At 45.0% G+C, this 117,520-nt stretch overlaps 1 protein-coding gene across 5 annotated transcripts; it reads right to left on the bottom strand.

The window, feature by feature from the left end:
- Window positions 1–2,848: 2,848 nt before the first annotated feature.
- LOC126427030 (speckle-type POZ protein-like) lies at window positions 2,849–115,121 on the bottom strand. 5 transcript variants are annotated; one of them, XM_050089198.1, is made up of 6 exons: window positions 115,034–115,121; window positions 72,913–73,053; window positions 61,370–61,477; window positions 32,947–33,523; window positions 17,367–17,412; window positions 2,849–3,289 (listed from the first exon to the last, which is right to left on the bottom strand). In XM_050089198.1, exons 1-5 carry the CDS (start codon window positions 115,065–115,067, stop codon window positions 17,367–17,369), a joined length of 906 nt encoding a protein of 301 aa, XP_049945155.1. In that variant the 5' UTR covers window positions 115,068–115,121; the 3' UTR covers window positions 2,849–3,289. The 5 variants fall into 5 exon arrangements, with proteins under 5 accessions (XP_049945155.1, XP_049945156.1, XP_049945154.1 ...); XM_050089199.1 differs by lacking the exon at window positions 2,849–3,289 and adding an exon at window positions 10,722–11,466; XM_050089197.1 differs by lacking the exon at window positions 2,849–3,289 and adding an exon at window positions 14,065–14,338.
- Window positions 115,122–117,520: the final 2,399 nt, after the last annotated feature.

Here is a 117,520-nt window from a genome sequence, read left to right as displayed (position 1 = left end):
TGCCTGACTCGAAATATTTAAGTAAGAATTACGTGAGAATGAAACAGAGCACAATTTAACTACAGCAAGAAGAAACAGAAGACGGGGGTGGGAGACAATGATACTATCATCTACTTTGCATTAATACCATAAAAATATCTCAGTGAGATTCGCATTACGATTCTACACGTGCACTATTCTGGACAGAGGTTTAACCAATGCACGAGGTTGTGCGTAATTATTCAACATACGGTGTCTGCTGCTTGCAAAAGGCCGAACTAGAGCACGTGGTGCATTCTGACTCAAGCTGTTGTGCTGCTTTGTAGACAGCGCACGAAACAATAGACATTCTTGCAGAAATTGTAGCTCATTAAACAAGCAAACTGTTTAAAATAAAGCCTATTGCGGTGCCGTGGTGGACCAGAAGGGTCTTTGATTACCAAACACGAGGCACAAAATCGACACACAAAGACAAAAGCAATTTCCACAAAATATAAGAATAAAAATCATTTAAAAAAATAACTCGCTCCACACGCTTCAGATACGCTGAAGTTCTTAAGTATTTCACCAGTTAAATATAACGAAGCCCTAAATCCACCTGCTTCCTATCACCTGAAACCCCCCGTACTCACCAGGCGTTCACCGAAGAGTGCCGCTTTCTCTCTCTCGAGATTACCTAGCTCCCCGTGCAGCGGAAGCTACCAGAGGGGTAGCCCTCCGTCATCAACCTCACACACAAAAACAGCCTTCGACTTAGATGGGTAAACCTCTATGTTGAGGTATTGGAAACCTAAGTTGGTCATCCTGTGCTCTCCTTCGAACGAGAAGCAACATCGTCTGCCCACAGCAGACGATGACCATCTCAGCGATTCCCACAAAACAAAATCGAAAACCCCACATTAAACACATACAATATTCAATAGGCCTTATTTGAGTGCTCAGTCTTTCTGGAAGAGTTCATGAATTGAGCTAAAATTAGGTAGTAAAGTGAATACATTGTACCAAATCTGACAAGCGTTCTATGAAACGACTTCACAGAGACGTTTCAACTGGCGTGCAGTTTGTTGCAAGTGATAGCTTACCTCATGTAGTTTATATTGATGTACTTCTATGTCTCCTCTGACAGCATCTGGTTTCCTTTCTCTCTCCAGCAGAGTTGCTGACACGGTGGTGTATATGCAGGAGAGTGTTCGATGTGTTTTGTGTGTTCTGAAACGCGGTCGCCTCTTACAGTTGCTAAGTGCCTATGGTCAGGATCCACCAGATGTGAAGGGCATCAGAGGATGCTATGAAAGATTTAAGGGGGATTACGTGAAGGCGCCCGAAATTTTATTGGCTCTTCATTTTCCCACATGCTACTGAAATTTTAATTCCTGAATATTACTTTCCAATTTCATCCCCAAGTCTGACAAAAACGTTAATTAACAACTGCTTGAACTGGGCCATCCGCCACTGTTCTTATTTTTGTTTTCTCATTTTATTTATTCCTCTGACGTTTTCTTCCAGTGTTATGCAGTCGCGATGAGGGGAATGTTTAAGTGTTTAGCGAATTCAGAACTCAACAAAAGTGTGTGCATCGAAAAACTCAAAATCCTAATGGAAGTTATAACTCCCTGATAGAAAAACCATGCCCCCAGACAACAGTCGTTCCCAGAACTCTGAGTTGCAGCATATGATGCTTGCTCAGTTTCTACAGATGCTAGAATTTGATCCAGGACCTTTCACACTGTCGGTATTGAATGGAGCCGCTAACAGGAGAATTGATGCAGCTGACATTGTTACTAAATTTGAAAATCAGGTTAACCTAAGAGGACAAGTAAAGCAAAGACTGCTCGAGTATGAAGAGGAGAGTGGATATGGTTTGCACTAGTGCACCCAGGTAAGGTCTAATACAAACACTGTCAAATCTTTGATTCAGGATTCCTTAACTTACATTTTGGCAAATTTATGTACTATTTAGTACTTAAATTTGGCAGCAATTAGTCAATACTATAGTCAAATATTCTGCAAAAGGAATTTTCATTTACTGCAATGGTAAGGCATTTATGCAAAGAGAAAAACCATAAGATTTGGTATGTTTTTTCCACAGAAATTTGGAGAGGTGTAAAAATCTAGCAAAAGAAAATATCAATATTCTGTTCCACAGATATTTGTAATAATGGTATGTCAAACCTAGTACGAAAATGCATTTACTTTGTCCTCACTAATTTTTCAAAAAAGGAAAATTTGTACTCACCTTTTTGAATAAATTTAAGTTATTTATTATTGAAAACGAATAACTTCAGCAACCATGAAAACGTATGTGTTTATCCATCTAATATTCCCTAACAACTGTGCCACATTAAGTTACTTTACTTTGAAAACTTTGGGCGTAATAAGGGTTTTTATTTTTTTCTCTCAAAGTATTCCAACTTCGCATACATCCACCATTAATTATACTGGCAGAGTTCATGACAAAGCAGGAAGTGGTAGACATGGAATGAGTGACCACACTGTTGGTACTGTGTGTACAGGGGTGTAGGCATGGAGGACGATGAGTGGATCGAACCACACCCACTCCCCCTCTTTTTTAACACGTTTTTATTAGGTCGCTTTCTTGTCTGTCTTATACTTACTTCCCAATGAGCTGCAGACGAGAAACTTCCAAAGTATAAGTGGCATTCAAAAAGCAACGACCCGGAGGCGTGATTACAGAAACCACTACCTGTATGTTAGAAGTATTGACCCTGGCTCTTGAGACACTTGTCCCACTGTGACTGTGAATGGCTGTCTCATAAAATTTCCGGGGCTGCGGTGTTAACCAGTTCCTCACGTACAGCTGGACGTCGTCGTCCGAGGTGAATCATTTGCACCTAGGCTCACGCTCTTCTTTTAGCAAGATGGTCCCCTTCTGATTCACTTCCTGCAGCATGGGACATCAGCGAATGCCCAGCATTACTCGACCACCATTTGGCAAGCGATCAAATCAAAACGACCAGGCAGTGTCACCCGTGGGGTCATTATGCTCCACGACAATGTAAAGCCTCATACAGCTAACACAGTCATGGCACTCCTGCAGAAATTCAAATGGGACGCTCTCGGCCACCCTCCATGCAGTCCCACCTCTCTCCCTGTGATCACGCCATTTTTGGTCTCCTTAAGAAGGTTCTGAGGGGCAAATGATTCACCTCGGACGACAACGCTCAGCTGTACGTGTGGAACTGGTTCACATTGCAGCCCTGGGAATTTTATTAGACAGCCAGTAAAACAGGTTCTGGCGAAAAGTTTGGAATTAGAAATGTTGTGAAGATGGAGTTGTCAAGGCAGGAACCTGAAATGACGAGAGCAGTGACAGTGAACTTTGAATACCACTATTTAGTGTTTTCAGATATTAAAACTTTTAAATTTAATTACATTATATTAACGATTTTATGTAGATGTAGTTGCGGATGCTTACTGTCACGAGATTGTTTTTTTCTTGGTCATTGCTTATAACAGCATTTACGTCACGCAACCACACTAGCTATATGCAAGGCCCCAATTTATGATTATTAAATATGGCTAAAAAGTGCCTGTAATTTACATCACAAACGAAAGTGCTATGCTCAGAACCCACGCAATATTTTACGACCTAATTTCAAAACAATACATGGACTTATTCGGAGAAAACTGTAAAAGCATTTAATTAGAAAAAAAATAATTTTCAAACACAAGACGCCATACCTTGGCAGTCCTGGCTGAGTGGGAAGGCCTGTGGGAAATGAACATTTTTAATGTACGAGGTGCATTCAAGTTCTAAGGCCTCCGATTTTTTTTCTCCGGACTGGAAAGAGATAGAAACATGCGCATTGTTTTAAAATGAGGCCGCGTTCATTGTCAATACGTCCCAGAGATGGCAGCACTGTACGGCAGATGGAATTTTACCGCCAGCGGCGAGAATGAGAACTGTTTTAAATACTTAAAATGGCGACGTTTTCCTTACTTGAACAGCGTGCAATCATTCGTTTTCTGAATTTGTGTGGTGAGAAACCAATCGAAATTCATCGACAGTTGAAGGAGACATGTGGTGATGGAGTTATGGATGTGTCGAAAGTGCGTTCGTGGGTGCGACAGTTTAATGAAGGCAGAACATCGTGTGACAACAAACCGAAACAACCTAAGGCTTGCACAAGCCGGTCTGACAACATGATCGAGAAAGTGGAGAGAATTGTTTTGGGGGATTGCCGCATGACTGTTGAACAGATCGCCTCCAGAGTTGGAATTTCTGTGGGTTCTGTGCACACAATCCTGCATGACGACCCGAAAATGCGAAAAGTGTCATCCAGGTGGGTGCCACGAATGCTGACAGACGACCACACGGCTGGCCGTGTGGCAGGTTGCCGAGCAATGTTGACGCGCAACGACAGCATGAATGGGACTTTCTTTTCGTCACTTGTAACAATGGATGAGACGTGAATGCTATTTTTCAATCCAGAAACAAAGCGCCAGTCAGCTCAATGGAAGCACACAGATTCACCGCCACCAAAAAAATTTCGGGTAAGCGCCGGTGCTGAAAAAATGATGGTGTCCATGTTCTGGGACAGCGAGGGCGTAATCCTTACCCATTGCGTTCCAAAGGGCACTACGGTAACATATGTATCCTACGAAAATGTTTTGAAGAACAAATTCCCTCCTGCACTGCAACAAAAACGTCCGGAAAAGGCTGCGCGTGTGCTGTTTCACCGAGACAACGCAGCCGCACATCGAGCTAACGTTACGCAACAGTCTCTTCATGATAATAATTTTGAAGTGATTTCTCATACTTCCTACTCACCTGAGCTGGCTCCTAGTGACTTTTGGCTTTTTCCAACAATGAAAGACACTCTCCGTGGCCGCACATTCACCAGCCGTGCTGCTATTGCCTCAGCGATTTTCCAGTGGTCAAAACAGACTCCTAAAGAAGCCTTCGCCGCTGCCACGGAATCATGGCGTCAGCGTTGTGAAAAATGTGTACGTCTGCAGGGCGATTACGTCGAGAAGTAACGCCAGTTTCATCGATTTCGGGTGAGTAGTTAATTAGAAAAAGAATCAGAGGCCTTAGAACTTGAATGCACCTCGTAATGAATAACATGGTAGCTACATTTTACATTCACAAATAACATGGTATCTACCATATAATTGGTCTCAATGTGTTATGTATTGTTTCTTTTTTCTAACTATAAAGATTTATTTCCATTTTGTAACCTCAACAGTGCATTCCTTAAGGGAGGCAGGACATCAAATGGGCCGACTTTGAGCAGGAGAGGCACCACAGGACATTTTAATTTCCAATGTCTATACTTTTGCAAATCCATAGAACTTCGTCAGCATGACCAACTTCTTTAATTTATGAAAAAATTAATGAGCCGTTAAACTTCATGAGTAGAAAAAACTAATTTTGTAGTTAATTATCTCAATTTTTACCACAGTTTTACATGGACTTGGAAAATTCTAGAGTTTCATACACCTGCAAGTATGGTTTGCATTCTGTGCAAAAATTATCGAAGAATCTCTGTTACTTACGAACAAAAGTGTATACCTATAGCAACAAATGCAGCCAATAATAAGTCAATAAATGATAAAATTTCACATGTAAAAAAAAATTATTCTGCTATGTTTTTAAACTTACACTGCTATTAGTGTGAATCCAGAATCCTTCCTGGTCATTCTGACAGTTTTATGAATTTATTTGTAAAAGTATACACAGTGGAACTGCTGCTCCAAGTCGGCCCCTTTGATGTCCTACCCTCATTAATGTTCAAATACTTAGTTAAAACTTGAAGAAAAGATGTAACATAGTAAAATGTGTAGTTATATTTTTATGAAACTGCATATTCTAATATCTCCAAAGCACTAAAATGTCAGTTACGATGTTCTATGCCCGAGCCCCTCATTTCATTCCCCTCGTCCCATGTAGGCAAGGGGTGGGATGTCAGCGGATACAAGTCGCCACTCTTCAGCCATATGGAAGCAAAACGCTTAAAACAGAATATAAAATTGGACATGAAAGGTGACAAAATGTATGTTTATCATAATAAAGACATATATTCACTTGCATAATGTAAAACATAAAAGGTAGATTTGCTGGTCAATTAAAATATATGGCAAATGAATGTTTCACAAAAAATAAAAGACAGAGGGACAGCTACATAAGTTAAAAAAGTGTTGACTGATAAAGGTAGCAACACAGATGACTGACATGAGGAGTGGGCTTAGACTGCCAGGAAGAGGAGTATCACTGGAATGTAGCAGTTCAGGTAAGGTGTAAGAGAGTGTTTGTTTGGGCGGATCTTTGGAGGAGGAATTTGGAAGAGTGAAGAGGGATGCTGTTCCAGACCAAGGCTTAGGATGTGAGTCGAGAGGAAGGGAGGGGGGGAGGTTCTTTTCGATCTGGTAGGATGGGTGTACATCAGTATATCAGGGCAGATATCATAGTAAAGTACGGGAAGGCGATTAATGTTTCATTGGGAGAGGACATAGAGAGTGTGGAGGTGTAGCATTGGGGATTGTGGTGGCAAAGGTGTGACAGTATACCAGGAGCAGTGAGCATGGAGGAAACTAAGGGGTGGGTAGTGTCGAGTTCACGGGTAATGTAGGATATTCGGAGGTGTTCAAGGTGGAAGAGGAAAGTTGGTACACAACGCGGGTGAGGGAGGGTAAGCAAATTCGAAAGCCTAGGTGGAGTTTACATCTACATCTACATCTACATGATTACTCTGCAATTCACATTTAAGTGCTTGGCAGAGGGTTCATCGAACCACAATCATACTATCTCTCTACCATTCCACTCAGGAACAGCACGCGAGAAAAACGAACACCTAAACCTTTCTGTTCCAGCTCTGATTTCTCTTATTTTATTTTCATGATCATTCCTACCTATTTAGGTGGGCTCAACAAAATATTCTCGCATTCGGAAGAGAAAGTTGGTGACAAATTTCGTAAATAGATCTCGCCGCGACGAGAAACGTCTTTGCTTTAATGACTTCCATCCCAACTCGCGTATCACATCTGTCACACTCTCTCCCCTATTACGTGATAATACAAAACCAGCTGCCCTTTTTTGCACCCTTTCGATGTCCTCCGTCAATGCCACCTGGTAAGGATCCCACACCGCGCAGCAATATTCTAACAGAGGACGAACGAGTGTAGTGTAAGCTGTCTCTTTAGTGGACTTGTTGCATCTTCTAAGTGTCCTGCCAATGAAACGCAATCTTTGGCTGGCCTTCCCCACAATATTATCTATGTGGTCTTTCCAACTGAAGTTGTTCGTGATTTTAACACCCAGGTACTTAGTTGAATTGACAGCCTTGAGAATTGTACTATTTATTGGGTAATCGAATTCCAACGGATTTCTTTTGGAACTCGTGTGGATCACTTTTCGTTATTTAGCGTCAACTGCCACCTGCCACACCATATAGAAATCTTTTCTAAATCGCTTTGCAACTGATACTGGTCTTCGGATGGCCTTACTAGACCATAAATTACAGCATCATCTGCAAACAACCTAAGACAACTGCTACGATTGTCACCCAGGTCATTTACATAGATCAGGAACAGCAGCGGTTCCCAGGACGCTTCCCTGGAGAACACCTGATATCACTTCAGTTTTACTCTTTGATTTGCCGTCTATTACTATGAACTGCGACCTTCCTGACAGGAAATCACGAATCCAGTCGCACAACTGAGACGATACCCCATAGGACCGCAGCTTGATTAGAAGTCGCTTGTGAGGAACGGTGTCAAAAGCTTTCCGGAAATCTAGAAATATGGAATCAACTTGAGATCCCCTGTCGATAGCGGCCATTATTTTGCACGAATAAATAGCTAGCTGCATTGCACAAGAACGATGTTTTCTGAAACCATGCTGATTACGTATCAATAGATCGTTCCCTTTGAGGTGATTCATAATGTTTGAATGCAGTATATGCTCCAAAACCCTACAGCAAACCGACGTCAATGATATAGGTCTGTAGTTCGATGGATTACTCCTACTACCCTTCTTAAACACTGGTGCGACCTGCGCAATTTTCCAATCTGCAGGTACAGATCTATCGGTGAGCAAGTGGTTGTATATGATTGCTAAGTAGGGAGCTATTTTATCAGTGTAATCTGAAAGGAACCTAATCGGTATACAATCTGGACCTGAAGACTTGCCCGTATCAAGCGATTTGAGTTGCTTCGCAACCCCTAAGGTATCTACTTCTAAGAAGCTCATGCTAGCAGCTGTTCGTGTTTCAAATTCTGGAATATTCTATTCGTCTTCCCTGGTGAAGGAATTTCGGGAAACTGTGTTCAATAACTCCGCTTTAGCGGCACAGTCGTCGGTAACAGTACCATCGGCACTGTGCGGCGAAGGTATTGACTGCGTCTTGCCGCTTGTTTACTTTACATACGAGCAGAATTTCTTCGGATTTTTTACCAAATTTCGAGACAGTGTTTCGTTGTTGAACCTACTGAAAGCATCTTGCATTGAAGTCCGTGCTAAATTTCGCGCGTCTGTAAATTTTAGCCAGTCTTCGGGATTTCGCGTTCTTCTGAACTTCGCATGCTTTTTCCGTTGCCTCTGCAACAGCGTTCGGAGCTGTTTTGTGTACCATAGGGGATCAGTTCCATCTCTTACCAATTTATGAGGTATGAATCTCTCAATTGCTGTTGCTACCATATCTTTGAGTTTGAGCCACATATCTACATTTGCATAGTCAGTTCGGAAGGAATGGAGATTGTCTCTTAGGAAGGCTTCTAGTGACACTTTATCCGCTTTTTTAAATAAAATTATTTTGCGTTTGTTTCTGGTGGATTTGGAAGAAACAGTATTGAGCCTAGCTATAACGACCTTGTGATCACTAATCCCTGTATCAGTCATGATGCTCTCTATTAGCTCTGGATTGTTTGTGGCTAAGAGGCCAAGTGTATTTTCGCAACCATTTACAATTTGCGTGGGTTCGTGGACTAACTGCTTGAAATAATTATCGGAGAAAGTATTTAGGACAATCTCGGAAGATGTTTTCTGCCTACCACCGGTTTTGAACAAGTATTTTTGCCAACATATCGAGAGAAGGTTGAAGTCCCCACCAACTATAACCGTATGAGTGCGGTATTTATTTGTTACGAAACTCAAATTTTCTCTGAATTGTTCAGCAACTATATCATCGGAGTCTGGGGGTCGGTAGAAGGAGCCAGTTATTGACTTAGTTTGGCTGTTAAGTATAACCTCCACCCATACCAATTCGCACGGAGTATCTACTTCGACTTCACTACAAGATAAACCACTACTGACAGACACAAACACTCCACCACCAATTCTGCCTGATCTATGTTTCCTGAACACCGTCTGAGACTTTGCAAAAATTTCCACAGAACTTATTTCAGGCTTTAGCCAGCTTTCTGTACCTATAACGATTTCAGTTTCTGTGCTTTCTACTAGCGCTCGAAGCTCAGGGACTTTCCCAGCACAACTACAACAATTTACTACTACAATTCCGACTGTTCCTTGATCCAAGCATGTCCTGTATTTGCCATGCACCCTTTGAGATTGCAGCCCACCCCGTACTTTCTCGAGGCCTTCTAACCTAAAAAACCGCCCAGTCCACGCCACACTGCCTCCGCTACCTGTGTAGCCGCCAGATGAGTGTAGTGAACTCCTGACCTATGCAGCAGAACCCGAAACCCCACCACCCTATGGCGCAGTCCATGCAGAGAGTGATAAAACGATGGAGGAGCGGAACTCCATGATACATTTAAATATAAAGGCCATCATTTTAAAGGAAGACAATATGCATTTTTTAAATTATTTTTCAAACAAAGCAAGCAACTGTCAACTAGCTGATATCACATGTGGGCCATGTCAAAACAACCAAGACCTTAACATAAATAACAAATTTTCTAACCATGTTGGATGGAGTGGGGATGAACAGGCAGGGGAGGGGAGGGGAGGGGAGGGGATAAGGGGTCACTAAGGGCAGGGAAATGGCAGATGAGGCGGGTGAGGGGTGAGGAGGAGGTGAGTAGTACAATAGGCAAGGACTGGTGGGTGGAGGAACTAGGGTACTTGAATTAACGACTTCGCCAGTCAAGTAGAATAAAGCCCACCAAATAGGGGCTTCAACAGATTAGAGCGAAATCCAATACAGCATCTTGCAAGTTGTACTCATGCTGAGCGTTCTAGATGCCCATGTGAACTGTAGAAGCTCATCCACTTGAGCTAACAACATTTCATGGTGCAATCGTAACTACAATGTGTTCAGAAAACATCAGTCAGTATCAACAGTTTAAATATTTTGATTGTTGTTACATGTGAAAATTTACATTCTGTAAGTCATTACTGAGAAATGTAAATTTTGGGGCAACTCCACCTCAGAGCCTTTAACTATGGCCTATACCTACTCTTAATTGTGTCTTGTTCTGAAATTTTTACCTATATGTCCCATATATACGGAATCACAATCTATGCACATTAACTGGTATATGCCTGCTTTGTTGATATCTTGTATGGTATGTTGGATGTTTTTAATCTTTTCTGTGGTGTATGTTTTATTCTGTATGCCACATGTCTTCCTTGCATTCTCTGTTTGTGGGTTATTTTGTTATCAAATCTCAGTGTGTGTCTTGGTTTCCTGTAATTTGTGGTTTTTTGAGCTTAGTTTTTATTAAGTTTTCAGTCTACATTTTTCGATGCAAGCTGGTTGCCCACACTGTTGGTAAGTCTCATAGGATTTTAACTGCACCACCTCAGTCTGTTAGCTGACCATGTACTGTCCCCAGCTGATAGGTCAGAAAAGCAAAATTAGTTTCTGCCAGATTTAATTACACATTACCCACGAGTATCTCTTATTACTGTCTAAAGCTGCTTGTTAACCCCTTCAGCACGCTTATTAAATGCTTCAGCTTGCTTAATAGTTGCTTTACCTCATCTGTCTATTTTGCAGTTATTGCTTTCAGTCTGACTATAAGTCCTTTTAATACCCATTAACATCGACATGACAACATCCAACTGATCTGAGAAGTGCTACCAGACTTTCCAGAATGTATTTTAGATCTGCAGTGGAGTGTGTTGATTTGAAACTTTCTGGTGGGTTAAAGCTGAGTGCTTGGCAGAGACTTGAATGCAAGACCTCTGCAAAACAGATTCTGGGCTGTACACCTGGTCCAGTACACAGATTCAAATTCTGGAGCGTTTGGCGCATCACTTCCCTAAGTAGCCTTTGTACATTAGATTGAAATAAACACCGGTTCAACTGTTGTGGGAACCTTTTGAGGTTTGCCTTTAGGCATTCACACTGTGAGCTTCACCCTTAGGGTGTGTTTGCACCTGTGCGGCTCGCGCCTAGTCGCCCTGTGCCTGTGGTTGCCCGACACACAAGCAGAGGCATGCATGTAGGTCCATGCCTGTTCCTCGACATCTGGGGGTGCGGGTGATTCCATTCACACCTGTGTTCACACTGGGCGCTTCTGGTTCCATGTGGGGGCAGGCTGCAGCCACACGGTGACTAGCTGTAAGGCACACAGATGTAAACACACCTTTAGTACAGCTTTTGAAGATTGCAGCAGAAGGCAGTCTCTAACATACAACAATTTTGATACAAGGATTATGTGGGCCTGCAATAGAAGCACTTTTAAGCGCCATGGGGCGGGGGGGGGGGTAAAAACGGCATCTGTGGAAAGGTGTTTAAATATTTAAAGCCAAGCAACATGAAATACTCAAGAGTGGAAAAAGTTATTTTTTTCACAAAATCTATTGAAATCCAAGCCACATATATCATTACTATTGCCCCTGACTGCCAGGTTGTTTCCATAAGAGTGTGCAAAAATTTAACAGGAGAGAGGATGCTTCATTGAGCAACTTGAGGCAGGGGACATGGGGTCCAAGAAGTCGGCTTAAGAGTAGTAGTAGTAGTAGTAGTAGTAGTAGTAGTAGTAGTTGGTATTCTGCCTTAGGGCAGGTCTTGTCATGGGTTGAGCCTCTTCCACTTTTGTCTGTCCATAGCCAGTCTTTTCACTTTTGAATATTTACCTCCTTTGATATTGTCCAGCATCTTCTCTTTCCTCTTCCCTTTTTCCCGCCGCCACTCCTATTCCTTCCTTCAATAAACAGTCCCTCCTCAAACAATGTTCAATCCAGTTCCGTTTTCTCTTTCTAATGACTTTCAGCATGTTTCTTTCTTCTCCAGCTCTTCTTAGCACTTCCTTATTCCTTACTCGGTCTTCCCATTTCGCTTTTTCCATTCTTCTCCTTATCCACATCTCAAGTGCCTCCAATCTTCTTTCCTCAATGTCCAGGTCTCCACACCATACAGTGCAACGTTCCAGATGTAGCACTTGGCAAGTCTTTTCCTCAGATCTTTGTTTAGCGGTCCACAAAGTAATTTCTGTATCCTGTTGAAGCCCTCTTCTACCATTACAATTCTTTTCCTAATATCTATTGAGCAATACATATAATCCATTATTACACTTCCCAAGTAATTGAAGTTACTCACTTGCTCTATTTCCTCTTCTCATATTTTCATACAGCATTTTCTCCTGTTTCCTCCAGTTACCATGCTTTTCTTTTTCTTCTTGTTAATCTTCATTCCGTATTCTTCTAATTGTGTGTTTAGATCATCTAACATTTGTTCCATCTCTCTTGCACAATCTGTCATCACAACTATGTCGTCTGCAAATCTTGTACACTCCACACACTGACTCCCTGTACAAACTCCTCTCCTTCCATCAAAACTTTCATTAATAATTTCCTCCAGATAGGTATTGAACAGTGTTGGTGATAAACAACAACCTTGTCTTACACCTCTTCCCAGTTCAATTTCTTCACTCGTCACACCACCTATTCTCACTCTTGCTCTATGGTTGAAATATAAATTTCTAATTAGCCGTCTATCCCTCCAGTCAACTCCATGTTTCCTTAGGATTTCCATCAGTTTGTCCCATATGACAGTCAAAATCCTCCTCAAGATCAACGAACATAACATACACCTTCCTTTTCTTCTCCACGTACCTCTCTCCCTTATCACTCTCAGTCGCCCAATGGTATCTAGTTCCCACTCCTTGCCTGAAACCAAATTGTTCATCTCCTATTACGCAATTCAGCTTTCCATATAGCCTTCTGTTGAGCATCGTTGGCAAGACTTTGGCTGCATGTGATATCAGGCTCACTTAAGAAGATAAGAAGAATAAAACCACATTACTGTGTACATTTTTATTTACTTTAGTTACAGGTAACTGCGAACACCATTATTGACATAATGAACATAGCATTTGTACTTTATCTTACAAAATGTGCTGAAACTGACGGCCATCAACTTCAATGCAAGCTGACATTGGCAAAGAAGATTCTGACTCACCCTGACAAATATCCCTGGTGTGTTTCTAATCACATCACAGGCAATTACAATTCCAGCAATTAATTCCTTCTCATACACAAGTATCTTTAGCAAGAAATTTTAGGAAATCGTTCCCTATACAGCCTCTCAGCAGTGAGAGCATTGTGATGTCCTTTCCCATAGACAAGATGATGCCTGTGAGCTCCACTGCTGCTTCATCATATTGTTCTGTACGTCTCTGCATAGCACTGAGTAATGAATGGGTTTGTCATTGATTCATAGCACATTCTGTCATGGAACAATTTAAATACCATACAACAGAGCCACCTTATGGCAAGTAAAATAAACAAACCAGTATCATGACTTTTTAGCAATCAGGTTCATCGTCCTGTTTCCTTGCAGGAAATAAAGAATGTTCAAGTAAATTGACAGCACAGTATGTGTCAACTTTTACACATATTAGTTGTAAATAATCTGGAAACAGTAATGCTAGACAAAGTGGTAGACAAGGTCACTTCCATATCTCTGCAAGCTGGCTTCTCTGATCCCAGGTTCCCTACATCAAACTGTTCTCTTTGTCCTGCAACATCTTTGCACGCTCTTACAAAAACACCCTGTATACTTCACACATATCACATTAGCCATAACATGTAAGTTCATTTTTATGCTTAGTTCTAATGTAACAAAAAGAACAGAGTCATTAAACCTGTTGCAGAATTCAAAAGGGTGATGATAAAAATAAAATTAAATAGCTCATTTTGCACTGTATAATGTTTGTACATAATGAATGACAAGAAAAAACTATCACAGAGTCAACAGTGAAGATGCTACTCTGACATGGAGAGCTTGAATACAGTGGTGAAGAAATGGTGAGCCACATTAAACAGGTCAGGAGGCTGATTGTCCAAACGCAAGTCACACTGTTGTTGGAAACCTCACGGTCATCGGTGATGACAACAATGGCTCCTTTGATCCTCACTGCTCCACACCAGGCGAGAACCATGATCCTTCACTTGAAGTCACCTGCAGCGTTTCCAGTTGATAGTCCACTAATCGTGGGTAAAAAATGTAACATTGAATTAAAATTTTCACTGCAATCATTTTTTATTATTTTGTTTCATATTTAGTTGGAAATGATAAATATTTTTTACCACATGTGCACCTAATCTTTAAATACATTTTAAATTAGAGACTAACTGAACTAGAAAGAATTTTGTGCCAACCATACAGATCCTCTTACAGATCAATAGTCACTACACAAATCCTTAACGGGCAAGTAAGTTGTAAAGCAAGCTTAATGAGATATCTTGAGGACATACTCTTTACTGAACACCCTCTACTTTTCAGTGTGAGGAATATCTTTTATTAATTGTAGATGTGCATCAGATTTTAGTGTACATTGGGTGACAAAAGTGATGAGATAGCAGTAAGCACATAAAAAGATGGCAGTAATAATAAATACACAAGGTATGTAGCAAAACAACAGTGTATTAGTGGATCTGTGAGTTTTACTCAAGTAATTCATGTGAAAAGGCTTCCAATGTGATTACGGCTGCACAGTGGGAATTAATAGACTTTGAAAAGACCAGGGAATGGTACTTTGAGCTAAATGCATGGAACATTCCATGTTGGAAAATGATGATGTTATGGTCTTCAGACCAGAGACTGGTTTGTTGCAGCTCTCCATGCTAGTCCGTCCTGTGCAAGCTGCCGCTTCTCCGAGTATGTACTGCAACGTACATCCTTCTCAATCTGCTTAGTGTATTCATCTCTTTGTCTCCCTCTGCGATTTTTTCCCTCCACACTTCCCTCCAACAACAAATTGGTGATCCTTTGATGCCTTAGAACATGTCCTATCAACAGATCCCTCCTAGTCAAGTTGTGCCACAAATTCCTCTCCTCCCTAATTCTATTCAGTACCACCTCATTAGTTACATGAACTACCCATCTAATCTTCAGCATTCTTGAGTAGCACCACATTTCGAAAACTTCTATTCTCTCCTTGTCTAAACTACTTATCGCCCATGTTTCACTTCCATACATGGCTACACTCCATACAAATACTTTCAGAAACGACTTCCTGACACTTAAATCTATACTCGATGTTAACAAATTTCTCTTCTTCAGAAACGATTTCCTTGCCATTGCCAGTCTACATTTTATATCCTCTCTACTTCGACCATCATCCGTTATTTTACTCCCTAAATAGCAAAACTCCTTTACTACTATAAGTGTCTCATTTCCTAATCAAATTCCCTCAGCATCACCCGATTTAATTTGACTACATTCCATTATCCTCGTTTCGCTTTTGTTGATGTTCATCTTATATCCTCCTTTTAAGACACTGTCCATTCCGTTCAGATTCTCCTCCACGTCCTTTGCTGTCTCTGACAGAATTACGATGTCATTGGCATATCTTCTCCATGGATTTTAATTTCTATTCCGAACTTTTATTTCCTTTACTGCTTGCTCAGTGCACAGATTGAATAACATTGGGGATAGGCTACAACCCTGTCTCATTCCCTTCCCAACCACTGCTTCCCCTTCATACACCTCGACTATCATAACTGCCATCTTGTTTCTGTACAAATTGAAAATAGCCTTTCGCTCCCTGTATTTCATCCCTGCCACCTTCAGAATTTGAAAGAGAGTGTTGCAGTCAGCATTGTCTAAAGCTTTTTCTAGGTCTACAAATGCTAGAAACGTAGGTTTGCCTTTCCTTTATCTTCTACGAAACGTCTTAGGGTCAGTATTGCCTCACGTGTTTCAACATTTCTACAGAATCAAACTGATCTTCCCTGAGGTCGGCTTCTACCAGTTTTTCCATTCGTCCGTAAAGAATTCGTTTTATTATTTTGTGGCCGTGACTTATTAACCTGATAGTTTGGTAATTCTCGCAGCTGTCAACACCTGCTTTCTTATGGATTCGAATTATTATATTGTTCTTGAAGTCTGAAAGTATATCGCCTGTCTCATGCATATTCCTCACTAGATGGTAGAGTTTTGTCAGGGCTGGATCTCCCAGTAGTTCTAAGGGAATGTTGTCTACTCCCGAGGCCTTGTTTCGACTTAGGTCTTTCAGCACTCTGTCAAACTCTTCACACACTATCTTATCTCCCATTTCATCTTCACCTACGTCCTCTTCCATTTCCATAATATTATCCTCAAGTACATTGGCCTTGTATAGACTCTCTATATACTCTTTCGACCTTTCTGCTTTCCCTTCTTTGCTTCGGACTGGTTTTCCATCTGAGCTCTTGATATTCATACAAGTGGTTCTCTTTTCTCCAAAGGTCTCTAGTTTTCTGTAGGCAGTATCTACTTACCTCTTAGTGACAGTGGAAAGTGTTAGGAAGTCAATATTATGAGAGCCACATTATTGAGAGCGTGTTGAGGAGACCAAATTTCAGGTATTGCCTCTCACCACGGACAAAGTTCTGGCCGATGTCCTTCACTTAATTACCGAGAGTATCAGCGTTATCATAGTTGTCAGTGCTGATATACACGCAATACTGCATGAAATAACTGCAGAAATCAGTGTGGGATGTATGACCAACATATCCAGTAGGACAATGCAGCAAAATTTGGGTTTATGGGCTATGGCAGGCCTTTGTTAACAGCACGACGTCGCCTACAGCACCTCTCCTGGGCTCGTGACCAAATCAGTTGTATCCTAGATGGCTGGAGGAACTTGGCCTGCTCAGATGAGTCCCTGTTTCAGTTGGTAGGGTTCAAATGTGGCGCAGATCCTATGAAGCCGTGGATCCTAGTTGTCAACAAGACATTGTGTAAGCTGGTGGTGGCTCCACAATGGTGTCGGTGCATTTACATGGAATGGACTGGGTCCTCTGGTTCAAATGAACCAGTATTGATTGGAAATGGTTGTGTTCAGCTACCTGGAGATCATTTTCAGCCAGAGTTCATGTTCACAAAAAAAGATGGAATTTTTATGGATGACAATGCGCTATGTCACTGGATCACAGTTGTTTGTCACTTTTGAATATATTGTGAGAGCAGACAATGATCAATGTTATTACTAATAGTTACTATTAAAAACAGTCTTGACCACAAACTTACTTATTCTGGTAACCGGGTTCGACCTCGCCTGTGGTGATCTTCAGACCTACAAGTCAAATAAAAAATCTGATCAGAGGGCTACATACATTATAGAAAATTATATAGAACTACAAAGTCATAAAACGATGAATTACGAAAATGCCATACGAGCAGGAGTCTCCTTCTGGTGGCAAATCACTTCTCGATAGAGCAGTGCACGTGATACACTCTGAGGGTTACATTTCAAACAATTTGAAAATATTACATAATGTACCGAAAGGGCTTCTGCTAAATACTTAAGAAGAAACTGAAATATATTCACTTTATAAAAGTAAACCGTTATCTGTTTTAAATGAGCAGCTTGAATTCAAAGAAACTTTCCTTTGAGCTTTTTTGACGATTTGCTTTGGAATGCTCACTCTTCTGTCTCATTTGTTAATAAATTTTTGAAACCTTCATAAAACATTTTACGCTTTGTAACCTTTATTATTTTGCCAGATATTATTTTATGACTGACAATGTGTTTTTAGAATGTTTACTTCTGTCTTGCTTTAAGACTGCATAATGCAAATTCAAATCCTTTTAATATTTTGATACTACGGCTCGTAATATTGTATTCTCCTGGAAATGGAAAAAAAGAACACATTGACACCGGTGTGTCAGACCCACCATACTTGCTCCTGACACTGCGAGAGGGCTGTACAAGCAGTGATCACACGCACGGCACAGCGGACACACCAGGAACCGCGGTGTTGGCCGTCGAATGGCGCTAGCTGCGCAGCATTTGTGCACCGCCGCCGTCAGTGTCAGCCAGTTTGCCGTGGCATACGGAGCTCCATCGCAGTCTTTAACACTGGTAGCATGCCGCGACAGCGTGGACGTGAACCGTATGTGCAGTTGACGGACTTTGAGCGAGGGCGTATAGTGGGCATGCGGGAGGCCGGGTGGACGTACCGCCGAATTGCTCAACACGTGGGACGTGAGGTCTCCACAGTACATCGATGTTGTCGCCAGTGGTCGGCGGAAGGTGCACGTGCCCGTCGACCTGGGACCGGACCGCAGCGACGCACGGATGCACGCCAAGACCGTAGGATCCTACACAGTGCCGTAGGGGACCGCACCGCCACTTCCCAGCAAATTAGGGACACTGTTGCTCCTGGGGTATCGGCGAGGACCATTCGCAACCGTCTCCATGAAGCTGGGCTACGGTCCCGCACACCGTTAGGCCGTCTTCCGCTCACGCCCCAACATCGTGCAGCCCGCCTCCAGTGGTGTCGCGACAGGCGTGAATGGAGCGACGAATGGAGACGTGTCGTCTTCAGCGATGAGAGTCGCTTCTGCCTTGGTGCCAATGATGGTCGTATGCGTGTTTGGCGCCGTGCAGGTGAGCGCCACAATCAGGACTGCATACGACCGAGGCACACAGGGCCAACACCCAGCATCATGGTGTGGGGAGCCATCTCCTACACTGGCCGTACACCACTGGTGATCGTCGAGGGGACACTGAATAGTGCACGGTACATCCAAACCGTCATCGAACCCATCGTTCTACCATTCCTAGACCGGCAAGGGAACTTTCTGTTCCAACAGGACAATGCACGTCCGCATGTATCCCGTGCCACCCAACGTGCTCTAGAAGGTGTAAGTCAACTACCCTGGCCAGCAAGATCTCCGGATCTGTCCCCCATTGAGCATGTTTGGGACTGGATGAAGCGTCGTCTTACGCGGTCTGCACGTCCAGCACGAACGCTGGTCCAACTGAGGCGCCAGGTGGAAATGGCATGGCAAGCCGTTCCACAGGACTACATCCAGCATCTCTACGATCGTCTCCATGGGAGAATAGCAGCCTGCATTGCAGCGAAAGGTAGATATACACTGTACTAGTGCCGACATTGTGCATGCTCTGTTGCCTGTGTCTATGTGCCTGTGGTTCTGTCAGTGTGATCATGTGATGTATCTGACCCCAGGAATGTGTCAATAAAGTTTCCCCTTCCTGGGACAATGAATTCACGGTGTTCTTATTTCAATTTCCAGGAGTGTATTTTAAATTCCCTCTACTTCCTGACTAACGGTATCTACACGATTTATGTTTCTATATTTGTTTCATAAATAGTTTTTATATACTTATGTGCAAGTGATCTTATTCTATGATAACAGTCTGTCTCATAAGTTTCAGCCACTTCAGTTTTTCCTTTTCCTTTACATTTTATGAAGAAACAAAAGTTAATATAAACTGTTAGTATGTATATAATGTTGTGCATATATTTTATTGACCAATAATGCATGTCACGTGCTTCAGTGTTTGTCACAGGTACCTGTTAATTTCGTACCTTACAGTGTCATTGTTTTATTCTTAGTCTTCTAGTACAATTTTTTGACTTTAACTATATTTTTGTTTATAAGACTGTCATGTAAAACAGAACATAGGAATGGCCTTTAATATTGTCACATGTAACATTTGTAATACATATAGAAGCGTCATAGGCAGTATTTTAAGAATATGCGCAAGTACCGTGCGCTCTCGATTACGTTCTTTCTCAGTTTTCATCTGCAAGAACTAATTATTATCTATCGAATAATCTATACAAATGGATGTTTCTTGTTAAATTGTATCTGTGCAGCAGTTACTGCAACACGCCAGTTAACGATTTTTGCAGCCTCCTTCATGGAATGCTCCCTGCTAGAGCGTCTATCGTTTCGTAACAACATGCTGTTCATGGTACGTATCGATATTAGAACTACCTCGTTGGAGAGTAGCCGGCTGCCGCATCTCTGAGCGAGAGCGAGAGCTGTCCCTCAACTAGGAGGGTCGGCAGTCGCGCTCTTAGAGACCGCAGAGGCGAGTGCAATGAGGGAGCCCTCAGCTCGGAAATCCCCCCTAGGTTTGTCACCACCCAGTAGAGCCCTTCCACCCCAGCACAACTTCCACTTGCAAGTGCATCTAAAGTCAGAAAAGCGCCACAGTGCTTCGACTGCTACTTCCGAAAGGTCAAATGTTTCAAATGGCTCCGAGCACTATGGGACTTAACTTCTGAGGTCATCAGTCCCCTAGAACTTAGAACTACTTCAACCTAACCACCCAGAGGACATCACACACATCCATGCCCGAGGCAGGATTCGAACCTGCGACCGTCTACATTTACATGATCACTCTGCAATTCACATTTAAGTGCTTGGCAGAGGGTTCATCAAACCACAATCATACTATCTCCCTACCATTCCACTCCCGAACAGCGCGCGGGAAAAACGAACACCTAAACCTTTCTGTTCCAGCTCTGATTTCTCTTATTTTATTTTCATGATCATTCCTACCTATGTAGGTTGGGCTCAACAAAATATTTTCGCATTCGGAAGAGAAAGTTGGTGACTGAAATTTCGTAAATAGATCTCGCCGCGACGAAAAACGTCTTTGCTTTAATGACTTCCATCCCAACTCGCGTATCGTATCTGCCACACTCTCTCCCCTATTACGTGATAATACAAAACGAGCTGCCTTTTTTTGCACCCTTTCGATGTCCTCCGTCAATCCCACCTGGTAAAGATTCCACACTGCGCAGCAATATTCTAACAGAGGACGAACGAGTGTAGTGTAAGCTGTCTCTTTAGTGGACTTGTTGCATCTTCTAAGTGTCCTGCCAATGAAACGCAACCTTTGGCTCGCCTTCCCCACAATATTATCTATGTGGTCTTTCCAACTGAAGTTGTTCGTGATATTAACACCCAGGTACTTAGTTGAATTCACAGCCTTGAGAATTGTACTATTTATCGGGTAATCGAATTCCAACGGATTTCTTTTGGAACTCGTGTCGATCACCTCACACTATTCGTTATTTAGCGTCAACTGCCACCTGCCACACCATACACCAATCTTTTCTAAATCGCTTTGCAACTGATACTGGTCTTCGGATGACCTTATTAGACGGTAAATTACAGCATCATCTGCGAACAACCCAAGAGAACTGCTCAGATTGTCACCCAGGTCATTTATATAGATCAGGAACAGCAGAGGCCCCAGTACGCTTCCCTGGGGAACATTTTATACTTTGTAACCTTTATTATTTTGCCAAATATTATTTTATGACTGACAATCTGTTTCTAGAATGTTTACTTCTGTCTTGCTTTAAGACTGCATAGTGCAAATTCAAATCCTTGTAATATTCTGATGCTACAGCTTGTAGAATTGTATTTTAAATTCCCTCTACTTTCTGACTAACGGTATATACACGATTTATGTTTCTATATTTGTTTCATAAACAGTTTTTATATGCTTATGTGCAAGTGATCTACAGTAACAGTCTGTCTCTTAAGTTTTAGCCACTTCAGTTTTTCCTTTTCCTTTACATTTTATGAAGAAACAAAAGTTAATATAAACTGTTAGTATGTATATAATGTTGTGCATATATTTTATTGACCAATAATGCATGTCACGTGCTTCAGTGTATGTCACAGGTACCTGTTAAATCCGTACCTTACACTGTCACTGTTTTATTCTTAGTCTTTTGGTACTATTTTTATACTTTATATTTTTGTTTGTAAGACTCCTGTAAAATAAAACATAGGAATGGCCTTTAATATTGTCACAAGTAAAATTTGTAATATATATATATGAGCGTCATAGGCAGTATTTTTAAGAATATATGCAAGTACTGTGCCCTCTCGATTACGTTCTTTCTCATTCTCATCTGCAAGAACTAATTATTATCTATCGAATAATCTATACAAATGGATGTCTCTTGTTACACCTTGAAATTATATCTGTGCAGTATTTACTACAACACGTCAGTTAACGATTTTTGCAGCCTCCTTAATGGAAAGCGCCCTGCTAGAGCGTCTACCGTTTCCATAACATGGAACGTTTGTCTATCGATATTACAACAACCTCGCTGGAGAGTAACCTGTTGCCACATCTTTGGAATGGCGTCTATACTTAATATGGCAACCAGAAGCTTCTAAATGGTTCTCCAACAGGCCCAGAGAAGGCAACACATGTACTGTCGAAAAGATTTTTACTTTTAATTTCAGGTTTAATATTTTTACATATTTTATGTGATAATAGCTGTTGAACCAGCTAAGTTCGACGTATTTTTATGTTTCATTCTTGCCATTGTTCTTTTAATTACGAACTTTTTCGTTGTTATTTGACTTTTAACCCATTGGTTAGCGATGACATCATTTTGTTATAAGTGGGCGGAGCCTCTAGTATATAAGTAAGACTGTAAGTAGGCTGTTTAGGTTTTTTTATTGGTAACGCCACGTAGCGCTCTGTATGAAAATCACTGGCTGTGCTGTGTGCAGTCTGTGGCTAGTTTGCATTGTTGTCTGCCATTGTAGTGTTGGGCAGCGGCAGCTGGATGTGAACAGCGCGTAGCGTTGCGCAGTTGGAGGTGAGCCGCCAGCAGTGGTGGATGTGGGGAGAGAGATGGCGGAATTTTGACAGGGGATGATCTGGACGTCTGTCCATCAGAGACAGTAAATTTGTAAGACTGGATGTCATGAACTGCTATATATATTATGACTTTTGAAAACTATTAAGGTAAATACATTGTTTGTTCTTTATCAAAATCTTTCATTTGCTAACTATGCCTGTCAGTAGTTAGTGCCTTCAGTAGTTAGAATCTCTTATTTAGCTGGCAGTAGTGGCGCTCGCTGTATTGCAGTAGTTCGAGTAACGAAGATTTTTGTGAGGTAAGTGATTTGTGAAACGTATAGGTTAATGTCAGTCAGGGCCATTCTTTTGTAGGGATTTTTGAAAGTCAGATTGCGTTGCGCTAAAAACATTGTGTGTCAGCTTAAGCACAGTCTTGTATAATTGTTCTAAGGGGACGTTGCAAGACGTGCACTTTTACGTTTTTTTAATACGCATACTTAGCGACGCAGGGTTCCCCGGCGGGCTCGTACGTCTCATACACTCATATCTCACGGACAGGAGTTTCAACACCAACGTGCAGGCAAACAATCGACACGACGTGGTATCCAGGCAGGAGTACCCAAAGGAAGCATCCTAGGGCCCTTACTGTTAAACCTCTACATTAACGACTTCCCAGCTACACACAACACGACGGTGGCAATCTACGCGGATGACACAGCCATCCTTGCGCAAGATTGGAAGCCGTCCAACATTAACTCACGACTACATACTGCACACAGAACGGCGAAGCCTTGGTTGGTGAAGTGGCGTGTTAGAGTAAACGTCGACAAGTGCGAGGCCGTTCTGTTCACTAGAAGACCGAAACAACTGCGCAAACTTCAGCACTGCAACCCAATAACACTACACACACGCCCAATACGTTTCCGCGAGAAGGTCAAATACCTCGGTGTCTGGCTGGACAGGAAACTACTCTGGGGGGGGGGGGGGGCGCACATTCAACACGTGACCAACAAAGCTAAGGCGAGGCTCAAACAACTCTACCCTATGCTTAACAGGCGTAGCACACTGAACAGGAGGGTGTCTAGGTCCACGTACATGACACTTATTAGACCCCTGATGTACGCAGCCCCTGTCTGGGGATACGCTGCGCCAACTCGCCTGCGCCGTCTGCAGCTCATACAAAGTACTCAAAATCGTAAGCAACGCTCCGCGCTACACACGCATCGCGGACCTTCACCGGGAATACCGGCTAGATACTGCCTTGCAGGTATTCCAAAAACTCTCCACACGACTGTACAGTAACACGAGACACTCGCGCAACCCGTTTAGCCTTTCTCTGGGTAACTACGACTACAACCATAGATGGAAAACACTAGACTCGTATTCGGGAGGACGACGGTTCAATCCCGCGTCCGGCCATCCTGATTTAGGTTTTCCGTGATTTTCCTAGATCACTCCAGGCAAATGCCGGGATGGTTCCTTTGAAAGGGCATGGCCGAATTCCTTCCCCATCCTACCCTAATCCGAGCATGTGCTCCGTCTCTAATGACCTTGTTGTCGACGGGACGTTAAACACCAATATCCTCCTCCTCCATGGATGGAAACATAATAGACCAAAGATCCTATTGGCAAGGAACTAAACATCTATGGTCCATAGCACGCTAACACGACAATACTGACGAGCCCCTGCAACACAGCTACTACTGGTAACCCCAGATGCTCGACCCGCCGAAAAACAGCCAACCGCAGGGAAACCGTAAAGCACACAGCAAGCAAACCAGCCCCACACACCTCCTACACTGTGAGTCAATCTATGACCGATCGCCCACTAATGTATGACTGTTACAGGGACGCAGCAACTGCAGCAAGCCCCGTAACGAGCTCCAGCAACGACAAAGGTAACGATGCACGATACCTCGCACTAACGTAACACCTTGCATGCACTGTCGCAGATAGCGAGCCGCTACTGCCTTTACTACCCGTCCTACTGTCGCAGAGGTTTTTTTCCCTTGGCGCTTGCCTTGGCACTTTTTTTCCTCTGCCCATACAACCGCTACCCTTCGATCGCTTTCGTCCACTTTCTATCTCCTGATGGACCATTTTAATGAGTAACTTTACCCAGACGCATGGATAACATCACAGCCCGCATCCTGTGACTCCTGATTCAAAAACTAACATGTTATACAGAGGTGACAGTAGAACTTTTGGTTTGGTCACCACGTTGGTGTGGGCGTGGAGGGGCCCCATCCTTTGTTAAAATGCTCTTTCTAGCAGTGATTTACCACAAGGAGGAGGCTCCTGCTCATACAGCACTTAGGTAATTGATCGTTTTATAACTTTGTAGTTGTATGTAATTTTCTTTAATGTAACCACCCCTCTGGTCAGATTTTGTATTTGTCAAGTATGAAGATGACCACAGGCGTGGTCGAAACCGGTTACTACACTGGTGGCCACCGTAAATGCAACACCCTGAAGGAAGCATCCGAATCAAGTGAAATTTACACCATGGGTTTGCAGCGATGAGATATGCAACTGATTAGAATTTCAGCGCAGACGCACATCACGCGCGCCTGTGTCGCCACCTCATAGCGCCATTTAAGGCTTGGCGATTTCGACGAGTGTACGTTCGGCACGTGTGTTTACCTTGTGGTTGTTTCACAAGACGATCAGTTGTGCCTCGTAGACAACAGCGAACATCTTTTGATCATGTATCCGAGTTCGACAGAGGAAGGATAGTGGCTTACCGAGATTGTGGATTATCATACAGAGAAATCGCTAGTCGTGTTGGACGAAACCAAACAACTGTAATGCGGATATGTGACCGTTGGATGCAGGAGGGTACGACGGACCGACGTGGTCGATCGCATTCACCTCGGTGCACCACTGCACGTGCTGATAGGCAAATTGTGCGCATGGCAGTGACGGATCGCTCAGTGACATCCCGAACCATAGCACAGCACATTGCGTCTGTAACGCATCATCCAGTGTCTGCGCGTACCATTCGACGCTGTTTACAGCAGAGTGGTCTGTCCGCAAGACGTCCATTGCTTCGTCTACCATTGACGCAGAACCACAGACGTCTCCGTCGCCAATGGTGCGATGACAGACGGATGTGGACGGCAGAATGGAATGACGTTGTCTTTACTGACGAGGCACGCTTCTGTCTGCAGCACCACGATGGTCGGATTCGAGTGTGGAGACACCGTGGAGAGAGGATGCTGGACAGCTGCATTGTGCACCGCCACACTGGTCTTGCACCGGGTATTATGGTATGGGGCGGTATTGGATATTACTCTCGCACGCCTCTAGTACGCATTGCCGGTTCTTTAAATAGCCGGCGCTACATATCCGAGGTGCTGGAGCCAGTTGTCCTTCCTTACCTTCAGCGCTCGGCCACAGCCATATTTCAACAGGATAATGCGCGACCACACGTCGCACGCATTGTCCAGAGGTTCTTCGTCAATAACCAGATTGAATTGCTTCCCTGGCCGGCTCGCTCTCCGGATCTTTCGCCGATAGAAAACATGTGGTCCACGGTTGCTCAACGAGTGACCCAGATTACATCCCCAGCTGCCACACCAGATGATCTTTGGCAACGTGTGGAAGCTGCTTGGGCTGCTGTACCCCAGGAACACATCCAACGTCTCTTTGACTCAATGCCGAGACATGTGGCAGCGGTGATCTCCAACAATGGCGGCTACTCTGGCTACTGATTCTGGCAGGAACCACATGTCACAGACGTCTGTAAACGTAATCATTTGATACTTGGTCAACATGTTATCTACAAAATACATTTTGTTGTGCTACCTCTTGTCTTTCTTGGTGTTGCATTTACGGTGGCCAGCAGTGTAGAACAAACAAATTTGGGATCAAAACTGCTTTTCATAGTGACTGTTACAGTTGTTCGTTATTGGTTTTAAGAAAATTCTGGGCAGTTCGACATGCATCCCACTGATCATTTAGGGTACATAATCGAGCGGTCAGTTAATGCACAAAATCCTGCATCAGCAACACTTTCATAATTACGGGTGGCTATAGAGGCAGCATGGCTCAGTGTTTATGTGGAGGATTCCTACGACTTGCTGAGTTCATGGCACGTCGACTTGCCGCAGTTCACTGGGCAAAAGTGGGTCCGACACGATATTACGAGGTATCCCATGACTTTTGTCATCTCTGTCTGTATAATAGGTGTCTCTCGTAGCATTCATCAGGTGTATTTCCTCTGGAGTTTCGGGAAATACTGCGAATTCTACTTTTGTAATCTGTAGCTGGAGTCATCCCAAAGAAATATTGCTTATCATATATTTCATGTGACGACCACTCTCTACGGAATGCAGTTCTTTTGTTTCTCGTCGTAAACAAAATGATTCTAAAGCGGAATATTACGTGTCCTTTCGACGAAACGGTCCCAAATTAGTCAACTGTGATGTTCCTTATACAGGTACGAGTGTTGGAACTTAAATAATGGCAACTGTTTATTCACAACCGACACAAAAGAGTTACATGTTTGCACCTGTTACTGGCCTTCAAAGCAGTCACCAGCGTTGTGTAGAACCCGTTGCCAGCGATGCGGAAGGCGTAGTATACCGTTAGCACAGCCTGTTCTGTTGATGGTGCGAATGGAGCGGTCTACTGCCTGTCGAGTCTCTGGAACAGTTCTGAAGCGAATGCTACGAAGTGGTTCCTTCATCTTCGGAATCGATTCAAAGTCACGAGGACTTAAGTCCGGGCGGTATGATAAATGGTACAGTACTTCCCAGTCCCATCGACCAAACAGAGCAGCCATAACTTGTGCTGTATGCGCCCGCGCATTGAAATGTTCAAATGTGTGTCAATTCCTAAGGGACCAAACTGATTAGGTCATCGGTCCCTAGACTTACACACTACTTAAACTAATTTGAACTAACTTATGCTAAGAACAACAAAATGGCTCTGAGCACTCTGGGACTTTACATCTGAGGTCATCAGTCCCCTAGAACCTAGAACTACTTAAGCCTAACTAACCTAATGACATCACACACATCCATGCCCGAGGCAGGATTTGAACCTGCGACCGGAGCGGTCACTCGGTTCCAGACTGAAGCGCCTAGAACCGCTCCGCCACATCGGCTGGCTAAGAACAACGCACACAGGGAGGACTCGAACCTCCGGCAGGAGGGGCCAAGCAATCCGTGACATGGTGCCTCAAACCGCAGTCCGCGCATTGTCGTGCAAATTGATGGGTGGGTTGTGCAGAAAGCGTCGCCGCTTCTTTCGCAAAGCCGGTCGCAGGTGATACTCCAAAAACGAACAGTAATACTGTGCATTGACAGTCTCCCGTGGAGGTACGTAATGCGTTAGGATAACACCATCACAGCCGTCCAGCCGGTCGCTGTGGCCGTGCGGTTCTAGGCGCTTGAGTCTGGAACCACGCGACCGCTACGGTCGCAGATTTGAATCCTGCCTCGGGCATGGATGTGTGTCATGTCTTTAGGTTAGTTAGGTTTAAGTAGTTCTACGTTCTAGGGGACTGATGACCTCGGATGTTAAGTCACATAGTGCTGAAAGCCACCTGAACCATTTGTACAGTGGTACACGAGAATCACCATAACTTTAGACCGCCCCATTCGGACCATCAACAGAACAGGCTCTGCTAACCGTATACTACGCCTTCCACATCGCTGGCAACGGGTTCTACACAACGTTGACACATACAATATACATAAATGGCCTAGTAGATAGTGTCGGAAGTTCCATGCGGCTTTTCGCGGATGATTCTGTAGTATGCAGAGAAGTTGCAGCATTAGAAAATTGCAGGGAAATGCAGGAAAATCTTCAGCGGATAGGCACTTGGTGCAGGGAGTGGCAACTGACCCTTAACATAGATAAATTTAATGTATTGCGCATACATAGAAAGAAGGATCCTTTATTGTATAATTATATGATAGCGGAACAAACACTGGTAGCTGTTACTTCTGTAAAATATCTGGGAGTATGCGTGCGGAACGATTTGAAGTGGAATGATCATATAAAATTAATTGTTGGTAAGGCGGGTACCAGGTTTTCATTGGGAGAGTCCTTAGAAAATGTAGTCCATCAACTAAGGAGGTGGTTTACAAAACACTCGTTCGACCTATACTTGAGTATTGCTCATCAGTGTGGGATCCGTACCAGGACGGGTTGACGGAGGAGGTAGAGAAGATCCAAAGAAGAGCGGCGCGTTTCGTCATAGGGTTATTTGGTAACCGTGATAGCGTTACGGAGATGTTTAGCAAACTCGAGTGGCAGACTCTGCAAGAGAGGCGCTCTGCATCGCGGTGTAGCCTGCTGTCCATTTTTCGAGAGGGTGCGTTTCTGCATGAGGTATCGAATATATTGCTTCCCCCTACTTATACCTCCCTAGGAGATCACGAATGTAAAATTAGAGAGATTCGAGCGCGCACGGAGGCTTTCCGGCAGTCGTTCTTCCATCGAACCGTTGGGTGGCTTGCGGAGTATGAATGTGGATGTAGACGATGGTGACGACTTTGGAGGACAGTAACAGGTGCAAATATGTAACTCTTTTGCATCGGTTGTCAATAAATAGTTGCCACTATTTACGTTCCAACCCTCGTAATTATTAACAGGGACTGTGAAACACGAAGAATGACCAGTATTGAAGCAGCCGTGCTTGCTTGTGCCCCACCCTGCCTGCTGCTGCCTGCTACTGGTATGCAGCAGCACTGCTCAGTCGCTGCTGTAGTACTGGTTATCCTCCATGTTGTTCTCACAGGGCTGGCGTAAGGTCGAGTGATACAATCGACCGCTTGGGGCGCTCCTATTGCAAAATTTGAACCCAGGATGTATCATAATTACTAGCGAAGAAACTCATTTCCGCGCTCACCAGATGAAATTTGTTTCTGCAGGTCTTACCGAGAGCCCAAGGAGCTAATGAACGAGAGAGACAGGGGACTGGATGGCAGAGGGATCGCAAGTGATATGATGCTTGCGTGGAGATATGTTCTCGGACCGACTCCACTTACTGTCCCTGCTAATTCATAAAGTTAAACCATATATTATTGTAGACTAATACGGGACCACTGACAAGGAGACGGCACGACCGTGGAGTCGGAGATTTATCCGCAATTTTGTGCGGTGAAAGAGGACACCTAACACCACACGTGGTTAAAATATTAGGACGCACTACCCGTAAAATCCCGGGAAAAGTCCCAAAGTTTCTTAGGTGCCTTACGAGTATAAAATGTTAGTCCACTGCCGAGCCGCCGTCTGGCCTAAGTGTTTAGGGCTCGGACTCTTACGCCAGAGGTCTCGTGGTCGATTTTTCCTCTGCACTTTATTCTCCTCCTGTTTCACTTTCTTTCGTTATTCCACCAATTATTCAGAAAGTTTCGCAAATCTACATTACCTTTAACAAATTAGTTTCATTACTGAATAAAAATCATTTTCTTTTTGTCCAACAACACAATTCATGGCGGTGGGTTTTCCATTTTTCACTGTAAAGTATATGAGGAGAAACATTTCCTTTTTAATCAGAATAACAAAGTCAATTGGAAAACATTCGATTTTTATATATATAATAATTATAAACAAGAACTGCAGTGGTAATTATGGTAAAAACAAACACAGCAATAATTTTTGCAGCATATTGCGCAACGTATAAAAGCGGATTTTTTACAATCACAGCGCGCTTGCAATAAATCTGTACAAAAACATGCCCCATTAACATTTACGAAAATGTTTGGAGTTTCTGGCAATTTTGAGGCAAGCTAGGGATATTGAATCATGTCTCGGAATATCGGTTACGATAATTGATGGTGTTTATAGAATGAATTTTTATACAATCGTCCCGGGAATTAATTTCACGTTTCTCCTGTAACAATGCGCTGCAATTTTGCAAGCAACAGAAGAAAAAAAAAAGTGCCGGAGGAGAAATCGAACACGAGACCCTCGGCGTAAGGGTCCGAGTGCTAACCATGTAGGCCTCTCGGCGGCTCGGCAGTGGACTAACATTTTATACTCGTAAGGCACCTAAGAAACTTTGGGACTTTTCCCGGGATTTTACGGGTAGTGCGTCCTAATATTTTAACCACGTGTGGTGTTAGGGGTCCTCTTTCACCACACGAAATTGCGGACAAATCCCCGACCCCACGGTCGTGCCGTCTCCTTGTGAGATTAAACACTTTCACTGGCCACCAAACTCCCCAGACACATCTGGGATGCCTTCAAGAGAGACCTCCACCCCTTAGTACTGTTACGGATTTATGGACAGCCGTGCAGTATTCATGGTCTCAGTTCTCTTCAGCACTACTTCAGACATTAGTCGAGTCCATGCCACGTCGTGTTGCGGCACTTCTGCCTGCTCGCGGGGGCCCTACACAATATTAGGCAGGTGTACCAGTTTCGTTGGCTCTTCAGTGTATAACCGGCGCACTTCCAAGAGTAGCATATAAGCAAGGCTCCTGCACGAATTTCGGACATTTGATTCGTAACGTTTGCCGACGAATCTGCATCATGGCCCTAGCATACATCAAGAGGTAATTTTACTGTTGACTGATGTGATCTGCTGTCCGGCTATGCATCGTTGAATCATATGGTAACGAAACTGCACTGCATCAGTTTCCCCAGCTTCTACAAAGTCCTGAATATGACCAACAGTTTACTGGCGACCGGCGGAGACCTGCTTCTCCTCCTACACAAATGGGACTGTAAAATTCAGCTTTTGAAGTTACTGCATGTTACCCACTGCATCGCCCACGTATCAATGGTTTTGAAATTATGACGGATTGCGAGTAAGCAAGCTAGTAGTTTTAGAAAATGCCTGTGTATGTACACTACTGGCCATTAAAAATGCTACACCACGAAGATGACGTGCTACAGACGCGAAATTTAACCGACACGAAGAAGATGCTGTGACATGCAAATGATTAGCTTTTCAGAGCATTCACACAAGGTTGGCGCCGGTGCCGACACCTACAACGTGCTGACATGAGGAAAGTTGCCAACCGATTTCTCATACACAAACAGCAGTTGACCGACGTTGCCTGGTGAAACGTTGTTGTGATGCCTCGTGTAAGGACGAGAAATGCGTAGCATCACGTTTCCGACTCTGATAAAGGTCGGGTTGTAGCCTATCGCGATTGCGGTTTATCGTATCGCGACGTTGCTGCTCGCGTTGGTCGAGACCCGATGACTGTTAGCAGAATATGGAATTGGTGAGTTCAGGAGGGTAATTCGGAACGCCGTGCTGGATCCCAACGGCCTCGTATCACTAGCAGTCGAGATGAGAGGAATCGTATCCGCATGGCTGTAACGGATCGTGCAGCCACGTCTCGATCACTGAACAGATGGGGACGTTTGCAAGACGACAACCATCTGCACGAACAGTTCGACGACGTTTACAGCAGCACGGACTATCAGCGTGGAGACCACGGCTGCGGTTACCCTTGACGCTGCATCACAGACACGAGCGCCTGCGATGGTGTACTCGACGACGAACCTGGGTGCACGAATGGCAAAACGTCATTTTTTCGGATGAATCCAGGTTCTGTTTACAGCATCGTGATGGTCGCATCCGTGTTTGGTTACATCGCGGTGAACGCACATTGGAAGCGTGTATTCGTCATCGCCATACTGGCGTATCACCCGGCGTGATGGTATGGGGTGCCATCGGTTACACGTCTCGGTCACCTCTTGTTCGCACTGACGGCACTTTGAGCAGTGGACGTTACATTTCAGATGTGTTACGACCCGTGGCTCTAGCCTTCATTCGATCCCTACGAAATCTTACACTTCAGCAGGATAATGGGCGACTGCACTGTACGGGCCTTTCAGGATACAGAAAATGTTAGAGTGCTGCCGTGGCCAGCACATTCTCCAGATCTCTCACCAACTGAAAACGTCTGGTCAATGGTGGCCGAGCAACTGGCTCGTCACAACACGCCAGTCACTACTCTCGATCAACTGTGATATCGTGTTGAAGCTGCATGGGCAGCTGTACCTGTACACGCCATCCGAGCTCTGACTCAACGCCCTGGCGTATCAAGGCCGTTGTTACGGCCAGAGGTGGTTGTTCTGGGTACTGATTTTCAGGATCTACGCACCCAAATTGCGTGAAAATGTAATTTATTTGTCCAATGAATACCCGTTTATCATCTGCATTTCTTCTTGGGGTAGCAATTTTAATGGCCAGTAGTGTATGTCTAACATCTCTTAGGAAATTCACAATACGAAGGTGAAGAAGAGAGGAGTACACACCTGGTATCTGAGGAAACTGCGGCAACCAGGCGACTGACCTCCACCATGCGCTCCGGGTGCCTCCGCACAGCCGTGGCCCACCCCTCGGTGGCCATCACCTGCTTGAGGTGGGCCGCAATGAAGCGCGCAGAGGATTCCGTGAGACTCGAGCAGGAGTGCTGTATGGCGAGCACCGCACACGCCACCGCATTCTCCACTCGCAGGCTCCGGGAGACTACGTACTCGCACTGTTCCTTCAAAGTGTGCACCTGGTACTTGTCGGCGGCTACTAGGAGTTTCAGGACCAGCCGGGGGTCCAACTGAGCCTCGTCCGTGTACAAGAACACCAGCAGCTGGCTCAGCACCTCCGGCTCGATGTCGGTGATGGAAATGTGGCCACTGCTAGATTCCAGGCAGTCGTGGGCCATCATGGCCGCGAACACGGGACTCCTGGCTACCAGGATAGCCCTGTGCGCCCTCAGCGTGCTGTCCCCCACCGTTATGGTGACGTCAGCAGAATGTCCAGACTGAAGGAGCGCGCCCAGGTCCGCTGCCAGCGTCTTCTGGTGTACGGTAGCAGGTGGCGTGTTGGCTGACTCTGAAACGTTACCAGAGCGTTACTGCACTACTGGCCATTAAAATTGCTACTCTAAGAAGAAATTGCAGATGACAATCGGGTATTCATTGGACAAATATATTATACTAGAACTGACATGTGATTACATTTTCACGCAATTTGGGTGTATACACCCTGAGAAATGAGTACCCAGAACAACCACCTCTGGCTGTAATAACGGCCTTGATACTCCTGGGAATTGACTTAAACAGAGCTTGGATGGCGTGTACAGGTACAGCTGCCCGTGCAGCTTCAACACGATACCAAGTTGATCGAGAGTAGTGACTGGCGTATTGTGACGAGCCAGTTGCTCTGCCACCATTGACCAGACGTTTTCAGTTGGTGAGAGGTCTGGAGAATGTGCTGGCCAGGGCAGCAGTCGAACATTTTCTGTATCCCTAAAGGCCCGTACAGCACCTGAAACATGCGGTCGTGCATTATCCTGCTGAACTGTAGGGTCTCGCAGGGTCGAATGAAGGGTAGAGCCACGGGTCGTAACACATCTCAAATGTAACGTCCACTGTTCAAAGTGCCGTCAGTGCGAACAAGAGGTGACCGAGACGTGTAACCAATGCCACCCCATACCATCACGCCGGGTGATGCGCCAGTATGGTGATGACGAATACACGCTTCCAATGTGCGTTCACCGCGATATCGCCAAACACGGATGGCACCATCGTGATGCTGTAAACCGAACTTGGATTCATCCGAAAAAATTACGTTTTGCCATTCGTGCATCCAGGTTCCTCATCGAGTACACCATCGCAGGCGCTCGGTCTGTGATGCAGCGACAAGGGTAACCGCAGCCACGGTCTCCGAGCTCATACTCCTTGCTGCTGCAAACGTCGAACTGTTCGTGGAGATGGTTGTTCTGTTGCAAACGTCCCCATCTGTTGACTCAGGGATCGAGACGTGGCTCTAAGATCCGTTACAGCCCTGTGTATAAGATGCCTGTCACCTCGACTGCTAGTGATACGAGGCCGTTGGGACCCAGCACGGCGTTCCGTATTACCCTCCTGAACCCATCGATTCCATATTCTGCTAACAGTCATTGGTCTCGACCGACGCGAGCAGCAATGTCGCGATACGATAAACTGCAATCGCGAAAGGCTACGATCCGACCTTTATGAAAGTCGGAAACGTGATGGTACGCATTTCTCCTCCTTACACGAGGCATCACAACGTTTCACCAGGCAACACCGGTCAAATGCTGTTTGCGTATGAGAAATCGATTGGAAACTTTCCTCATGTCAGGACGTTGTATGTGTCGCCACCAGCGCCAACCTTGTATGAATGCTCAGAAAAGCTAATCATTTGCATATCACAGCATCTTCTTCCTGTCGGTTAAATTTCGCGTCCGAGCACGTAATCTTCGTGGAGTAGCAATTTTAATGGCCAGTAGTGTACATCTGAATCTTACAGGAATATCTGATTTGATCCATTATAAACTGTTCTGGAAGCCTGCGACTGTGAAAATAATACGTTTGTTTATAAATAACTCATTTGCTACCAGTCACGATTTTCTTTATTTTTCGCAAGACGCGTTTCGGGAAATGATTTCTATTTTCAAGTGCGTTTTTTGTGTCGAATAACATATGACTAACTGCGACAAACGCTCTGCTTGAAGACTGCTTGTCGCAGTTATATGTTATTCGACACTGGGTTGTCAAGGCTGTACGCCTGGTTTGTTGGGAAGGAGTTGAAGTTTGTGATGTCTGAAGATGGGTGTAATCCCGAAACTCTTAACATGTCTAATAAAGGAGTCATTTGAACATCTCATGACTTTATTGCGATTTTTTGGGTCTGTCATGCAATTTCTATGTGACGTTGTCGATGTGTGAGAGTCTGCTTCATTTCGTTGACCTTACGTTTGCTTATGGTCCATTTGTGCAGTCTCACACACACTAAACATCACACACAACTTCTTGTACACTTTTAATCATCGAAAACATTTTACGTAAACAAAACTGTTGTAACTACAAAACGTTTAAAATGTTTTTGATGTTCAACAGTGTACAGCAAGTTGTGTGTGTGTGTGTGTGTGTGTGTGTGTGTGTGTGTGTGTGTGTGTGTGTGTGCGCGCGCGCGCGAGAGAGAGAGAGAGAGAGAGAGAGAGAGAGAGAGAGAGAGAGAGAGAGAGAGAGAGAGAGACTGCACAAGTGGACCATGAGGAAACTTAGTCAACGAAATGAAGCAGACTCGCACACATCGACAACATCACATAGAAATGGCATAACAGACACAAAAAACGCACTTGCAAATGGGAATAATTTCCGGAAAAACATCGCGCGAAAAATAAAATCGTGACTAGTAGCAGATGAGTTACTTATAAACAAAGCTATTATGGGAATGTAGTTTACTGTAAAAATAGTCTGTTAAGTCTTCTAATGTATCTCTTATTTTTAGGGTTCCGACCCTCTATCTGTAAAAACGGAATTCTTTTTACGCTCATCAGCCATTGACCTAATACTGATATAAACTCATCCAGGCGATAGCATCGTCACCTGGAGAGGAATAACCGCTATACTCTGTTCTAGACTTGCTCACTGTTTCTATGTTTCGATACAGTATCGATACGTGGAACTGTTTCAGTGTTTCGGAACGGCTGTGGTTCACTGTTTCTAAACAGTGGTGTTTCATTCCGCCCCTGTCTCGAGATTCGATCTCGAGCCAGACACAGAAACTGTATCGTTGTTTCAAAATAAGGCTGTTTCAGTCCACCTGTGCTTGGAACGGACTAATTGTATCGAAACAGTGATGTTTCATTCCCCTCTGTGTCGGACGAGATTCGGGCTCACACAACATACCACTTCATGAAACACTTTCAAGAGTGTCGAAGTCTTTTTTACAAGCAATAGCATGAAGCTTAAGATATCCGAAAATAAAGCTTCGTTTCTAGCTGACTGTCCTATTCCGAAATGGCGTAACATCTGCTTCATAAACACTAACCAAACAATAAAACAACGCGTACTATTCACATTCAAAATAATAAATATGTGAAAATCATTCAGTGAAATTACACTTTTTTTATAACATACGCTTCTCTGTGCATGTACAGTAATCATATTAAGAAACGCAAGTAAGGCTACAACATTTTGAATAAAAAAGGCGTAGAGTGACAATTATATATACAAATTTGATGAAGGTATAATTGGAAGCAATCTGTTTGACGTATCACTGATAGTGTAATGGTGAACGGGAAGGGCTGGGAAGCATGGTGAATTTATAGTAACGGTTCGAAACGCCTTGAAAGACAAAATTTTTTTTCTGTTTATTTTGTTATTTATTCTAATTATTTGGCATTATTTGTGAGTCTCTAGTCACTGTGCCTATTATCCACAACGATTCCCTTTGTGTGAATGGAAATTAGCAGGATGGGTATGTTACCCATACTAACAGAATGTGAGAATCCCAGTAGCATATCCGTAGTTTCTGCAGTTTGCTCCCACCTCCAGTTCCGTTCGTGGTGGTTCTTCTCTCTTCAGCTATGGCTGTCCTCAGCCAATTGAAAAGTATGAAAGTCACACGACACGAAAGCAGCACATTTGCTGCATGATATACGAAACTGCCAAGACGCCTAAGTGATAGTTTCATACTTTCTGCGACACGATTAGCGCTCTCGCACCTCATTTGTGTTTATATAGACATACTTCGAGTAGACATTCAAGATGATAAAACGTGAAGGTTTATTAAATTACAAAACAAACTGTTTCACTGTTTCGAAACAGCGTATCGAATCATTACATTGTACTTTTTCATTTGTTTCGAAACAGTTACGTGTTTCAATTTGCCCATCTCTACTCCGTTCTTCATGAGAATAAACCTGATGTAAAGAAACACAAACGCGATGATTGGTCAGAAGCCGTAGCACACGTACACTGGTGGTGTTGCGCTCTTGCAAGTAGGTCCTGCTTATGTACCAGATATATTACTACTAACTTAAGTTGAATGAAACTAAGATATTCAAATGTAGTAACAGCCGTCAATGTTTTTCTTAATCACGCTTTAGCCACGTAATTTGAATTTAAAAACTCGTGTAAAGCCACAGCCTCTGCATTGTTGTGCTATGATTGTCGCGCTGTTAGCGAGCAGTATGAAAATGGCCGAGGCTGCTTCCTGTTCCGTAGTGAAACACGCGTGTGGAACACTGTTAAAAAGTGCCGAGAAAAAGGTTGTTCTTAATGTTTTTCATAAATTTACAGAGATAATCGGCTTTGAAGTTTTCCCAGTTCTGTATATATTGCAGTTGATAAACTAATCCACATTGAATGTCCAAGACAGTCGGTAGCGTAACAGAATGGGAACCAATAGAATGGGAACGTGCGTAGGTTCAGTATCATATTTTTCTCTCGTCCAATTTGAAATAACTACATCGCGTGATTATAAAACTCATCATATTTTAATGATAATGCAATCTTCTTGTTTGTAACTACATATTGGACGCGAAATTCCTGTTTCCATTTCAAATACAAATTCTTAATTATCGATTTTTATGGAAGACTGTTCATAATTGTTTAAGGAAGCAATTTATTTTTTAAGGGAAAAATGAAAAACCATATCCTCTTTATTTGGACTATGTCCATCGTTTTATACCACAGAGGTAGGTAAGTGTCGTATAAACATGGAAAAACAATCATTTTCACAGCATCGAGCACATCATACAAATGCTGCATTTCTACGTATGCTACTGTACCATTACAATATGAAACCAACATAACTGGAGTCAAGCTGCGGGATTTGGCCCGAGAAGTAACAAGATGCTGCGCCTAGTTGCCTTCTTGGATTCTGATGTTGATACGCTCGTTATCAACGTAGCAGGTGACACCTGCAGAACTGAAATGTATTTCTCGGATTTGGATAAGGAAGCAGCTATGAGATTACAGACAACTGACTGTAAGTAATATCTTCGCTCGTTTCAGTGTTTAACTATACGGAGAAATCCTTGAATACTCTCTTAAGCTACACAGCTTACGCAGAAAAATTACCCTGTGGTTAAATAAGGAATTTTCATCATTCCTTTTTTTAATTACAATAGTACATTAGCTGAAAACGATAACGTATTGCGGTTTTCATATAGTCATCTAAGGAGCATATTATGGGAGATTTGCAGTGTATTATTTCATTCTGCTTAAAAAATAAAAAATAAAAATAAAAATAAAAATGGTTCGAATGGCTCTGAGCACTAAGGGACTTAACATCTGAGGTCATCACTCCCCTAGAACTTAGAACTACTTAAACCTAACTAACCTAAGGACATCACACACATCCATGCCCGAGGCAGGATTCGAACCTGCGACCGTGGTGATCACGCGGTTCCAGACTGAAGCGCCTAGAACCGCGCGGCCACTAGCAGCCGGATTAAAAATTAAATGGGGGACTATTTTACCTCAGGAATATTTTACCCAAGAGGACGCCATCTTCATTTATCCATGCAGTAAAGCTGCATGCCCTCGGGAAAAATTACGGCTGTAATTTCCCCTTGCTTTCAGCCGTTCGCAGTACCAGCACAGCAAGGCCGTTTTGGTTAATGTTACAATGCCAGATCAGTCAATCGTCCAGACTGTTGCCCCTGCAACTACTGAAAAGGCTGCTGCCCCTCTTCAGGAACCACACCTTTGTCTGGCCTTTCAACAGGTACCCCTCCAATATACGGGCGGGGACTACTCAAGAGGACGTCGTTATCAGGAGAAAGAAAACTGGTGTTCTACGGATCCGAGCGTGGAATGTCAGATCCCTTAATCGGGCAGGTACGTTAGAAAATTTAAAAAGGGAAATGGATAGGTTAAAGTTAGATATAGTGGGAATTAGTCAAGTTCGGTGGCAGGAGGAACAAGACTTTTGCTCATGTGAATACAGGGTTATAAATACAAAATCAAATAGGGGTAATGCAGGAGTAGGTTTAATAATGAATAGAAAAAATAGGACTGCGGGTAAGCTACTATAAACAGCATAGTGAGCGCATTATTGTCGCCAAGATAGACACGAAGCCCACACCTACTACAGTAGTACAAGTTTATATGCGAACTAGCTCTGCAGATGATGAAGAAATTGATGAAATGTATGAGGAGATAAAAGAAATTATTCAGGTAGTGAAGGGAGACGAAAATTTAATAGTCATGGGTGACTGGCATTTGACAGAGAGAAGGAAACGTAGGTGAATATGGATTGTGGCTAAGAAATGAAAGACGAAGCCGCCTGGTAGAATTTTGCACTGAGCATAACTTAATCATAGCTAACACTTGGTTCAAGAATCATGAAAGAAGGCTGTATACATGGAAGAAGCCTGGAGATACTAGAAGGGTTCATATAGATTATATAATGGTAAGACAGATTTAGGAACCAGATTTTAAATTGTAAGACATTTCCAGGGGCAGATGTGGACTGACCACAATCTATTTGTTATGAACTGTAGACTAAAACTGAAGAAACTGCAAAAAGGTGGGAATTTAAGGAGATGGGACCTGGATAAACTGAAAGAACCAGAGGTTGTACAGAGTTTCAGGGAGCGCATAAGGGAACACTTGACTGGAATGGGGGAAGGAAGTACAGTAGAAGAATGGGTAGCTTTGGGGAATTAAATAGTGAAGGCAGTAGAGGATCATGTAGGTAAAGAGACGAGGGCTAGTAGATATCCTTGGGTGATAGAAGAAAAACAATTTAATTGATGAAAGGAGAAAATACAAAAATGCAGTAAGTGAAGCAGGCAAAAAGGAATACAAACGTCTCAAAAATGAGATCGACAGGAAGTGCAAAATGGCTAAGCAGGGATGGCTAGAGGACAAATGTAAGGATGTAGTGGCTTATCTTATGAGGGGTAAGATAGATACTGCCTACAGGAAAACTAAAGAGACCTTTGGAGAAAAGAGAACCACTTGTACGAATATCAAGAGCTCAGATGGAAACCCAGTTCAAAGCAAAGAAGGGAAAGCAGAAAGGTGGAAGGAGTATATAGAGGGTCTATACAGGGGCGATGTTCTAGACGACAATATTATGGAAATGGAAGAGGATGTAGGTGAAGATGAAATGGGAGATACGATACTGCGTGAAGTGTTTGACAGAGCACTGAAAGACCTGAGTCGAAACAAGGCCCCAGAGTTGACAACATTCCATTAGAACTACTGACAGCCTTGGGGGAGCCAGTCCTGACAAAACTCTACCATCTGGTGAGCAAGATATATGAGACAGGCGAAATACCCTCACACTTCAAGAACAATATAATAAATCCAATCCCAAAGAAAGCAGGTGTTGACAGATGTGAAAATTACCGAACTATCAGTTTAATAAGTTACAGCTGCAAAATACTAACGTGAAATCTTTACAGACTAATGGAAAAACTGGTAGAAGCCGACCTCGGGGAAGATCAATTTGGATTCCGTAGGAATGTTGGAATACGTGAGGCAATAGTTACCCTATGGCTTATCTTAGAGGCTAGATTAGAAAAAGGCAAACCTATGTGTCTAACATTTCTAGACTTAGAGAAAGCTTTTGACAATATTGACTGGAATACGTTCTTTCAAATTCTGGAGGTGGCAGGGGTAAAATACAGGGATCGAAAGGTTATTTACAATATTTACAGAAACCAGATGACAGTTACAAGTGTCGAGGGGCATGAAAGGGAAGCAGCGGTTGGCAAGGGAGTGAGGCAGGGTTGTAGTCTGTCCCCGATGTTATTCAGTCTGTATATTGAGAAAGGAGTAAAGGAAATAAAAGAAAAATTCGGAGTAGGAATTAAAATCCACCTAGAAGAAATAAAAACTTTGAGGTTTGCTGATGAAGAAGAGAAATTTGTTAACATTGAGTATAGATTTAAGTGTCAGTAAGTCGTTTATGAAAGTATTTGTACGGAGTGTAGCCATGTATGGAAGTGAAACATGGACGATAAATAGTTTAGACAAGAGAATAGAAACTTTCGAAATGTGGTGCTACAGAAGAATGTTGAAGATTAGATGGGTAGATCACATAACTAATGAGGAGGGGTTGAACAGAATTGGGGAGAAGAGGAGTTTGTGGCACAACTTGACTAGAAGAAGGGATCGGTTGGTAGGACATGTTCTGAGGCATCAAGGGATCACCAATTTAGCGTTGGAGGGCAGCGTGGAGGGTAAAAATCGTAGAGGAAGACCAAGAGATGAATACACTAAGCAGATTCAGAAGGATGTAGGTTGCAGTAAGTACTGGAAGATGAAGAAGCTTGCACAGGATAGAGTAGCATGGAGGGCTGCATCAAACCAGTCTCACGACAGAAGACCAGAACAACAACAAAAATTAAATGACAATGGAAGCTGTGTTACTCCTCTGCTCAACTTTCTTACGTGTAAACTGCAGCTGGCCACGTCACTGCAGGCTAGCTGTACCAGCTGACCGGCCAGTACGGTCCAAGTCAAATGCGCCGTTAAAGCTGTTGTCCCGTATTATCGCAAAGTCGATGTGCGCGTAACTCACAGCAGAAAACGTACACTTATTATCGTACTCGAGACAGCTTGGCTGCAGTCCCACGTGAAACGGAAATCCAATGAAGTTCCAGCAAATGCGGAAGAGTACTTGGAGCAATGTTTACATGAGGTGTATTTTTATGATGAACGGATTGTAGTCAGACACACGTACGGTGCATGTAGTATCAGCGAGTGCTGTACGTGTGCAGAATGAGGAAGGCGCGCAATCTACTGAGGCGGCTTGGCAAGAGCATTTCGTAAAATCCGTTCAAAATGGCTCCAAGCACTATGGGACTTAATTTCTGAGATCATCAGTCGCCTAGAACTTAGAACTACTTAAACGTAACTAACCTAAGGACATCACACACATCCATGCCCGAGGCAGGATTCGAACCTGCGACCGTGCAGTCGCACGATTCCAGACTGTAGCGCCTAGAGCTGCTCCGCTACTCCGGCCGGCGATTGTCTCTTTTACAGAAACAAAGCATTTGCATGTTTCACGAAATACATACAAAAAAGCTCTATGTAAAAAGCTTATGGAAAGCTTATGGAGTGTGTTTGAACTACGTGAGCAAAAAATTCTTGATTATCTTTTTGAACATAAAATCGATGTTATGGATTTACAGTGAATGACCTTCTGGCTGGCAGAGTAGAGCAGAATACCGTATCGTTTCACAAACAACCGGAAATGAAATGAAACGATCGCGTGCCACTGGTCGCCCGGAGACCCCATGTGTGTACGTTCGGTCGTTGGGTTCAAGTCTTACACAATGTGATCAAAAGTTTTTTTCATTTAAGTTAATTGTGCTGCCACCTATTGCCAGGTACTACATGTCAGCGACCTCAGTAGTCATCAGACATCGTGTGAGAGCAGAATGGGGCACTCCGTGGAACTCACAGACTTCGAACATGGTCAGGTGATCGGGTGTCACTTGTGTCATACGTCTATACGCGAGATTTTAATACTCCTAAACGTCCCTAGGTCCACTGTTTCCCATGTGATAGTGAAGTGGAAACGTGAAGGGACACGTAAAGCCGTCGGCACACGCACCGTGCATCCGAACGTTGAGCGTTGAGCGTGCCGGGTTTCTGACGTCATAGCGTGGAATACATGGATGTAAGAATAGAGGGAGACGCCGTGACGTCACAGCTGTGAAGCTATGTGAAGCCGAGGGTAGCCATCTCAATCCGACCAAAACATTGCTGCTGTAAGCTTGTGTGCATAGGCTTGTCGCTCGCTTTTGGAAGGATTTTGCGCTATTATGGTGACTTGTGTGGTGTTCGGATGTACAAATCGTTCTGATTGTGATGCGAAATCGAAGGGAATAACATTTCATGTGTAAGTTGTCTCGTTAAGTGTGATTTTACAACTTCATTGTGAATGAACGTGTGCTACATCGGTACTTGTACTATAGCGTGCTTTTCTCCTGTATGATTTTAGATTCCTAAAAATGAAAGTCGGAAAGCTCTGTGGGACAATGCCCTGAGGAGGAAGAATTGGCGTGCGTCTAAATGGAGCACTATATGTTCTGAGCATTTCCGAGAAGAGGACATAGACCGAACTTCCCTTTCAACAGTAAGGCTCCGAGAAAATGCTGTACCATCCGTTTTCCCTACACACCCAAAACATTTGCAAAAGGTATGTTAATTCAAAGAATTAAATTCTTAGTTTTCAAGTTCACGTTACAGTATAATATGTACGTATCGTCGATAATCGAAGTGTTAAGTAACTCACTTTGTCTTCATCATGTACCAAATTAAAAGCTAACACTACATTAACTGGCGTAAAGTATAGACCTAAACAGGCCACTGTGTAGATTTGCCATTCTATGTATCGTATTTCAGTAAATATTGGTGGTAATGAACAGTGTTTCCCAGTAGTGTAACGTAACTGAAATGTCCCAGTACGTATTACAAACAAGATGTATTTATGGGGCTTTGGAGGGAGGGTGTAGCTAACTTAGTTTTCAGTTTCTATTATTTAATTTGTGATACACGTTTATTACTGAATTAACAAAATTGTATCGTTTTCATTGAAGGCTAGCTATTCGTAATATTACATTAAAAACTATTTTTAATCAGAAGAAACGCGGAATTTCGCCTTTACGAGATTTTATTTTAAACAAAAACTTTGAAACAACCAAACTGATGACGTTACATGCGTATATGGTGCAATTAGCGACTGTAATACACGCAGCGCTATAGCACACTGGCAATGTTTTGGTCAGAGTGTCATGGCAGCGAGCCACGCCCCCATGGCTTCAAAACGTAGTACGGCTGGGATACGTAGCGCCATCTCCCCTTATTCTTACCTGCATGGTGGAATAGCACGCTCGGGAGTCTTTCCGAACGTGCTGAGCAATACCTGGCATGTCACATATTCTGAGCGTGCGTCTGAGCGTTGACCAATGAGGTGGCACAACGCCGCCTACGTCACAAGCACGCCGTCTCCCTTCAGTACAGAGTTGTGAGGCGCCATATTGGCATTCATTTCAAGTCTGTATGTATATATGCCGTTTCTGAGCACCAGCAAATTGAGTATCACTGGAAAACCCGTTGTTAGTTGTTTGATTCGTACCAATAAAAAATGAGGAACATCATATTCGTGGCAAAAGAATTATTGTAACTTGCGTATTATGAGAGTAGGCTATTTGAAGGCAGCGACACACTGACCATCCATCCAAAAACGTACTGTTCTTGGTACAATTTGTTGTAATTAAATTTGAATTAGTAACATACCATTAAGGTTTTTAGCAAGCGATAAGATACTATGATTAGACACAAGAGGTGTCATGTTGGTTTAGCGTAATGAATAACGTCCCTGCCCCATTATGAGTTCTGTTGTTGGGGCAGTGGTTCGCGTCCTGACAACCAATTTTTTTTCCTAACATTCGCGTTTTTGTTAGGTTCTGATACTTTATTATTAGTTTAATATAAGTATAGATTATAATATTTGATGTTATGTAAATACAATTTCACCTTTTTTTGAGGGGTGACTGTTCGATTGGCTTAATCTAAAGGACAGCTTGCGCTACTTGTATATAGATATTTTGCTACTGGGTAGGAACAGTGATCAAGTAAGACTGACCCTGGGGTTTTACTAAAATGTGGTAATGATGAAATAATGTTTATCTTATGCGGAGAAGTATTCCAAATTTGTAACGCACTGTTTTTTGTGGAACTTTTATAGGCCCGTGTCCTTAGTGAATGGACATGGTACTTTCCTTTTCGTGGGCGATGGAAGAAATGAGCGTTTTAACAGAGCTAACGTGGGAATTTTACGGGTGCCCCTTGGGTAAACAGTGTGATTTACGAACTAGAAACATCCCTCAACTGCCGCTGGAGTGCGTTGCGATTGCGTATAACATGTTGGGGCCCACGTCCGTATGCACAAGTCGCATCGTTCCTGAGCGTTCAGCAGGACGATGAACTGGGCACGCTAAACGTTAACGTTCGACAGCACGGTCCGTGTGCCGACGGCTTTAGGCATGAAAGCGTACAGACCGACCCTGTCTGTTCACTGACAGAGACCGCCAACAGTTGACGGGGGTTGATATGTTTAATAGGCATGAATTTATCCAGACCATCACATAGGAATTGCAAACTGCGTCCACTGCAAGTACTGCGACAGTTAGGTGGGAGGTGAGAAAACTTGGATTTCCCGGCCTAGCGACTGCTCACAAGCCACACATCACGCCGGTAAATGCCAAACGACCCCTCGCTCGGTGTAAGGAGCGTAAACATTGGATGATTGAACACTGGAAAAACATGTGGCGTGACGAATCACGGTACACAATGTGGCGATATGATGACAGGATGTGGGTGTGGCGAATGCCCGGTGAACGTCATCTGCCACCGTGTGTAGTGCCGACAGCAAAATCCGGAGGCGGTGGTGTTGTGGTGTGGTCGTGTTTTTCATGGCGGGGGCTTGCATCCCTTGTTGATTTGCGTGACACTATCATAGCACAAGCCTACACTGATGCTTTAAGCACCTTCTTGTTTCCCACTGTCGAAGAGCAATTTGGGGATGGCGATTGCATCTTTTGACACGATCAAGCAACTGTTCATAATGCACGGCCTGTGGTTGGGTGGTTACACGACAACAACATCCCTGTAATGGACCGGCCTGCACAGAGTCCTGACCTGAATCCTATAGAACACCTTTGGGATGTTTTGGAACGTATTGCTGCCAGGCCTCACCGAGCGACACCAATACGGGCCCGAAGTCGGAACCCCAGCTCTCAAACCGAACTGCCCACAACAGACAATAACCGGGAAGTAATAGTAGTCGAACAAAGATACTACGAGAGCGGATATATCGATACGTGCTGCTAACGCTGGTCACGGCCAGGCAAAGCGCCAACTCAGTGACAGTGGTAATTTAAATTAACGTAGTGAGTTGGAAGTGCGTTAAAAACAACGCGTAAAATACACGATGGCGGGAACACGAGCCACGTACGGCTCAGTAGGGTTGCACTTGTGTCATGCCGAACATTTCTCTTCAGTTGTCGTTGGTGCCCTTCATGCAATATCTTATCCTGGCCGCAGCGATGTCGGAGATTTGATGTTTAATCGGATTCCTGATATTCACAGTACACTCATGAAATGTTGGCACTGCAAAATACCCACTTCTCCACTACCTCAGAGATGCTGTGTCCCATCGCACGTGCGCCGAATATAACACCACGTTCAAACTCACTCAAATCTTGATAACCTGCCATTGTGGCAGCAGTAACCGATCTCACAACTGCGCCAGACACTTGCTGTGTTATACAGACGTTGCCGAACGCGGCGTCGTATTCTGCCTGTTTACTTAACTCTATATCTGAATACGTATGCCTATACCAGTTTCTTTGGCGCTTCAGTGTATTTAGAATGTGGACAAAGCCACTGACAGTTTAGTCCAACACCACGAAAACGTTTGCATGTTCGAAGATATTTCGGGGTTGCACCCGGTCGTCGTAAACGTCATTCCACGATATTTAGACTGGGCACCTGCTAGTCATCGAAGACTGGCGTAGACGTTTGCAACCCCGCCTTGTACAGGATGGTCCATCGGTAGTGACCGGGCCAAATATCTCACAAAATAAGCATCAAACGAAAAAACCACAAAGAACGAAACTCGTCTAGCTTGAAGCGGGAAACCATACGGCGCTATGGTTGGCCAGCTAGATGGCGCTGCCATAGGTCAACTGCGATTTTTTAAATAGGAACCCCAATTTTTATTACATATTCGAGTAGTACGTAAAGAAATACCAATGTTTTAGTTAGACCACTATTTTCGCTTTGTGATAGATGGAGCTGTAAGAGTCACAAACGGATAAGTACGTGGTGTCACGTAACATTCCGCCAGTGCGTAGGGCATTTGCTTCGTGATACATTACCCGTGTTAAAATGGACCGTTTACCAATTGCGGAAAAAGGTTGATATCGTGTTGATGTATGGCTACTGTGATCAAAATGCCCAACGGGCGTGTGCTATGTATGCTGCTCGGTATCCTGGACGACATCATCCAAGTGTCCGGACCGTTCGCCGGATAGTTACGTCATTTAAGGAAACAGGACGTGTTAATCCACGTCTGAAACGTCAACCACGACCTGCAACAAATGGTGATGCCCGAATAGGTGTTTTAGCTGCTGTCGCGGCTAATCCGCACATCAGTAGCAGACAAATTGCGCGAGAATCGAGAATCTCAAAAAAGTCGTCGTTGAGAATGCTACAGCGACATCGATTGCACCCGTACCATATTTGTATGCACCAGGAATTGCATGGCGACGACTTTGAACGTCGTGTACAGTTCTGCCACAGGGCACAAGAGAAATTACGAGATGACAGATTTTTTTGCACGCGTTCTATTTAGCGACGAAGCGCCATTCACCAACAGCGGTAACGTAAACCGGCGTAATATGCACTATTGGGCAACGGAAAATCCACGATGGCTGCGACAAGTGGAACATCAGCGACCTTGGCGGGTTAATGTATGGTGCGGCATTATGGGAGGAAGGATAATTGGCCCCCATTTTATCGATGGCAATCTAAATGGTGCAATGTATGCTGATTTCCTACGTAATGTTCTCCCGATGTTACTACAAGATGTTTCACTTCCAACATGATGGATGTCCGGCACATAGCTCGCGTGCGGTTGAAGCGGTATTGAATAGCATATTTCACGACAGGTGTATTGGTCGTCGAAGCACCATACCGTGGCCCGCGCGTTCACCCGATCTGACGTCCCCGGATTTCTCTCTGTGGGGAAAGCTGAAGGATATTTGCTATCGTGATCCACCGACAACGCCTGTCAACGTGCGTCAGCGCATTGCCAATGCATTTTCGAATATTACGGAAGGCGAACTACTCGCTGTTCAGAGGAATGTCGTTATACGTATTGCCAAATGCACTGAGGTTCGCGGACATCATTTTGAGCATTTATTGCATTAATGTGGCATTTACAGGTGATCACGCTGTAACAGTATGTGTTGTCAGAAATGATAAGTTGACAAAGGTACGTGCATCACATTGGAACAACCGAAATAAAATTTTCAAATGTACCTACGTTCTGCATTTTAGTTTAAAAAACCTACCTGTTACCAACTGTACGTCTAAAATTGTGAGCCATATGTTTGTGACTATTACAGCGCCATCTATCACAAAGCGAAAAAAGTAGTCCAACTAAAACACTCATACTACGCGAATATGTAATAAAAAATGGAGGTTCTATTTAAAAAAAGGCAGTTGATATCCGTTTGACCTATGGCAGCGCCATCTAGGGGGCCAACCATAGCGCCATCTGGTTTCCCCCTTCAAGCGAGACGAGTCTCGTTCTTTGTAGTTTTTTTCTTTTGACGCTTACTTCGCGAGATATTTGGCCCGGTCGCGATCAATGGACGACCGTGTATAGTGCGCCGTGAGTATTGCCTCATATGTGCCCGAGTCACGGTGACAGAAGGGCCACCCTGCCCGGCGGCAGCGCCTTAGCAGATGGAACTGCAGAGGTCAGCTGTCTTTGGTGCTGCCGCTCGCTGCTATATACGAAGTATTCTGCCGTCTTCGACTGAGCAAATCTCGGAGATGACGGAATTCCATGCATTATTCAGCTGGTAGCCGGTGTCACGGTTCATTAGATTTTCCGCGATGCGTATTTCTTTTATAAGATAGTCCCAAATAGATGATGGATGTTGCCGTGGCCAAAAGTGATGTTTTGTCATGTTGTGGTGGTCTTCAGTCCTGAGACTGGTTTGATGCAGCTCTCCATGCTAATCTATCATGTACAAGCTCCTTCATCTCCCAGTACCTACTGCAACCTACATCCTTCTGAATCTGCTTAGTGTATTCATCTCTTGGTCTCCCTCTACGATTTTTACCCTCCACGCTGCCCTCCAATGCTAAATTTGTGATCCCTTGATGCCTCAAAACATGTCCTACCAACCGGTCCCTTCTTCTAGTCAAGTTGTGCCACAAACTTCTCTTCTCCCCAATACTATTCAATACCTCCTCATTAGTTACGTGATCTACCCATCTAATCTTCAACATTATTCTGTAGCACCACATTTCGAAAGCTTCTATTCTCTTCTTGTCCAAACTATTTACCGTCCACGTTTCACTTCCATACATGGCTACACTCCATACAAATTCTTTCAGAAACGACTTGCTGACACTTAAATCCATACTCGATGTTAACAAATCTCTCTTCTTCAGAAACGCTTTCCTTGCCATCTCCATTCTACATTTTATATCCTCTCTACTTCGACCATCATCAGTTATTTTGCTCCCCAAATAACAAAACTCCCTTACTACTTTCATTGTCTCATTTCCTAATCTAATTCCCTCAGCATCACCCGACTTAATTCGACTACATTCCATTATCCTCGTTTTGCTGTTGTTGATGTTCATCTTATATCCTCCTTTCAAGACACTGTCCATTCCATTCAACTGCTCTTCCAAGTCCTTTGCTGTCTCTGACAGAATTACAATGTCATGGGCAAACCTCAAAGTTTTTATTTCTTCGCCCTGGATTTTAATACCTACTCCAAATTTTTCTTTTGTTTCCTTTACTGCTTGCTCAATATACAGATTGAATAACATCGGGGAGAGGCTACATCCCTGTCTCATTCCCTTCCCAACCAGTGCTTCCCTTTCACGCCCCTCGATTCTTATAACTCCCATTTGGTTTCTGTACAAATTGTAAATAGCCTTTCGCTCCCTGTATTTTACCCCTGCCAGCTTTAGAATTTGAAAGAGAGTATTCCAGTCAACATTGTCAAAAGCTTTCTCTAAGTCTACAAATGCAAGAAACGTAGGTTTGCCTTTCCTTAATCTTTCTTCTTGTCATACTCCATTGAATGTTGGAGATACAATGTACCGCAACTGCAGATTTTATGGGTTGCAGAAAGCGATTGCAAGGATTCTGTTCTGAGCAGCGTTCTCCCATTGTGCGTGTTGTTTGTCCTGTGTAGGCCATACCACACTTGCAAGAAGTTTTGTATGAAGTCTCGCCTTCCGCAATAACTAATTATTGTTGACTGATCCCAGCAGGTCCGAAACCTTAGATGGCGGACGGAAAATCACTTACCTGAAAATTACTAAGAATCCATGCTATTTTGAAGGAAATTTTTCCAACAAAGGGAAGAAAAGCTAGGAACTTTGGTGGCGCGTTCCCCTCTTTATCCACCTTCCTGTTCTTGGTTTTACCTGAGAATGCCCTGTTAGTTGCCGTGTCGAGTATCCATTGTCTCTAAACACTGACCTTACACGTTCAAGTTCTGCAGCTAAACTATTAGCATCCGACACTGTATGGGCTCTGCATAAAAGTGTTTTAAGCACACTCATGCTTTAGGATGGGTGATGGCAACTTGGCGAGTGCAAATACAAATCAGTGGGAGTGGGCTTACGATAAACAGAATGTCCCTGGCAGCCGTCACTCTTTCCTTTAAGTAGCACATCCAGGAATGGAACACAACTATGTCTCTCTAATTCCATAGTATATCGAATGTTCCGGTGAATGTTTATGATGTAAAAACTCCATTGACTTATCTTCGTCATGGAGCCACACTATGAAAGTATCATCCTTGCACGCCCAAAAAACAGTTGCTTTAAGAACCGCTGACTCAAGTGCTCTTTCCTCAAAATCCTCCACACAAGTTATCCACCACGACGGCTCCTTCAGTCTGTTCAAAATATTCTTGGTTAACCATGAAATACACACATCAAAAAAGTTTTTCATCAAATCGCTTCCGGGAGTTCCGGAACCTGTACAGAAAATTGTAATAGAGATCAACTTATACATCATTTCTGATCTTTTTATTGCTCATGAAAACCACATATTGCATGTTGTAACCACCGTACAGCGAGACCTTGAGAGGTGGTGGTCCAGATTGCCGTACGCACCAGTACTTCTAATACCCAGTAGCACGTCCTCTCGCACTGATGCATGCCTGTATTTGACGTGGCACACTATCCACAAGTTCTTCAAGGCACTGTTGATCCAGATTGTCCCACTCCTCAACGGCGATTTGGCGTAGATCCCTCAGAGTGGTTGGTGGGTCACGTCGTCCATAACAGCCCTTTGCAACCTATCCCAGATATTTCCAGAATGAGATTTTAACTCTGCAGCGGAGTGTGCGCTGATATGAAACTTCCTGGCAGATTAAAACTGTGTGCCCGACCGAAACTCGAACTCAGGACCTTTGCCTTCCGCGGGCAAGTGCTCTACCATCTGAGCTACCGAAGCACGAATCACGCCCGGTCCTCACAGCTTTACTTCTGCCAGAATCTCGTCTCCTACCTTACAAACTTTACAGAAGTTCTCCTGCGAACCTTGCAGAACTAGCACTCCTGAAAGAAAGGATATTGCGGAGACATGGCTTAGCCACAGACTGGAGGATGTTTCCAGAATGAGATTTTCACTCTGCAGCGGAGTTTCATATCAGCGCACAATATGCAGCGGAGTTTCATATCAGCGCACAATATGCTGCAGAGTGAAAATCTCATTCTGGAAACATCCCCCAGGCTGTGGCTAAGCCATGTCTCCGCAGTATCCTTTCTTTCAGGAGTGCTAGTTCTGCAAGGTTCGCAGGATAGCTTCTGTAAAGTTTGTAAGGTAGGAGACGAGATACTGGCAGAAGTAAAGCTGTGAGGACCGGGCGTGAGTCGTGCTTGGGTAGCTCAGATGGTAGAGCACTTGCCCGCCAAAGGCAACGGACCCGAGTTCAAGTCTCGGTCGGGCACACAGTTTTAATCTGCCAGGAAGTTTCATATCCCAGATAGGTTCGATAGCGTTCATGTCTGGAGAACACGCTGTCTAGTCGAGCGATGTCGTTATCCTGAAGGAAGTTATTCACAAGACGTGCAATATGGGGGCGTGAATTATCGTCCATGAGGACGAATGCCTTGCCAGTATGCTGCCGCTATCGATCAGCGGATAGCATTCACGTATTGTACAGCCGTTATGGCGCCTTCCATGACCACCAGCGGCTTATGTCGGCTCCACATAATGCCACCCCAAAACATCAGGGAACCCTCCACCTTGTTGCATTCGCTGGACAGTATGTGGGGCATTAAGCCTGACCAGGTTGCCTCCAAACTCGTCTCCGACGATTATCTGGTTGAAGGCATATGAGAGACTCATTGGTGAAGAGAACGTGATGCCAATCCTGAGCTGTACATTCGGCATGTTGTTGGGCCCGTCTGTACCGCGCTGCATGGTGTCGTGGCTGCTAAGATGGACCTCGCCAAGGACGTCGGGAGTGAAGCTTTTTTTTTTTTGTGGTTTTAGGGCGCACAACTTCAATGGTCATTAGCGCCCTTACTACGTTAAGAATGCACCGCGAGGCACAAGTTTAAAACAACAACTAAAAGGGAAAACACGATAAAAGACAGACTGATAGGCAGAGGATTAAAAAACAGCATCATCAAACGTCCTTAGAGAGGTGTGTCAAATTGATAAAACGAAGGACACTAGCAGCTGCTCGTGGGTCATCTGCTAAAATGGCATCTAAAGTACATGGCAGGTTAAGATCGAGACGCAGTGTGTTGAAATCCGGACAGGACATTACTAAAATGTGGCGGACCGTCAGCAATTGCCCACATGGGCAGAACGGCGCCGGCGCAGCCGTCAGCAGATGGCGATGGCTGAACCGGCAGTGTCCAATGCATAACCGGGCTAAAACGACCTCCTCCCACCGAGAAGGGCGGGAGGAGGACGTCCAAGCCGCGGGAAGAGGTTTCAAGGCCCGAAGCTTGTTGTCTGTAAGTGCAGCCCAATCGGCATGCCACAGCGATAAAATGCGCCGACAAATGACCCTGCTACAGTCTGAGGAAGGGACACAACAAGAAGCTGTCCGAGGCTGGAGGACCGCAGCCTTGGCTGCGGCATCTGCAGCTTCGTTCCCAGGGATACTGACATGGCCAGGGACCCACATGAAGCTAACCGGAGAGCCGACGTCCACCAGCTGCTGAAGAGAGCGTTGGATCTGGTGCACGAAAGGGTGAACCGGATACGGATCACTGAGGCTCTGGATGGCGCTCAGGGAATCGGAGCAGATGACATAAGCAGAATGCCGGTGGCGGCAGATGTAAAGAACAGCCTGGTAGAGGGCAAAGAGCTCAGCTGTGAAGACCGAACAATGGCCATGGAGCTGGTATTTAAAACTTTGTGCCCCGACAATAAAAGAACACCCGACCCCGTCATTGGTCTTTGAGCCATCTGTATAAATGAAGGTCCGATTGATGAACTTTGAACGAAGTTCAACAAAACGGGAGTGGTAGACCGAACCGGGGTAACCTCTTTTGGGAGCGAGCTGAGGTCAAGGTGAACGCGGACCTTAGCCTGGAGCCAAGGTGGCGGGTGGCTCTCGCCCACTCGAAAGGTTGCAGGGAGTGAAAAATTAAGGTGTTGAAGGAGGCGACGAAAGCGAACTCCAGGGGGTAGCAGGGCAGAGACATACAACCCATATTGACGGTCGAGAGAGTCGTCAAAAAAGGAGCGATAAGATGGGTGGTCGGGCATTGACAGTAGCTGACAGGCATACCGACAAAGCAGTATATCGCGCCGGTAGGTGAGTGGCAATTCGCCAGCGTCAGCATGAAGACACTCTATGGGACTAGTATAAAACGCTCCGATCGCAAGTCGTAAACCCCGATGTTGTATGGAGTTGAGGCGGCGTAAGATGGATGGCCGTGCAGAGGAGTATACGAAGCTCCCATAATCCAGCTTGGAGCGGACGATCGACCGATATAGGCGAAGCAGGACGGTTCGATCCGCTCCCCACGACATACCACTGACAACACGGAGGACATTTAAAGAACGGGTACAACGGGCAGCCAAATATGACACATGTGGAGACCAGATAAGTTTCCTGTCAAATGTAAGACCTAAAAATTTTGTTGTCTCCACGATTGGGAGAGCAACGGGACCGAGTCGTAAGGACGGTGGGAGAAACTCTTTGTAGCGCCAGAAGTTAATACAGACCGTCTTCTCGGCAGAAAAACGGAAGCCATTGGCGACACTCCAGGCGTAAAGACAGTCAAGAGAACGCTGAAGACAGCGCTCCAGGACACGTGTACACTGCGCACTGCAATAGATGGTAAAATCGTCCACGAAAAGGGAGCCTGATACATCAGCTGGGAGGCAATCCATTATTGGATTGATTGCGATGGCGAAGAGAGCGACGCTCAAAACTGAGCCCTGTGGCACCCCATTCTCCTGGCAAAAGGTGTCTGACAGGACAGAACCCACACGTACCCTGAACCGTCGATCCATTAAAAAAGAACGAATAAAAAGAGGGAGGCGACCGCGAAGGCCCCAAGTATGCATGGTGCGGAGAATGCTCGCCCTCCAACAGGTGTCGTAAGCCTTCTCCAAATCAAAGAACACAGCCGCGGTCGGGCGCTTCCGCAAGAAGTTATTCATAATGAAGGTCGACAAGGTAACCAGATGGTCAACAGCAGAGCGGCGCCTACGAAATCTACATTGTACATTGGTAAGTAGGCGTTGAGACTCGAGCAGCCAAACCAATCTAGAGTTAACCATTCGCTCCATCACTTTACAGACACAGCTGGTAAGCGAGATGGGTCGATAACTGGAAGGCAAGTGCTTGTCCTTCCCCGGCTCAGGAATCGGGACAACAATAGACTCGCGCCAGCATGCGGGAACATGTCCCTCAATCCAGATGCGATTGTAAGTACGAAGAAGAAAACCTTTACCCTCAGGAGAAAGGTTCTTCAGCATCTGAATATGAATAGAATCAGGCCCTGGAGCGGAGGACCGTGATCGGCCAAGTGCGGTTTCGAGTTCCCGCATGGTGAATGGGGCATTATAACTTTCACGATTCGAGGAGCGAAAGTTAGGTGGCCTAGCCTCCTCTGCCTGTTTGCGGGGGAGGAAGGCAGGGTGGTAATGAGCGGAGCTCGAAACCTCTGCGAAAAAGCGGCCGAAGGCATTGGAGACATCCTCAGGGGCCACAAGGACGTCATTCGCTACCGTCAAGCCAGAAACTGGTGAGTGGACCTTAGTGCCAGATAGCCGGCGCAGGCCACCCCAGACAACAGAAGGAGGAGTAAAACTGTTGAAGGTGCTCGTGAAAGCAGCCCAGCTGGCTTTCTTGCTTTCTTTAATAATAATACGACGACACTGAGCACGTAATCGTTTATAATTGATACAATTCGCCACTGTAGGGTGGCGTTTAAAGGTGCGTAAAGCACGTCGACGAGCACGGAAAGCGTCTCTACATGCTGCAGTCCACCAGGGGACCGGTACGCGACGTGGAGAAGAAGTAGGGTGAGGGATGGAATATTCAGCAGCAGCGAGAATGACTTCCGTGAGGTGTGCGACCTGACGATCGCAGCTTGTGAAGGTTTGATCCTGAAAGGTCGCCCTGGAAGAGAAGAGTCCCCAGTCTGCCTTGGAGATGGTCCAACTAGAGGAGCATGGAGAGGGGATATGCTGCAGGAGATGGATAACACACGGGAAGTGGTCGCTCGAATATGTATCAGAAAGTGCATACCACTCAAACCGGCGTGCAAGTTGGGGAGTACATATAGAAAGGTCTAAATGGGAATAGGTGTGAGATGTGTCCGAAAGAAAAGTAGGGGCGCCAGCATTGAGGCAGACAAGGTTGAGCTGGTTGAAAAGGTCTGCTAACAGGGAGCCCCTCGGGCAGGCTGCTGGAGAGCCCCAAAGGGGATGGTGGGCATTGAAGTCTCCAGTTAACAAAAATGGTGCAGGTAGCTGAGCAATAATTTGCATCATGTCTGCCCTGGTACCGGCAGACGACAATGGAGTGTAAACGGTACAAATGGAAAATGTAAAAGTGGGGAGAGTAATGCGGATGGCAACTGCCTGCAGGCCGGTGTGCAACGTGATGGGATCATAGTAAATATCATCCCGGACCAGCAACATAACCCCTCCATGAGCCGGGATACCTATCACAGGGAGTAGGTCAAAACGCACAGAGGTGTAGTGTGCCAAGGAAATTTGATTGCATGGGCGGAGCTTCGTTTCCTGGAGGGCTACGACGATGGACAGTGCAAGCGGAGCAGCAACTTCAAGTCCTCTCGATTGGAGCGAATGCTGCTAATATTCCAGTGAATAAGTGCCATCGTAAGAAAAGGAAGATAAAAGAAGGGGTCACCTCGAAGGCCACGGAGGGCCTGGCTTCGAGCGAGCACTGCCGCCGCTATCAGTAGGCAGACAGTCTTCGTCCATTGGGTCTATAGGTTCATCGGCCATCTTGGGAAGATGGCCGGGAGGGGGAGCTTCCTCCGCCGGTGAACGGCCAGATGTTCGGCTACCAGTGGTGCGGCCAGGCGAAACGGATGACGGCCTGGGGCGGCAACCGCTGGGTGGCGCAGGAGAAGAAATGCGCCGTGGCGGAGAAGGAGAACTGTGCTTCCTAGGAGCCTTCTTGGAAGGACGTTTGGTGGAAGTACCGGTCGAAGGCTGGGAGGTCGAGGTACGTAGGAAGTCCGCACGGGACGGTTCCTTCTTAAAGGCCCGTGCATCTGACTTCTGGGTCTTGGTCTTGGCAGAAGCTGATGAAGGTGCTTGTGTCTGAGGGGTGACGGGAGGAAGAGGAGACGTCGACCTGGCGATCTTAGCACTGGCCGAACGGACGACCGTGGTGCTGAAGGTCAGATCGCATGTCTGGGTTGCTACCTCCCGGGTAGTCCGAGGAGAGGCGAGGACAGTACTGTATTTCCCCGCTGGGAGCAGTGTGGGCTTCCTACTAGCCAATAGCTTGCGAGCAGCCGAGGTGGACACTTTCTCTTTGACCCGAATTTCTTGGATACAGCGTTCTTCCTTATAGACAGGACAGTCACGGGAGGATGCGGGATGGTCACCCTGACAGTTCACACAACGAGGAGACTGACGTGGACAGTCACCCTCATGGGCATCCCTGCCACAAGTGACACATTTAGCCGCATTGGAACAAGACTGTCGAGTGTGATTGAAACGCTGACACTGGTAACAGCGCGTAGGTGTCGGGACATAGGGGCTAACAGAAATAACCTCGTAGCCCACCTTGATGCGCGATGGCAGCTTAACACTATCAAAGGTCAAGAAAAGTGTCCGGGTCGGTACAAGGTCATTGTTGACCTTTTTCATGACCCTATGGACAGAAGTCACACCCCGCTCAGCGAGGAAAGATTGAATCTCCTCGTCTGTCAATCCATCGAGGGATCTAGTGTAGTCCACACCATGAGACGAATTCAAAGTTCGGTGAGCCTCCACCCAGACAGGGAACGTGTACAGGAGTGTGGCCCGAAGCAGTTTTTGTGCCTGAAAGGCGCTCTCAGTTTCTAGTAATAAGGTACCGTTACGCAATCTGGTACAAGATTTGACAGATCCGGCTATGGCATCTACACCCTTCTGGATAACTAAAGGGTTGACAGAGGAAAAATCCTTTCCGTCCTCAGATCGAGAAACGATGAGGAACTGTGGGGCAGGCGGTAGTACTTTTGTCACTGATGGCTGGTCACGTTTGCGTTTTTGGGCAGAAGTCGAGACAGATGGAGTGAAATCCATTGCGGAGGAATCCCCCATGATTGCCAGCGTCTCCGATGGCGCGCTCCTTCCTTGTGGGGACCCTCTCAGAGGGCACTCCCGCCTTAGGTGAATGTTTACACCTCAGGTCACACCTGCCGAGAACCAGACGGAGGGACCAATCGGCATGGTCAGAAGGTATCAGCTCAGGCAATCACCCCTCCCCGGGCCTGGCCTTTACCAGGGGGTACGCGCGTGCCTTACATGTCTACCCAGGGCGGGGAGTTACGCGTTACCCCGTCACCGGCTACGCGTGCGAACGCGTGGGTCGGCCTTCAGGCACGCACAGGGAGGAAGGAAGAAGAGGAAAAGGAGGAGAGAGAGGACAGACTGTCTCAAACGCCGAGGCGGAGACCAGAGAAGGCAAGGAGAAGAAGGCAATGAGAAGGCAAGGAGAAGAAGACAAGGAAAGAGTAAGGAAGACAGTGAGGTGGAAAAGAGCAAAGAAAGGAACCAACCAAAGGAAGGAAGAAACGAGAAGTGAAAAAGCAAAATGACCGCAAATAGAGTTCGTGGAACCGTCCGTCTCCGGACGCAGGCGCTAACGACCCCCTTGAGGGGGTGGGACTCCTTTTAGTCGCCTCTTACGACAGGCAGGAATACCTCGGGCCTATTCTAATCCCCGGACCCGCAGGGGGGGGGGGGGGGGAGTGAAGCTGCGCATCATGCAGCCTATTACGCACAGTGAGTCGTAACACGACATCCTGTGGCTGAAAGGCTGTCTGGGTTCCTTCGAGCCATAATCCGTAGGTGGCCGTCATCCACTGCAGTAGTAGCCCTCGGTCGGCGTGAGCGAGGCATGTCGTCGACAGTTACTGTCTCTATATGTCCTCCATGCCCGAACATCGCTTTGGTTCACTCCGAGACGCCTGCACACTTCCCTTGTTGAGAGCCCTTCCTGACACAATGTAACAATCCGGACGCGATCGAAGCGCTGTATTGACCTAGACGAGCCGTGTACCTCCTTCCTTATGTAATGACTGGAACTGATCTGCTGTCGGATCCCCTCCATCTAATAGGCGCTGCTCATGCATGGTTGTTTACATCTTTAGGCGAGTTTAGTTGTTGTTCAAATGCGTGCGAAATCTTATGGGACTTAGCTGCTAAGATCATCAGTCCCTAAGCTTACACACTACTTAACCTAAATTATCCTTAGGACAAACACACACACCCATGCCCGTGGGAGGACTCGAACCTCCGCCGGGACCAGCCGCACAGTCGGTGACGCGGGTTTAGTGATAATAGCCAAAGGAACTGTGTATGCGATACAATATCGACAGTGAGCGTCTATCTTCAGGAGTTCTGGAAACCGGGGTGCTGCGAAACTTCTTTTTGAGGAAAGAGCGTATCAAAACAAGGAAGTGATTCTGAAACTTAACCAATCAGCCAAGGAAACAGCAAGAGATACCTTTGCAAAAAGAGATACATCAAAACTCGCTAAAAGATGCGAACTACTTATACGGAGAGCCCCCATCATATCAAAGTGTTTGCATTCGGAGGAAGACGTCAAGTCACTTTATTGGAATGGTTTGAGAATGGGCTGCAGTTCCCCAAGATACCTTCCAGCACATGATTGAACGTATGCCTGCGGGAGTGGAAGCTGTTATCAAGGCCACGGGTCGGCCAACACCATATTGAATTCCAGCATTACCGATGGCGGGTGCTACAAGCTTGTACGTCATTTTCATTCAAGTGTCATGCTTTTGATCACATAGCGTACATATTCCACACTACTGGCCATTAAACTTGCTACACCAAGAAGAAATGCAGATGATATACGGGTATTCATTGGACATATATATTACACTAGAGCTGACATGTGATTACATTTTCACGCAATTTGGGTGCATAGATCCTGAGAAATCAGTACCCAGAACAACCACCTCTGGCCGTAATAACGGCCTTGATACTCCTGGGCATTGAGTCAAACAGAGCTCGGATGGCGTGTACAGGTACAGCTGCCCGTGCAGCTTCAACACGATACCACAGTTCATCAAGAGTAGTGACTGGCGTATTGTGACGAGCCAGTTGCCCGGCACCATAGACCAGACGTTTTCAGTTGGTGAGAGATCTGGAGAATGTGCTGGCCAGGGCAGCAGTCTAACATTTTCTGTATCCAGAAAGGCCCGTACAGGACCTGCGACATGCGGTCGTGCATTATCCTGCTGAAATGTAGGGTTTCGCAGGGACCGAATGAAGGGTAGAGCCACGGGTCTTAACAAATCTGAAATGTAACGTCCATTGTTCAAAGTGCCGTCAGTGCGAACAAGAGGTAGCCGAGACGTGTTACTAGTTGTACCCCATACCGTCACGCCAGGTGATACGCCAGTATGGCGAAGAGGAATAAACGCTTCCAATGTGCGTTCACTGTGATGTCGCCAAACATGGATGCGACCATTGTGATGCTGTAAATAGAACCTGGATTCATCCGAAAAAATTGACGTTTTGCCACTTGTGCACCCAGGTTCGTCGTCGAATACACCATCGCAGGCGCTCCTGTCTGTGATGCGGCGTCAAGGGTAACCGCAGCCACGGTCTCCGAGCTGATAGTCCGTGCTGCTGCAAACGTCGTCGAACTGTTCGTGCAGATGGTGGTTGTCTTGCAAACGTCCCCATCTGTTGACTCAGGGATCGAGACGTGGCTGCACGATGCGTTACAGCCGTGCGGATAAGATGCCTGTCATCTCGACTGCTAGTGATAAGAGACCGTTGGGATCCAGCACGGCGTTCCGTATTACCCTCCTTAACCCACCGATTCCATATTTTGATCGGTTCTCGACCAACGCGAGCAGCAATGTCGCGATACGATAAACCGCAATCGCGATAGGCTACAATCCGACCTTTATCAAAGTCGGAAACATGATGGTACGCATTTCTCCTCCTTACACGAGGCATCACAACAACGTTTCACCAGGCAACGCCGGTCAACTGCCGTTTGTGTATGAGAAATCGGTTGGAAACTTTCCTCATGTCGGCACGTTGTAGGCGGCGCCACCGGCGCCAACCTTGTGTGAATGCTCTGAAAAGCTAATCATTCCCATTTCATAGCATCTTCTTCCTGTCGGTTAAATTTCACATATGTAGGCACGTCATCTTCGTGGTGTAGCAATTTTAATGGACAGTAGTGTATATATCAAACTCTTCAGAAAGATGTGCTCTACAAAATGAACATATTTCTCAAAAATCGATTTTTTTAAAACTTTTGACATCCTATATCAAACGCGAGAGTGGGAAGGGGGAGGGGCGCTGCCACTCGCCACTATCAAGTTTTTGACCCGGTTTGGAAAAAATATCGTAGATTCGGGGTAAATCATCGTCTCCTCCTCCTCCTCCTCCTGCTTACCATACAGGACTTACCGCAGGAGCGACCCGCCCACTTGCTGATCAACCGCCAGAGCCGCTGCAGCAGCAGTGCGAGAGCGGCGCCGATTGCGGCCCAGCAGTAGCTGCCCGTCTGATGCTCTTCTGCAACAACAACAACAACAGCGAGTCTGAGTTGCGCAGGGATGATGATGATGTCCCATACTCCGAGGAGGGTAGGGGGAAGATGCAGGAGACCGGCACCGCCGACTAGGCAAGATCCGAGTGGAGGTGGTTTGCCATTGTCTTCCTCCGACCGTAATGGGGATGAATGATGATGATGACGACGACACAACACCACCCAGTCATCTCGAGGCAGGGAAAATCCCTGACCTCGCCGAAATGGAACCCTGGACCCCGTGCGCAAGACCACGAGCTGCGAATCCTCCGAGGTACTACCACAGCCTAAAGGTCCCAGTAAACAATCAAACAGTCTCTCGAAACTTTACTAGTTTTGTCAAATGGTCGACAGTGTGTGCCTGGGTTTGATGTTTTCGTCAAACAGAGACCGTGTTTGAGACAAATTTTGATCAACAGCAGAATTAAAAAGAAAAGAACGGACCCGAAGGAATTACTCGAATGAGACGCAAATCTGTAGATGTGATGTACATTGCAATGGGACACCCTCCTCTAACATTACCTTTATATATATATATATATATATATATATATATATATATATATATATATATATATATATATATATATATATATATATATATGAACATTCTCGGCTGTTTCACTGATTCTGTATACGATGTATTAAATTTCAGACTAAAATACATAAAAACAAATTACGAGAGTAAGTCCATATTTATCCGCAATTTAGTTCTGTTTTTGTTTATTTTGGCAGTACTGTCGTTTTACGTTTATGACCCATGCTTTGTTTATTTGTTGCTACATCTTTGCAATTTTCAAGCTGCTAGCTTAGTTTCTTTATCGCTGCCGTGTTAATCATGGCTGCTCCGCTGTCTGTTTGTACCGAAGAAGAGCAACGTTGTGATCCGTTTCTTGTGGTCGGAAGGCGTAGCAGGGGCTGAAACTCATCGCAGACTTTCGGTACAGTACGGGAACAGTGTTTTGCCACAACGGAGTGTCTACGAATGGATTGAAAAATTCCGAAATGGTCGCACAAGTGTTACACACGATGAAGGAGTCAGACGAGCGTTTACCTCCACAAATGAAGAAACCATTGAGTGTTCACGTGAAATGATTCTCTTAGACGATTAACTATTGACGAAGTGGCACATCGTCTGAAAATTACTCACGGGTCTGCCTACGATATCATCCACTACATACTTGGATTTCATAAAGTTTTTTCTACATCTACATCTACATTTATACTCCGCAAGCCACCCAACGGTGTGTGGCGGAGGGCACTTTACGTGCCACTGTCATTACCCCCCAGTCGCGTATGGTTCGCGGGAAGAACGACTGTCTGAAAGCCTCCGTGCGCGCTCGAATCTCTAATTTTACATTCGTGATCTCCTCGGGAGGTACAAGTAGGGGGAAGCAATATATTCGATACCTCATCCAGAAACGCACACTCTCGAAACCTGGACAGCAAGCTACACCGCGATGCAGAGCGCCTCTCTTGCAGAGTCTGCCACTCGAGTTTGCTAAACATCTCCGTAACGCTATCACGCTTACCAAATAACCCTGTGACGAAACGTGCCGCTCTTCTTTGGATCTCCTCTATCTCCTCCGTCAACCCGATCTGGTACGGATCCCACACTGATGAGCAATACTCAAGTATAGGTCGAACGAGTGTTTAGTAAGCCACCTCCTTTGTTGATGGACTATATTTTCTAAGGACTCTCCCAATGAATCTCAACCTGGTACCCGCCTTACCAACAATTAATTTTATATGATCGTTCCACTTCAAATCGTTCCGCACGCATACTCCCGGATATTTTACAGAAGTAACTGCTACCAGTGTTTGTTCCGCTATCATATAATCATACACAAAAGGATCCTTCTTTCTATGTAATCGCAATACATTACATTTGTCTATGTTAAGGGTCAGTTGCCACTCCCTGCACCAAGTGCCTATCCGCTGCAGATCTTCCTGCATTTCGCTACAATTTTCTAATGCTGCAACTTCTCTGTACACTACAGCATCATCCGCGAAAAGCCGCACGGAACTTCCGACACTATCTACTAGGTCATTTACATATATTGTGAAAAGCAATGGTCCCATAACACTCCCCTGTGGCACGCCAGAGGTTACTTTAACGTCTGTAGAAGTCTCTCCATTGATAACAACATGCTGTGTTCTGTTTGCTAAAAACTCTTCAATCCAGCCACACAGCTGGTCTGATATTCCGTAGGCTCTTACTTTGTTTATCAGGCGACGGTGCGGAACGGTATCGAACGCCTTCCGGAAGTCAAGGATGGGTCCCAAAACAACTCACACAGTTGCATAACAAACGCGCTTGGACATCTGCAAAAAAACATTTGGATCGCTATGGTAACGAAGGGGACAACTTCTTAGATAGGATTATTACTGGTGACGAAACATGGATCCATCATTTCGAACCGGAGAGTAAACGGCAGAGTATGGAATGGAATCATCCAAATTCGCTGTGCAAGAAAAGGTTCAAGACCCAACAGTCCACAAGAAAACTGATGCTTACTGTTTTTGGGACGCACAAGGTCCAGTACTGGAACATTATAGGGAAAGGGGCACAACAATGAACAGTGTACGTTACAGTGAGATGCTTACTGCCAGGCTAAAGCCTGCAGTTCGAAGCAAACGCCGAGGGTTGTTGTCGAAATGTGTTGTGTTATTGCACGACAGTGCTGCCCACACTGCTGAAACGCTACAGAAACTCAACTTTGAAGTACCGGATCATCCTCCATATAGTCCCGATCATGCCGCTTCTGAGTATCACTTGTTTGGTCCACTCAAACAGGCATTAAGGGGCCGTCGGTTTGCCTCGGACGAAGCAGTGAAAGAAGCTCCATCCGCTTACTTAAGTCTAACTTAAATTAGCTGCTTTGTGCAGAGTTTACCTTGCGGCATTTTCTGCTTCTGCTGTGGTGGTGTGTGTTTATGTTATCATCTTTATTTGTGTGTGGCATCTGTGGGTGCGGGACGTTGTGGTTTCATCAGCTTTGGGGTTTTCTTGGTCTTCAGGGCATGATGGGGGATGGCAGTGCTTTTCTGCTTTCAGTCTTCATCGGTCTAGCTTGGCCACTGGTCCTCTGTAGCGGTCTCTGGGATTGGCTGGAGCTCCTAGCTCCCTGATGAGAGGGTTCGTACAAGTCCTTGTCTGGGTATAAAACCGTCTTGCTTTCTTCTTGTGCCGTTCCAGCACTTCGTCTTCTTCGGCTGCCTCGTGGAGGTATCCGTGAGGGAACTGCGAGTGCACATGGAAGACCCGTCTCAGGATCTTGTTTTGCAGACACTGAAGGCGTTGAATATGGGTCCTCGCTGCGCTGCCCCAGACCTCGCACGCATAATCAAACAGCGGTCGTAGGTAGAGTCGAAATACGAGAAGGCCGTTCTCCGGCGACAGCTCCGATTGTTCGTTTAGGAATGGGTAGAGGGCGCCCATCCGTCGGATGACCTTTATCCTCACGTCTTCAATGTGAGGCTTCCACGTCAACCTTTTATCCATGGGGACCCTCAGGTAGCGGACGGTGTCCATGGAATTTCAACATCGTAGAGGCGGAGTCTTCTTTCCGGTGCAGTCCTCTTCCTCGTGAAGACAATGGCCTGTGTCTTCGCCGGGTTAAATGCAATACGCTATTTTGCAGCCCAATCCTGCAAGGCGTGGCAAGCTGCCTGAAGGCGAGGGATCAGCACCTCGCGCCAGCGACTTCTGGAGAACATCGTGTCGTCCGCGTAGACAGCTTTTTCGACCCGCGGAGGTATTGGCAGGTCCGATGTGAACACGCAGTATAGTACCGGCGCGAGAACTGAGCCTTGAGGTACGCCAGCTCGGATAGGGCGTCCTGCGAAGAGTTGATCTTCGACTTTTACAGCGAAGGTTCGTTGCTCCAGGTAGGACGCTATCAGTCGGACGTAGGCCTTCGGGAAGTGCAGACGGTGCATTTTCCATAATAGCCGAAGCGGTGCATTCCTGGCACGCAGCTCAACCGAGGACATTCTTTTATGAAGGCATCAGGAAGCGTGTACAACCATGGACGAACTGCATTGAAACGCAAGAAGACTATGTCGAAAAATGATGTTCTTATAAGTTTCCTATTTGATTGCACTTGATCGGCCAATACAGGGATGGTTAATGCTGTTTGTGGATGACGCTGGAGTTGCAGTCTGATGATGTGTGATATGTGCTCGACTGGAGACACATCTGGTGATCGATCAGGCCAAGGCAACATGTCGACACTCCGTACAGCATGTTGGGTTACAACAGCGGCACGTGGGTGAGCGTTATCCTGTTGGAAAACGCCACCTGGTATGTTGTTCATGAATGGGGAGCATAACAGGTGGAGTGACCAGACTGAGTCTGGTGTGCAGACAGCTTGATTGCAGCCCCTCAACTGGTCTAACCAACAAACGACAGTCACTGCCACGGAGGCAGAACCGACTTTCGCCAGAAACACAGCAAACCTCCATCCTGCCCTCAAATGAGCGCACGATTGACACCACTGAAGTCGCAAACAGCAATTGTTTGCAGTCAGTGGAATGCACGGTATACGGTCTCCTGCACGGAGCTGTTCTTGAAGCAACTGATTTGCAACAGTTCAATGTGTCACTGCGGTGCCAGGTGCTGTTCAGACTGGTGCTGCAGATGCCAGAAACATATGCCGAACACGTTGGTCTTCCTTCTCACAGGGGAACCTCCCCATCGCACCCCCCTCAGATTCAGTTATAAGTTGGCACAGTGGATAGGCCTTGAAACACTGAACACAGATCAATCGAGAAAACAGGAAGAAGTTGTGTGGAACTATGAAAAAAATAAGCAAAATATACAAACTGAGTGGTCCATGCTCAAGATAGGCAACATCAAGGATAGTGTGAGCTCAGGAGCGCCGTGGTCCTGTTCTTAGCGTGAGCAGCTGCGGAATGAGAAGTCTTTGGTTCAAATCTTCCGTCGAGTGAATAGTTTAATTTTTTATTTTCAGACAATCATCACCACACGTACTGTTTATCAACAAATGTAGGAAATAATCATACAAATGTTCGACAATCGTTCGATCCATTAAGGAACTTTCCGATTCCTTACAGTTCGGAAAATATTCATTGACCTTGTTACTGAAGTCGCGAGCTATATTTGCTGGATTGGTATTGCCCACGAAATACATCTCACGTATTTAATGCACTCTCGTCCAAAGTAGCGAACATTCAACTGCCAGCCAGGGAGCAGGAATGCTACCCAGTAGGTTCCTTTCAGATTACGCTGATACAATAGCTCCCTACTTAGCACTCATATACAACCGCTCGCTCACCGATAGATCTGTACCTACAGATTGGAAAATTGCGCAGGTCGCACCAGTGTTTAAGAAGGGTAGTAGGAGTAATCCATCGAACTACAGACCTATATCATTGACGTCGGTTTGCAGTAGGGTTTTGGAGCATATACTGTATTCAAACATTATGAATCACCTCGAAGGGAACGATCTATTGATACGTAATCAGCATGGTTTCAGAAAACATCGTTCTTGTTCAATGCACGAAGTAATGGCCGCTATCGACAGGGGATCTCAAGTTGATTCCGTATTTCTAGATTTCCGGAAAGCTTTTGTCACCTTTCCTCACAAGCGACTTATAATCAAGCTGCGGGCCTATGGGGTATCGTCTCAGTTGTGCGACTGGATTCGTGATTTCCTGTCAGGAAGGTGGCAGTTCGTAGTAATAGACGGCAAATCATCGAGTAAAACTGAAGTGATATCAGGCGTTCTCCAGGGAAGCGTTCTGGGAACCGCTGCTCTTCCTGATCTATGTAAATGACCTGGGTGACAATCGTAGCAGTTTACTTAGGTTGTTTGCAGATGATGCTGTAATTTATGGTCTAGTAAGGTCATCCGAAGACCAGTATCAGTTGCAAAGCGATTTAGAAAATATTTCTATATGGTGTGGCAGGTGGCAGTTGACGCTAAATAACGAAAAGTGTGAGGTGATCCACACGAGTTCCAAAAGAAATCCGTTGGAATTCGATTACTCGATAAATAATACAATTCTCGAGACTGTCAATTTAACTAAGTACCTGGGTGTTAAAATTACGAACAACTTCAGTTGGAAATACCACATAGATAATATTGTGGGGAAGGCGAGCTAAAGGTTGCGTTTCATTGGCAGGACACTTAGAAGATGCAACAAGTCCACTATAGAGACAGCTTACACTACACTCGTTCGTCCTCTGTTAGAATATTGCTGCGCGGTGTGGGATCCTTACCAGGTGGGATTGACGGAGAACATCGAAAGGGTGCAAGAAAGGGCAGCTCGTTTTGTATTATCACGTAGTAGGGGAGAGAGTGTGGCAGATATGATACGCGAATTGGGATGGAAGTCATTACAGCAAAGACGTTTTTCGTCACGGCGAGATCTATTTACGAAATTTGAGTCACCAGCTTTCTCTTCCGAATGCGAAAATATTTTGTTGAGCCCAACCTACATAGGTAGGAATGATCATCACAATAAAATAAGAGAAATCAGAGCTGGAACAGAAAGGTTTAGGTGTTCGTTCTTCCCGCGCGCTGTTCAGGAGTGGAATGGTAGGGAGATAGTATGATTATGGTTCGACGAACCCTCTGCCAAGCACTTAAATGTGAATTGCAGAGTAATCATGTAGATGTAGATTCTTTCTTCCGTGTGCTGTAGTCGACTGACGTGTGTTTCGATGTTTGTTTAGGTGTAGCGTCCCCATACTACGACGCAGTTACCTCGCATCGGACGGACAGATAATTGTCTGAAAATAAAAAATTGAACTTTTCTCTCGAGGGAAGACTTGAACCAAGCTCCGCAGCTGCTCACACTAACCACACGGCCACGGCGCTCCTGAGCTCACACTATCCTTGATGTTGCCTATGTTGCGCATAGACTACTCAGTTTGTATATTTTGCTTATTTTTTTTCGTAGTTCCACACAACTTCTTCCATTTTTCTCGATTGATCTGTGTTCAGTTTTTCAAGGCGTATCCACTGTGCGAACTTATAACTAAATCTGAGGGGGGTGCGATGGGGAGGTTGCCTTGTCAGTAACACCATGTGACCGACTGGAGCCCGGTCGTCTTGTGGCTGTAGAGTCTGGTGACCACCGCTGCCGGCAGTCATGTGCAGTGGGCACATCCCTGCCAAGTCCTGAAACATCCACCTTTTCATAGGGCTATTACACGATCTCGTTCGAATTCAGTGAGGTGTTGTAATCTTAAACGCGTTCTTGACTAACATCAACTCACCACATACAATTTCGAAGTTAACTAACGCAGACAACCGCTGCAGTGTGTATTTGAATCAAACGTCATATGCATGCTCATAGTTCCGATATTAGCGTGACTGATGCGAGTAACACGAAATTTGAACAGTCCACATCTTTCAGATACAGACGCCCGCCTTCCCACTTTCCTTTGTATCTCTCAACTCTTTCTTGCTGCTGCGGGATTAGTGTATTTTTAACCTATATTTATATCACACATTCCGCAGCTCGTGGTGTCGCGGAAGCGTTCTCGCTTCCCGCGCACGAGGTCCCAGGTTCGATTTCCAGCGGGGTAAGGGATTTTTCATGCCTCGAGATGACTGGGTGTTGTGTCGTCTTCATCATCATCATCATCATCATCATCATCATCATCCATCCCCATTACGGTCGGAGGAAGGCAATGAAAAGCACTAGGACCTTGCCTAGTACGGCGGACAGGGCCTCCCGCATCGTTCCCTAAGCTCCTCGAAGTATAAACATATGGCATCCAGCATCTGTTACATCTGCAAAATCTGTGTGTTCTGTGTATCTAAGAAATTATGGCGGTCAGTGATGCTTTTGCTACCACCCAGGGTGCTGCAGTACATATGTAGGATGGAGGTAAAAAAAAAACGTGGCACTACAGACCTGCGCTGCACACTGAAGCCAGACTGGGAGCCATTTTAAGCAGTCCAAAACATTATAAACTACTGATTACAAGTGCTGCTTTTCCAATATTTCTGTCGTGTGTGCGCAATAACTTTTTTAAATACTAAAAATTAAAGAGCTCACATGAATAACATTGAGAGATCAAAAATATCCGGACACCCCTAAAAACATAAATTTTCCGTATTAGGTGCATTGTGCTGCCACCTACTGCCATGGTGCAGGGAATGGCAATTGAATCTCAGTGTAAACAAGTGTAATGTGGTGCGAATACATAGAAAGAAAGATCCCTTATCATTTAGCTACAATATACGAGGGCTATCCACAAAGTACATTACGTTTTCGTTTGTGTCCGTTAGGGGCGGGGCTAGCGCGGCCATCTTGGTGTCATGGCATTCCGCCGCTCAGTCGGCATCCTGCCGTGCTAGTGAGAGGTTCCTGCTGTACTCCGTTGACAGTTTGAAATGTCAGCGTTAATTGAAAATTCCGCTAAGTGTGAAGTGCGTGCTGTAATAAGGTTTCTGACTGCAAAAAACTGTACTCCGATAGAAATCTATCGGCAGCTTTGTGAAGTGTATGGGGACAACATAATCACTGAAGGTGGAGTGCGTCAATGGGTCATAAAATTTAAAAATGGCCGAACTAACGTTCACGACGAAGTGGAAGACCCAGCATAGTGACTGCCGAACTCGTCGAAAAAGTCGATGCCGCGGTCCGTGAAAACCGTAATTCCACAATAACGGAACTCCTTATGAGTTTTCCACAAATTTCACGAAGTTTGTTGCACGAAATCATTACCGAAAAGCTTGGTTACCACAAGTTTTGTGCAAGATGGATACCAAAAATCTTGACAGAGATTCACAAAAATCAGCAAATGGCTGCAGCGTTAAGGTTTTTGGACGCTTACGAGAAAGATGGCGACTCGGTACTCGATCGCATCGTTACTGGTGACGAAACAGGGGTTAAGCATGTGAACTGCGAGACAAAATTGCAGTCAATGCAGTGGGGGCACACAAATTCCCCAAAAACCCAAGAAATGCATGCAGACAATTTCGGCAAGGAAGGTGATGGCGACTGTCTTTTGGGACAGAAAAGGTGTGATTTTTGTGGATTTCCTGGAAAGAGGCACTACGATAAACTCTCAAAGGTATTGCCAAACTCTGCACAGCCTCAGAAGAGCAATACAAAACAAGCGCAGGGGTAGCTGGGCTCAAAGATCTTGCCGATTCACGACAACGGCCGGGCCCACACGGCAAATGCCACTCGTGAAGTTCTCGAATCTTTTAAGTGGGAGTGGTTTCCTCATCCACCGTGCAGTCCCGACCTGGCACTGAGCGACTTCCACTTATTCCCAGCAATGAAGAAGTGGTTGGCTATGCAGTGTTTTGATGACGACGCACAGCTTCAAGAAGAGTTAACCATGTGGTTGAAGGCGCAGGCGGCCGAATTTTACGACGAAGGAATTTCCAAACTCGTCCATCGCTGCGATAAGTGCCTTAATTTAAATGGCAACTATGTAGAAAAGTAGTATTTCAGTGTGGCTTTCATCTGCATACAATAAAAAAAATTCCAATACTTTATTTCTAATTCCAAAACGTAATGTACTTTGTGGATTGCCCTCGTAGCAGGTCAGCAACTGGAAGCAGTTAATTCCATAAATTATCTGGGAGTACGCATTAGGAGTGATTCAAAATGGAATGATCATATAAAGTTGATCGTCGGTAAAGGAGATGCCAGACAGATTCATTGGAAGAATCCTAAGGAAATGCAATCCGAAAACAAAGGAAGTAGGTTACAGTACACTTGTTCGCCCAGTGCTTGATAACTGCTCAGCAGTGTGGGATCCGTACCAGATAGGGTTGATAGAAGAGATCCAACGAAGAACAGCGCGCTTCGTTACAGGATCATTTAGTAATCGCGAAAGCGTTACGGAGATGATAGATAAACTCCAGTGGAAGACTCTGCAGGATAGACGCTCAGCTCTGTATGGGCTTTTGTTGAAGTTTCGAGAACATACCTTCACCGAGGAGTCGAGCAGTATATTGCTCCCTCCTACGTATATCTCGCGAAGAGACTGTGAGGATAAAATCACAGAGATTAGAGCCCACACAGAAGCATAGTGACAATCCTTTCCACGAACAATACGAGACTGGAATAGAAGGGAGAACCTATAGAGGTACTCAAGGTACCCTCCGCCACACAGGTGGCTTGCAGAGTATGGCTGTAGATGTACTCCATATCAGCAAACTCAATAGTCTTTAAATATCATGAGAGAACAGGATGGGGAGCTCCACAGAACTCACGAACTTCAAACATGGTCAGGTGATTGGGTGTCACTTGTGTCAGTCGTCTGTAAGCGAGATTTCCACACTCCTGAACAAACCTAGGTCCACTGTTTCCGATGTGATGGTGAAGTGGAAACGTGAAGAGACACGTACAGCACAAAAGCGTACAGGTCGGCCTCGTCCGGTGACTGACAGAGACCGCCGACAGTTGAAGAGGGTCGTAATGTGTAATAGGCAGACATCTATCCAGACCATAACAAAGGAATTCCAAATTGGACCAGGAGCCACTGCAAGTACTATGACAGTTCGGCGAGAGGTGTGAAAACGTGGATTTTATAGTGGAGCAACTGCTCATAAGCCACAAATCACATCGGTAAATGCCAAACGACACCTCGCTCGGTGTAAGGAGCGTAAACATTGTGGCGATCCCATGGTAGGGTGTGGGTATGTCGAATGCCTGGTGAACGTCATCTGCCAGCGTGTGTAGTGCCAACAGTAAAAGTTGTAGGCGGTGGTGTTGTGGTGTGGTCGTGTTTTTCATTGAGTGGGCTTGCACACGTTGTTTTGCGTGGCACTCTCACAGCACAGGCCTACATTGATGATTTAAGCACCTTCTTGCTTCTCACTGTTGAAGAGCAATTGGCGATTGCATCTTCCATCACGATCGAGCACCTGTTCGTAATGCACGGCCTGTGGCAGAGTGGTTACACGACAGTAACATCCCTGTAATGGACTGCCCTGCATATCGATACCTCTCCTCAGTGCAGCATTCTGAAGAATGAGCTGCCATTCCCCACGAAACCTTCCAGCGCCTATTTAACATTTGCCTACGAGAGTGGAAGTTGTCATCAAGGCCAAGGGGGGGGGGAGGGGGGGGGGCCCAACACCATATTGAACTCCAGCATTAGCGATGGAGGGCGCCACGAACTTTTGAAGTCATTTTCAGCCAGGTGTCTGGATACTTTGGATCACATAGTGTTGCGTCAGCAAGCAATTTCGATCGCTTTTCTGTTCCGGAATGCGTATATGCTCTGGTAATACGACACAGTCAGGATTGATGTCACGGGGAAGAGTCACCACTGTCAACTATGGGAGTATGAATGCGGTGAACGTAATGTCTTGGGCTATCTAAGATGGTGGACATCAGCTTCAAGTTCGTGACGTAATGCCAGCTGCCGTCTTTTCTTACCTCCACGATCGGTAGCCTGTCTTCATTAATTACATACCTCTTTGTCCTTGCCACCTTCCGAGCAGGGAAGACGAGATCTTCTCCCTCTCCTCCACCGCCGTGGAGAGCCAGATCAACGCCAACACAAAGGCAGTGGCAGCGACGGTGGCGCCAAACCGCCCCGAGCCCGAGTCACCATCTGCAACAGAGGCCGGCCGTAGAATTTCTGCACCTCTTTCTTTCCCCTGGCGTTTACTCTCTCCAGTATGGGGGTCTGTCTTTTCAGGATTTGGCAAATTGTATATTTTACTAGTGAACCCATCAGTGCTTCACAGTTGCTTAATACGAGGGTGATTTGAAAAGTTCTCGAAACAGAATAGAAAAAAGTACTTACATCACTGAAACTTTTTTATTTTTCAATTTAGTCTCCTAGTAGATTAATGCACTTGGTCCAGTGCCTTGATCCCATCTCGAAAATGAGTTTCCGCCAGGCCTGCAAAATAGTTGTCAACTCCGGCTATCAGTGCTTCGTTTGAAGTGAATCTTCATCCACCAAGAAAAATTTCAGTTTTGGGAAGAGATGGAAGTCTGACAGAGCCATATCAGGTGAATAAGGGGGGGTGTGGCAACAATTCGTACCTTAGTTTGTGTTGTATTGCCACGGCGATGGCACATTTGTGCGGGCGAGCATTGTCTTAGTTGAAAATGACTTTCTTCCTTGCTAAACCTGGCCTTTTTTCGCGTATGTTGTGTTGTGATTTGTACAGGACATTAGCATAGTATTCTCCAGTAATTGTTTGTCCAGTGGGGAGATAACCTACAAGCAGAATCCCCTTCACATGCCACAACACTGATGCCCCCACCTTTCCCGCCGAAGGAATTATCTTTGTTTCCTTTGGTGGCGGAGAATCGGCATGTTTCCACTGCTTTGATTGTTGTTTTCTCTCTGGGGTATAGCAGTGCACCCAAGTTTCATCTGTGGTCACAAACCGGCGAAAAATCTCATTAGTTTCTCCTAAAACGAGCCAAACACTGTTCTGAGATGTCCATTCTCGTGTGTCTTTGATCCAGCGTCAACAGTCGCGGCACTCATCTTGCAGATAATTTTTTCATTTCTAATTCTGATGACATCTGGCAAGGGTGAGAAATTTCACGCACTTTCAATCGGCGATCCTCCGTCACCATTTATTGCACTTTTGCAATGATTTCTGGAGCAGTGACATCTTGGCCGACCACTGCGCGTATCGTCATCTGAGCTCTCCCGACCAAATTTAAATTCATTTGTACACTTGGCAGCGGTTGAATATGAAGGAGCAGAGTCGCACAGTGAATTCTGGAAATTGGCATCAATGTCCTTTGCTTTCATACCTTTCTTTACGAAGTACTTAATCACAATCGAAACTATTTTTTTCCATGTTCGCAAATCACTACGCAGGAGCAACAGAGCCACGTCAACCGCCACAGCTCTCTTCCGAGAGCACTGACGTGGCACGTGTGTACAGGCAACAGCCCGGTAAGTGTCACGTGATCAACTCGTTGCGCCAACTCTGACCTCTCTTGGTAATTCCAAGAACTTTTCGCACCACCCTCGTATGTATGAGAATTTGATATACGCCCCAACTTGCGGTATCCCTTGTAGGGATGGGAAAAACCGATCAGTTAAAACCAACACCGGTATTTTAGTCGTGAATAACAGGTATTTTTCGGTATCTGTCTGGTCTCAGTGATAACACGTGCTTCTTTTACTAATAAACGGATGATTAGACTTTAGATTAGATTTACTTTTATTTCAATTGATCCGTAGTGAGGTGGTCCTCCAGCATGTAGAACATGTCAGAAAAACAATACATGGCAAATATTTACAACTAAAACAAATAAGCTAATGTACCATTCCACAGGTCCCAAGTGGAATGATCGTCATTTTTAAATAAACACTATGTGAAAGTCATTTTACAGATAGTAATGCACTGACTTAAAAATAAATTTTTTTAAATTTATTTATAACGTAATAAACGTGTAATACAGCAACTATAATACTTATTTACAATGAACACATTACTGCACTGAAATGGTGCAGAAGGTACACACACAAATCAGATGGTTTTACTGAGAAATTCATCAACGGAGTAGGAGGAGTTGGCCACTAATAAATCCTTTAGGTTTCTCTTAAACTGAATGTCATTGGTTGTTAAGCTTTTTCTGGCTGCTGGCAAGTTATTGGAAATGTGTGTTCCTGAATAATGCACACCTTTTTGTACAAGACTGACTTTAAATCTTTGTGAAGATTATTCGTATTTCTAGTATTGATTCCATGAATTGAGCTGTTGGTTTGAAAAAGTGATGTATTTTAATGACAAATTTCATTAAGGAATAAATATGTTGAGAAGCAGTTGTTAGTATCCCAGTTCCCTAAACAGGCTTCTCGACTTCACACCACATGTAACTCTTACAGCACGTATTTGTGCCCAGAAAACTTTAACTTGGCTTGAGAATTACCCCAAAAAATAATCCCATGTGACATTATGGAATGAAAGTAAGCATAGTATGCCACCTTTTTCATTTTTATATCCCCTATGTCTGACAATTCGCATTGCAGATAGAGATTTGTTAAGACGCTTCAGCAGTTCTGTGGTGTGCTCCTCCCAGATGCATTTATTATCAAGCTGTAATCCTAAGAATTTAACACTGTCCACTTCTTCTATCTGCTTGTCATTGTATGTTAGGCATATACTCGTGGGACAGCCCTTTCAAGTTCTGAAGTGCATGTAGTGTGTCTTTTCAAAGTTTAGTGACGAAGAATTGGCTAGGAACCAGTGATTAATGTCCACAAATATATTATTAGCTGATCTTTCTAAGATTACACTTGATTTGCTATTTATTGCAATGTTTGTATCATCGGCAAACAAAACGAACTTGGCATCTGGATGAAGAAATATCAGCTAGCCATAGCAGCAGTGCTAATGTTTTTGGTTTTTAAATAAACCTTCTTTGTTAGAAAAGGGAGTCACCTTTATTCGCAAAATTTCCATTGCTTGAAATATTCCGATATACTAGAAAGTGGGAAGAGGAATCATAGCTATTTTAGTAACAATGCTGACAGCCCGCCCGGCGGATATCACAACCACAGGTGGAAGCACAAGCGGCCAAAGACACTACTGGCTGGGGTATAGCCACCTATGGTAAACTAACATACACTAACAAGCGACAAACGTCGGCAAGCCCCTGCAAGTCAGCAACACTGACTGGTAACTACCGGCTGCTATTAGAGCCGACCAACAGGCCACAGTAGGGACACCGACGAGCTCGCCCACTGACGCACAAACAAACCGCCAACATTCCCCTCACACTGTGCTTCCGGTATATGACCTACCGGACACATGATCGATAATAAACTTAACTGTTGCTGACGCTGAACGAGGGCTCTGTACCAGCACCCAGCGCCAGCCGCCGAGCAGCACAAACGCGCAACGTCAAGGTATCGACATGCATGATACCCACTACTAACAAAGCCTATCCTTGCACAACCTATCGCTGGCAACAAGACAACCGCTACTGCTCTTACCACCCGACCTAACTATCGCAGAGGTTTTTTCCCTTGGCTCTTGCCTTGGCACTTTTTTTCCTCTGCCCTTCGAACCGCTACCCTTCGTTCGATTTCGACCAATCTATCTCCAGATGAACGCGTATTAATGGTTAACCCTAACCCGGGGGCGGGCAGGAATCCTGCACGCGTGCAGTGAACTTGCACGCCTGCAGTTAACAGGTGTTCTGTGTGCACACAGGGGCAAGCTGGCCACCCGCTTATCTCCCCTCCCCACCATACCTTCTGTCCACTCCTTCCTGTGTAATGCGTTTTGCTTTTCTAGCTTGCTTTATTGAATGATGGAATAAGGTTAGCAGGAGTGCTTGAAATAAATCATGGTTCGAAAGAGTACCTATTAACTACGATACGTTTTATTTAATTATCACAGGTGGAGTTTACAAGACGTTTAATATGTGGAACAAAATTTCTACTTACAGACAAACGCAAACAGTTACGTAAATTTTTATCACTTAGGCCGGTATTACACTATCAAATTTCTTTGTCAAAGATTTGATCAAAGATGTGATCCAGTATTTGACAAAGATCTTTGACGTAGCGCTACAAGGGGTATTACACTGTCATCAAATTTTTCGTCAAAGTTCAAGATGGCTGACAACAACTTGTTATTAACCGCAGCAGTTCTACGTACTCCAATTGCATTGTGTGCACATGCGGAAAAGAAGTGGGGGGAAAAAATGGAGCCATACATACGAGGTTGACAGTCTTAGAAGTCCTGGGATTACAACTTGATAATGAAGTCAGTTGGGAGGAGCACACCACAGAACTGCAGAAACGCCTTAACAAATCTCTATTTGCAATTCGAATGTTAGCAGACATAGGCAACATAACAATGAAAAAGCTTGCATACTTTCATTCCATAATGTCATATGGGATAATATTTTGGGGTAAATCTTCAAGTCAAACAAAAGTTTTCAAGGTCCAAAAGCGTGTAATACGTATTATTTGTGGAGTAAATTCGCGGACCTCCTGCAGAAACCTCTTCAAAGAACTGCGTATACTAACTACTGCCTCTCAGTATATTTACTTCTTAATAAAATTTGTCGTAAATAATATATCTCTTTTTCCAACAAACAACTCAGTTCATATATACAATACCAGGAACAAAAATGATCTGCACAAGGACTTAAAAGCACTTTAGTTCAAAAAGGGGTCCACTACTCAGGAACACTCATCTTCAATAATTTGCCAGGAAACAAAAAATTTAGTTAGAAATAAAGATCAGTTTATCAGTTTAAAAGGAGCCTGAAAGGCTTACTACTGGCCAACTCCTTCTACTCCATTGGCGAAATTTTTAATAGAAACAAATGATGTATTGTATTTATTCATACTATTAGTATTTTTATTTCAGCTTAAAAAAATCGACATGTTCCACATCCACGAGGATCTCCTCAGCATGGATCTATGGAACGAAAAACTAATCTAATCTGGGTGAAGCCATGGGTTTTACGACGACACGATAAAAGCATTCAACGAAACTTGTTACGTGAGCTTACAGTGGAAGACGTCAAGTCGTACATCAATTACTTAAGAATGGATGAGCATACATTTCTGTATGTGCTCAATGACGTGTATCATATCACAAAGCACAATATTCACTTAAGAACTGCTACATCTTCAGAAGACAGGCTCACTATAACACTCCGATTCCTTGCTACAGGAGAGGGTTATGTTAGGTTAGGTTAGGTCAGGTTAGGTCTCCAATCTTCTTAATCTATTTTTGTATTCAGGGTGCCTCACGTTGTAAAGCGCCTCATCAGCTTCAGACATCTCTATTAATTCTGTAGTTGTCGGCACACACCAATTGTATTTACCGGCAATGGTTATAAAAACACTACAGACGACAGAACGCTGCAGCGATGCTAGCGCTCCGCGTGGTAACATATCGCATTGTAGTGAACAGAAGACAAGCGATTTCTTTGATCAAATATACGGTCTCGGCCTAGATTTGATCAAATATTGGACGACATTTGTCAAAGATCCCTATTACACTATCAAATATCTTTGACAAAGATATTGGACAAAGAAATTTGATAGTGTAATACCGGCCTTATGTTTGCTCTTAACCGAGACTTATTAATTCAGCAAATGGTTTTCCAGCTCTCACTGTGTTAAGCACAATTTTATAGCTTGCACGTACCGCTGGGCTATTATTGTTGTCGTCCTGAAAAATTGAAAACAGTGCTCCATAAAATGTTAAATCAGTTAGATGAGAGACATGACAAAAGAAAGTCGCAGATCTCTCGTGACAACGGCAACTAGGACAGATGCATCTAATATCGTCAGGTCGCTCTTCTTAAGCTCAGTCAATTTCCCCATCCGCTCAGAATCCGACAACAAATTGTACTCGTCCTTGTGAAATTTATTATAATGGCCTTCAATACTAAACTTCCGCTGACCAGCGAGAATACTGCCACATATTATACATTTCGAATTTTCACGTTTTTGCACAAAGAAAAAAATGATTCTCCCATTCCTTTTTAAAAGATAGCAAATCTCCACGTCTCCGTTTCACTGACTCACTCTGCATTTTCCGGTTCTTGAAATACAACGTTCACTACGTAGTGGTCGCTTCGCATCAACGCCTGCAGCTTAGCCTGGCACTGCACTGCCGCAACCTGCCGGCTGTCGCCACAGCCCCGTTTGACGCCTGCACGCGAGCAGCACACGTGCAGCGCTGTGCGCTCACGAGCCGCGTGCAACGTTTGCCCGCCCCTGCCCTAACCAGACGTACGCAAACATCGCAGTACCCACATCCTGCGACACCTCACTTTACTGAATACTAACCCTTATGCAGAGGTGGCAGTAGACCTATTGTGTTGGCCATCATGCCGGTGTGGGCGTGGAGGGGCTCCACCTCTTATAAAAAAGCCCGCCCGGCTAGCCGTGCGGTCTAACGCGCTGCTTCCCGTGCGGTAAGGCGTGCCGGTCCCCGGCACGAATCCACCCGGTGGATCAGTGTCGGGGTCCGGTGTGTCGGCCAGCCTGTGGATGGTTTTTAAGGAGATTTTCCATCTCCCTCGGCGAATGCGGGTTGGTTCCCCTTATTCTGCCTCAGTTACAGCATGTCGCCGAGTGCTGCCCAAACACTGTCTACACATACACGTACACCGTAATTACTCTACCACGCAAACATCTGGTATGAGACGTTCCCGGGAGGGTCCACTGCGGGCCGAACCGCACAATAACCCTGGTTTCAGAATGGGGCGGCGGTGGTGTGGATGGACTGCTGTGGCGTGTTGTGGGGTTGTGAACCACTGAGGGCTATGGCAGGCCGAAGCCTCTCTGTCGTTTCTGGGTCCCCGGTTTAATACACAATACACACACAACAATGCTGCCAGAAACGAACAACAAACACACGGCACAAGGCTTTGTAGGGTGTTGCTGATGCAGTAATTAGGCTGTTACCACGTGGCATGCCCTATTAGACGGTACTTGCCGCACCTCGCTGCCGCCGTTGGGCATCAGATGTATTGCAGAATGGCACCACCCCTAGTCTGGAAGTATTTAGCGAAGCGGGCTATCAGTGAAGTACGATTCTCCAATTGCTTTAAAAGACTGAAAACGGGACAAGCACCAGCCGGAGTGGCCGAGCGGTTCTAGGCGCTTCAGTCTGGAACCGCGAGACCGCTACGGTCGCAGGTTCGAATCTTACCTCGGGCATGGATGTGTGTGGTGTCCTTAGGTTGGTTAGGTTTAATTAGTTCTAAGTTCTAGGCGACTCATGACCTCAGAAGTTAAGTCGCATAGTGCTCAGAGCCATTTTGAACGGGAGAAGTCACAACAAACTCTGGACATCGTATGACGAGAAAACTAAAAATTAACAACTCATCCACAGTTTATGATAAAAGTGGAAAGTAATTTATCTACTACCTGTGTCTACATAATATGCCTTTCCCTGCTTGTAGCCCTTAAAAACGGACAAATTAAAACGAAAAAGAGAGGTACTTCAACCTCTGTTTTCACACTTTAGCACTGACTACTCTTAGTCCTCAAATAGTGGTATTATCCTACATTACGATGCGAGTTCTAGCAAAGTTTCAAAAACTTAGAATCGCTAAGAGGGTTCCTCGAGAAAAGCTGTATAGCGTGGACGAACTAAGTTTCCCTTTATTTACGTATTTTATTTAATATTTTGATACTGTGTATGTTGATATCTATAATGCAAAAGTGTGGGAATCTTACAATTTTTCAATCTTTGTTCGATTTATCTTTGGAAATAACAGCAATAAAAAAAACGAAAACCGGTTATTTCAGAAAATGCGAGTAATTTTAAGGAGTAGGTTGAAAATAACCGGTGTAACGGAAAACCGGCTGGTTCGGCGTTAAAAACCATACCTGCTCCTTGCAAATTGTGTCAGGACCAAAATCTGTGCTCCTCGTTGCGACTTGGGCCACTCTAAAAGTAGTAGTAGTTGTTCCTGTGCAAGCTTCTTCATCTCCCAGTACCTACTGCAACCTACATCCCACTGAATCTGCTTAGTGTGTTCATCTCTTGGTCTCCCCCTACGATTTTTACCCTCCACGCTGCCCTCCAATGCTAAATTTGTGATCCCTTGTTGCCTCCGAACATGTCCTACCAACCCGTCCCTTCTTCTCAAGTTGTGCCACAAACTCCTCTGCTCCCCAACTCTGTTCAACACCTCAGTTACGTGATCTACCCATCTAATTTTCAACATTCTTCTGTAGCAACACATTTCGAAAGCTTCTATTCTCTTCTTGTCCAAACTATTTATCGTCCATGTTTCACTTCCATACATGGCTACACTCCATACAAATACTTTCAGAAACGACTTCCTGGCACTTACATCTATACTCGATGTTAACAAATTTCTCTTCCTCAGAAACGCTTTCCTTCCCATTGCCAGTCTACATTTTATATCCTCTCTAGTTCGTCCGTCATCAGTTATTTTGCTCCCCAAATAGCAAAACTCCTTTACTACTTTAAGTGTCTCATTTCCTAATCTAATTCCCTCAGCATCACCCGACTTAATTCGATTACATTCCATTATCCTCGTTTTGCTTTTGTCGATGTTCCTCCTTTCAAGACACTATCCATTCCGTTTAACTGCTTTTCCAAGACCTTTACTGTCTCTGACACAATTACAATGTCATCGGCGAACCTCCATGTTTTTACTTTTTCTCCATTGATTTTAATTCCTACTCCGAATTTTTCTTTCGTTTCCTTTACTGTTTGCTCAATATACGGATTGAATAACATCGGGGAGAGGCTACAACCCTGTCTCACTCCCTTCCCAACCGCTGCTTCCCTTTCATTTCTCTCGACTCATATAACTGCCATCTGGTTTCTGTACAAATTGTAAATAGCCTTTCGCTCCCTGTATTTTACCCCTGCCACCTTCAGAATTTGAGAGAGTGTATTCCAGTCAACATTGTCAAAAGCTTTCTCTAAGTCTACAAATGCTAGAAACGTAGGTTTGCCTTTCCTTTATCTTCTAAGATACGTCGTAGGGTAAGTATTGCCTCATGTGTTCCAATATTTCTACTGGTCTTCCCCGAGGTCGGTTTCTATCAGTTTTTCCATTCGTCTGTAAAGAATTCGCGTTGGTATTTTGCAGTCGTGACTTATTAAACTGATAGTTGGGTAATTTTCACATCTGTCAACACCTGCTTTCTTTGGGATTGGAATTATTATATTCTTCTTGAAGTCTGAGGGTATTTCGCCTGTCTCATACATCTTGCTCACCAGAGAGTAGAGTTTTGTCAGCACTGGCTCTCCCAAGGCTGTCAGTAGTTCTAATGGAATGTTGTCTACTCCTGGGGTCTTGTTTCGACTCAGGTCTTTCAGTGCTCTGTCAAACTCTTCACGCAGTATCATATCTCCCATTTCATCTTCATCTACATCCTCCTCCATTTCCATAATATTGGCCCCAAGTACATCGCCCTTGTATAGACCCTCTATATACTCCTTCCACCTTTCTGCTTTTCCTTCTTTGCTTAGAACTGGGTTGCCATCTGAGCTCTTGATATTCATACAAGTGGTTCTCTTTTCTCCAAAGGTCTCTCTAACTTTCCTGTAGGCAGTATCTATCTTACCCCAAGTGAGATAAGCCTCTACATCCTTACATTTGTCCTCTAGCCATGCCTGCTTAGCCATTTTGCACTTCCTGTCGATCTTATTTTTGAGACGTTTGTATTCCTTTTTGCCTGCTTCATTTACTGCATTTTTATATTTTCTCCTTTCATCAATTAAATTCAATATTTCTTCTGTTACCCACGGATTTCTACTAGCCCTCGTCTTTTTACCTACTTGATCCTCTGCTGCATTCACTATTTCATCTCTCAAAGCTACCCATTCTTCTTCTACTGTATTTCTTTCCCCCATTCCTGTCAATTGTTCCCTTATGCTCTCCCTGAAACACTGTACAACCTCTGGTTAATCAGTTTATTCAGGTCCCATCTCCTTAAATTGCCACCTTTTTGCAGTTTCTTCAGTTTTAACCTACAGTTCATAACCAATAGATTGTGGTCAGAGTCCACATCTGCCCCTGGAAATGTCCTAAATCTGACTTCTTATTATATAATCTATCTGAAACCTGTCAGTATCTCCAGGCTTCTTCCATGTATACAACCTTCTTTTATGATTCTTGAACCAAGTGTTAGCTATGACTAAGTTGTGCTCTGCGCAAAATTCTACGAGGCGGCTTCCTCTTTCATTTCTCACGCCCAATCCATATTCATCTACTACGTTTCCTTCTCTCCCTTTTGCTACTACCGAATTCCAGTCACCCATGACTATTAAATTTTCGTCTCCCTTCACTATCTGAATAATTTCTTTTATTTCATCATACATTTCTTCAATTTCTTCGTCATCTGCAGAGCTAGTTGGCATATAAACTTGTACTACTGTAGTAGGCGTGGGCTTCGTATCTATCTTGGCCACAATAATGCGTTCACTATGCTGTTTGTAACAGCTTACCTGCACTCCCATTTTTTATTCATTATTAAACCTACTCCTGCATTACCCCTATTTGTATTTATAACCCTGTATTCGCCTCACCAAAGGTCTTGTTCCTCCTGCCACCGAACTTCACTAATTCCCACTATAACTTTAACCTATCCATTTCCCTTTTTAAATTTTCTAACCTACCTGATTAAGGGATCTGACATTCCGCTTAGCTGTTGTAAAATTTTTGACATCGAGAGGTCTTCGATTTCGCGGTGACAATGAAATCCCAGGATCTCCCAACAATGGAAATTTGCGATGCTTGGAATTACTGAGTGAATTCGACCCATTTCTAACAGAACACTTACAAACACTTGGGAATCCTGGAAAAAGTAACACTTCTTATTTATCAGCGAATACCTGTAGTGAATTTATTGACGTAAGGTGAAAACAAGTCCTAAACAAAATAATAAATGAAGTTACATTAGCAACATATTTTTCCATTACCATTAACAGTACGCCTGATCTGCCTCATGTTGACCAGCTAACTTTTATAATTCGATACTTAAAAATAAACTATTCCTGTTGAAAGGTTCCTGAAATTCATACCTATTAAACACTATAAGCCTGAGTATTTAGCGGACACCATCTTGAATTTTGTATAGAATCATATTTGCATAAAAGATTGCAGAGGACAAAGTTACAACAATGCTTCAAATATGTCGGGGAAGTATACTGGTCTACAAGCAACAATCAAAGATTAATGTGAATTTGCCACATTTGTAACATGTGCGAGACATTCACTAAACTTGGTAGGTGTCCAAGCTGCTGGGTGTGTAACAGAGTAACGAAGTTTTTTGAAATGGTTCAGAAAGTGTACAGCTGTTTGTCGAGCTTTACCCATCGATGGAATATATTCACATAACATGTAGGTTCAAAAAAATGTTGTTAAAAGGATTTGACAAACCAGATTGTCAGCTCGAGCTAATGCAGTAAGCGCCTTGCATGAATGTCATAAATTATAGAAACTTTAACGTCTATCGCAGAAAATACAGAACAGGCATGAGACGAAGCCCTTAGTCTGTCCAGAATGATGGGAAAGCTACAATTTACTAACGGAAATTTGGAGCTCTATATTGGAAAGAATAGACAAAAGAAGTAAATATCTTCAGAAAGAAATAGAAACACCGCACCGTGGGACTAATTTGCTCGCTTCACTTGATGATTTTATCATTAACGTCACGGATAAATTTGATGACTTCGAACCGTCCCCCAAAGATAGAAACCAGGAATCTGATTACAAGGACCTACCTGGAAGAACAAAAAGTAGAAGCTCACGCCAGAGTTTTATAATGGCTCTGCGCCGTCAGTTCAAGTGAATGGAAAAGAGAAATTCAAAGTAGAAACCTTTCTTCCCATAACTGACACCATGAGCGTTAATCTAAAACTGCGATTAAGTTCGTATGAGAACATCAGTCGACGTTTTAGTTTACTTTTTCGCTTGAAAACTCTGAATTCCGAAGGTCTGAGATAGAGTCGCAAAGAATTTGCTGAAATTTATTATGAGGATGTTAATGAGCCAGAGTTGGAAACGGAATGTCTGCATTTAACAGAATATTTGACAACCGCTCATAGTAAAATTGCTACACCACGAAGATGACGTGCTACAGACGCGAAATTTAACCCACAGTAAGAAGATGCTGTGATATACGAATGATTAGCTTTTCAGAGCATTCACAGAACGCTGGCGCCGTTGGCGACACATACAACGAGCTGACATGAGGAACGTTTCCAACCGATTTCTCATAACAAGCAGCAGTTGACCGGCGTTGCCTGGTGAAACGTTGTTGTGATGCCTCGTGTGAGGAGGAGAAATGCGTACCATCACGTTTCCGACTTTGATAAAGGTCGGATTGTAGCCTATCGCGATTGCGGTTTATCGTATCGCGACATCGCTGCTCGCGTCGGTCGGGTAGCATTCATCTCATGCGAGCTGAGGAGAGCTTTACGTCATAGTGACGTAACGCTACGTCATCATGGCGTAAATAAACCTAAATCGCCTTCATGCGTACGTATATCGAACTTTGCACTTGTACCACAGCGGTTGCACGGTATCGTGAAAGCTAAATGAAAATACGCGTGTACAAACGAAGTGACAGCAGTTGTGTGGTAAGCTCATCCCAGTTGAATTACTTATTAAGCTGTAATCTCAATAGTTTTCTATGTTATTGTGTGTTTCTTGATGTAATGAATGTCTGAATGAAGGAACAAAATCAATAAAAAAGTAAAAAATAGCGTCTAGTCCTTTTTTAAAAAAAAATCCAATTAATTGTGCATAAATCATGTGGATAGAAACGTGAAATAGAGAGAAATTAGTTTCGCATTTTTATAAACGCCAATGGATTGTACATAATTCTTCTGGACAGAAACGTTAAACTGAGAAATTAATGTGGTTCCAAAGACAATTCCGAATGTTGCTGGAATTTTAATTTTGCCTTCATGCTGTAGATCAGCACAGACACGTTTGCTGTTCAGAAATAAGTTATTGCTGATTATTATAATGTACTGACCTGTTATAACACATGTCATTGTTTTTCTTCAGATGTTGTATACTGTGAAAAAACAATGACACGCAAGTCACAGTTACCAGAATTGTAAGCAACCAAAAGCAGTGAGTTCTGTTGCCATTTAAGCTACTATTTGTATGACTCTTAGGCAATATGGAAATAGCTATAGTAATCACGCCAAACACCCCCAGAATTAATACCATGTCTAATGAGAGAATAAACAAACACAGTATTCCACCATCGCATATGAAACATCGCTTCGTGCTGCTAAAACTGTGGGCTGTTGTGGCTATTTTGTCAAGTAGCTCACCCATTGTGACAGCCAGTGTTCCATTTGGCAACTACCAGGAGACTTATTTTTTTATAGTTGATACTGCCTACATATTAAAATGCAACAATTATAGACGAAATATTGTTTTTTCATAGTATACAGCGTATAAAGAATGAAAGCAAAATTAAAACTCCAGCAACATTCCGAATTATCTTTGGAACCACATCAATTTCTCGGTTTAACGTTTCTGCCCAGAAGAGTTAAGTACAATCCATTGGCTTACATAAAATATGAAACACTTTTATTTCTCCTTATTTCACGTGTCTGTCCACATGATTTATGCAGAATTAATCGCATTTTATTTAATGGCTACTCGCTTTTTTTGACTTTCGTTGTGGTTATGTTTCCTTCGTTCAGATATACGCTATATTCATGTAAGACACAATAACATCCCACATTCTTGGGATTAGAGCTTAATAATTAATTATTTCAGGTTTCTGTCGACACAATCATTCACGATTCATGGGATTTTTCAATAATTACTACAAGCTTTTTTGACTTTTGTTATATTCATGAAATACCCAATAACATTCAGAATTCTTTGGATTACAACTTAATAATTAATTATTTCACATTTCTTCTACATGATTTCTGGACGATTCACGGATTTAAAAAAAAAATTACTGCAAGTGTTTCTTTTTTTCTTACGTTATGGTTCCTTCCTTCAGACATTCATTATGATCAAGAAACACACAATAACATCCAAAACTGTTGGGATTCCAGCTTCATAAGTAATTCAACTGGGCTGAACAAATCACATTTAGCTTTCACGTTACCGTGCAACATCTGTGGTAGAATTGCAAAGATCGATTCACGTACTCATGAAGTCGATTTAGGTTTATTTACGTCACAATGACTTAGCGTTACGTCACTATGACTATGCTGGATCCCAACAGTCTCGCATCACTAGCAGTCGAGATGACAGGCATCTTATCCGCACGGCTGTAACGGGTCGTGCAGCCACGTCTCGGTCCCTGAGTCAACAGATGGGGACGTTTGCAAGACAACAACCATCTCCACGAACAGTTCGACGACGTTTGCAGCAGCGCGGACTATCAGCTCGGAGACCGTGGCTGCGGTTACCCTTGACGCCGCATCACAGACGGGAGCGCCTGCGATGGTGTACTCGACGACGAACCTGGGTGGACGAATGGCAAAAAGTAATTTTTTTCGGATGAATCCAGGTTGGGTTTACAGCATCATGATGGTCGCATCCGTGTTTGGCGACATCGCGGTGAACGCACATTGGAATCGTGTATTCGTCATCGCCATAGTGGCGTATCACCCGGCGTGATGGTATGGGGTGCCATTGGTTACACGTCTCGGTCACCTCTTGTTCGCATTGACGGCACTCTGAACAGTGGACGTTACATTTCAGACGTGTTACGACCCGTGGCTCTACCCTTCATTCGAACAGAAAAGTTCGACTGCTGCCCTGGCCAGCACATTCTCCAGATCTCTCACCAATTGAAAACGTCTGGTCATTGGTGGCCGAGCAACTGGGTCGTCACAATACGCCAGTCACTACTCTCGATGAACTGTGGTATCGTGTTGAAGTTGCGTGGGCAGCTGTACCTGTACAAGCCATCCAAGCTCTGACTCAATGCCCAGGCCTATCGAGGCCGTTATTACGGCCAGAGGTGGTTGTTCTGGGTACTGATTTCTCAGGACCTATGCACCCAAATTGCGTGAAAACGTAATCACTTGTCAGTTCTAGTATAATATACACTCCTGGAAATTGAAATAAGAACACCGTGAATTCATTGTCCCAGGAAGGGGAAACTTTATTGACACATTCCTGGGGTCACATACATCACATGATCACACTGACAGAACCACAGGCACATAGACACAGGCAACAGAGCATGCACAATGTCGGCACTAGTACAGTGTATATCCACCTTTCGCAGCAATGCAGGCTGCTATTCTCCCATGGAGACGATCGTAGAGATGTTGGATGTAGTCCTGTGGAACGGCTTGCCATGCCATTTCCACCTGGCGCCTCAGTTGGACCAGCGTTCGTGCTGGACGTGCAGACCGCGTGAGACGGCGCTTCATCCAGTCCCAAACATGCTCAATGGGGGACAGATCCGGAGATCTTGCTGGCCAGGGTAGTTGACTTACACCTTCTAGAGCACGTTGGGTGGCACGGGATACATGCGGACGTGCATTGTCCTGTTGGAACAGCAAGTTCCCTTGCCGGTCTAGGAATGGTAGAACGATGGGTTCGATGACGGTTTGGATGTACCGTGCACTATTCAGTGTCCCCTCGACGATCACCAGTGGTGTACGGCCAGTGTAGGAGATCGCTCCCCACACCATGATGCCGGGTGTTGGCCCTGTGTGCCTCGGTCGTATGCAGTCCTGATTGTGGCGCTCACATGCACGGCGCCAAACACGCATACGACCATCATTGGCACCAAGGCAGAAGCGACTCTCATCGCTAAAGACGACACGTCTCCATTCGTCCCTCCATTCACGCCTGTCGCGACACCACTGGAGGCGGGCTGCACGATGTTGGGGCGTGAGCGGAAGACGGCCTAACGGTGTGCGGGACCGTAGCCCAGCTTCATGGAGACGGTTGCGAATGGTCCTCGCCGATACCCCAGGAGCAACAGTGTCCCTAATTTGCTGGGAAGAGGCGGTGCGGTCCCCTACGGCACTGCGTAGGATCCTACGGTCGTGGCGTGCATCCGTACGTCGCTGCGGTCCGGTCCCAGGTCGACGGGCACGTGCACCTTCCGCCGACCACTGGCGACAACACCGATGTACTGTGGAGACCTCACGCCCCACGTGTTGAGCAATTCGGCGGTACGTCCACCCGGCCTCCCGCATGCCCACTATACGCCCTCGCTCAAAGTCCGTCAACTGCACATACGGTTCACGTCCACGCTCTCGCGGCATGCTACCAGTGTTAAAGACTGCGATGGAGCTCCGTATGCCACGGCAAACTGGCTGACACTGACGGCGGCGGTGCACAAATGCTGCGCAGCTAGCGCCATTCGACGGCCAACACCGCGGTTCCTGGTGTGTCCGCTGTGCCGTGCGTGTGATCATTGCTTGTACAGCCCTCTCGCAGTGTCCGTAGCAAGTATGGTGGGTCTGACACACCGGTGTCAATGTGTTCTTTTTTCCATTTCCAGGAGTGTATTTATCCAATGAATACCCGTTTATCATCTGCATTTCTTCTTGGTGTAGCAATTTTAATGGCCAGTAGTGTAGTATATTGGAAATATATCACCTATGGAACGAAAACAAAATTGGAGACATTTCCAAATGTAGAAATCTCGTTGAGAATAATCATGATGGTAAACAACCGCAGTATGGAACTCTGATTCTCCAAACTGAAAAGAATAAAAACTGAATTAAGAAGTATAATCCTTGAAGAGAGATTAACCAGTTCAACACTGGTGTCCAAAGAACGAGTTATGCTCTAAAAATATAGATTTTGAAGAAGTGATTAGCGATGTTGCCCATCTCAAATCTAGAAGGATACCTCTCCAATCAACATAGATTATTAAGCACTAACCCGTGAATGCAAGAAGAGTTAATTTTGTGGATTATATTATATATCTATTGGTTTAATGTGACTGTAAAGAAATAACAATATATCTAGAGCCTCGCTTATCTACTTTCTATTTTGACAAAACAGTGCTCTGTCAGGGTCATAAAGGTGCCATCCCCTAATGTGCCCAGGGCCTGCTATAGATTAAAGACGGCGCACACACACACACACACACACACACACACACACACACACACACACACACACACAGACCGAGAAAGTGGACCGTATTTAAGCTCTTTGGGCAAACGACCGACCGATCAACTTTTTTTGTCGGGCAGTCGATTTGTTACCAACCGACAGTGGATTCCCCAACGCAATTTCCCCTAACAAACTGTACCGTGCTTAGGCCGATATTACATTGTCATATTAGTTTGACAAAGAAATATGGTCAAACATTTGTCAAATTTTTTTGACTAAGATCTCTGACGTGGCGCAAATGGGGCAAATTACATTGTCGCCATGTTTTCTGTCAAAGTTCAAAATGGCGCAAGACAACAACTTCTCGTTAGTCGCAGCAAAAATGGCTCTAAGCACGATGGGATTCGAACCTGCGACCGTAGCAGCAGCGCGGTTCCGGACTGAAGCGCCTAGAACCGCTCGGCCACAGCGGCCGGCTATTCGCTGCAGTTGCTTGTATGACAATTGCATTTGGAAGAGAATGGCAGAGAAAAATGAAACATACTTGAGTGAAGCCGTGAGTTTTACATCGAGATGATAAAAGTATTCAGCAAAATTTGTTGCGAGAAGACGTCAACTCTTAAATAATTACTTATGAATGGATGAGAGTACATTTCATTATTTCTAAGAATACTTCAGAAATGCAACATGTGCAGAAGACAGGCTCACTGACACTGTGATTTCTTGATGCAGGGGACAGCTGCTCTAGTTTACAATACAGCAATCTAATATCACAGAGCACATTAACCAAAGTAATTCCAGGAACATGTGAAGCGATTTATAAGACACTGAAAGAGGAATATCTGAAGGTAAATAAATCTTCAGGACACTATACGGGGAAAAGAACTCTTTCATGTATGACTAATTTTTAATTAATAGAATTAATATTCCAAGGAGCAGGCAAAAAGGAATACAAATGTCTCAAAAATGAGATCGACAGGAGGTGCAAAATGGCTAAGCAGGGAAGGCTAGAGGACAAATGTACGTATGTACAGGCACATACGACTACGGGTAAGACAGACACTGCCTACAGGAAAATTAAAGAGACCTTTGGAGAAAAGAGAACCACTTGCATGAATATCAAGAGCTCAGATGGAAACCCTGTTCTAAGCAAAGAAGGGAAAGCACAAAGGTGGAAGGAGTATATAGAGGGTTTGCACGAGGGCAATGTTCTTGAGGACAATATTATACAAATAGAAGAGAATGTAAATGAAGATGAAATAGGAGATATGATACTGCGTGAAGAGTTTGACAGAGCACTGAAAGACCTGAGTCGAAACAGGGTTCCGAGAGTAGACAATATTCCATTAGAACTACTGATACGCTTGGGAGAGACAGGCCTAACAAAACTCTACCATCTGGTGAGCAAGATGTATGAGACAGGCGAAATACCCTCAGACTTCAAGAAGAATATAGTAATTCCAATCCCAAAGAAAGCAGATGTTGACAGATGTGAAAATTAGCGAACTATCAGTTTAATAAGCCACTGCTGCAAAATACTAACACGAATTCTTTACAGACGAATGGAGAAACTGGTAGAAGCCGACCTCGGCGAAGATCAGTTTGTATTCCATAGAAATGTTGGAACACGTGAAGCAATACTGACGGAACACGAAGCAATACTGACCCTACGACTAATCTTAAAAGAAAATTTAAGGAAAAGCAAACCTACGTTTCTAGCATTTGCAGACTTAGAAAAAGCTATTGACAACGTTGACAGGAATATTCTCTTTCAAATCCTGAATGTGGCAGGGGTAAAATACAGGGAGAGAAAGGCTATTTACAATTTGTACAGAAACCAGATGGCAGTTACAAGAGTCGAGGGGCATGAAAGGGAAGCAGTTTTTGGGAAGGGAGTGAGACAGGGTTGTAGCCTCTCCCCGATGTTATTCAATCTGTATATTGAGCAAGCTGCAAAAGAAACAGAAGAAAAATTTGGAGTAGGAATTAAAATCAATGGAGAAGAAGGAAAAACATGGAGGTTCGCCGATGACATTGTAATTGTGTCAGAGACAGTAAAGGTCTTGGAAAAGCAGTTAAACGGAATGGATAGTGTCTTGAAAGGAGGAACATCGACAAAAGCAAAACAAGGATAATGGAATGTAATCGAATTAAGTCGGGTGATGCTGAGGGAATTAGATTAGGAAATGAGACACTTAAAGTAGTAAAGGAGTTTTGCTATTTGGGGAGCAAAATAACTGATGATGGTCGAACTAGAGAGGATATAAAATGTAGACTGGCAATGGGAAGGAAAGCGTTTCTGAGGAAGAGAAATTTGTTAACATCGAGTATAGATGTAAGTGCCAGGAAGTCGTTTCTGAAAGTATTTGTATGGAGTGTAGCCATGTATGGAAGTGAAACATGGACGATAAATAGTTTGGACAAGAAGAGAATAGAAGCTTTCGAAATGTGGTGCTACAGAAGAATGCTGATTAGATGGGTAGATCACGTAACTAATGAGGAGTTATTGAATAGAACTGGAGAGAAGAGAAATTTGTTGCACAACTTTACTAGAAGAAGGGATCGGTTGGTAGGACATGTTCTGAGGCATCAAGGGATCACCAATTTAGTACTGGAGGGCAGCATGGAGGGTAAAAATCGCAGAGGGAGACGAAGAGATGAATACACTAAACAGATTCAGAAGGATGTAGGATGCAGTAGGTACTGGGAGATGGACTGAGTAGCATGGAGAGCTGCATAAACACAGTCTCTGGACAGAAGACAACAACAACAACCACAACAACAACATTCCAACGAGTACAGAAGTAATAAAAAGCACGAAACAGATGAGGCACTCTAACTTGTGGCATCCAGATTTCAAAAATAGACAAAGTAGAATGGAAAGGTTAGGCTTTTTTTTATTTGAGAGTGTGGCCACATTCTCTATTCAGACTTCCTGAAAAGCTTCCTGAATGTTTCCAGATGTAGAGGTGGGCGGCTGTAGCTGTGTTTGCGGCTATGAAGTCGCTGCAGCATATCCCACCAGCCCACCAGCACACGACTAACAGCATTCATTGTGCTCCCTGCCAGTCGAAGCAACGTTATTAACACTTCGCTGACCGGCGACATCACAGTGGTGTCGTGAGCATAGTATCGTGCAGTGGCCGGTAATAGCACTTTAGTATCTTTTCATTATGTTGGTAGCATGGAGAGCTGCAGTAAGTCCACATGGTTCAAATGGCTCTAAGCACTATGGGACTTAACATCTGAGGTTATCAGTCCCCTAGAACTTAGAACTACTTAAACCTAACTAACCTAAGGAGATCACACAGCCGGCCGGAGTGGCCGAGCGTTTCTAGGCGCTACAGTCTGGAACCGCGCGACCGCAACGGTCGCAGGTTCGAATCCTGCCTCGGGCATGGATGTGTGTGATGTTCTTAGGTTAGTTAGGCTTAAGTAGTTCTAAGTTCTAGTGGACTGATGACCTCAGAAGTTAAGTCCCATAGTGCTCAGAGACATTTGAACCATTTGACATCACACACATCCATGCCCGAGGAAGGATTCGAACCTGCGGGCGTAGCAGCAGCGCGGTTCCGGACTGAAGCGCCTAGAAACGCTCGGCCACAGCGGCCGGCCTACAACAAGTTACACACAACAAGTTTTTTGTTTTTGTAAGTACTTGTGCACTTTCATCGTAACAGACGAAACAGACGATACGATTATTTACGATGAATGAGCAGACTTCTTGTCTGACGTTCCGGAGGATTTGTCCGATTGGGAAGAAACATTGGATATCAAAAAACGAAAGTGAAGCAGAATCGTCGGAAGATGCTAAAATACGTCCAAGAAGAATTGGCGAACGCTATGGTTGCCAGCTGATTCGGATGAATCAGACGAAGAAGACAGACTATGATTTACTGAGGACCAATAATAAATTTGAAGATCTCCGGGTCCACACAAATTTCCCAAAGATACACAGAGCGTCGTGGATATCGTAGAATTATGTATGGGAACGATCTTTTGAATATATTAGCAACGAAACCAACAAGTATTACAGTCAAAATTGCAATAAAAGAAACTGGATAATAATGCCAAATTTGTCGACGTTACGGGACCCGCACTTAGAAAATGGTTTGGGCTTGCTATCCTTATGGGAATAATAAAAAAGCAAGGATCGATGATTACTGGTCAACGAATGCGTTGATAGAAATACCGATATTTCGCAAAACGATATCCCTCACCTGATTCAGACATACTTTTACATTTTCCCGACAACAACAATAAACCGGATAATTACGACCGATTTTTCAAAGTGCAATTCGTAATTGATTATTTTTCCAAAAAGTTTAAAGAAACTTTTAATCTAAGTCAAAACGTCTCAATTGATGAAGGAATGATACCGTGGCGTGGACAGTTACATTTTAAAGTCTACAACCCGTCGAAAATTACCAAATACGGCGTACCCATACGAGTGCTGTGTGATTCGAGTACGGGATACATTTCCTCATTCAAGATATATTCCGGCGCTGGACAACCTTTAGCAAACACAATGATGGAACTATTGACACCTTCTTATGGAAAGTGGCATCACCTATACATGGATAATTATTATAGCAGTGTAGAACTTGCAGAGAAGTTACCCAAAAAGAAAATTCGTGTTTGTGGAACAATACGGCAAAATAGAGGATTTCCGGAAAAATTAAAGCCCACAAAATTCAATGTGTTTGAAGCTTGTCATCAACGGAAAGCTGACAAGCGACCGGCGACAAGGTAAGTAATCCGAATTAGCGCTGCAGGCGCCAAGAGAATAAACTTGTACGAGACGTGTGTACGGCAAAGTGATAAAGAGTCGAAGGAACACGCCAGCTGAACTTTGACACCATATTTACAAACACCGCAGACACGTCAAACAGCTGTAGCGACGCCAGCGCATCAAGCGGTTAGATTTCACTGAACAGATGAACGACTTATGATCAAATATACAGCGAGGCTCTAGATTTGATCATGTTTCTTTGACGAAAGGCGAGATTTGACGAAGTTCCCTATTACACTATCAAATTTGTTTGACAAATATACGGGGTGTTACAAAAAGGTACGGACAAACTTACAGGAAACATTCCTCACACACAAATAAAGAAAAGATGTTATGTGGACATGTGTCCGGAAACGCTTAATTTCCATGTTAGAGCTCATTTTAGTTTCGTCCAACCTACGCTCAATGGAGCACGTTATCATGATTTCATACGCGATACTCTACCTGTGCTGCTAGAACATGTGCCTTTACAAGTACGACAACATGTGGTTCATGCGCGATGGAGCTCCTGCACATTTCAGTCTAAGTGTTCGTACGCTTCTCACCAACAGATTCGGTGACCGACGGATTGGTAGAGGCGGACCAATTCCGTGGCCTCCACGCTCTCCTGACCTCAACCCTCTTGACTTTCATTTGTAACCTCGCTAACGGAGGACATTTTGATCATTTCCTGTACCAAAGTGTTTGAAGTCACGTTCTGTTGCTGTGTGTTTCCATTCCATGATTAATGTGATTTGAAAAGAAGTAATAAAATGAGCTCTAACGTGAAAAGTAAGCTTTTGCGGACACATGTCCACATAACATATTTTCTTTCTTTGTGTGTGAGGAATGTTTCCTGAAAGCTTGGCCGTACCTTTTTGTAACACTCTGTATAAGAGATCAGCTTCAACAAAGAAATATGATAGTGTAATACCGTCCTTAGCGCTGTCGTGAAAACCTCCCATGGAGGCACAAAAAAAGAAGTGAGTTGTCATTGCATCACAAACTTCAAGCCGACTTCCGCCATCTTGCATGGCCCATAGATTCACTGCATCCCAGCTTGCGTCGTTTGCGGGTGTACTAATCGATCCGATCGTAATCTGAAGTTTAAAGAAATCACATTTTATTTGCAACTGCAGCCGTTCAGGCAGTATCCTGTGGTGTACACCCGATTTATGACTGCGCTATTTCTTTTTATTCTTTCCTGCCTTTTTCATTTCCTTCCGAACCGAAAGACGCTCCGACATCCGAATCACACAGTCACATCGCTTACACAACGCTCCCAAAACCGCATTTCCTAAACCGATTTTCCAATACCGCTTCTAGTGGTCATGAAAACACTTCAAAATCGATTATGGGAATCCGCTTCTACTTGCCGGTTTTCCAGTTCCGTAATCGATTTTCGCTTCCATGTAAAGGCAACCGGTTTTGAAACCTGCTTGGGCTGTCACGTTTCGTCTTGTTTTTGAATATTTTCGGAGAGTCTTTTCGTATAGCGAAGGATAAGTAGAAATACACTACTGGCCATTAAAAATGCTACACCAAGAAGAAATGCAAATGATAAACAGGTATTCATTGGACAAATATATTATACTAGAATTGACATGTGATTACATTTTAACACAATTTGGATCCTGAGAAATCAGTACCCAGAACAACCACCTCTGGCCGTAATAACGGCCTTGATACGCCTGGGCATGGAGTCAAACAGAGCTTGGATGGCTTTTTTTTTTTTTGTAGGGTTTAAGGGCGCTCAACTGCTGAGGTCATTAGCGCCCAGTCACTGGTGTTAGAGCACATGGAACCTGCTAAAACTCAAGGGGATGGGGGGACATCAGAAGGACCTGACAAAGATGCGGATAAAATTAGTAAAAAGGTTAAATGTCTTTGGACAAGCCAGTTAAAGTTATAAAACGCAGAATACGAGCAGCTGCTCGAGCGTCATCAGCTAAAACATCCGGTAAAGTAGATGGCAGGGACAGGATAACACGAAATTGACTAAAACGGGGACACGACAATAAAACATGGCGCACTGTTAATTCCTGACCACAAGGGCACTGCGGGGCTGGGTCACCGGAGAGCAGGTAGCGGTGGCTAAACCGGCAATGCCCAATCCGCAACCTGGTCAGAAGGACCTCCTCGCGCCGAGATGATCGGGAGGATGTTGTCCAAGCAGTTGGGAGCGGTTTAACTGCCCGGAGCTTGTTTCCTTGGAGGGATGACCAAGCATCCCACCACAACGACACAAGCCTCTTACATACATCCCCACGAACGTCAGATGACGGGATACAATGGGAGGCTGGCCGAGGCAGGAGGACTGCAGCCTTGGCTGCAGCATCCGCAGCCTCATTCCCAGGCACTCCTACATGCCCGGGAACCCACAGAAAGCGGACAGAACCACCATTATCAGCGAAAGAATGGAGGGACTGCTGTATCCGTTGAATCAAGGGATGGACCGGATAGGGAGCTACAAGGCTCTGAAGAGCACTGAGTGAGTCAGAGCAGAGTACATACGATGAATGGCGGTGGCGGCGGGCATAATGAACGGCCTGATGGAGAGCAAAAAGCTCGGCCGTAAAGCTGGAACATTGGTCGAGGAGCCGGTATTTAAAGGTGGCGGCCCCGACGACAAAGGCACAGCCGACACCGTCGTCAGTTTTGGAGCCATCGGTGTAAATAAAGGTGTGACCGGCAAGTCGAGCACGAAGTTCGACAAACCGTGAGCAATACACTGCAGCCGGAGTACCCTCCTTCGGGAGTGAGCTGAGGTCGAGATAAATAGGGACCGGAGCCTGGAGCCAAGGTGGTGTCGGGCTCTCACCCTCTCTGAAGGTGGTAGGGAGGGCAAAATCCAATTGTCAAAGCAGGCGATGGAAGCGGACTCCGGGGGGCAGCAGGGCAGACACATACAACCCGTACTGACGGTCGAGAGAATCGGCGAAGAAGGACTCATAAGAGGGGTGGTCGGGCATAGACAACAGCCGGCAGGCATACCGACACAGCAGTACGTCGCGCCGGTAGGTCAATGGTAACTCGGCAGCTTCAGCATAAAGACTCTCGACAGGACTAGTGTAGAAGGCTCCGGTCGCAAGACGTATCCCCCGATGGTGGATGGAGTTGAGCCGGCGTAAGAGGGATGGCCGAGCGGACGAGTAGACGAAGCTCCCATAATCCAGCTTCGATCGGACTATGGACCGATACAAGCGAAGCAGGACAGTGCGATCCGCTCCCCAAGATGAACCGCTAAGAACTCTGAGGACATTAAGGGAACGTGTACAACGGGCCGCCAAATAAGAGACATGTGGAGACCAACACAGTTTCCTGTCCAACGTGAGCCCTAGAAACTTAGTTGTGTCCACGAATGGGAGAACAACGGGACCGAGATATAAGGATGGCGGAAGGAACGCTTTATATCGCCAAAAGTTGATACAAACCGTCTTCTCTTCAGAGAACCGGAAGCCATTTGCCACGCTCCATGAGTAGAGGCTGTCTAGACAACGCTGAAGGCAGCGCTCCAGGAGGCATGTTCTCTGGGCACTGCAGTAGATCGCGAAGTCATCGACGAAGAGAGAGCCCGAGACATTAGGTGGAATGCAATACATAATTGGATTGATCGCGATGGCAAAAAGGGCTACACTCAAGACGGAGCCCTGAGGCACTTCGTTCTCCTGGAGGAAGACGTCGGACAATACGGAACCCACACGTACCCTAAACTTTCGATCCGTTAAAAAGGAATCAATAAAAAGGGGCAGGCGACCGCGTAGGCCCCACCTGTGCATAGTGCGGAGGATACCTCCTCTCCAACAGGTATCATAAGCCTTCTCCAAGTCGAAGAACACGGCTACCGTTTGGCGCCTTCGCAAAAAGTTGTTCATGATGAATGTCGACAAGGTCACAAGGTGGTCAACAGCGGAGCGGCGGCGATGAAAGCCGCATTGGACATTAGTAAGTAGTCGTCGAGATTCAAGAATCCAGACTAACCGAGCATTAACCATGCGCTCCATCACCTTACAGACAAAGCTTGTAAGAGAAATGGGGCGGTAACTAGAAGGAAGGTGTCTATCCTTCCCAGGTTTGGGTATAGGAACAACAACGGCATCACGCCAACGCATGGGGACGTGACCTTTGGTCCAGACGCGGTTGTAGGTATGAAGAAGGAAGCTTTTGCCCGCCGGAGAAAGGTGTGCCAGCATCTGAACGTGAATGGCATCTGGCCCCGGAGCAGAGGACCGGGACAGTGCAAGAGCATGTTCGAGTTCCCGCATAGTAAAGGGGGCATTATAAGTTTCCAGATTCAGCGAGTGGAAGGAAGGTCGCAGAGCCTCTGCTGCCTCTTTCCTGGGAAGGAAGGCAGGATGGTAATGGGCGGAGCTTGAAACCTCCGCGAAAAAGCGGCCAAAGGCGTTGGAGATAGCCACAGGATCAACAAGGACCTCATTACCTGAGGTCAGGCCAGGTACCGAGGAGTGGGCCTTAATGCCCGACAGCCAGCGCAGGCCACCCCAAACGACGGAAGAGGGAGTAAAACTGGTAAAGGAGCTCGTGAAAGAGGCCCAGCAAGCTTTTTTGCTGTCTTTGATGACTCTACGGCATTGCGCTCGGAGTCGTTTGTATTCAATACAATTCGCCAACGTAGGATGGCGGCGAAAGGTGCGTAAAGCACGTCGTCGAGCACGGATAGCGTCCCTACAAGCCTCGTTCCACCAGGGGACGGAAAGGCGATGGGAAGAAGAAGTAGTACGAGGAATGGAACGTTCGGCAGCACTGATGATAACAGCCGTAAGGTATTTGACCTGACTGTCACAACTGAGAAAATCGTGGTCCGGAAAGGTCGCCAGGGAGGAGTAAAGTCCCCAGTCAGCTTTCAGTATGTTCCAGCTCGAAGGACGTGGGGATGGGGTGTGGTGCAGGAGACGAACGACACAGGGGAAGTGGTCGCTCGAATAGGTGTCAGAAAGGACATACCACTCGAACTGACGTGCAAGAGTGGTAGAACAGATCGAGAGGTCCAAGTGGGAGTAGGTATGAGTAGAGTCCGAGAGGAAAGTCAGGGCGCCGGTATTGAGGCAGACAAGATTGAGATGGTTGAAGACATCCGCCACGAGTGAGCCTCTTGGACAGGATGCAGGAGAGCCCCAAAGGGGATGATGGGCATTGAAGTCGCCAAACAATAAGAACGGCGGGGGAAGCTGAACGATCAGGTGCATCATATCAGCCCGACTAACAGCAGATGATGGTGGAGTGTAGATGGTACAAACTGAAAAAGTAAAAGCAGTAAGAGTAATGCGGACAGCTATTGCTTGGAGTGGGGTGGTCAATGGGATGGGATGGTAATAAACATCGTTCCGAACGAGCAACATGACTCCACCATGAGCTGGGATACCGTCCACAGGGGTGAGGTCATACCGCTCCGAGGTATAGTGGGAAAAGGCAATACGGTCAGTCGGGCGCAACTTGGTTTCCTGGAGACCAAGGACGAGCGGACAGTGCAGGCGGAGGAGCAGTTGTAATTCCTCCCGATTAGATCGAATACCCCTTATGTTCCAATGAAACAACACCATCGCTAGTCAAAAGGTTGGGGGAACGAGACGAGGGAAGAGCCGGTCACCTCGACGGCCGCGGAGGGCCAGGTTGCGAGGGAACAACGCTACAACCGACGGGAGGCGGATCCGGTTCCATCGACTCGTCGCCAGCCGCGGCCGCTGTCCCTGGTTGTGTAGGAGGGGCCGCATCATTTGCCGACGAAAGGCCAGCGGAGCGCCTGGCAGTAGAGCGTCCCAGCGAAACTGAGGACGGCCGGGAGCAGCGACTCACGGATGGAGCGTCAGACGAAACGCGCCGGGGTGGAGAGGGGGATAGAGACTTCTTCTTGGAGGCCTTCTCTGAAGGCCGATGAGGCACAAGGATGGTGGGCTGGACCCGAAGAAGCTCCTCACGCGCGGGGTCCGTTTTGGAACGCCGGACCTCGGAAGCTGGGGTCCGGAACGTTGCCCCGATGGACGCCTGAGAAGAGGATCGCTTCTCAGGTGGCGTGGGGGGAGGAGGAGGAGGAGGAGGAGGAGGAGGAGGAGGAGGAAGGGTGGCCCCTGGGGCAGAGGGGATGGGGGCCATGGGGAAGGAGGATTTGGAAGGGAGGGATTTGGGAGGCGGAGGCAGAGCCCCCTGATGGGCGGAGGAGGCGGAGGGGGGACAGGAGAGGGGTGAGGATACCGCAGAAGGAGTGGACACAACTGAGGCGAACGAAGTGGTCAATGACATGGGATGGAGGCGGTCGTACTTCTTCCGGGCCTCAGAATAAGAGAGCCGATCCAAAGTTTTGATTTCTTGTATCTTCTTCTCTTTCTGATAGGCGGGGCAGTCTGAGGATCTAGGCGAGTGGACGCCAGGACAATTAACGCACTGAGGTGGTGGGGTGCATGTATGTTCCTCACGAAGAGGACGTCCACAATCGCCACAAAGGGGCTCAGCCTCACACCGTGAGGACATGTGCCCAAAGCGCAAACACCTAAACCAGTGCATAGGAGGCGGGACGTAAGGTCGCACGTCACACCGGTAGCACATCACCTTTACCTTCTCCGGGAGAACGTCCCCCTCGAAGGCAAGGATAAAGGCCCCGGTGTCGATGCGACGGTCTTTGGGGCCGCGCTGCACTCGCCGGACGAAATGCACGCCTCGGCGCTCCAGGTTGGCCCTGAGCTCCTCATCAGATTGTAGCAGGAGGTCACGATGAAATATAACCCCCTGCGTCCTATTTAGTGCCAGATGTGGGACAATGGATACTGGGATGTCCCCTAGGCGGTCGCACGCCTGGAGCGCCGCCGACTGTGTGGCGGAGGTGGTCTTGAGAAGAACGGACCCTGAATGCATCTTGCTGAGAGCCTCGATTTCCCCGAAGACGTCCTCAATGTGCTGAACAAAGAACATGGGCTTGGAGGTGGCGAACGTCCCCCCATCGGTTCGAGAACAGACCAAATAGCGGGGGAAGTACTTCGCCCCAAGCCGGCGGGCCTGTCCCTCCTCCCATGGAGTGGCCAAGGGGGAAAGGGCAGGAGAATCAGAACTAGAAACGGTACCTTTTCTTTTGAAAGACTCGGCCGCAGAGCGACCTGATACATGTTGACGTTTCATCTGCGAAACGTCCGCCCTGATATCACCCACTTCGACCAGGGGCTCTCCCCACGGGCGCCACCCAGTCGCAGCAAGGGCCACCTGGCAGGATGACCATTGCCGGGAGTCCTGATGCCCCAAGGAGACGGGCATCTACTCCTTGGCCGACGTGGGGAGGCTGCAGCTCAGGTATCAGCAGTACGATCCCTGTGTTGTCAGGGGGCTACAACCTAGAGGGTACATGACGACCCCACCACAACGGGCTGGCTACCGTGCTGGATTTCTGGTGCCATGGAAAGTCCATCATGATCGCTGGTGCAGATGGAGACGCACTATGGGCGTAACTTGGACAACCCATCACACGTTGAGGCCCAATTTGAGGAATAGTGGGTATGGTTACAACGCCAGTGCAATGCTGAGTGCCAAGGTCTTAGTGCACTTAGGACCAGTGGTACACCATGCAAGGTGTCCTTCCCCAAAAGGCTCGTACTTCTGTGGAATTTGGAAAAATGGTGGTCAAACCCTAATGGAGACCATCTCATTAAGGCCAAAACGTTTGAGACTCCTTTTAGTCGCCTCTTACGACAGGCAGGAATACCGCGGGCCTATTCTAACCCCCGAACCCGCAGGGGGGTTGGATGGCGTGTACAGGTACAGCTGACCGTGCAGCTTCAACACGATGCTACAGTTCATCGAGAGTAATGACTGGCGTATTGTGACGAGCCAGTTGCTCGGCCACCATTGACCAGACGTTTTCAGTTGGTGAGAGATCAGGAGAATTTGCTGGCCAGGGCAGTAGTCTAACACTTTCTGTACCAGAAAGGCCCGTACAGGACCTGCAACCTGCGGTCGTGCATTATCCTGCTGAATCGTAGGGTTTCGCAGGGATCGAATGAAGGGTAGAGCCATGGGTCGTAACACATCTGAAATGTAACGTCCACTGTTCAAAGTGCCGTCAATGCGAACAAGAGGTGACCGAGACATGTAACCCATGGCACCCCATACCATCACGCCGGGTGATACGCCACTATGGCGATGACGAATACACGCTTCCAATGTCTGTTCACCGCGATGTCGCCAAACATGGATGCATCCATCGTGATGCTGTAAACAGAATCTGGATTCATCCGACAAAATGACTTTTTGCCATTCGTGCAGCCAGGTTCGTCGTTGAGTACACCATCGCAGGCGCTCCTGTCTGTGATGCGGCGTCAAGGGTAACCGCAACTACGGTCTCCGAGCTGATAGTCCGTGGTGCTGCAAACGTCGTCGAACTGTTCGTGCAGTTGGTTGTTGTCTTGCAAACGTCCCCATCTGTTGACTCAGGGATCGAGACGTGGCTGCACGATCCGTTACAGCTGTGCGGATAAAATGCCTGTCATCTCGAGTGCTAGTGATACGAGACCGTTGGGATCCAGCACGGCGTTCCGTATTACCCTCCTGAACCCACCGATTCCATATTCTGCTAACAGTCATTGGATCTCGATCAACACGAGCAGCAATGTCGCGATACGATAAACCGCAATCGCGATAGACTTACATCAAAGTCGGAAACGTGATGGTACGCATTTCTCCTCCTTACATGAGGCATCACAACAACGTTTCACCAGGCAACGACCGTCAACTGCCGTTTGTGTATGAAAAATCGATTGGAAACTTTCCTCATGTCGCCTCGTTGTAGGTGTCGCCACTGGCGCCAACCTTGTGTGAATGCTCTGAAAAGCTAATCATTTGCATAGCACAGCAACTTCGTCCTGTCGGTTAAATTTCGTGTCTGTAGCATGTCATCTTCGTGTGTAGCAATTTTAATGACCGGTAGTGTATTTATACAAGTGACGCATAGGTTAATTTTTCCAGTTGTACGAAGTCCTTTCTCGCCGTTATTTTATGATTCGATTTTTGTGGGTTTGTCTCGACTTTAGTACCAACATTTATGATAATCCTATTTCAACAGGAACAATGATGTACATAATTATAATACCGGAAAGTAAAGCGCAATTACGTCACACTAAGATTGTCTGTAGTTCAAACACTGTTTCACAATGAGGCAGCCAAAAGTTCTGAGCATATTAAATGCCTGACAGACACAAAGTAAAGTTTGAAACTAAACTTTGGCTTGGAAACTGTGGCGTCGATAGTTTTTTTTTTTTTTGTGGTTTTAGGGCGCACAACTTCAATGGTCATTAGCGCCCTGACTACGTTAAGAATGCACCGCGAGGCACAAGTTTAAAACAACAACTAAATGGGAAAACACGATAAAAGACAGACTGACAGGCATAGGATTAAAAAACAGGATCATCACATGTCCTTAGAGAGGTTTGTCAAATTGATAAAACGAAGAACACGAGCAGCTGCTCGTGGGTCATCCGCTAAAATGGCATCTAAATTACATGGCAGGTTAAGATCTAGACGCAGTGTGTTAAAATCCGGACAGGACATTAAAATGTGGCGGACCATCAGCAATTGCCCACATGGGCAGAACGGCGCCGGCGCAGCCGTCAGCAGATGGCGATGGCTGAACCGGCAGTGTCCAATGCGTAACCGGGCCAAAACGACCTCCTCCCGCCGAGAAGGGCGGGAGGAGGACGTCCAAGCCGCGGGAAGAGGTTTCAAGGCCCAAAGCTTGTTGTCTGTAAGTGCAGCCCAATCGGCATGCCACAGCGATAAAATGCGCCGACAAATAACCCTGCTACAATCTGATGAAGGGACACAACAAGAAGCTGTCCGAGGCTGGAGGACCGCAGCCTTGGCCGCGGCATCTGCAGCTTCGTTCCCAGGGATACCGACATGGCCAGGGACCCACATAAAGCTAACCGGAGAACCGACGTCCACCAGCTGCCGAAGAGAGCGTTGGATCTGGTGCACGAAAGGGTGAACCGGATACGGATCACTGAGGCTCTGGATGGCGCTCAGGGAATCGGAGCAGATGACATAAGCAGAATGTCGGTGGCGGCAGATGTAAAGAACAGCCTGGTAGAGGGCAAAGAGCTCAGCTGTGAAGACCGAACAATGGCCATGGAGCCGGTATTTGAAACCTTGTGCCCCGACAATAAAGGAACACCCGACCCCGTCATTGGTCTTAGAGCCATCTGTATAAATGAAGGTCATATTGATGAACTTCGAACTAAGTTCGACAAAACGGGAGTGGTAGACCGAACCGGGGGTAACCTCTTTTGGGAGCGAGCTGAGGTCAAGGTGAAAGCGGACCTGAGCCTGGAGCCAAGGTGGCGTGCGGCTCTCGCCCACTTGGAAGGTTGCAGGGAGTGAAAAATTAAGGTGTTGGAGGCGACGAAAGCGAACTCCAGGGGGTAGCAGGGCAGAGACATACAGTGGCGTCGATAGTTAACAATGCCACGACGTAGGTGGCTGCTCTCGTTAGTTGGCACTAAGAGAGAAGACAATGCCGCCCACACCACCCTCTGGCCGACGCTGAGGAGCTTAGCGAGTGCCGTGTTGATTTCAACCTCCTTTCATCAAGAGCAGACGGTATGGAAATATCGCTTGTAGTACCGAGTTGGTTAGCTTGCTATTTGATTTGTATTAGTTACGTTGAGTTAAAGTTTGGACAGCAACGAGTATTTGTTACTTTTGAGATTATACAGAACAGTCATCCTAACTTCACAAGATTAGACATGGACTACGGTTTTGCACCTAAGTGCCCATCCTAGCCAAAGTTATGTATGCATTTGATACGAGGGTCAGTCCGAAAGAAATGCAATTTATGTAAAAATACAGTTTTCATTCTGCATGTGTGAAAGTTTTACAGTGTGTAGGTACATCCTTCCCGCATGTTTTCAAACTTAGTTCAACCTGTTCCCGTGAGTGGCGCCGTCACAGCATGTATTAAAGATGGCTGCTACACTTTACGTTCGTCAGAAGCAACGTGTAGAATTCCTGTGCTGTGAAAACGAGACTGCGGGAAACAGTTCGTAGTAATAGACAGAAAGTCATCTAGTAAAACAGAAGTAATATTCGGCGTTCCCAAGGAAGTGTTACAGGCCCTCTATTGTTCCTGATCTATATTAACGACATAGGAGACAGCCTGAGTAGCCGTCTTGGATTGTTTGCAGAAGATGATGTCATCAACCGTCTTGTAAAGTCAGCAGATGATCAAAACGAATTGCAAAATGATTCAGATAAGATATCTATATGATGCGAAAAGTGGCAATTGACCCTGAATAAAGAAAAGTGTGATGTTATTCATATGAGTATTAAAAGAAATCCGCTAAATTTCGATTACACGAAAAGTCACACAAATGTGAAGGCTGTAAATTCAACTAAATACTTAGGGATTACAATTACAAATAACCTAAATTGTAAAGATTACATAGATAATATTGTGGGTAGAGCGATTCATCGGCAGAACACTTAGAAGGTGCAACAGGTCCACTAAAGAGACTGCTTACACCACGCTTGTCCGCCCTATTCTGGAGTACTGCTGTGCGGTGTGGGATCCGTATCAGGTGGGACTGACGGATGACAGCGGAAAAGTACAAAGAAGGGCAGCTCGTTTTGTATTATTGCGAAATAGCGGAGATAGTGCCACAGACATGATACGTGAATTGGAGTGGGAATCATCAAAACAAAGGCGTTTTTCGTTGCGACGGGGTCTTCTCATGAAATTTCAATCACTAGTTTTCTCCTCAGATTGCAAGATAAAATAAGAGAAATCAGGGATCGCACAGAAAAATTTAAGTGCTCGTTTTTCTCGCGTGCCGCTCGAGAGTGGAACAGAGACAGCATAAAGGTGGTTCATTGAGCCCTCTACCAGGCACTTTATTGTGAATAGCAGAGTAATCACATAGATGTAGATGAGGATTGTCCTCTCAGCGGCAGGCCTCGTACTGCACACACTCCACACAATGTGCAGAGAGTTGACGAATTGGTGACTGCTGACAGACACATCACAGTGAAGGAATTGCCACGCTACGCTGGGATAGGGGAAGGAAGTGTTTGCAGATTACTGGAAGTGTTGGCGTTAAGAAAAGTTTGTGCCAGGTGGGTTCCCAGGATGTTGACAGTGGCTCACAAAGAAACAAGAAAAACTGCGAACGTTTGGAACAGCACGAGAATGGTGCAGATGAATTTCTCGGAAGAATTGTGACAGGTGATGAAACATGGCTCCATCATTTTTCACCAGAGACGAAGAGGCAATCAATTGAGTCACATAACGCAAATTCACCCAAGAAAAAAAATTGAAAACCACACCTTCTGATGGAAAAGTTATGGCTACGGTGTTTTTGGATTCTGAAGGACTCTTGCTTGTGGACATCATGCCAAGTGGAACCACCATAAATTCTGATGCATATGTGACGACCCTGAAGAAACTTCGAGCTCGACTGAGTCGTGTGACAATGCACGGCCACGTGTCAGTCAAAAAACCGTGGAAGCGATCACAAAACTCGGATGGAAACCACTGAAACACGTGCCTTACAATCCTGACCTAGCTCCATGTGACTATCATCTCTTTGAGAAACTGAAAGACTCTTCGTGGAACAAGGTTTGAAGATGATGACTCCCTTGTGCACGCTGCCAAACAGTGGCTCCAACAGGTTGGTCCAGAATTTTACCGTGCGGGTATACAGGCGCTGGTTCCAAGATGGCGTAAGGCAGTTGAGAGGGATGGAAATTATGTGGAGAAATGAAAATATTTTTCCTAAAGGACGTATCTACACACTGTAAAACTTTCAAACATGTAGGATGAAAGATGGTGTTTAAAAAAAATAGTGTGCATTTCTTTTGGAGGGACCCTCGTATTTAGTTGTGTTTTTGACACTATTAAAAGAGTTAAATTTACATGCAGTACCGAAGTGCTTCACCTCTGTTGCTTCAAGTCGCTTCCTTCACTCTCGGCCTATCTTACAGAAGCAATTCACAGAAGCAGACCCACGCACCGCCAATCCAGCCGGGGTACAAAGAAAAGATCCATGGTTTAATCACGAAATTCGGCGGATTCTGAGGAAGAAGAGGCCGTTGCACACTCAGTTCAAAAGGGAACGCGCAATGACAAGCGAAGGTTAGTAGAGATTCGTGAGTCTGTGAAAAGATCTATGCGCGAAGCATAGAACTACCACCGTCACAGCCTGGCAAAAGATCTAGCAGAGAACCCGAGGAAAATTCTGGTCTCACGGAGAATCGCTAAGCGGGTCTAGAGCCCCCCCCCCCCCCCCCCCCCACACACACACACGCTACTGCATGCTTGACAATCGTGCTTGTGCAAGCTTGCTTGACCGTGTCTAGGATAAATTAGCGCTAACAGCTCACCTTATTCGTCCACGAGACTCAGAGGGCCATAGACACGGGCCATAGCTGCCGTGTTTCTTGACTTCCGCAAGGCGTTCGATACAGTTCCCCCCAGTCGTTTAATGAACAAAGTAAGATCATATGGACAATCAGACCAATTGTGTGATTGGATTGAAGAGTTCCTAGATAACAGAACGCAGCATGTCAATCTCAATGGAGAGAAGTCTTCCGAAGTAAATGATCTTGTGGATGACATCGGCAGTTCACTGAGCCTTTTTGTGGATGATGCTGTGGTATGTCGAGGTTGTAACAATGGAAAATTGTACTGAAATGCAGGACGATCTGCAGCGAATTGACGCTTGGTCTGGGAATGGCAATTGAATCTCAATGTAGACAAGTGTAACGTGCTGCGAATACATAGAAAGAAGGATCCCTTATCATTTAGCTACAATATAGCAGGTTAGCAACTGGAAGCAGTTAATTCCATAAATTATCAGGGAGTACGCATTAGGAGTGATTTAAAATGGAATGATCATATAAAGTTGATTGTCGGTAAAGCAGATGCCAGACAGAGATTCATTGGAAGAATCCTAAGGAAATGCAATCCGAAAACAAGGGAAGTAGGTTACAGTACCCTTGTTCGCCCACTGCTCGAATACTGCTCAGTAGTGTGGGATCCGTACCAGATAGGGGTGGTAGAAGAGATAGAGAATATCCAACGGAGAGCGGCGCGCTTCGTTACGGGATCATTTAGTAATCGTGAAAGCGTTACGGAGATGATAGATAAACTCCAGTGGAAGACTCTGCAGGAGAGACGCTCAGTAGCTCGGTACGGGCTTTTGTTAAAGTTTCGAGAACATACCTTCACAGAGGAGTCGAGCAGTATATTGCTCCCTCGTACGTATATCTCGCGAAGAGACCGTGAGGATAAAATCAGAGAGATTAGAGCCCACACAGAGGCATACCGACAATCCTCCTTCCCCCGAACAATACGAGACTGGAATAGAAGGGAAAACCGATAGAGGTACTCAAGGTACCATCCACCACACACCGTCAGGTAGCTTGCGGAGTATGGATGTAGAACGTCAGGCTTGCGCAAGCAGCTTGACGCTTGACCGAATTTCGATTATGCGTGCTTGTGCAAGCATCCAAGCGTGTCCATGCTTGCTCGTGTGTGCCTAGAGTAGGGAGGCTTGAACAAGCACACATCTGTCATTCGGTCACAGACTGTGGAGAGCGCGCGTTTATTTAGATTTTGTGTCGTTTCCTTCTTCGTTCTGATGTCGGACCGGGACGTGTTGGAGGAATGTATTAGGTGCTACGAAAGACACCCATGTTTATGGAATATTAAAAGTAATGAATATCACGATAAAACGAAAAGAGACGAGCATATGAGTTACTTCTCACAAAGTACGACGAAATAGAGCCATCAGCAACTAATGATACTGTTGTTGTGGTCTTCAGTCGTGAGACTGGTTTGATGCAGCTCTCCATGCTACTCTATCCTGTGCAAGCTTCATCTCCCAGTACCTACTGCAACCTACATCCTTCTGAATCTGCTTAGTGTATTCATCTCTCGGTCTCTCTCTACGATTTTTACCCTCCATGCTGCCCTCCGATACTAAACTGGTGATCCCTTGATGCCTCAGAACATGTCCTACCAACCCATTCATTCTTCTGGTCAAGTTGTGCCACAAACTCCTCGCCAATCCTATTCAATACCTCCTCATTAGTTATGTGATCTACCCATCTAATCTTCAGCATTCTTCTGTAGCACCACATTTCGAAAGCTTCTATTCTCTTCTTGTTCAAACTAGTTATCGTCCACCTTTTATTTCAATACATGGCTTAACTTCATACAAATACTTTCAGAAACGACTTCCTGACACTTAAATCTATACTCGATGTTAAATTTCTCTTCTTCAGAAACGCTTTCCTTGCCATTGCCAGTCTACATTTTATATATTCTCTACCTCGACGAGCATCAGTTACTTTGCTCTCCAAATAGCAAACTTCATCTACTACTTTAAGTGTCTCATTTCCTAATCTAATTCCCTCAGTATCACCCGACTTAATTCGACTACATTCCATTATTCCCGTTTTGCTTTTGTAAAGGAACGAATTTGTTTGTCAAATGCGTACTTGTGTAACCGCTAATCAATGAAAAAGCCGTACACATACAAATAAAGTTTGTCATTTGAACCTCACTTTGAAACAGGCGCTGATTGTGTATTTTGACAGCAGTGGGAACGGCCACGAATACGGACAAAGCAGACCTGATACTGACTTTGGTACTGTGTTTCAAGACGATGGTCTAAGGAATGGCTTGACATGAGAGATTTACACAAGAAAATCTGCTAAAGGAAATTTTACTCAGAAAACCTGGTGATTGCATGGGCTTTCTTCGAATGGGCAATAAAACTTTAAAATTTGTTGGGGCCCATGTAAAAGAGGAAACGTCTGTGTCAAATTCGCTTCCGCCCTCGCCACAGATGTGTCAAACAAGCTCGTACACGTAGAAGAAAGATTGTCAGCTTGAACACACTTTAAGCAGACGCTTTTCGTGTACCCCCGTACTGTATTTTGGCACCAGTGAGAATGGCTACAAATGGAGATACAGCATTTCTAAATAAAAAAGAACTAATACGAATCGCTGGGCCAAGGAACTGCTTTAACATGAGAGAGAAATACACACATGGAAAGTTAACGGAAATGTTACACTCAGAACCTGATGATTACGTAACTCTCTGCGGTTGGGGCAGTGAAATGTCCGATAACTTTTTTAGCAATACTCCGTCCTCACATTGAAAAACATGACACATGAACGCGAAAATGTATTCTCTTCTATTCGCTCCTTTGACGACATTTCAATAAAATACCACAATATAGGGACATGCAGCCGTCATCGTCCACAGAAGAACCGGAGTATTTCAATTTCTTTTATTTCATTGCACTCCCGCTTGTATGTTATGCGTAAAATAATGGTTTTCTTCTTAATCCCTTCCTGCGTAATATAGGTCTGGGAAAGACATTATAAGATGACTTTCTTTAATATGAATATATGTGTTTGGAGAGAGAGAGAGAGAGAGAGAGAGAGAGAGAGAGAGAGAGAGATATTTTTGATTGAGATTTTTGCTTTAAGTCTTAATTGGTACCTGAATTTTGGTTGCTGCCTCCTTTCGTGATCAGCCTCTGCACCAGTTGGTGACGTATTACAATTTGGAGGAAGTTATTCTTCTTTATGGTTTAAAATACTTGGCCGTATTGCTGATAGCTTTGAGCGCAAGTTTTCGTAGCTTTTCATACCTACGGGACCACTGTTGTAAGTAAATAAGATCAAACAACAAACTGCTTTTCCTGAGAAAAGGAGATTGCTTAGCACACAAACTTCCTTCAAACTACACGTCCGGCCACATCAAAATTGGTCAGTGGAGTTCAGCAATATACTGTGGTACAAGAACATAATCCAGTTACTGTAACTAAGAAATTATGAGAGGTTGTCACTTATCGAATGAAAACTATAGAGAATGCATTTCTTTTCCCGTACTTGAGTGAACTTTGTACCCTTACAATTCTGTCGATTGATAGACTGCGACGACAATGAAGTTCACCTCCTTATCCAAAAACAAGATATTTCTATTCTTCACTTCCAGAAAATTTGTATACATAAATGCTTGGCAACTCTTACACATATTTTACTCGGTTTATCACTAAAATATCAATTTTCATTAAATGTACAATACGTTCTGAGCGACGGCCTAGCAACACGTCCTCTTTCCACAAGATACAGATTAAAAGTTGTCTTTTTTTTAATAAATCGAGTTGTTCTTAGAGTCCATACTCAAAGGTTCACAACTACTATCGTTGCGGGGATTGCACGCTAAAGAGTTTCTTGCTGTCCAGATGCGCTTCACTTCACGTACTTTTTGAATCAAATTTACATTTACGGTATTTACATACATTACTGAGCTTCTCAGATTAAAATCTGACACAAATTGGTTTAAAAAAAAAGACAGTGAGGCTCACACAACATTACAACATGACACCTCTACCATTTTGGTCATTGTCAGTGCTGTTTTGTTTTTATCCTTGATGGTAATTTGCCTAGACGAAACAGTGAGATAAACTTACCAGCTTTTCACTAAACGTATGCGGCGAATCATCGACACAAACAACGTCTGAAATCTTGTCAACCTTCCCGTCAATCAAAATTCCTGTCAAACACGCTCTATGCTTGGAAAGCACGTCAAAGAACAGTGTACACCGTCAAATGTTCGGCAAGCATAGTAGAGTTTGACAAAATGTGATCGTTCACTGAGGCCTTCACTAGAGGAAACAGGAATTTAAGAACAGAGAAACGTTCGAAATTGTCTTCCTGGCACTATGTTATTCACGTGAGCACAGTAATTTTTAGTATTTAAAACACCTGTTGCGTGCACACGACAGATAGAATGAATAGGAAGCAATCGTAAGCAGTAATTTGCTTATGTTTTGGGCTATTTAAGACGTTAGCAGGCCCCGCCAATCTGGTTTCAAAACAATGCACGGCAGAAACGGCCCCATAAAATACCACACGTTTCGTCAAACTTGACTATGCTTGCCAAAAATTTGACCGTGTACGGTGCAATTTGACGTGTTTGTCAAGAATAGATCGTGTCTGGCGAGTTTGTCATCACTTTGTTTGACCTCTGCTTACGACAGTATTACCACTGAGGGCACATATTGGTTGAAAGCACCGATGATGGCTGTTAATCACTTGAAATCGATTTGCAAAAGTGAATAAATAAAACAAATTTGCGACTGGTTGCTGCATATTTGGTAATTTTATGGTGTATGTTCGCTGTACGACTTGGGAACCACACGGAGCCCACCATTCAAACGTTAGAAATTCTTTATCTGCATTTGTAGCCATTCCTACCGGTGCCAAAATACAATATACACGAAAAGTGTCTGCTTCAAAAGCAAGGTTAAACTGACAAGCTTTCTTAGTACGTGTACGGTCTTGATTGACAAATTCGCGCCTAGACAATAACGAACTTGACGGGCAAGTTTGCTCTCTTAGGAGGGACTCGATAAGTTTTAAAAAGTTTGATTGTCCATTCGAAGAAAGTTGATGTAATCATCGAGTTCTGAGAATAATATTCCCTTTAGCACATTTTCATGAGTACGTCTCTCATTTTAAGCTATTCCCTAGATAAGGAAACTAGTTTTTTTCCTCCTCCTTTAGACACAGTGGCAAAGTCGATGGCAGAACTGCTTTGTTTACATTTGTGGCCGTGGCTCACTACACTCTAAACACACACGAACACGAATGGCGCCTGCTTGAAAGTGAGCTTAAACTGACAAACACTTGTCGAAAACTTCGTGGCTAGTTGTTGTCTTCAGTCCAGAGACTGTGTTGATGCAGCTCTCCATGCTACTCAGTCCTTCATCTCCCAGTACCTACTGCAGCGTACATGCTTCTGAATCTGCTTAGTGTATTCATCTCTTGGTCTCCCTCTACGATTTTCACCCTCAACGCTGCCCTCCAATACTAAAATGGTGATCCCTTGATGCCTCAGGACATGTCCAACTAACTGATCCCTTCATCTAGACAAGTTGTGCCACAAATTCCCCTTCTCTCCAATTCTATTCAGTAGCTCATTAGTTACGTGATGTACCCATGCAATCTTCAGCTTCCTTCTGTACCACATTTCGAAAGCTATTTTCTTGTCCAAACTATTTATCGTCCACGTTTCACATCCATACATGGCTACACTCCATACAATTACTTTGAGAAAAAGACTTCCTGACACTTAAATCTATACTCGATATTAACAAATTTCTCTTCTGGAGAAACGCTTTCCTCGCCATTTGCCATCTACATTTTATATCCTCCCTACCTTGACTATCAGTTATTTTGCTCCCCAAATATGAAAACTCATCTACTATGAAACTTCCTCGCAGATCAAAACTGTGTGCCGGACCGAGACTCGAACTCGGGACCTTTGCCTTTCGCGGGCAAGTGCTCTACCAACTGAGCTACCCAAGCACGACTCACGCCCCGTCCTCACAGCTTTACTTCCGCCAGTACCTCGTCTCCTACCTTCCAAACTTTACAGAAGCTCTCCTGCGAACCCTGCACAACTAGCACTCCTGAAAGAAAGGATATTGCGGAGACATGGTTTAGCCACAGCCTGGGGGATGTTTCTAGAGTGAAATTTTCACTCTACAACGGAGTGTGCGCTGATATGAAACTTCCTGGCAGATGAAAACTGTGTGCCGGACCGAGACTCGAACTCGGGACCTTTGCCTTTCGCGGGCAAGTGCTCTACCAACTGAGCTACCCAAGCACGACTCACGCCCCGTCCTCACAGCTTTACTTCCGCCAGTACCTCGTCTCCTACCTTCCAAACTTTGCAGAAGCTCTCCTGTGGTAGAGCATTTGCCCGCGAAAGGCAAAGGTCCCGAGTTCGAGTCTCGGTCCGGCACACAGTTTTCATCTGCCAGGAAGTTTCATATCAGCGTACACTCCGCTGTAGAGTGAAAATTTCATTCTATAAACTCATCTTCTACTTTAAATGCCTCATATCCTAATCTAATTCCCTCAGCATCAGCTGATTTCATTTGACTACATTCCAGCATCCTCGTTTTTCTTTCGTTGATACTAGACAAGAGCGGTTTTGTCAAAACGCTTGATCGTTTGCGTGGGTCTGAGAAGTCTATAGCGCGCCTCCCTTTTTTGTACCTGCATGCAGACTCCTGATAAAAGTACGTCTTTTGTGACTGTGGTGCTGTAATCGCAGAGTCCATTCGCTTCGGGACACGAGTAGGCGGCACACGAAATTGGTCCGTCAGTCGGTTGGCGCATGGTTAAGGTCCTATAGTTATATGAAAGCCACGCCTCTGATGCTCCGGGAGTTTTCCGGACAGGTGTTGTTAAAAGGCTGCCGCTGTGACCACTCACCTTCCGCCTTCCGCTCAGCTGGCTCCGCGCACATGCTTCAGCTGCACAGCTGTACCTCTCGCTAGCAACTGCAGTGAGAGTCCACGGCTGGGCCGTAACTGCGCTAGCGGCCGCTCGAGGCCAAGGTGTGTTGCGTGACGTCACATGCCGCTGCGCTACGTTGTCAGCTCTCTCACTGCATCGCCCGCTCCCCCACCCACTGCCGAGGTTTGTTTGAGCAGTTGTCAGAGAGCGCCAGACAACAGGCCGTACTGCACATGCGCAGCCAATGCTCGGTTTACACTCGCAAGTTATTGCAGCAATTTACTTGCGCGGAGGAACTTGCTGCGCGATTTGCCAGTGTAAAGATATCGCCAAGTCGACTTGCGACCGTAGCAATTTATTGCGGAAGTGACTTGCTGCACGTTTTCCGCTTCCAGTGTGAACACCACGCGAGAAGTATTTGCAAGTAACTTGCAGCTTTTAGGATTTATTTCTATTTCCTGCAAGTAGGAAGCGCAAGTTATAGTAAGTATGTCGTCTGCATAACACTCATATTTAACATTTTACTTAATGTGGTGACTTAATTTTATGCAACCATCTTACGTATTTATATGCAAACAAATTTTAGAAGCCGTGCAGAGCTACCCCGGAATACGGAACGTGCATAACCGATACTTTAAGGATAGAGTGAAGAAGATGAGCGCATTAAATGAAATCTCGTCGATATTCGACTCATCTATAAAAGAAGTACATACAAAGTAGCATAACTTGAAGACACAACCTCTTTGCCACCTGCATCCACTCGCTTGTTGTTTTAGGAGTCTAGAAAAAGAGGATGTATAATTATTACTTGTTCTATTTACTTAGCTTCTCACTTTCCATTTTATGAGCATTAGGGAAAAAAACATTTTTATAAGCATATCATTCTGTAAAATGCTGTTTATTTCAATAAAAATTTAATTTCATTGTTGTGTTTTCACATACCTTCAAATAATTTTCCCTTTTCAAGACTTTAAAAAGGCTCTATATACATCAGGTACGATCAGAGAAATCGTGCTGACGGGAATATGAAACAAGTACATTAGGGACTTGTATGAGTCTCCTACAAAGAAGAGATTTCAAAATTCAAACTTTTTTGGTTGTATGTTTCACATAAATAAATGAAATGCCTATTTTATTCGTAGCTCACCGGTAGCTATAAATCATAGAGTGACTGCACACGTTCCTTTGCTAAAATGGCAGTACCGAAGTTTGTGTCTCATTTTGATATGATGGGCGCTATTAACATCAACAAACACTCAGAATCATTTGAGGACATTCTGCAAAGGTTTTCAAAAGTATCCATGCTCTCGATACTAAGTTCTTGCAAAAGGTTATTACAGGCACCATTTTGCGATCTTCTCATTATCTACTCTGTAACCCAAATACTTCTCTTTTTATTTTTCACGTCTTGCATTACAATTACAAGAGCTGCAGCATATCTCACCCGCCTACTTGTCGTTTTACACTTCGGCTGACACTCGTAGTGGTACTGAAAGCATATGTAAACAGTATCAGCAAGTTGTTGACGCAAGTTTCTTGCCAAAGAACTTACAGAAGAATCTTGCTTAATTCGTGCGCTGCTGTGTAAACACAACTGCAAGCGGATAGCAATAACTTGCAGCAATAACTTCTGCAAGCGACTTGCTAGTGTAAACCCAGCTTAAGACGACGTAAGCAGTCCGTGCTTGGTGCTTGGTCTGCTCTTCAGCCTACAGCAGGTAACTGCGTTACCGGCCACTGCGCATGCGCGCAACTCGTCTGTGAAAGTAAACAGTTTCGGCGTGTTCCAACTTTGGTGACACTATTTGCATGAGTTTTGAGGTTATGTGTATTCGTAGAATGTAGACAAACTGAAATATTAAGTGGGGAACGGAGAATAATGTTCGCGTTTTCTATATATATGCTTTGCATAGGTGTTTGTGGGATTTCAGTGATGATGATTACAAAAATGAGCAACATATTGCTGCCGCTGAGATCCTCATGTGCGATCACAACATAGATGGTTTGACACTATCTGAGCAGCAGGGCAAAATTTATTGAGTTAGGGGCACATATACAGCTCAATTAAGAAAAATACAAGCAAGTGTGATTCTAGCTGTTGTAATGCTCTCATGTACTAGACTAAAATCCCATCGTTCGAGTTGGCCCAAACTTTTTTTTTTTAGGTATATTGTTGACAAAACACAAATCAAGAAGCTGCATTCTTTCTTCAATATTCATCTATTTAAAACGTCGCTGCAGTGCTCCACATTCACATATGTTTGAATTTCGAAATACTACCACTGTACAGATCTGTCTTCAAGAGAGTATTTTGCAAACCATTCTCTTCTTAATAAGGCTTGTTCGAATAAATACAACTGTTAATGTTAATAATTGTTACTGTTAATAATTACTGGTGTTAATGAAAAAGCGTCATCACCAACTGAAGCCGCATCTTATAACATGTCGAGTGTTCCCGACTGT

This window comes from Schistocerca serialis, chromosome 11, assembly GCF_023864345.2.
Source record: "Schistocerca serialis cubense isolate TAMUIC-IGC-003099 chromosome 11, iqSchSeri2.2, whole genome shotgun sequence".
Lineage (NCBI taxonomy): Eukaryota > Metazoa > Arthropoda > Insecta > Orthoptera > Acrididae > Schistocerca > Schistocerca serialis.
The sequence above is the reverse complement of the archived record's forward strand: the minus strand, read 5'-3'. Positions and strand labels throughout refer to the sequence as shown.

Excerpts from the sequence above, each read along its gene's own strand:
- LOC126427030 (XM_050089198.1), bottom strand. The coding sequence starts at position 115,067 with ATGTGCGCGGAGCCAGCTGAGCGGAAGGCGGAAG. Across the intron at positions 61,478-72,912 it reads AAGGTGGCAAGGACAAAGAG|AAGAGCATCAGACGGGCAGC; the intron begins GTATGTAATTAA and ends TTGTTGTTGCAG. Across the intron at positions 17,413-32,946 it reads GCAGTTTCCTCAGATACCAG|GTCTGAAGATCACCACAGGC; the intron begins GTGTGTACTCCT and ends TTTGACTTGTAG.